The sequence below is a fragment of the Athene noctua genome, chromosome 16, assembly GCF_965140245.1.
Source record: "Athene noctua chromosome 16, bAthNoc1.hap1.1, whole genome shotgun sequence".
Lineage (NCBI taxonomy): Eukaryota > Metazoa > Chordata > Aves > Strigiformes > Strigidae > Athene > Athene noctua.
Window position 1 is genome coordinate 10,576,509 of NC_134052.1, and position 141,105 is coordinate 10,717,613.

Below are 141,105 nucleotides of genomic sequence, written 5' to 3' on the forward strand. Positions count from 1 at the left end.
CATTTGTAATAATACTAAATGATAGAGTGTGATAGTGTACTCCCCCCCCAACCAGACTTTTATTTCTTCTAACCTTGCTTAAGTGATAACCAGCAGTGGCAGTCATAACGGCTGTGTCTGGTCATGATGGCTGCATCTGGCTCAAAGTGGATTCAGGGAAGACATATAACAACACAGTAGCTGAGGGTAGTTGAGCAGGCGCCAACCGAAATATGGCTGGTATGCAAATATAAGTCAATCATCTTACTCCATAAATAGTGGACAGCCCACAGGGCCCGTTGAGCTCTCCTGCATGGCAGCAGGCTGCATGCCAGGATCACCCCTTGAGTAGGGATGCCTCTCAAGATTACTCCTCGAGGTTGAGAGAATCCTTATCGCATCAGACACTCGGTAAGTAAATTGAGAACAAGAGCACTGAAACTTTGAAATCTTAGCTAAGTGATATAAAGGATTGATTGCACATACAATCCTTTAGACATAAACCATTGACCAAGTCCGGGACTAACTCTGGATCCAGCCACACCTAAACCCCCCCTCTGAGAAGCAGTTCAGAACACAAGAGGGTCCTTTCTGAACCCTATGACTCAATAGGAGGGTCTCCCTCATAGTTTTGTCTGACCCTGCCTGTCCTCTGTGCAGTAAATAATCAAGTGTACTTTGCCATCGAACCTTGTTAAACCACTGTCACATTTACCATTGAACTTCATTAACCCACTGCTCTATATCAATAAAATATATTGTTGCTTCTCTCTTGTGAGTGAAGTGCATGACTCCATCCATGACAAACAGCTTCCATCACACATGAGCAATTGCCTCCCACTGTCGTACAGGAACCAATTCCTACTTGTCCATTAGAAAGCATCACATTCATGATACCTGAATTATTTGTAGATTAAATGATTTGAAAAACATGTAATGAGTTTGCTCTCATGCAATTTATAAAACTTAGAAGACTTCGAAGATTTCTTCATCATCAAACATCATTGTAGTTTGATTAAGACATTACCAAAGGAAGTTGTTACTGAATTACTAATCACATTTATCCTTACAAATGAATTTAGCTCATTGCAGGGTCCCACAAGCATCAATGGCAGTACTTAGCTTGCCCTCTTGGCAAACCAAATATTGAACAATTCTGCACCATGGATTCCTAGTTACAGAAATTGCATGTTACAGAATATTTCAGCTCTGTCACTGTTCCTACAGCGCTGTAAAACCAAGAGATTTTGACTTCAAAAAGTCAAGTTATGGAAGGGAAAGTGTTACGTAAGGCATTTATAATATATATTTTGATGAAGGGTATCTCCTATGCTACTTCATTATAAACGTTTTGATAAAAGCACGACAAGCATTTCTGATAAATTATAAGAGAATAGTCATTATGGAAAAGTATTTGCCTCACGGGAATCCAAATGCATCTTCTGGTAACATTTTACTTACTGCCTCTTTGGCAATCTCTCATCTTAATTCCCAGCTTTACTCTAACTGACAATAAACAGTAACTATGCAATAATAACATGAATAACACAAAGCCAGAGCAGTGCTGTCTAGCTGTTGGAAAATTACAAAAGGAAAATAATAGTAAATCTACATAGCAACAGGCTGAGAGATGAAGCAGTGGTTCAGACAGGACACAAATGCAATAGATCAAGTACATCATCAATCTTACATCTATTTTTAAATAATAGATCCCTAAGCCATCTCGATTTGGGGTTCACATCTCAACACACCATGCTCTTGTTTCAGGATTGCTGAACACATTTTTGAGATCTGTAAATATTTTTGCATTTTGTAGCATCCATTTTTTCAGTTCATCTTATATTTAGTATAGATACCAAAACATTTCAATACCTGAGTGCTCGTGAGAAAATGAATGACAGAGAAAGAAGTTATTCTATATAAGATAAAGTATTAAAGTATTGCTTGAAAAATTTACATATTATAAAGACTGATATTCTATCAAAGACCAATAGGGCAATTTGAGTTAATTTTAGAAAAATGAAAATTACTGGTCAGTTCTGCTCACTAACAATAGCAATCATGTATATTTACATGAAAGATAAAATCACTGTACAAACATAACAGAGAAATTCAGTAACCAAAAAGTGAATCTCCTCTTCACATTGAACTGCTATTGTGCCCAGTCTGGTGGATGCGATGTCACGTCCTCCCATGGGACCTAACACGTTAACAGCTAGTAAATGTAAGTTCAAGGCAGTACTTTGTTAGTCCTGAAGTCTTGTTCTCCCACTCACCCCACAAATTAGGTCAGCAAATGTGATGCCCATTACAAGAAGGGCCAAAAGGAGGATCTGGGGAACTACAGGCCTGTCAATCTGACCTTGGTGCTGGGGGAGGTTATGGAGCAGATCATCCTGAGTACCATCACGTGGCATGTACAGGACTGCGGGAGAGCTGAGCACGCACACGACCAATGTGATCAAGCAATGCCCATTTATTACAACTAAGAAAGCCCTTTTATAATGTTCTCCCACACACGTGAGTAACATGCAGTACAAGTCCTCAAGATTGGACAGTTAACTTAGCCTGCGCTTTAAACATTCTTATGATTGGATAAAAGGTGCCACATCAGCCTTGCCAGGCTTCCTGCCTTGTGTAACTGCCTCTTCCATCCCAGCCCCTTCCGGGGGTTGTTTGTCTCATCGAGTTTCTCCCTCCTCATTCAGGGTTACGTCCTTATCGCATTCTTGCTCAGGCTGAGGCTCTTATCAGTCTTGTTCTCACGCAGGATTGCTCACATGTCCATTCTCTCGCAGAAAGTCCTCTTGAATCCCAACACAGGACAACCAGGCAATCAGGCTCAGTCAGCATGGGTTTATGAAAGGCAGGTCCTGCTTGACAAACCTCATCTTCTACAGCAAGATGACCCACTTAGTGGATGCAGGAAAGGCTGTACATGTTGTTTACTTGGACTTTAGTAAAGCCTTTAACACCATTTCCCACAGCATTCTCCTGGAGAAACTGGTTGCTCATGACTTGGAAGGGTGTAGTCCTGGCTGGGTAAAAAAACTGGCTGATGGCCAAGCCCAGAGAGTTGTGGTGAATGGAGTCAAATCCAGTTGGCAGCCCGTCACAGGTGGTGTTCCCCAGGGCTCAGTACTGAGGCCAGTTCTGTTTAATATCTTTATCAATGATCTGGAGGAGAAGATCGAGTGCACCCTCAGTAAGTTTGCAGATGACACCAAGTTGGGTGGGAGTGTTGATGTGCTTGAGGGTAGGGAGGCTCTGCAGAGGGATCTGGACAGGCTGGAGCAATGGCCCGAGGCCAATTGTATGAGATTCAACAAGGCTGAGTGCTGGGTCCTGCATGTGGGTCACAACAACCCCCTGCAATGCTACAGGCCTGGGGAAGAGTGGCAGGAAAGCTGCCTGGTGGAAAAGGACCTGGGGGTGTTGGTCAGCAGCTGGCTGAACATGAGCCAGCAGTGTGCCCAGGTGGCCAAGGCGGCCAGCATCCTGGCTTGTATCAGAAACAGTGTGGCCAGCAGGGACAGGCAGTGATTGTCCCCCTGTCCTCGGCACTGGTGAGGCCGTATCTCAAATGCTGTGTTCAGTTCTGGGCCCCTCACCACAAGAAAGACATCGAGGTGCTGGAGCGTGGCCAAAAAGGGCAACAAAGCTGGGGAAGGGTCTAGAGCACAAGTCCTGTGAGGAGCAGCTGAGGGGACTGGGGTTGTTTAGTCTGGAGAAGAGGAGGCTGAGGGGAGACCTCATCGCCCTCTACAGCTCCCTGAAAGGAGGTTGTAGCGAGGTGGGGGTCAGTCTCTTCTGCCAAGTAACAACTGATAGGACAAGAGGAAATGGCCTCAAGTTGTGCCAGGGGAGGTTAAGACAGGATATTAGGAAACATTTCTTCACCAAAAGGGTTATCGAGCATTGGAACAGGCTGCTCAGGGGAAGTGGTTGAGTCACCATCGCTGGTGCTGTTTAAATGACCTGTAGATGTGGTGCTCAGGGATGGTTTAGTGGTGGAGTTAGTAGTGTTAGGTTAATGGTTGGACTCAATGATCTCAAGGGTCTTTTCCAACCTAAACAATTTTTTGAATTGCAAGCAAATTCTCAAGCTCATCAGTCTTCCCTTTAACTTCTTACTTGTCAAATTACCTTTCAGCTGCACCATCAGCACTACTTGTACTTCCAGGTTTATAGGTAAGACTCTAGATGTACTGGCAATGCCTGAAGATTTCAGGCAGTAAAAAACAACTTGCTGGGACTTGCAAATGGAAGATATAGTGGCATGCAAGGAATAAACATTGTACGTATTACAGAGGGACCTGCATATCCAGGATAACACAAATGTGTGTCTGTGCAGAAGCATTTTCTTGAGCTGTCTTTGAAAACTGTAGCTTTGTCTTAGTTAAAGTGAGCAGGATGGAGCTAATGGCTCTTTCCCTGCACTTGTAAACTGTCTTCACATTAAGGTATCTTAAGCCCAGGTGTTTGCTTGCTTTTCAATGAGCATATATCATTTGATGTTTATCATATTATTCCTTCCTGCTTCTAAGCAAAATCTCCAACTGAGATTTTGGAGACAGCAGACAGCCAGACTGTACATAGAAAATTGCCAGTCCTAATGCTTTTATGCCTCATTAACTGACCTCCTGCTCTCCACTGCACTTGCCCAGGATTTCTAGAAGTCCAGCAGCGGCACAACACGTATGCCACAGGGGAGCAGCTCTGTGTTCTCTACCATGCAGTGGCTCTAATGGGTCTGCCAGACAAACAGAGAGAAGTGTCCTGTGTATGTGTGCTGAGCCCAGTGGTGGTCCATGCCAGTGGAACTTGACTGACATCTCCTTTACTGAGACCAGAATTAACTCCTGGGATTTTTTTTATAATTCAGGAAAAAAATCGACAAAATTGTAGTGTGCTACGATTAGAGCACTGCCATGTTAATATCATCTGCCTACTCACCTGGTGCTGGTGTATAAATAGTCACAGAGAACACCTTAGCAAATCGCTTTGGAACAGTAAATATAATAAATACTTGAACATAATAAATAGGTGAAAGTGTGTTCTCAGAAACTATTCTTCTACAAAGCATACAGAGAGAGAGAGACTAGATTTATGAAGCAAGAACTGAAGGAAGTGTAACACCCTAGAATTGGCAGTGCTGTTTATTATGCCCAGAACAGACTCTATTTTAATGCATGCAAAGCTCTCTCCCTTTCTTCCTCCAAGATACTCCTTGAAACCCATCTGTTCTGTGGTGCATTGCACTTAACAAGAGACACCCACCATGCCGTTTCAACATTGTACCATTCACTGTTGTCCTGTGCAGTTCCAGCTTGTGCTCCTAAGCTGCAAGCTCTTCCGGAGGGAAAACCTCCTATTTATTTGACACAGTTCTCCTATTGTACTCAGCCCTGTGCGCTTACATCACTGCAAAAACAACAGTATCGCTGAAGAGGGAAGGCTTAGCAACTAGGAAAAGAGAAGCATTTTATTGCTGGAGCTTAGCATTCAAATGCATTGCTTCAGTACATTAATACAGTTATGCAATATTTACCCTTCCCCCCCGCAGTGAGCAGCCTTGTCTGTGATGGCAAGAAGCCACTACTTCAGAAAACTGCAGTGACTGCAGTTATGAAAAGCCTTGGCATTGTGCAGGATAGTGGTCGACTTGCAGATATTAAACTATGTTCAGGAGCATTAGCATCAAATTGTTGAAACACCACAAAAGGTCTAGAAATCACCGCAGTTATGCACTGATCCTGAAAATTAACCAACGTGGACAAATCTTTTGTATCAATCAAAGCCCTGCTGGTTGAAATAGGGCTCCCCAGGGCACTGGGATTCACCTGCCAGGAATATCCCCCCCCACACCATCTACAATTCTCCCATGGGGATGTTACACTTCAACGGTATTTTTAATTCCTACTTTTTCTGTTGTGGTTTAACATAGAAACGAGACTATGCAAGACCTTCTCAGTGTTTGTTGGAAGGCTTCTTGTCTCAGAGATGCTGTGAACCCTTTGGGACTGGAAAAGCTCTGCATTTGCACTCTGCCCTGCACCATGAAGTCTTGGCAAATTACTGGAGCTCTTCAAGATAAAGTCAGTAGTTACATAAACCGCCTGCCCTGCAAGCCCATGCACCAGAACTGAACCCGCCATGACACTTCAACCACCTCTCCACTTTAACGTACATGCAGACTTTGGGAGCACACCTGTATTGGGTTTGCCTGGCAAGGTTTTGTTAGCCAGGGGCTACAGGGGGGGCTTCTGTGAGAAGCTGCTAGAAGCCTCCCCTTTGTCTGATGGAGCCAATGAATAAAACCTGTGCCACGGAGATTTCAGCCAGAGAGAGGAGAGAGAATATGCGAAACAGCTCTGCAGACCCCCAGGTCAGTGCAGGAGGATGAGGAGGTGCTCCAGGCTCCAGAGCAGAGATTCCCCGGCAGCCCGTGGTGCAGCCCGTGGTGCAGCCCGTGGTGCAGCCCGTGGTGCAGCCCGTGGTGCAGCCCGTGGTGCAGCCCGTGGTGCAGCCCGTGGTGCAGCCCGTGGTGCAGCCCGTGGTGCAGCCCGTGGTGCAGCCCGTGGTGCAGCCCGTGGTGCAGCCCGTGGTGCAGCCCGTGGTGCAGCCCGTGGTGCAGCCCGTGGTGCAGCCCGTGGTGCAGCCCGTGGTGCAGCCCGTGGTGCAGCCCGTGGTGCAGCCCGTGGTGCAGCCCGTGGTGCAGCCCGTGGTGCAGCCCGTGGTGCAGCCCGTGGTGAGGCAGCTGTGCCCTGCACCCGGGGGGCTCCACGGGGGAGCAGAGACCCACCTGCAGCCCCTGGGGGCCCCACGCTGGAGCAGGAGGCTGTGACCCCGTGGGAAGCCCACGCTGGAGCAGGCTCCCGGCAGGACCTGTGGCCCCGTGGAGAGAGGAGCGCACGGTGGGGCAGGTTTCTGGCAGCACTTGTAACCCCGGAGGGGACCCACGCTGGAGCAGCCTGTGCCTGAGGGCTGCGGCCCCTGGGAGGGACCCGCGCTGGGGCAGTTCGTGAAGAGCTGCAGCCCGGGGGAAGGACTCAGGCTGGAGGGGCCCACGGCGCACGGGCTGCTGCGGGAGGGACCCTCGCTGGAGCGGGGGAAGGGTGTGAGGAGCCCTCCCCGTGGGGAGCAGAGCAGCAGGCAAGGTGCGATGGACGGACCACAGCCCGTGCCCCGATCCCCCCGCGCCTCGCAGCGCCCCCAGCGCCTCTTCCCCTCAGCCTGAAGGCGCGCGGCGGCCCCGCCCTCCCTCCCGCCAGCCCCGCCCTCCCTCCCGCCAGCCCCGCCCTCCCTCCCGCCCGGCGGCGGGTGCCCCGGGGCCGCCGCCCCTTTACGGAGGAGGCGGGCGCTGGGCTCGCCGGGCCTGGCCGCCCGCCCCGTTCGGCCGGCGCTGCGCCGCCGTTATGTTCCGCCTGGTGCGTCTGGGCCCGCTGCGGCCGCCGCTGCTGGGCCCGCTCGCCCCCGTCCCCCGCGCCTTGGGCTGCGCTCCCCGCCTCGCCTGGGCTGGCCTCAGCCCGCCGCCGCCGCTGGGAACGCTGCGATCCGCCGCCGGCAGCTCCGCCAAGGTACGTGCGGCGCTGCGGGAGGGGGGCAGCGCGGCCTCAGGGCCCGCCTCTGGAGGGGAATGTCTCGGCGCGGAGCGGAGCGCAGCACAACTTGGCCCGGCCAGGAAGTGTTTTCCAGCGTTTGGGGGTGTCTGTAGGATTAGGGGTTCATCTGCAGCGCCCCGGGGGGGGCGAGCTGTGTGTGTGTTTGCCCTGGGGACTGCAGGGTTTGAGCACTTCAGGGGAGTCGTGAAGAATGACAAAAAGTTTTCAGCAATTCAGGCAGACCCAGAGGAGCCCGCGTTCCTGGTGGCGGTGCCCGAAAGGGTTTTCTCGAGGTGCCGCGGGTCCACCCCGGGCCCTGCAGAGGCGGCCCGTGCCCCTGCGCCTTGCGTTACCCGAGAGACAAAAAACCAATGAGCCGTGCACCGGGCTGGTAGCGTCCTGCGCTGTGCTTCCACCGTTCAGTTCATTTTTTTGGAGATGAGACAAAAAAAAATTCATCTATTCAATTCATTCGTGCATTGTTCTGTTTTTAAATTTGAATTGGCAAATGAAGGCCCCACACATAACTGTTTTTTACACTGCATTAAACGGTTAAATCATGTTTATGCTGGGTTTCTGTAGCAGACAGGCTTAACACCTGTTTGTGCCAAGATTTTGAATGTGAGCTTTCCATACAAAGCTTCATTTACAGTTTGATTTATACAGCTTAATTTTCAGGTTAATTTCTGTAGCCTCATTACAAAACATAACATGATGTTTCAGATTTGTTTTCATGCCTTAGTTCATCCAGAAGCTGAATGTTTGCCCAAACGATGTGAATAAAATTGGCTTTTTAGCAGAAATACTGTAGCAGAATTATACAGAAAATGGGTAGCTTGTTTCACACAATTGTGCGTTATTCAAGACATGACCATGCTGGGTATGCCAAATAACATCTGTTGAAGTGGTACTTTTTTAACATCTTGCATCAATATCATTCAGAAATTTCCTGGCCTGTAAGCCTGAGAGCATGTGCGAATTGAAATGTACTTGGACAATGGGAACAAGCTATTTTTCAGTCCTTATAATCCATCTTGCAAGTGTGGCTGTAAGACCCAGAGTTCCTCTGAGGCTTATGTATCTCTGTAGATAGTCAGCTCCTGTTTTCATGACAGCTGTCTGAAGAAAATCTTCATGTTTGGCTCCTTAAGTAGATAATGATCATCTTTGTTTGGATGAAAAATTCACTGTAAACTATTAAAAAAACTATTCAAACCATGCTTGGCTTTTAAGAAAATCACACTGCTGAATAAATGAGTATTCTTGACCAAGCATGTGATGTGGATTGAATTTTAGGATAGCTTTTGGCAGAAGGTATTATGAGACTATTTTGTTCAGTTTCATTCAATACCTCGGTATTTCAAATTTACAGACAAAGATAAAACAGCATTCTTCCCCCCTCTACCCTGACCCCCCTTTTCCTATAATAAAACTAAAGAGAATGAGTTCTGAAACATGGTGAAGTAGCAGCCATGTAGTACAGCCATGAATGGAATCTAATGACTTCTGGTGGTGGAAAGTAATTACCTAGTTATGAATCCATTCTGCTTAATGAGCCTGCTTAAAAATATATATATATATGACCATTTTTTTCCTTATTTACTTTCTAATATTAAAACTACTTGGTTTTTAAGCAATACAAAATTTCTTCTACTGGGCATTTTTCTCTCTAGGTCAGGTTTCAGATTCTATTCAAATATTGCTTTGGCTCATGAGCAAAAAAAGACCCTAACATCCATTATGTTTGAAAATTTCAAAAATACAAGAATCAGAGTAAATTGAGCTACACAATTCCCTAAGTGCTTATTTATGGATAAATGTGATTTCCTTGTAAAATGATATACAAAAAACTACCAAAATTAGAGAAAAACAGGGGCATAGTTTTTTGGGGGTGGGGGGAGTGGTTGGTATAGTTAAAATCACTGATTAAAATGAGTGCATCCTACTATGAATGTTGTAAGAGGAGCCTGTCTTGTATCCTAACTTACAATCTCACCACGTCCGAGGATTAATCAAAAGTATTTTTCTTCTAATTTGCATGCCTTGAAACCAATCTACAGCAGGACAAAGTGGTGCCAGGCACTCAGTAGCTGTACCTGTCCTGTGGGCAGCAGTGGCCTTTAGTCTGGCTGTCATATTGTCCCAACTGCTGCTGAATAACAAAGGACTCTTCTAATCTTTCCTGACACCTGCATGCTAGCTAGAGAGAAACCATGAGGTCTTTGTGGAGACATTTTCTTTCTCCAGTTAGTGTTTCTTCTATGGCAAGTATGAGGAGGTATCCAAAGGCTGTCTTATTACTAGCAGCATATATGCCCTTCCTTACACTATCAGATTGCATCGGGGTATATTTTAGTATGAAATTCTGCACTTTAAATTCACCCAGATAAAAAGCTGTCAATAAGTTTCGCTGTGATGAAAATTGTCAGTGAAGTTAGGCTATTTACACCGCCACTGGTGTGTCTGTGTAGCTATTGTCTACACCACGGCAACAGTATTGATTGTTGCTGTCATCAGTAGCAGTTGCCCAGTTCTTCCTTTTTTCAGCTGATATACAGAGCGTGATTTATAGGAACTTAAATGTTGGATCTCTTCTATCAGTAAGCTGTTTGTAAGCCAGCATCAGTGTAGTATCGTGTTGGCTTCCAGTGCCATCAGCTGCTTAGCCCCTGAACAGAAAGCTGTGTGGCAAGACTTCACTGTGTAAAGCTGAGCAGTGAATGTGAGCAAAGACCTCTTTGGAATGTCAGTCTCGTCTCTCAAGCAGCTGTGTGGGTGTGCCTTAGCACACATTTGGATCAAAGGGAAGACTGGGACTGTAACAACTCCTTTTAATTATGAAACTTGCATTGTGTAAGAACTTGCACCAAGATTGATGCAGCCCTTTGATACGAATAGATGGGAAAAGGGAGCTTACATGGGCTCTACCACAGGCATCTGCTCTCCTGATGTGAAAGAGCAAGTGGTTACTCTCTTCCCAAAGCATTCTGAACAGCACTGTATGCAAGCCATTTCCTTCATTATTTCAGATCGGTTCCACTGACTGGTCTATGCTATTGTGCTTAATCCTAATAAATACGTCTAATTGTTTTCTTTTTAGGATGCAGGTGGATCCCCTGAAAAGGCAGCCACAGATTCCAGTGATGAAAACAAGAAACTCCACAAATCCCAGCAGCTGAAACAAGTTTTTAAAGAATATGGTGCTATAGGGGTTTCATTCCATGTTGGAATTTCATTAGTATCTCTAGGAATCTTCTACCTGGCTGTGTCAAGGTGAGGTTTGTACGGTTGTGTGTAGCCTCTAGGTAGTGTTTTATCCAAGAAAAATATCTTGCCACTGTGCTTATTTCTGGAAGGAGACTATGCCTGTTTTATCTAGACACAGTAATCTTCTGAATTTTGAGTATAGGTAGATCCATAAATAGGTCTAATCTCCCATCAGGCATGAGAGAAAATAGACTTTTTTGCATAGGTTCACAATCCATGGTAGGCAGGTGAAAACAGCAGAGTAGAGTCTGCACCAGCGTAACTAACCCTATAAGAGAATTTATTTTTGTTCTGCAGAGGTATCTTTTGTTCTCAAACAGTAGTATGGTCTGTAGAGATAGAGCCATACAGAAGTGCTGGAGCCTAGAGATAAACTTATTTTTATGGCTGTTGAACTGCAAAAGGCAACAGCCACTGAAACGGGATTAGACTGAAAAATAAAACTCTAGAATCTAACCATATAGGAGTTGGGCGGGAAATTCTGTATCTGGCTTCTGGTGGAAATGCATCAGTTCTAAGTATGTCTGTTGAGCATGAGGGAAACATATTGTTTCTCAAAACATTCCCTGCCACTTAGTCTTGACTTCAGTGGGAATATGTGAATGCCTGATTTCTCTTGTTTACTATGTTGTGGCACAGAATGACAGTGAAAACTTTTTCCTTTGGGTATGATTTAACTCCCAGTTACCAGATACTGTACTGGCAAGTGAGGGGGGAAAAGTTACAGTAACAACTTCTTTTGGAAAAGGACTGCAAACATAGGAACTTTGATGAAAGCTGCTATGTCTGTAGAGAGCTAAAATATTAATGGTTTTAGTAGATAAAGCTTGTTTGAGATCCATAATACTTCCTTCACTTGCTAGATTTTAGATACTTGTTTTAACAGCTTTGTACTCCTGTTAGAACCCTAACAATAGGTTTAGTTATTTCGTTTGGGTTGGTCTATATTTAGATGATAAATTTTATCAGGACGCAGAATATGCTGTATCGCAGATTTTGTGAAGATGAGGTTCCAACATAGTTAACAAAATTCTAACCTTTTAAAAATTCAAAAGTAGAGATATAGATTATTTAATCTCTGAAGGTTGAGCATGGGGCTGAGTATTCTCCATGCACACGCTGCAGCTGTGCAGTTGTAAAACTTAAGAACATATTTAACTTCACAGGGAACTTACCAATTTAAGAAAAAATGCACATCTGAAAATACTGCATGTGTTGTTGCTACAGAAGTAACTTAAGCTGTTACTGCTGAAATAAGTAATTGTTCTTATTATTTAACGACATCCAATTTGAACATAAATTCCAGAGTTGGAAGTGTGCCATGTTAAATTCCCTGGAAAAAAAAAAAAAAAGCACTTTATATTTTTTTAGTGTGCAACCTTAAAGTAAACTAGAGAAATGTTTGTTTTCTTTTTTCCCCAGTGGTGTCGATATGACTGCAGTTCTCTTCAAACTTGGTTTCAGTGAATCATCGTTGCAATCTAAAATGGCTGCTGGTACAAGCACATTTGTGCTGGCATATGCTGTTCACAAATTGTTTGCTCCAGTACGAATCAGCATTACTATAGTATCTGTGCCATTTATTGTCCGATACTGCCGGAAGATTGGTTTCTTCAAACCTCCTGCCTCAAATCCATGATTCCTTACTGGTTTTTACTGTTTCTTAAATGTTCTATATCCATATAGATTTTCAGATTGATACATTTATTTAAAAGACTTATTTGGATTCATGTTAATGCTGACCTCCTCTTGTATTTCTTGCTCTTTCAGGTAATTGTTACACTGTGAAAAGTGCTGTCCTTATCTTCTTTCCCTTTTACCACCTCTTTAGAAAGACCTGTTTAAATGGTATCTGGTTTCCACTGCAAGTGGGAATATAAACGCTCTTTAGAACACACAGTTCTGGGTCTTCATAATCTTTCTTTTGGGGCTTGAATTTTTTTCTTGTCAAAATAGTGGCAGCATTAGTTTATTACTGTGTAGCTGAGAAACAGAGTAAGATTCTCTTCCTAATAGTCTGTGGAATAAACAATATCCTATTATGTGAATAGTTCTTTTGGTAAGTGTATATATTGGAATCTAAGGGGTAGGTGGGTGGGGTTTTTGTTATAGAAGGCATATATTATGACCCCAGTCTTCCAGTACAATACACATGCTGAACTAACTTAAGTGGGAGTACCCCATGCTTAATTATTGCACAGTGATAATTGTTTTAGCCAGAATAGGTGATGCACTGTTCTGAAACTACAGCTCCTTTGTGGTGCTTCCATGTTTCAAGATTTTGTTTGAAAATATGATTTATAGATTAGGAACTGGCCTTAAAGTCCTTTTTTTTATACCTATAGACTTAGAAGGAATCCTGAGTCTACTGAAATCAGTGTAACCAGAATTACCTCCTATGTGAACATATTCCAAAGATCATAAAGTCAGAGGCAAGGTATCTGTGCATTTTTAATGTATTGAAATCTGGCTTTGTACTGGAAACTTTTTTCATCTGAAAACTAATGCTAGCAGTTTTCTGTTCCTGTGGATGAAAATCAAATCTGCACCTGAAGTCCAGACACCACAATTCATAGCTTCTCAAGGGCAATTCCTGTGCTTTGTCTGGCAGACTGCTGAAGATAGCAATTAGAGGTGCTTCTCATTTCTTTATTTGGACACTGTTCCTGTTAGAATGTAGATGCACATGCATATATTCACATACTGCTTTTCAATTAACATAAAGCCTGGATCCCAAAACTGGGGAGTCAGTGTAACATTCTGTGGTGAACTTGGGTTTTAGGACTCTACTTCTGTAAGATAGCTGCAGCCAGATCTGTCAGTCTTTTGGCCCTGTTTCTCCTTCCAGCCTGCTCTTTACACTGTCTTACCCCAGGGTGGCTCTGACACAGATCTGTTGATCCAGGAGTCTGATTAAATTAAATTGGAGGAAATTACCCTGGTGATCATGGATTGTTTTGATAAATTTAGTGAATTAAGAGGAAAGAATCATGGGGTTTAAGATGTGGGAGAGAACAAGTAGTTTTGTTATGAGCAACCTATGAAGTTCAACTCAGCCCTACATACCCTCTCTCTTTGTACCACAGATAAAAAGTATTCCAGAATAGTCACAAGGCATCCTTGTTTTCTTCATTTAATCAGTTATTTCTGATAATGTTTTATCTTAAAGTTGACAGCAATGGAACATTCAAGCTTTTTCAAAAATTTTTCTGTAAAGCAAGAATCGTTTAAAGCAAATGCACCTAAAAGCTATTAAAATTCACCAGCACTAACCTAGAGAGTTTCTTGCTGTAAAGAAAGATTCATTTAAACTATGTTCAGAATTCAGATAACCTATTAAATAGTTGTGTAAACTACTGGCAACTTGCCTCAATGAAGGTTTTTTTTGCAAAGTATATTTTAAATTAATTTGAGAATATATTTTGAATTCTAGAATCCTCAGTTTGTAAAGTGATGAATTTTTTTAAAGGGTTTGTAAAGTAGTAAAGAGTCTTAAAGTCTTATAATGAAAATACAATAAATTGCTTTCTTGGAGCTTGTTTGAAGTGTCTTATTGGAGAAGAGTTGGCTTGTGTTTTGTTGCTACATTTTAGGGAATAACATACTTGTAGGATTAGTTCATTACACATCCCATTTGATAACAATACTTCCACAACCTTTCTTAGAAGTGCTTTCAAACCATGTTGTCTTTGAATAACTGCATTAAAAAAGGAAGCAGCAGGCTTCAGTTTCAGTGGTTGCAGAAAACCCATAAGGTAGGTGGCAAAAGAGATGGTACTTACCTTGTAAACCTGTGCTGCAGTTGTAGAATAGTAAGTGACCACACCTGTGTTGTGGTACCAGCATTTTGAGCAAGAATTTATACCAGCTTCCTTTGAGCTACATGGGAAGTACATTTTTTTGTGATCATAGACATGGAGTCAAGCTGTAGCAATGGTAGACATAAGCAGTTAGAGACAGCCTGGGAAAGTGATAATGCCATAAGGAACATCATCATAGCAGTATATAACAAATTTTTATTTGAAAAGTAGATGCTCACATTTAAGACAAAATTGAGACAAAAATGCACACATCATTTTTAGGACACTTAGAGAAATTCACCTCACTCAGTTTGATTACACCACAGTTATGATACCCTTAGCAGCCCAGTCAGTTCAGAGGCGGGTATCTCCAGGATATTGCACTGCTTAATATGCTAGAACAGCTTCCTCTTGTTGGAACAAACCATTACCTGGACAGACCACATAAGAGCCTTGAACAGCTTAATACTTCGGTCAAACCTGGCCCACATGTAACTGGATTTCAAGTATATGAAGCATTCCACAACTTCCAGCTAAAAAGGCCAATAATTTTACATTGCAATTAGAGTTTAAGATGACAGCCAACCCAAAGATGTGCATTCTAATTGCCATTAGATTCCAAGAACTGCCTTTTCTATTGTAAGCATTACAGTAGTCACAGTATGAGACTCCTCCTGTTGATCCCCCGAGGTTAACCCTGCTAAGACTATGTTCTGGATGGGGCAGCAACATCACTCTTCCTGCTGTTGGGCATCTTTGTAGAGTTTGCTGTAATCCAGGGATGAAGGAGGACATCCTTCAGGGGCAGTCGATGGAATGGGTTATGCTTCAGAAGCTTTGAAATTAAATCCTTCGCACCTTCTGTTACAAATGGAGGAAACCTGAATTCCACCTAAGGAAAAAGAAAAGCACTAATGATGCAAAAGTTCTTTGGCAATAACTGAACTAGAAAGATAAAAAGGGCTCCACCCTCCAAGGTAGATCTAGACAGGAAAGCCAGGTCAGCCCTGTGGGCTATGCAACTTATGCCTACTGATATTAAGGCATTTCATCACAATCCTGAACAAAGTTCACACTGCTGTTAGAAGTTAAGCTAGTGTATTTTTCAATGTACTTCAAACAAGATTAGTTTGCTGGAACCCAAGATAGGCAACAGGAAATGTTAAGCTTACATGTTTTTAGTAACACCTTGAATATTTAACATTTTATAAATGAGAAAAGGAAAGATGTGGAGATTAGTTGCTTTATGAAAGAGGTAGAAGTTCAGATGCAGGCAGAAACAGGGTGGACCCAAAGTAGTAAGGCAAGGTATCCTGAGGTCTCATAGTCACGCTACTGAATGACTGAAGACAGTTTTAGGGATCTAGTTTTATACAATCATTATGTCTTGCCACAGTTCTAGTTCTAATACATGCCCTTCTTCAAAAATGACCATTTGTGAAGCTTCAGTAACACAACAAAACTGAAAGGCAGCACAATTCAGCTAGTCCAAATAAGTGTTGGCACATACCCTGGAAATAGCTCTGTAGGTTTCCTGGTATGTTGCTGCTTCAAAAGGTGGTTTCCCTACAAGGAATTCATAGCACAGAACTCCCAGGCTCCAAATATCCACTTTTTCATCATGTGTTCTTCCCTCAATCATTTCAGGAGGCAGATAGTCAAGTGTCCCACAGAGAGTTGTTCTCCTGAAGAAAAGACCAAGTTAATCATTTACTGATTATGGCAATTACAAGATCCATTTCAAGAGCCAGACAGCAGCTAATGGTGGCAATCATCTGTACCTTGGTGGAGTCTACCCTGGACAGAGTCAGCACCACCAGCATACCTGGTAAAGAAGTGCCAACAGTAAATCTATTTGTGCTTTAAAGCATCTCACTGACTGCATTCAGTCTTATCCTTCCTTTCTTCATCCCACTTGCTAGATCAAATATAGTCTCAGTCATACCTGACAAAAGACTAATTGAGGAAACATCTTAAGTATATTGTTAGTGTGATGTCTGAACACAAGTGCTGGTCTCATCTCAGGGACCACTATAACCCTACAACAGTGCACCAACCTTCTTCACTTGTTTCAGGTTCAGCAAGTTTTGAACTATACAAGTTGGGAAAAACAGGATAACAACACCCCCTCTCTGCAACACCAGCTGACTATTATAGACCCTTGCTGCAGTGGCCCAGTTCTTAAAGGATTTTTTCCCAGTATTTTAGGAAGTTCATATTTACCTCCATAACTGTAACTGTGGCAAGGAAGGCAACATTTTCACTACGTAAGATACATCTTGCATTCTCACCTAGAAGATGGAGCATGCACAGACCATCCAAAGTCAGCAATTTTTAATTCTCCATTTGAGCCAAGCAACAAGTTTTCTGGCTTGATGTCTCGGTGAATCACACTCTTTGAATGACAGTATGATAGGGCATCTGCTAGTTCTGTGATGTACTGTATTTAGAAAGAAAACAAATCTTTTAAGTATAAAGACATTGTTGCTTCATCTTATCTGGCTACAGTATAGGCTTTTCTAGGCATAATTAGTAGTTTTAAGTTAGAGCAATTATTCCTCAATCCACTGAAGTCTGTCAATCCAGGCTCTGTCTGAAGTGACCAAGCACTTGCAATATTAAGCAATGCTGAACATAGTAGCATCTAAGGAATCTTGTTTTCACACAACAGAATACAGAACTTTTATCTGAAGAGCTAGCTGTATGCTGCTCATGTTCCAGATATAAAGAGCAAGTAAGGTATAAGGAGGTAGAACAACCTACAGTAGCAGTTCTTTGCTCATCAAACTTGGTGAGCTTCTGAAGTTCTTTGTAGACTTCTCCACGAGGTGCATACTCTAGAATAAGGTAGACTCTTGTAACATCATGGAAGTAGCCATATAATCTGAGAATGTTGGGGTGCCTGCAAAAGAATTTAAATATTCTTCTGAATAAGGTATTTGTCCATGAAACTTGTAACTCCCTGTTACTGCCTCCCCCCTTTCAAGGCAAGCATAGGAACTTCAACATCTTGTAAGCATTCCTTCAGCTCTCACATCTCCATTAAGAGCACTTCATAGCAGACAGATGTTTATCAAAGCAGCAACTAGTCAAGACTTTGGCCAATTCCTATCTTCTTGAAGATACTTTTCTACAGCAGCTGGAAGAGTAATTACCAAAGGTGCCAATTCCTATGAGTCTTGAAATTTAAGTTAAACACTTGAAATGCTCTGTGAAAACCAGTTTCTTCAGCAATTTGGGCTTATTTTCAAGGAAGCATAATACCAGAAACAAGCCCAGACTTGAGAAATTGCAGTTACCCACATAAATCCAAGCAGCAGACAAGGGGTTTTTTTAGTAATAGGAATATTTGTTACAGATGTTACTTCATTGCAATGTAGAAAAAGGTAAATCTTGGTGCAGAAAGGCAAGAATCCTAACTAGCAATTTCAAGGTGTTGTGTTTAAAAAGAAACTCCTCTTCAACAGGGTATGTTATCATAAACAAGGTCACTCTGTTTATTTGAACACAAGCAAAGAGTGTAACTGGTCATTAAACTTTACCTAAGGTGAGACTGTATTTCAACTTCTCTTCGTAGTTGATGTTCCACACCAGCTTCCTCAAGTTGTGTTTTAAAGAGCACTTTCAGTGCAAGAATAAATTTACTCTGCTTTTCACGTGCCAGGTAGACATTTCCAAATTTTCCTTTCCCCAGAGGGCGACCAATTTCAAAATCATCAAGAGACCATTGCCTTCTGCAAGAGGAAAAAGAAAGTTACAAAAGCTAGATACTTGTATGGGCTTTGACTCCTAGGTTTACAATCTATAATTTCCTGTTCAATAGGTACTTAGTGATCTGAACTAATTTTTAGTCTTCAAGAGAACACCAAGAGGATAAAACAGGTATTGAGGATTTTCAAAAGAAAGTTCTGAAAGCTGTGTTCTTCCTTCCTAAAAATGTATGCATACACACTGATATCAACCACACTACTACAAAATCAAGACTATGTATGCCAGGCTCATTTCAATGCACTCAACACAGACATATTTTACTAGTGTGTGTCAAAACAGTTTAAGGTAGCTACACTATAAATCTAACTTCATCCTTAAACTCCAGTCTCTTGCATGTGTGAGGGAGGCTTTGTTTTCAAGCGTTCATCTTGCTATTTGAGCAGTGACTATCACTGTTCTCTCATGGGAAGAGCTATTACTCATTCAGCCAAAAATGTTCTTTAGATTACAGGAAGTCCTTGTTCCTGAGAATTATCAGGTCAAAGTAAGCTTTCCTAGTTTCATACGTTGTCTCTAAAGCATAGGGCCACTGGTCTCCAAAACCAAGGGACTGAAGTAGCCTTCAGCTTACCTGCAACTTAGTCACAGCATGAAGTCCTAATAGTTAAAAACCAAGCCCAATCCAACAGAATCAGCTAGAACAATTTAGGCATAAAACTTACTTTTTAGTCTCTTTAGTCTCTTCATTTTTCTTTTTAGCAGTCTCTTCATTTTTCTGTTTAGAGGTGCTTTCTGCTTCAGAATTTTTTGCTATGTATAGAGAAGTAGATCAACTTTAAGAACCAGACCCATGAACACAATGCAAAAAGTCACATAGAAGCAAATCTAACCTCTGTGCAGTGTCTGAAACAGTTCTCAGAATACATTCAACGACATTTTAAACAACCTAGCATAACTTACTATTGGCAAAGCAGCTATCAAAATGTAATTTTAAAAGCTCCTGAAAGTCAAAACAACTATTAAGCTCCACCCCCCCCCAATACTGTATTCTTGTGTATGAGATTAACATGAATACTGGAAAAACTGTGATGTATGACTGCCAATTACATTAACTCACAGCTGACTAGTGAGCATCTGGAAATTTTTGAACACCTGTATGGGCTCTAAATGGGTAATTCTGACAACAAGGGTAGTGCAGTAACATCAAAGCTGAAGCATGTGCTGCTATTCTCTTTCAGGGCCCAACCAAGTACTTCCCCACAGGGCTGTCCCACACCACCAACATCAGGTTTAGGTTTTATGCACTGCACTCTGCTCCACAGAACAGAAGCATCACAAGTACATAAATACATGTACAACATCTTCAGAATTACCAGGTACTGGAGCCTGTTGAGATTTTTCATTGTTCTTGCTTGGAACTTGAGGCCTAGCAGTCGCTTGGACCAAAAGTTTCGGCCGGGGCTGCTGCGTTGTCTGGTTATTAGACAGTTTTTGGTTTGACAGTACAGGTTTTTGTGATTGCACAGGAACTCTCTGGGCAGAGTTTGAAGAACACAGAACACGTTGTGCTTGAACTCCACTGTTCAGTAACCGGCTCTGGGTAGAATGCTGAGACACAGGGACACGTTTTGGGCCATCCCCAATGGGATTAGCAACCTTTAAAAAGAAAGTATTATATATTACTTGTAGAATAGCATACTATAACCTTTCTGGCCCCATTCAGTAGAGCAGGAAAAAACACAAAGCACATTAACAAGAGATGTTAGGGTAGTCTCATCTTATGTTTTTATTCATGAAACATTTGTAAGTTTCTACACTGACAAAAAGTTACCAGTTTTCTTCAGCAGCATATTTATGTATAGCTAGCAGAACAACTTTTCCATACACATCTGAAGAGCAAAGGTACTAGGACAGCAGATCCTTATTCTAAAAACATACACAGCTTTGAGTCATTGCTTCCTTTAATGCTGTTCATCTTAATATACCTTGCACTGCAAGCGGAGTTCAGCAGAACAAAGCAAAGTTATTTAGAAAGGTTCAGTTACCTGCTTTTAATCTTTTTCTTTCAATAAAGAAAGGTAGTTTAGGCTTATATTTAAGAAATTCTGTGTTGTTCTAGGCTACTTCACTACAGTTAAATTCAAACACTAAAGATTAATTTCTCAAGTTTTTGACCCTCTAATGATACCTATGCAAGAATCTGTACTTTCTGCCTTCCCCTAGGTATTATTTAGTCATCTGGTTCAGTTCACTAAAAATAATGTATTGACAGCTTGATTAAAAAGAAGCTTTGCTTATGCTATTCTGAAACCTTACCAGGACTTACTTGGTTTTAAGTGAAAATAGTGAGAAAATGCCTACGTTTCCATATAGAAAAAAATATGTAAACAGGGTGATCTTGAATACCACTGCACAAGCATTTCAATAGTGACATTAACACACTACTTGCGTTTGGAAGCCATATCTGGAATAAGTTGACTACAGACATATGTTCTCTTTTTAAAGGCTCTTCTATTATACTTAAAATATGAGGAGGATTTCCCAATTCAGGTATGACATACTAATACTAACAACAAAAAAAAGCCAGGCCCAGGCACTGTTCTCTCTAAGAGAAAGCTCCTGAAAGACCAAGTTGGCAGTTATTTCCTGCACGTGGAAAACATTCTTTCAAGACAGTTTTTTCCCTTTTTGCTCTTTAGTACAGTTAATAGTTACCACAGACAGTTTAAAAGCTGTAGCTCTTGTGTGATCAGGAGAAATGCACCCACTAACCTAGGGAGTCATTTACCTTTGTAGCACGACTGGGATATCCAGAATGGTTCTCTTTCATGTTCTTATCCATAGTGTCCGAAGAGAACAGCTACATATAACTTAATCTACAGACGATACGTAGCAAACAGGGGTCAGTTCCACAGAAAACACTACGGCCTGGATCTCTAAGACGCCCCCCGCCGCCCACCCCGGAAGGCCCCGAGGCAGGGCACGGAACGGCCTGGCCTGCCGCCCCGCCGCGGCTCACCGCCTCACCCCGCAACCGCCAGCCTCCCCCCGGCCGGGCCCAGCCCCATCTCCGCCAGCACCTCTGGCGGGCGGGCGCGCTCCCCCGCACCGCGGCGCCCAGCCGCCCGCTCACCGCCGCTCCGCTCCCTCCGGCCGCCGCGGCTGTTTGAATTCAAACCGCCCTCCCTTAAATACCCTTTAAACTACCGCCTCTCGCCATTGGCCCCTCTCCCGCCGCCCGCGCCCGCTGATTGGCTCCTTTTCACCCGTCCCGCCCGCCGATTGGCTCTCCGCACGCTCCGCTCGTTGCGAGGCCGAGCCTTGTCGCCGCCAGCCTCTGGGGCGCATGCGCAACGGCGGCCTGCTGCGTATCCCGAGTAGGTCCAACCCGCCCGCCCCGAGGGCGGTGTTTGCGCTACATGCGTATTTTACGTACCGTCCCTCCGCCGCTGCCTCCTTCCGTACTCCAAGTGCGTGGATCGGCGCCCCGCTTACACACTTTTCTCCGCAAAGTCTCTGCCTGGCCGGGTCCTCCGTTACGCAAACCGCGTACGCCCAGACCACCCACCTGTGGCAACGCTACAACTCCCATCCCTGCCGCGCAGCCACCGAGGCCTGGGAGCGTGCCGCCGCCGGCGGGGGGAAGGGCGCCAGGTTAGTCCCGCATCCTGCGAGGCACCAGCCGCTTCCCTCTCCTCCACACACGCACCCGCCGACCCGGGCCGAGGGAGAGGCGGTGCTGCCACCTCGCGTGGAGCCGAGCGCGAGTGGGTCCGGGGGCCATTGTGTCCGGCCGGCGAGGTAGGTGCCCCGGGTGGCAGCTCGCAGCCCCGAGGAGCGGGAGGACGGGCGGAGGGGTGAAGCAGGCCTCTGCCTCGCGTTCGCCTGGACGTGGACGTGTGGCCCAGGGCAGCGCTCCACGTGCCGTCGGCTCTTGAGGACAAGTGCGAAGGGGACGCCCGCCTCGGCACAGCGCAGCGCGCCGGGGGACGCCTGCCCTGAGGTACCTTCGCCAGCCCGCGGACCCCTCGCGTCACGCCGGCGGTGGCCCGCAGCCCGTGGCAGCTTCCAAAAGCGCACAGGTTCCCGAAGAGACGCTGAGCGGCAGCGGGACGACGCTGGCAGCGGACAGTCAGTGAGCGCAGTTTGCGAGTAGCAGCGTAGAAGGAGCGTGAGGCTGCTGTTCCGTCTCGGTTGCCAGCTGCCCGCGTGGTCCTGCTCACGCCTGTGAGGGGGACCTTGGCCGCTGAGTGACAAGCGGCAGGCAAAACTAGGTTCAGTACTTCGGGCCTTTGGAGAACTGTGATTGAAGGCAACTTTTAACTGTCTCTGCGGTGCTGAAAACAAGTGCGAAGGCGACCCTGGTGTGTGTGTTGGTGTTTACAAGTGGTACAGGATAGGTAAAAAGAAGATGTCAGGTCGTCGTGTCGCTGCAGCATGTGATAGACGTCAGCTGCCACGGGGCATGGGTAGCATGGCATCCCCCCTCCTTGACCCACGTCCACTTCGACTGCCGTTTCTTGAGGCTGACGTGAGTAGGACTTCGGGAGGGGGGTGGTGTGCTCTTGGGACAGGCTCTCAGCCAGCTGGGAGACCGTGCAGTTTGGCAGTGTGGGTGCTTGCGACAGTGCTGCCCGAGTGGCCGCAGTCGTCGGGCAGGCCTGCGGCGCCGAGCGGCCGTGCCAGCAACTTGTTATTTCACAGCCCGTTCACGTCCCCGTGACTGGGGATCCCGGTGTCTCAGCGGAAGCGGCGTGTCGGCGCTTTGCAGCCGGGACACTAAAGTACCCCGTCTCCCGCCATCGGCCACCCTCCTCTCAGGGGCCGGCCCCTCGCCGCTCCCCGGGCTGCCCGGCCAGTGGGGCCTGCCGCCCGCAGCCCGCCCCGAGCGCGGCTCTGCCAGCCTCGGCCTCGGTTTCTCCGGACAGGGGAAGGGGGAGAGGGACCCCCGGACGCCGCAGCGGCGGCCGTGCCTGCCCGCTCCGCCGGCCCCGGCCCGGCCCGGCCCGGCGCTGCCCCCCCGCCCCTCCCCGCCGCTCGGGGGCTCCCTCGGCGCGTCACCCGTCACGTGACACAGCGGGACCTGCCGGCGCGCGCGCGAGGTGTCACGGTCATGTGATGCTGCAATTCTCTCCTTCAAGAGTCGCCTCCAATCGATTTGCGGGCGCTCGATGCAGCAGCCTTCGCGGAGGAGCATTCTTCGGTCCCGGCCGCCGCCGCCGCCTCCTCCCCTGCCGCCGCCGCCAATCGATGCGCTCAGGGCTCCGGTCGCCATTTTAGGGGGAGAGCGAGGGAGGCAGAAGGAAGGGTCGGTAGGTACCGGGGCCGCTCCGCGCTGTCCCTCGCGTTCGGCTCCGCTGCCGGGGCCGGATCTCGCCCTCCGCAGCGCCCGCCCGAAGCTGCCTGCCCCCCCCCCCCCGCCGCTGGAGGCCCGCTTTCTGTGCCCGGCTAAGCACTCCCCGCCCTCATTCAGTCCCTTTCCCCCACGCCCCCTCCCTGCCCGGTTATTGGTCCCCAGACCCGGTTATCGGTCCCGCAGCCCGGGGCTGGGAGAGGGTGTACGGGCGGGTGACCGGCGTCTGCCGGCCGGGAGGAGGCGCGGGGAGGATGCGCTCAGCCGGGGTGAGAGGGAGGGAGCGGGTCGGGGCTGTGAGGCTGCCCAGCCGCCCGACTGCCCTGCACGTTCTACCGTAGTCGCCTCCCTAGTGCCCGGGTCCGCCGGCGCTAGCGAGGCTGAGCCAGAGATACTGACAGAATCATTTTGCTAACTAATGCCGCATTATTTCTGTCTCCTCTATTGCTCCTTAATACAGTTTGTGTTCTGTTTATCGACGAGATTTTCATTTCTCCAGCAAACAAGTGCAACAGGTTTTTCCTTCTGGTTTGGTGGGGGTTTTTTTGTCTTTGATTTTTATGTGACTTGATTCTTACTAAAATATGGTAGTATTTGGTGTCTGCACTGAAATTCAGCTAGATGTGCTTTATTTAAAGGTTGTGGTTGTTTCATGCAACTCTTGTATGTGATTTTTATATATTTATTTATTTCAGGCCCCTCCAAGGCATTCCTTGCTCACAATGTATAGAACAAAAGTCAGTTTGAAAGACCGTCAGCAACTTTATAAACTGATAATTAGTCAGCTGCTATATGATGGATATATAAATATTGCTAATGGCTTGATAAATGAGATAAAACCACAATCAGTCTGTGCACCATCCGAACAACTGCTGCACCTAATTAAATTAGGTAAGATGAAATAAAAAGCTACCATAAAAATCCAGTTTCTAAATCCCTGGCTTAAATCCTTGTGAATTAAGAGGTTAGCATTACTGAAAAGACATCCTTTATGCAAAGGTTATGTCTAGTAATAGCATAACTTTATATATTTTCTTGAAGGGCATTCTAGCTCTGTGTTTCATCCTTTAGTATGTATTAAAAGCAAAACAGATCACTGAGTGTTGTCAAAATCTGTTTGAATTTCAGTAACACATAAGAATACCTGCTCAGGGTTCTGGGTGACTGGCAACCTTCTAAAAATATGGTACAGTAAATGAGATCACTGAGTCCACAGACGTAATAGGAAATTGACCCACACAGTTTTCTGTCAACTTTGGAAATATTTTCTATTTTTTGACAGTATTGGAAAAGGAGCAATCCAAGCCCATCCACTGGCAATCTTTGCTAGCCTTTATATATCAGTGTCAAGAAAATAAGCTTTACAGTGTAGGGTCTCAGCAAAGGTATTGCATATTCTCTCTCTATCTTTTTTTCTGAAAGTACATCTGTGCTACAGGATGTAGTCAGAATACCTGAGCTGCTGTTGAAACAAGCTGACTAAGTTACTGGAAGAGGTCTAGCTGTAACATCATGTCTTCTCTATATTGTAATTGAACTGGTTCTGCTGCCTGAACTAGTTGAGTTCCAAGGGTATAAATATGTGAAGCCTTGTGTCTGTCTGAAATAAGAATGCTAGACTTGTAATTTGTGAATGAAAGCACCAAAAACTTCTTGATTGTGTTTGATCGGTTGATGATCACCATTGGGCTGAAAAATTATTGTGTCTGCCCTGTTACTGCTTCCAGTGCTGAACTGTCTTTGTTCTGTAGATGAATCCTGGAAATAAAAAAAATATATATAAATCAAAATCTGCAGAGTGGGTGTGAAGAGGAGTAAAATTTTTAATTTGCAACGCTGGGATAGTTGGTTGTGAAGTAGGGTTTTTTTCTTCAGCACAATAAAACAGAAAGGGAAAGAATCCGTAAACAGTTAAATCTCATGTCATAGTGTTGGGTCTTGTTTCTCCCTCTGTGAAAAGCTGACTAGAGGCCTGTCGATGGCTTCAGTAACTGATTGTCAGTGCATTTATCAGTGCTTAACATTCTGCAATATTTGCTGGTTGTATTTCCACAGCTCTGCTCTAGTGCAGCCAAAGTACCTCTCATTCTCACCAGAATTACTGCTGTATAACTAAACCTGCTCTGCTAGCTTAGCTTTATTCAACAGGGGCTGCCTCTCTTAAAACCTGACTCATAGCTGGTCCAGAGCCTGTAGCATAGATCTGGCCACAGTCTACCTGTCTAAGGAGAAGGTTAACCTGGTTTAAGTGCATCAACTTCTCTCTTTTCAGGAATGGAGAATGATGACAGTGCTGTTCAATATGCAATTGGACGGTCAGATACAGTAGCTCCAGGCACAGGAATTGACTTGGAATTTGATGCAGATGTACAGACCATGTCTCCTGAGGCTTCTGAATATGAGACTTGTTATGTCACATCTCATAAAGGACCGTGTCGTGTAGCTACATATAGCAGAGATGGACAGTTAATAGCTACAGGATCTGCTGATGCCTCAATAAAAATTCTTGATACAGAGAGAATGTTGGCCAAAAGTGCTATGCCTATTGAGGTAAAATATGACTTGAATCATAACCACTTTGTGAATTCTTGAGGTGCTGTCAGTTTCATGCCATGTCTGTGCCTTGTGGCTGGCTCAGTGGGTTGGATAAGTATCTGTCTCGCAGTATTTCCTACTCCAACAGCGGCTCATAAAGTACTCGTGAAGAAAAGGAAGAAGAAATAGGGCAAGTATACCTGTGTAACTTCTGGCAGCAGTCTAGAGAATTGAGCCAGAAATTGCTTCAAGTAGTAGCTGATAATTGCTATATTGTATGAACACAGTTCATTTTTGAACTCAAGCTTCTGGCTTCTACAGCCTCCAGTGGCTGTGTGTTTAAGAACTGTTTCACTGAATCCACATTTATTTGCTTCATTTTTTTCTGCAGTTATCAGGTAGCAATTTAGAAGTGGGTTGTTGGTTTTGGTTTTTTTTGCACAGAGTGCGCACCAAATTCTCAGCAGTATCCTGCATGAGTAAAAGTTGCAATTGGTACAACTTCCTTTAAGCCTTACAGCAGTACAGTATTTTGGTTTGGACTGTTTATGAGGGTGATATGTTTCCTTGCACCAGTTCTCTGCTACTAAAACTTGTTTGTCCTTGAGCAAGTCAGCTGACCTTTGTAAAGATACAGGGGACTTACAACAATATATAGTGGGCCTTCAAATAATTAAGATAACAGTGATTATGTGCCTAGTCATGTCAGAAACTTAGTTGTTTGGCCACTCTGGCAAGCATAAAACATACTTTTCCAGTCAAAAGCACATTCTGGTTTCTAACACTCTAACTTGTTGAATGTTCTTTGTAGGTCATGATGAATGAGACAGCACAGCAAAACATGGAAAATCACCCTGTTATTCGGACTCTCTATGATCACGTGGATGAAGTTACATGTTTAGCTTTTCATCCAACAGAACAGATCCTAGCATCTGGTTCAAGGGACTACACACTTAAATTGTTTGATTATTCAAAACCTTCTGCCAAAAGAGCCTTCAAATATATACAGGTTAGATACAATACCAGTTCAGAGCAACCAAAGCTTTAATGTATGAGTACTGAGGTATCAATGAGCTGAGTTGTGATAAGTCGTGGTTAGGTATGTAGGAGTATGCAGCTACAAAGTTTGCAGACATTAAGGTACATATTAAGAGTTTGTGCATAATGGATACCTGCATTCTTTAAATCTGGTGCCTGTCTGCTTTTTGTTCATCTAGACCAAATCTAATATGGGTAACTTTGAAGTCAATTATATTTGTATTTGAGGAGAGTTTGGGCTTAGGTGGTGGTGGGCTTTGGGGTGTGTGACTGGCTGACAAAGCCTCCTGTCATTTCTGTGGTACCCTGAAAATGAGTGGGCACTGCAGGCTGCTTTAGGACAAAAACTACAATACGTTTAAAGGTAGCCTGTCATTTTAATCCTGTAGAAAGCATTTTCTATTTTGCAAAAGCAGAACATTGTGCTAACTGATGTAACTAGTTTTCTCATACTTTAATGCCACCAGAATTGACACTTCCATTTCAGATTGGTTTTTCTTTCTTACACCAATTATGTATTTTTGATCAAACAGGAAGCAGAGATGTTGCGCTCAATTTCCTTTCACCCCTCTGGAGATTTCATACTTGTTGGTACCCAGCACCCTACTTTACGACTGTATGATATCAATACTTTCCAGTGTTTTGTGTCTTGCAATCCTCAAGATCAACACACTGATGCTATATGTTCAGTAAATTACAACGCAAGCGCAAACATGTATGTGACAGGAAGTAAGGATGGATGCATCAAACTGTGGGATGGTGTTTCAAATCGCTGTATCACTACTTTTGAGAAGGCACATGATGGAGCTGAAGTCTGTTCTGCTATTTTTTCCAAAAATTCAAAGTATATCTTGTCAAGTGGAAAAGACTCTGTAGCTAAACTATGGGAGATCTCCACTGGTCGAACACTGGTCAAATACACAGGTATGTGGCAGGTGACCTTTCAAGTACCTTTCAGTACCTTTTGCAGGTACTGAACCACAGCAGGGGTGGTAATATTTTCAAAAGAATAGTAATTCTTAAAGGCAGTGGGAGACTGCTGCTTTGAGGGTAAATTGCCCCAAATTATTGAAAACATTCAATGTAGACTAATTCCAGAAGAAAAGCTGTGATTCTTATATGTCAGTCAGTGTAACCATATTCAGTCAGAGTAGATTTTTGGAGACTTTACTGACATCATTACTCCATTGCTTTGGAGGGAAATTATCACTGAATTAGGCAAAAGTAAAAAGGAACAATGCCCTGAGGACTAGGACATTGTGCAGAGGCTCTAGTTTAGTGTTTAGAAACAGAGGTTACTGAAACAGCTTTGTCGCTTTTCTTGCTAGTGATCATTTTGATTTTGTGACTTTTATTGCTAGATGAGGGGCACAGTTTAAACTGAAAGTGTCAAAGCTAACAACTGATCTGTTTCTGGCTAGAGTTAGCTGCGTTCCTGCAGAGTACCTGCCCAGACAGGGGGAACTGAACCTACCTTGGGACAGTTGTTTTAACGATTAGACTCTTGTGCAAAAGATATTTCTACTGGCATATGGCAGTAGTCTGAAAAATAGCTACAGCTGGTTTGGGTTTTTTGGGGGGTTTTTTGTTGTTTTTTTCCAAGGATGCAATTGTGTGCAAGGTAGTCCTGTTTGGAGCTTGCAGACAATACCATGCTTTGATCTCAGTGGGGCTTAAGAAGTGGTGAAGAATGTAGAAGCTTTGCATTTGATAGCAGCCATGTGACAAGGGAAGCTTTTGGGTCAAGCAGTAATGTGCCAAAGCATTGGGAGTCATAGTATGAAAGAGAAGAGGATGTTGAAAACTTCGTGTATTAGCTCTGGGGATGTGCAGGTTCCTTTTTTGTATGCTAGCTTTATTTTGCTCTCAACCAGCAGGGCGCAGCACCTCCCTGATAAACTTCTGCAAAGTATCAGGTAATGTGCAGGTGTGCATTGCAAAGTAAATGTCTATGTATGAAACACATTTTATTTGAAGGGTATGGAGGGAAGGTATGGCTAAGGTGGGACATATAATGTGCCTCGTGATAGGTACGTTAAAAACAAATTGTCATTGATAATGAGAATCTGTGTGTTCTACTATCTGTGGTCCTTCCCCTTAGTTATAGCTGTAAGACTCATACAAAAAGTAAAAGGCAAAAGTGCTCTTAAAGGTGAGTGGTTGGACTTGATTGACACTGTTGAAGTAGTTAATCTTTCTGTCCTCTAAGAAATTTTAGAATATCTCATGTATATAACTACAAAAGATTACTCACCTGTCCTATGAGGAAGTGGTAGACTGAGGAAATACAGCTCCTTTGTAGACTGCAGAAACTTATGGGAGGTTTATTCATAGGTCTTTGGAAACTTCCTAAAACTGATCCTATTTGGGTTAATATTTTGCTGCCTATATTTAGGAGCTGGTTTGAGTGGACGACAAGTACACAGGACACAAGCTGTCTTCAACCACACAGAAGATTATGTGCTGCTTCCAGATGAAAGGACCATCAGTCTGTGCTGCTGGGATTCAAGAACTGCTGAACGGAGAAACCTTCTTTCTCTTGGGCACAACAGCATTGTCCGTTGTATTGTCCATTCTCCTACCAATCCTGGCTTCATGACCTGCAGTGATGACTACAGGGCTAGATTTTGGTACAGAAGGTCAACGACAGACTAAGGACAGCTCTATAAAACAGCAATTATCTGGATTCGTTATATCATCTTGTATTGATTGTACTGCCAACAGATGCCTAGATGAAAGCCGTGATGTGTCTGGTTTTTAATTCTGTCAAACATGGCAGATAAATATCAAAATATTGAGACTTAAGTTTTGCCCCACGCTAATTTTTTTATTAGTGTGTGCGGCATTAATTTTTGTAAGACATCTCTAATTGTACTCAAGGAGTGTGTGGGGGGAGAATTAAATGATCCTTGCAGGAAGGATTAAACTTGTTCTCCTGTCTTTCTAAATCCTGCGAAAGATAATGTGACTGTATCTTGCTCAAACTGGGCAGTATGAGCCAGTTTTGCTCTGCATTGTATCTGTGCAATCCCACTGAAGTCTGTTTAAAGAATGGATTACACAAGTAACAGCAGAACTTGGCAAATATTTTAATGAAGCCTTAAACTGCCTTCAGTTCTGATTTATTCTTTGTAAAGCTCTGTTTTGTATCTTTTAGTCTGGGGGGGTTTTGGTGGATTTTTTTTTTTTTTTTTTTAATTGGCCAAGTGGACCTTCAATTCTGAGCCAGTCTTGTGCCATAAGAATTTGAAACAGGATTTTAAACTATTTAGATGAATGCAAGAAATACGGTGTTCTAGTTCTGGTATTAAAGCTCAGACTTGAAATCTTGTCTTCTTTTGAATTTATCTTGTGGGACCTCAAAGTGAATTCATAGTATTTTCAAGGAATATCATTGCAACTGTAAAATGTGACAGTCCTGCAGCATGTGAAAATGAGAATAATTTTGCCATGGAGACCTTTAGTATCCTCTCAAAGAAAGAAATTTGTGCATATTAATTTCCATATATGTACCTCAGAAATGTCACTTTGCTTCATTTTATTAAGGAATTTTCATTCTATGTCTGTTACACAGAATTTGAATTACATTCTTTTCTTAATTATTCAAAAATCCAGACTCACCCTTTCTCCTCCCTGTTATCTCTAACAGTCCAAGTTTCCCAGACCTCATCCTATTCAACAGAAGTACAGATCATTAAGAAACTACTTAAACCTTCTGTAAGTTTGAAAACTCACTACTTACAGATAGTTGCTCTTCGGCTTCACATTTGGGAGAATTCCTGTAGTCAACAATTCAGCACTTGATTTCATGAGGATTTTTAAATGTAAGATTGTTCTCACTGCCGGATTAACTTTCCCTACCACTGATTAAATGTCTTGTCAAGGGCTCATGAAGGTGCCGGATTTGTCTGTATTTAAATAAAGATTACGTTTTAAAAAGTTATTTAATATATAAAGAAGGAAATGCATTAGTTTTTCTTTTCTGTGCAACAAAAGGAGAAATTAACAGAATATTGGAAGGCTCTGTCTTCAGGGAAATGTTAAAGCTTGATGAATTCATTTGTGTTATATCTGAATCAGATACAGCTATAGATTTACAGTATAGAATGGGGGATTTTTTTTTTTTTTTAATTTGGAGAATTTAATTTTCTCTTAGAAACTACTGCTATGCAAAATATTTCTTAGGCTTAGCAATCCTCTTTGCTTTGCCTCTGCCTCCCTTCAAGTTTCTAAAATTTTAGAAAAATAGGAGGCATGAGATAGCAGTTTTCGTGGCTTTTTTGGTGGAGGGACAAGGAGAACCAGAGCTTGGTGGGAGGGAAAAGGGAAGTCCTGACACACAGTTATTAATGTGTGCTGTACTTGCTCAGCAACAGCAGAGCTCTGCTATTACAGCCAGCCTGCTAAACTGATAGCATGGTAATTTGTTTTAATGCCAGTTTTTTCAACTCTGTTAAAGAAGCTGTCCATAAGTAACACATTTGCTACTGGTGTTTTGACTCTTGTAGTTTTAAAATACTGTGGTTTATGTATTAAGCCACTGCTGTGGTTGATAAGTTCACAGCATGCTAGCTTTTGCCTCAAGCTTCCTTAATTCTGTGGTCTTTTAACTTGCAGTGTAGAAATAGTTTTATTCTCTTAACATAAAAACATCTTGACAGCAGCACCTTTCTTTGTTTTCAAACTATATCATCTTGCTTGAGGCTGGAAGTTTGGGGGGGTTTCTGTTTAAGAAATAAGGGCTGGAAGAAACAACTCATCCTATTTAGGTAGATAATGCAACCCTGGAGTGAAATACTTTAGTCTGGTACTACACCATCCCAGTGGTATTCTGGTGGTTGATGGGGGACAAGGAGAGGAGGCAAGGCAGCTCTGGAGCATTCAGAGGGAGCAGGCATGCTTGGAGGAGCCAGAGCTGCATCTTGAAGAACAGGGTTGTGCACACATGTAGCATCCTGTTAGATCTGCGTTTGATGGAAGGGGAATACATCTTTCCACCGTGCAAGTTGAAGTACCTAAGTAAACATTTTCTATGTGGTCATGCTTACTGCTACAGGCAGAGAAGCTTCACACCTAGAAGCTGTATTTGATCAGTTAAAATTCCTGTGCAGCCGCCTGCTCTTCTCACGTTTTGCAGTCTGTACCTCTCAGTAGCTACATCCCAGCATGCTGCTCTGCTCAGAGAAGCACAGTCGTACTCAGGATTTACCACCTTATGAAAGTCCATCACCTGTCTAGAGTCCATTGTATCCATCTGGCACGTAGCCTGCTCTTGCCTGGCCTCGGCAGAAGCTGTCACGGAAACATGGCAAGGTGATGCCACAGCTAACACGTTAGGCCAGCGAGCCATGGTGATGTGAAAGTAAAGCAACTTTGGAGACAAATCATAATTACAGTTTGGTATGTTTCAGCCTTCAGCATTCCTTGGCACACTGACTGGGCAGTCAGTAACTGGCACATGACTCTAGGGAAAGTCTTTCCTAAAAGGCCACTTGTAGCATTAGGCTTATTTGCCACCCATTGAAACAGATTTCAAGCTTTCTACTTAAGAGGGGGTACTGGTCTGGGATAAATATTTCTCATTTCCTGGACACAGAAGCTGTGTTTCCACCAGAGGTGCCCTGTGAGACTGAATCCCAGGAAAAACTGAAGTATAGTAAAGGAAAAGTGGTTAAGATGTAGTTCAGGTTAGGAAGTTCTCTGTATGGCTGCGAGGGACCCTTCAAACATGCTGAGTACGACTGCTCCACTCACTGAGCAGGATGTTGCAGGACAGCCCACACATCCCCTTGTGTATGTGTTTAAGCCTTGGTGCAACCAGGAGTCACCTTTCACACAGCATTCACCCCCAGGTATGGATGGTAATACATCAGGTTTTCACAAAGGCCCTTTTTAACAAAAAGTGATATTGGTGCTTTAAAAGTTGAGACAACTTTGGAAGGCATGAAAAATGTTGGCTTCGTAATCCTGAATTGATATGATTGTGGCAGTCTTATTTCTATCAAGCACTGTGCAGCCCCTTGTGGTACGTAGTATTCTTGCATTCATTGCATTTCTAAAAGAGGAAATACAGGAACATGTAGCAAAACAGAAGGGTGAGACTTCTGACTGCGGTTAATTGCGACAAGTTGGTGACAGAGAGATCAAGGAAAATTCCACTTGCAGACAGACTTTTTTCTCCTTACTTTCAGACGCTAATACGGCGTTTCTGGTTTTCATTCTGTTCTTTTGAATCTCACCTGTTGTCACATAAATTATTTTTCATGAGAATCTTTTCTACAAATTCCTAAATGCTTTTAGGGGTAGAGCTGTCGATGTGCTTTCTTGAGCCATAGTTCCTAACACACCATGGCTGTGCAAGGCTGAAGTCTCTTCATCCTGCTGTAATTATCTGTATTGCTCAAAGTGACGCTGCTGGTGAATGGCAACAATGGATAAAAACATAGGAATCAACAGAACTGCCAAGGTATGTGTGGTTTTTTTGAGTATAGCATATAAACAACTAAGAAAAAAAGAGTCCTAGCCTAGGGTTTGATGTTTAAATTCAGCATGATAGTTTAACTGGGTGATGCAAATGCTTGGTGTTCCTGTCTGGAGAGGGACAGAAGGCTTTTATGATGCTCACGTACCAAATGTCTCCGTGTACTTTTTGTTGTGACAAAACTATTAACTGGAAGAAATGTCCTCTTTGGGAGGACTCTGAATAAAGCAGGATTCCCAAATAACAAATACCTGTGAATAAACACATCTGTGAAACAATAAATATATAATTTAAAGGTTCCACCTGTCTTACTGCTATCCTGTAGTAACATTACACATGGTTATATTGTCAAAGACTTTCACTGACAGTCTAGGTGACCTGTTGCACGACAGATAATTTCCCTATGTTACATGTAAAACAGAAGAACTTTTGAAATACAGTATTTGTTTCTTTTGAAAGACTAGATGTAGTTTATAAGGTTTTTTACATTTATTTGTGTATTCATATTGCACCTAGTATAATTTTATATATATATACATAGATAAAATGACCTGCTACAGCTATACAGGTTAGAGAATGCTGAAGTCTTGATTCAGAGTCAGTGCCTTGATTGTCCTACTGTCTGCAAGTCTAATAAGCAGTGTAATTGGATTATTATTTTCATCCTGGATTATGATCTCAGTGTTTACTGTAAATAAACTGCCTCCAGGAAATCTGATACAAAATATAGGGGGGGCGGGAACCTTAGTACAAGTTCGATGAGTCATTCTTTCGCACTCAACATTTTCCATGAAGGCATGTAAAGAGACTATTTTCATGTTCAGTCATCAGCAATTGATGCAAGACATTTTTAATTTCCATAGAGAGAAGATATTTTCTATTCCTAGGTATGATATTTTCAGTTTTGTTAAATGGGTTGCCAATGGCTAACTAAATGTAATGGTAGCAAGCTGATTTCCTGTTCTGCTGTGAGATCTTTAGACATAGCCATAGCACACCCAGTCAATTTCAGCTCAGTAACAACTGAAAGTCAAATTTATTATATAAATGTATTATATGCATTTGTATAATTTATGAATTGTTCATAAGGTTCCTACTACCCTAGCACTACTGCTTATTACAATAATTGAGTGCTGTGCTACATATGAAAACAGTAAGGATGTGGTTTTTCTACTGTCTGGACTTGAAGCACCATGTGCCAACCATCAGTAGCTTTACTGTGACAGGTTAACGCTTTGCAGTTATCACTGTGCCCCAACTATTCCACCTTCACAAGGAAAACTGTTTCTGAAAATTAATTCAGAATATGTGCACAGCCTGAGAAAATATGTTACTTCTTTCTTGTTGCATATACACCTGAGACATAGTCTGCACAGGAAACATTGCACCTCTTGGTGCAATTTAAAACACAGTTAGCATGACAGGCTACGCTTGGGAAATAGTTCTCATACTGTTTGACAACATTTTCTGTGCTGATGCCAAAGGAAAAATAGGAGCATTTTTTAAACACACATTAAGTTGATCTGAAGTTTGTCTCTCCTTCCAAAATGCCCAGTTCATATATTCCCATCTTGTCCACAAACAAGTGCATGAAGAACAATGAGAGATTTGTTTCTGTAACCCTCTCTGCACCCAGGGATGTGTGCACCCACAGCCCCGTGGCTCTAGGTTGCTCAGTTGCCATCTCAAACACCTGGGAGCAAATACATGTTTCAAAATAGGATTTGCGAGAGCTAATATATTGAGCAAGGAGTTACTTGAACAGCCAAGAAGAATTACTGGAGAGAACAATGAAGTCCCCATTTTCCTGGGCCTCAAACAATAAATTTGGGGCTATTCTCAGGGATGCAGTCAGGTGGAAGTGCGCTCAATGCCCAGCTTTCCTTGGGAAATCTTAAAACTTTAGTTCTGACATGGGCAAAAGACCCAGGGAATCTTCACCTCATTTAATTTCTTGCCAGTTAACACAAACTCCTAATTACGGATTTGGGTGATTGAGAAAGAATAAACCATAAACAATGAAGCAAGCACTTAAGTAAACACCTTTTCTCCCCCTTCCTAGTCTCAACTTGTCTTATTTTTGTGCCGGGTACACTCAGTCCACCCCGGTATCTTCAAGGAGGTGACGATGTCACAGGACGTCGGGGCTGGGGGAAAAGCTCTCTGGCTGCTGCTTTGTGATTATTGCCCATTTTCTTCCACTCTTCCACGTTTCTGTCCCTGCCCTGACGTGGGACACCCAGGGTCTGCGAAGGGTGTCCCTACCCCGGCGTGGCAGGGATCCTGTCTGGGATTAATTTAAGAGAACATTTAATTGTATTTGAAAGTAGTTTTGTGGCTGCAAGTTGTGGCTTTGTTACTTCTATTTCTGGATCATTTCAGATGCTGGTAGTACCTGAAAAATTCCAGGGTAGCAAGTGAATGGCTGCTCTTTATCAGCTGCGTGGAGTGTTCAAACTAGTAAAACTGCTGGTTGTAATATTAAAATTAAAAAAACAAACAAAAAAAAAAAAAAAAAACCAACAAACAAACAAAACAAAACAAAAAAAAAACAACCACCCCACAACAACAACAAAAAGCCCACCGAAGGCATTCAAAGGAGCTGCTTTGTGCCAGGAGTTCTTTCCCATTTGAACAACTGCATTAGCTGGTTGTCTGCTCCTGGTCCCACCCCAGAGGTGTAGATTTTGTTGAGAAAGCATTTTCAATTCAGCATTTTATCTTAAAGATTGTTTTTCTAGTTACATGATTGTGGGTTTGGGAGTGAGTGTCTAATTTTGCCTTAAAGCTACCATGGAAAGAGGAAGGAAAAGACACTTGCCAGAGAAAAGGCAGTGTTGTACAAAGGCAAAACCAGTAGAAGTTTGCAAACCCCAAGATATTCACAAGTAAAAAGCGATAAAACCTGGGCATTTGCTTAAGCATAAACTGGGCAGAGCTATTGCTGAGTAAATAGCAACTACAAACTATTTTTTAAATGCTATTATTTAATAATAGTAAAGATTTTTTTTTTAATAATCAAAGGAACAAAATCCTTCAGCTGAGTTAATGTTTAGCTTTCCTCCTCAGGTTTTCTGCCTCTGAACGGAGATTATTTTGCAGGGATTAGTACAACTGCAGAGATCTGTTTCTAGACACCTGAACATGAAAATTTCAAAGAACATCAAACCACATTTAAGTACCAAAAAAAAAAAAAAAAGTTAAAAATGGTGCCACAAAAGGTGGAAAACACACTTCAAAACACAGTCCTCTAATTCTGCCCCACTACCCCGTGTTCTCCTGTTAAGAAGAGGCAGTTGCAAAGCAGAACAGGCATTTCCCCGGGGGTGTCTGCAGGAGGGACATCTGCCTGTCCTCCACCAGGCCCTCATTACCATCGGCAGCTGCAGGCCAATTGCACCCGGAGATAATTTTGCTGTGTAATTAGCTCCTTCGCTCCCGGTAGCTGCTCTGCGCCGGGGCGGCAGGGGGTGGAGGGAGGTTGGGCCTTTGCTCTGCGGGCTCCTGGCCAGCCGCTCCAGTGCTCCTGCCTCATCGGCTGGGCTGCGCTGGGATCGCATCCTCCTCCTCAGGTGATGGAGTAACAGGGAACTAGGGGACAACAAAATGAAGGTCAATGTAAGTACTAGATCATTTTATTTCTGTCACAGTTAATTTAATGGCTTTACCTACTCCACGTGTAGTGGATGTATGTAGTGTGAAATCTGTGTCTGCCAGGATCCCTTTTCAGAGCACGTTGTTGATGTTGTTTGTATGTTATTAGCAGAGCACATGTTCTTAATTTTGAAAATATAATCTGAGTTAAACTGGATAAACCGCTCTCTTAAGAACAGTAGCGTGGTTAAAAAGTAAGGTTTTGTGCTATGCGTATTAGGCAATAACATGCTTTATTAAAAGAGTTAACCCCAACTTACCCTGGCTGGCCGCTGGGATATCTCTTACCCCATATTTTCTTGGAAATAATGAGCTTAAATGACTAACGCTTGAGCTGTACGTTACCTCAAAAAAAGATTATGGTTTTTTGCACTGATTACTAGAAAATGGGTAATGGAAATGTTTTAACAACTTGAGTTGCTGTTTGATGAAGAAAACATCAGGTAATTTCAATATGAGCCTGTGGAAGTCTGTGCGCTCTGGGATGATGCACTGACCACGTCCTGGTGGCCTTTACAAAGAGAACTGAAGCTCAGAAGAGGAAAGGAGTGTTGGCAGTGTTCATTTTTAAGAAATACTGCTTTCCCCTGGAAGGATGGGGGGGGAATAAGTGGATGGATCAAATACATTTTATAGTCATATGTTAAAGTTTTTGCCCAGACTTCTAGGCACAGACACATAGCATCAGCTTGCTTTGTGTTAAGCAGAATTTCTTGGGCTGTGGCACGAATTGAATCTTTCAGCCTGACATTACAGCTGATCTCTGGCAGCTGGGACTCGGGGCTGGGTCTGTGTGGTCCCATGTCCCTGGATTGATGTCAGGGAAGGGGCAGCACACAGCTGCTGCTCGGGAGTGGTGATGCTCGCTCGTGACCGGGGCAGGTGAAGCACCGTCCGCTTCTCTTCCCAAAGGAATAATAAAATTTCAAATAAATGCAACTTGGTCCAAAAGAGTGGTCCTTAAAAAGAATGAGTGTTTTGGGACAGATAACAGCAGTGCTGGAGGGAAGCTTGGGAGTTGTGGCGTTGCTGCTGAAGCAGAGCACACCCTCCTCCAAGCTCTGCGGTGCTGCCACGTCCAGGGAATTCCAGAAGCTGGGCCACAGCTCGGATGGGATGCAGGGGCGGCATCCTGCCACGCTTGTGCACCCAGGAGGGAGAATATACAGCAGTCACTCCAAGTGTCTGCTCCTGACAGCCTGTCCTGGGAATTTCTCGCCTGTTCCCTGGGCAGGCGGGAAAGGGAGAGCAATCTCTTGCTTAGGAGGCAGAAGGGGAAAGCTTGTAGTCACCACAGCTTTCCACATCTTCAAATCCACGTTTGGAAATAAATGTTGTAGTAAAATACAGCGAAGATGCTAAAAGGTTTAGAAAAGCTGAAAAAGTAATTTGGTGTATATGGGGAGAAAAACTTTGGTTAGCAGAGGAACCAAAACCCAGAAATACCTATTTTTTTAAAATATTAGGAAATGGCAGTTTATTTTTCCTTCAACTTGGGCATGAGACCACACATGTGAAAATGCTGTGGATGGGAGTGAAATCCTGGTCACACTGAAAATAGTGGGGGTTTCTGTTGGTTTTAACACAGCTAGGATTTGATTAACTACATTTGTGGAGAAAAGTAACAGAACTAGTTGGTAATCCCACCCCTACATCATTGCCTAACGTGGAGCTGCACAATTTCCATCTAAGTGGTTCTGCCTGGTTTTAAAACTGGTTGTTCTTTATCAAAAGATACCCAGTTCCACATTCCAAAAACCAGTTAACCCTTTGAATAGGCAATAAAAGCAAGTCCTGAATATCCATTTCTTGTCGAAGCTTGTACAAAAAGATGTGAAATTTTTGTACAACCAGAATACTGATTTTTCCAAAATATGCAGACAAAAGAAAAAATGATAGACAGACCTTCTGCCAGTCACAGAAACTGTTAGCACGTAACGGGATGTGCAAGTCTGATGGCTAGAAGGAAGGCACATGTATGTAGATGAAAGATCCGAGTATTTAAATCTTTTTTCTGTGTATGTTGACCATGTGAACTCTGTCTCCTGTTAACTGAACTGAGAAAAACTTAAATTGGCTCAGCTTGGTCTGCTGTTTAAAAGGGACTCCTGAGAAGCATTTTCCCGGCTAACAGGGCAACGGAGAATGTTTATTTCTTCAGCTTTGTTCGGAGGTGAAGAGATTAACTGGAAACCGTTCAGTAAACATGTCAGAGGGTGTCATTGATGCATGAGTATAACTTCAGCAAACACAGCCCACTGCATTTAGTAGTATCTTTTCCTTCTCAAATATTTTAAGTCCCATTTTCCTGCAGTAATAGTCCTTACAGATATTTTTTAATGTGCAAAATGGAGCTGAAAAATATTTATCTTCATCCACAGAAACTCCCATGATTAAAACTACCTTTTTTAGATTATTTCAGTAGTTTTTTTAAGAAGCAAATTTAAGACAGATGAAAAATATTTTTATCTTCTTATTTGAAATGCTGTGAAGTACTACAGTACCTCTGTATCATGTGAAATAGTATGTAGTAGTGAATTAACATTTCCAAATACAAACTGAGTGGGAAGGGAGGGTAGAGAAATTATTTGGCATGCTTGAAGGCAAGATGCTCAAATTATCACTCGATAATCATCACGAAGGATTTTTCTAGCAACATTTGCATATATTTTATAAGGAAGGGATTTTTTTCTGTTGCATAGTACTATAGGCTGAGGATAAGCACTGGGATAGGAGAGGGATCAGGAGATCTTAGTAATAGTGTTTTTTTTGCCTTAGCACAGATATTTATTGTGTATATAGAGCACAGATGTCAGTCTGACTACTGCCATTTTGAGGCTATAGAATTTTATATTATAGAATTGTACAATTTTATGTAATTATCAGCTTTACTGACTCATTAATTAAAATTTTCCCTCCCTTCATTAATAAACATGAGTTAACAGCTTTCATTCCAAAGACTCCCAAGGGCTCTGAGGCTTTATGGTGGGAGCATTGCTGGATAAAAATATGAAAACAATAAATATGTAGAAAGTATGATTTGTAGGGACAGTTACTATCTTAACATCTGATCTACAATCGAATAAAGAGAAACACGTTTCCAGCTACACAAGAACTTGTCTTCAAACCTAAGTTAACTGAACCTGTGTTACCAGAGGTCTTGTACTGTAAATCTATTCAGTATGGTTGGCTCAATATATGTAATTTGCATCGCTGTAATGAGGTCATGGACTCAAGGTATGGGGAAGAACAGTGTCTCAGGAAGAGGCTGCAGAGGATGCAACCTCTGTTTTCTAGGTCTGTGCTCTGTCATCGTCTTGTTAAAATCTGCTCAGTGAGAGGAGAGCAACAGTGCTGTCTGACGAGGTGCTTTCTCATGGGGCGATGAACTGGCTTTTAAGATGTTCTTTGTCTTAGATTTTTTTTTTTAAGGGCTGATGATGGGGAAAGAGCAACAAATGTCAAAGAAGGAAAACCACTTTGATCTCATCTGTGTTAATATGTCCTTACAATAACCAACATGTAGTAAGTACTAAAGCAACGAAGAACTACACACAGCTGGCCCTAGATGGCATTTTGTGGGTGATAGTGTTAGACAGCCAGTTTCCGCTTCTCTGGTAATAAAGAAAAAATGCAGATCCCTTTAGCCCCAAAGCACAGCTTCTTCTTAGCTAAGCATCCCCTAAGGTCTCTGTGATCCTGGGAATGCAGTATTTGTTTATAGCTAATGGCAGGTCAGAGATCCCTCTGCTTACAAGATAGAAGGGGGCTGCCACAGTGATTCTTTACATATGTCCTGGACAGCTGAAAGTGTAGATAGGGCCCAATTTCTGACAAATGGCTCCACATTAGATGAGCCAGAGCCTGTACTACAAATAACCTCAGTCCCTGTAACTGGAAAGAGCCTTGGTAGACCTTAGCTATCAGTGCTGTTGGATCAAGCGCTCACCTCCATAAATGTGCAACTTTTGTCTATAAAATTATTCCTACTGCTGTTGGGATCACAAAATCAGTTGGCTGGGATGAGTTCTCTTAAAAGTGTCTCAGAAGAAAGAGATTTCTTTGGAAAGCAAATTGGAAGAGACTTGATATCCAGTGGCTTCTCAGTAACTCTGTTTTTTAACATGAGCAGATGGAGCCTGTAGGATGCTGAGCTGTGGAGCTGGCTGTGGGCTGGATGCCGGTAAGGAACAGGGCACAGATGGGAGAGTGGCAGTTACTTACCCAACCTCACAGTGCTTCGGTTTACTCAGCATGGCCCATACCCTCCTCATATGAGTATTGCTAGGGGTTTCATTTCAGTGGAATGTGGATATAACCCATCTAGCTTTCATAACTGACCCAGCTCAGTGGCTCCAGCAGGTTTTTTCAAGTGCTCTGGGGTTTGGTATCCCCTCAAACCACTAGAAAATCAGCTACCCTATAGTAAGTTCTTTGCTGCCAGAACTACAGCACTTTCCAGTACCAAAGCTAGCTAATTCAGTGCTTGCTTCTATGTGTATCCAATAAAATACCTAAACACATCAGCACATGCGATGCTGGGAGCTTGTTACTGTTTGTTTTAGAGTTCTAGGCTGATCTTTAACATCTGCGTCAGCATCCTGGGCTAATACTTGTTGAATCCACAGCTGGGACTCCTAAAAATTAATGAAGCTTGTATGAACAGTATTGCCTACATTCCTGTGGCAATAACACTGTAAAAAGAAATGCTTCAGTCTCTTCCACACCAGCCTGGTGCAGCCAGGTCCTGAGGGAGTGGGTGAGCAACCAGAATGCTTGGAAAGGAAACAAGAAATAAAGGGGACACTAGTCCTGTAAATAGAGGAGCAAAGGAGAACACAGAATTAAATCTAAAGGCAGACCTGTTAGACCTTTTGTTTTTACACCTTGTTTTACACTTTGTTTGTTTTACACCTTGTGAAAATATTCCTTCTGTGTTTTTGTGGAGATAAGAATTGAGCAGAAATTAGTTACTTCAGTGGTGTGGTGCTGCTTGTATTGTTTTGTTTTCAATGTATTGCTGTGGCTTTCTATCAGACTCTGGGAACTGAAAATACACAGAAGAGTCTGTTCAGGGAAGGTGTTGGTAGGGGTGTTTTGTCTTGGTGGTTTGGATATTTTTTTTTTTCCCCATCCTCATGCTGCACTGCAACGAGAGGCTGTCTTTGAAAGTTTTGCCAGGGATCTTCCTGTAGTTTGCTTGCTAGTTACAAATTACTAATATACTCTGTGTTACACATGTTTCTACCTTTTATAAATTCCTTCAGAGGCAAGTTCCAAGTCAAAAGGATGAGAAATTGTCATTAAAATACCTTCCTAAGTTTCTATATCCTTTTAAAAATGCATTAAAAAGTGTTACCAAGGGCTGCTAGCCAGTGATCTATCACTAATGCCTTTCACTGTCACCTGGAATTGTATCTGTACCAGTGGCTGGTCTATTATACCAGTGATGGGCTGGTACTCCTGAAAGAAAATAGTGAAAAATTCAATTATGTTGCTCTGCACTTATGCAATACTGAAACAGCGTGGATGGAAAAGATTTGCTCTCCAGCCCCATAGCACTGGCTGTGTGTCCTGAAACTTGAAATTTAATTTATCACTGCCTTAGATGGAAGGACCTCTTATTTTTTCTTTTTTTTCCTCTCCTGTTTGAGAGCTCTGCTGACTTGCAGAGTTCTGACAGTCTTCCCATTCATTCATGTTCTATAATCTGGAGGTTGGGGCCTGTCTCCATCACTTCTCTATTTAAGGTCTTAAATTTTTAAATTCCAGCCATGTGGATGGGATATTGGATGATCTGTGAACAGATTTATTCTAGCTAGGTCAGGTTTCCGAGTATCCTATGATTTTTTTTTCTTCTTTTTTAATCCCCTGCTTGTCTTGCAACTGATTATTTCAAAGGTTCCTGGGTATTCTTATCGCCTATAGATGTGAGCCCACATGCCTTAATTTGAGCTCCATAAATTGGGGACCACTTTTCAAAATTTGAACCATGGTGTTCTGCTTTGAATTAGTATCTCGCTCTGGGCTACTGGCCATTTGCACAGCTTTTTTGGCAAAACCAAAGGAGTGTGTGCTGGGCTTCAGGCGAAGAGACCCCTTTGTTGTAAAGGTTTGGGACTTCCATGGTGTAAGTTTAAAATTTAACTTTTCATTCAGTGTGGGTGCACCTGAATGTACACATCTGCCTTTGTCAAATTAAATGTTGGTCAGTTGAGTTTTGACAACCTTTCTGTGGAGCAGCTTGGCTGTTGAATGGAGCTTAGACCTCCCTGTTGCTTTCTCTGACTTGGCTGTTCTCTTGCTTCGCTTGTTTTGCAGCAAAGCAGACCCAGCAATGGCTAGACAAAGAGATGAGAGAATAGTTGGAATTATTTCTCCTGCAAATACCTGCTGCAGTTATGTTTCAGTGTTGCTGAATGGGAAGAGTATCCCCTCACTCTGCGTAACTTAGGTTGTACCCTACAGTTAGGATTTGCAGAAATCCTCACTGATGTGTACAGGCCAGATTCTGACCTAGTGAAAATTAGTGTATTTTCTCCAAAACATATGACACTTGAAAATAGATTTGTGTGGTTTCATACATTGGTTGATTAAAGAATTAGGCCCAATGATGTGTCTAGTTCCCCCAAGAAAGACTTAGCTGGGGGAATGTTGACATTTAGATGCCTTTTAAAACCACACTGTGAACCAGTTTTTCCTCTTACTCGTGTTGGTACAACTAAGAAGGACAGTCTTGTCTAACGCACTAGACAGGGGCTCAGTTCCTGAGTTCAAGCTTCCTGGCTCTGCCACCGATTTCCTGAGTGCACATGGATAAGGCTCTTCACATTTCAGTTGCCTGCTTGCAGAAGGGGGAGAGTGTTCCTCTGCCCGTCCTCTTCAGGTCTGAAGAAGAGGTCTGAACTTCAGTGTGTCTGTACAGCATCTGGCAACATGGGATCAAATGTTGAGCCAGATCTAGAAGTGTTGCTGATGAATAATAGGAAAATTAGAGTGTTTCTTCTCCTTTTTCTTTTTTTTTTTTTTTTTTAATTGCAACACATGTGAAGCCCAAGCCCACCCTAGGCTGTACTCTGTGATGGGATTCCTGGAGGCCTGACTTGAACACAGGTGGCTCAGAGCATTTGGCATTGTCCAAATAGAAAGTGAACTCCCATGTTCAAGTCAAGAAGGGCAAGAAGAGTGTTTTAACCAGACTAGGACATGAGATAAATGGGACTGTTGTCCATCTCTGGCAGCTGCTGATGGACAAGCCTGTGTATCATAAAAAGGCCATTGTTCATGGCCACCCTGATGAAGAAATGCATGCTGCTAACAACAGGCCATTTTCATCAGCTGAGCTGACAAATTGGTTTTCTTCTGCAACTTCAAGCCAGCTGTTGCTTTATAGCAAATGCCTTGGACAGAAATACAAGGCATCATGTTTCCTATTTGGGTACTATCTCTTTGGACATTACTTGCACTTTCTGATAAGAAACTAGTACTGAAACACAGTGTCCCACATACTGGGAAGCAGTCAGTCTTATTTTAAAGCTGAAAGCAAATGGTATCTTGTACTGAAAAATACTGTGACCACAGCACTCTACCTTTTGCACAAATGCCTCAGGTGAATAAAGCTACCTGCTGCTCCTACTTTTAATTCTTTTTAACTGTCAACTTGTAATGAGTAAGCAATTACCCAAAAGGAAAATGCAAAAAATGAAATGTGACTTATACACAATTGCCAGAAATTTATAGGCTTCAGCTGAGACAGAGTTGCCCTGTAGTGAAGAAGCTGGCAAATATGAGTATTTGCTATCTCACTGATTATCTGTGATCTTGGGAAAGTAGTTTGCTTTGTTCTTCCTTGGTTTCCTGTATTAAAACAAACAAAAAAACCCAATAAGATCACTTTATGAAGATGCTGAAAGATATACTAGAGACAGAAGTATTCAGATACAGGTGATGGAGAGAAGAAACACAGACACTGTTTCAGGTGTGCTTACCTGAAGATAAGCTCACAAATGCACAGACCTGCTATGAAGACTTACCAGCCAGGGGAGCTATTTGGCGTTAATGTGTGTATAATTAGGTTTATTTACCTGGGCTAATGTACCCCATAGATCATTAGTCTGGGATGCTCCGAACCAGTAGGATCCAACTCTCCAGTCTGGGGTGGACATGGACCCAACTAGCTGGAGTCTGAGTCTTCACAAGTACTGCAGCCCACTCCTGCTCTTCAGCAGTATTTCTGCCACTGGGGTTACCACTGGACACTTACTAATCCCCTTAGCACCGATGTTACTGAGATGGTACTGAGGCTCTGAGGAAAGAAAATGTTTAAAGGAAAACAAAGTTTGGTGTTTGTTTGTTGGTTTTTTTTCAGTAAGAAATAATTAGCCTTTTTCATGTACATGTGAAATTCTCTGATAAATTTGGTAGCAGGCAGGAAGATATGAGTCTTATTTTTGGATGGTCGATGCATTTTCTCTGCAGCTTATGACAAAGAAGTCGCAGAATACCAATGGGGAAAACACCTATTTCTCATATGGTGATGTTCATAAGTAATAAGTCTAAGTAATGAACATTAGTAGTGTTCTTCAAGAGCTTTGGGGGGAGAATGTGGTGAAGAAATACACTGTAGTACTGTTATTCCTTTACCGCACTGAACATAGCAGAGACAGGCTGCAAATGTTTAACTCTCTGAAACTGATGCTCTGAGAAATGTTTAATTTGAGAACAGGTGTACTTGAATTAAATTGAAGTTAACGTGGAGATACACACCAAACTGGAAACCAGTTAACACTTTTGTTTGTGTAACCATGCGACACTGGTGCTTTTCTTCTCTGCAGAATACCTTGGCAAAGGCACTGTACGACAACAAAGCGGAGTGCTCAGATGAACTGGCCTTCCGCAAAGGAGACATCCTGACGGTTCTGGACCAAAATGTCATTGGCAGTGAGGGCTGGTGGAAATGCTCCCTCCACGGCAGGCAGGGCCTGGCCCCCGCTAACCGCCTCCAGCTCCTCACCGCCTCTCAGGCTGTTCTGCTGCCTCCTTCCACCCGGGGTGACTCCACAGAGTCACCAGTGGCCCAACAGAACATCTACCAGGTTCCTTCTGTCCCCAAGTCTACTGTGTTGTCATCTACCTATGAGAAGATGGAGGGGTGGGTTACATCTCCAGCCAAGGTTTCTACCCTGTCTGCCCAAGGAGTGTATCAGGTACCAGCCTTGGCTGCACAGCTGCTCAGTGAAAGGACCCAAAGCTCAACAAACCAGGTAAGAATATAAGCAGCTGTAAAAGTAACAAATGTTATTATTAAAATAATTTATTACTCATTGGAAGTGGGAAAATAATAAAGGCTATTGGTCTGAGCATTTCAGTGGAATTTGCAGCAAAGTCATTCAAATAAATGGTGTTTAGGAAACTCCCATCAATTCTACTACAGTTTACAGCATGTGAGAAATGCTGCTCTGAGCAACAGATGACTCTATATTCTGTAGTCACTCACTTCTTTTGACAGTTTAAAGCAGCTGTAAAATAGGGCAGGAAGTAAAGAATACACCATTTGTTTAGAAGAATCTAGATATTATTTATAAACCTACCCTAAAGTTAAAATAACAAGACACAGAACTTTCTCCTCTGATGGTCTACAGCATGTGTCTGGCCAGAGTCCTCTGGGGCACATGTGGGATCTTTGCACCTTGTCTGCACAGGAAGATGGTTTGTAATTTAAAAAAAAAAAAACAAACCCCACAACAAAAACCAAACACACAAACACCCTTTGCTGTGTGATTGCTGCCTTTGGTTTAGTTTCTGCTATTTCCAACACCTCAACAAGCTCGGAGTGCTGCTGCCTCTCTCTTCTGCTACTCAGGGTTGTCACTGCACTTGCACAAAGTAGCAGCACATACTACAGACTTGATGGAGGGCACAGGGCTTAGATGTGTGGCCTGAATCAGCTTCTGTCCCAGCCTGGTTTTGCTGCTGCTCAGACAGTGACCAGGGTGTAAGGGATCCCAGAGGGGAGTTGCAAACCCAGATGGTCAAGGGTTTCATTGCAACCGCCTGCCCTGGCCTCTTCTTTCTCCCCACTCCTTGCATTGGGTGTTCAAATGGACCATGTGCGTGGAACATCTGATTTGACTGAATGTTGCATCAAGTGTCTTAACATCAAAAGCCTTGTGCTTTCTTCAGCATAAAATAAATGAGTAATCTCTTTTAATAAAGGGTAAACAGATGGAGAGGGAGTTCAAGTACAAGTTGTTCAGTCCCATGAGCTCTTCAGCCCTGGATGGCTCTTTATTCTGTGAATGGAAATCACGTTAGAAGTGTTAATTGGAAAAGCAAAGAAATTCAGCCCTGAACAATATAGCCTTTTAGCTGATTTAATGGTCATTTGATCTCTGGGGCTCAGTTGGCCACCTTTCCTTTCACTGTGTTGAAAGGCAAGCTACAAAAACTCAGGTGCTGGTTCCTTCTGTGTGGCAAATGGGTGTTGGAAAACAGACAAACTTGGTCCACCTCTGGTGACTGAATTCTCAGTGCTGCAGCTGCACATTCAGCCTTTGTGTACAGTTAGCATAACTGCAAGCTCAAACTGAGTAATAGCTACAAAAGACCCTTTTGCGCTTGCTGTGATCTGATTTCTCCACATTCCTAACCCTAAAGGTGCAAATTGAATGAGATTGATACAGATTTTCCATGTTGTGCCAGTGAATCAGGCTGATGCGGTCATCTGTTATTCTTTATGTGAATGAATGGCCTAACAGAAGAGCTCCTTGGCTATTTCTGTCTCTGTTATTTCGTGAGTTTGTATACCTAAGCTTTGTTTACTCTAACAGAGAAGGAAAAAAAAAAAGTCCTAGCCTGCTTCTGTTATTTAAAAGTTCAGATTTGCCTGAGCTGGCTCATGCACAATGTCACAGCTGTTACTGCACCAGCTGTACCACGGTGGTCACAACCCGTCAGCAGATGCACAGGGAGGCTCAGGGGGAGCAGCCTGTGCGAGTGCAGGACGAGCCGCAGCGCTCCCCACCGCCCTGTGTAGATCCTATGGGACAACTGGCAAAGATCCTGGCATGCTCAGCTGTCCTCCGAGCAGCTGGGTAAAGCCACTCTAAGTCTTTGAGGGAGCTGATTGAAAGCAATAAAACAAAATCCCTCAAAACCTGTGTGCTTTCATCCCATAGAAAAGCCTCCTCACTTCTGCCTAATACACAGGGCACCTTCTTGTTTTACTGTGACTCAAAGTACTTTAAAAAACAGTAAGGTATGATATTCAGTGACTCTCCTTTTTGCTGTATACTGAGTAAGATTTGTCCATCTGAAAACAGACCTGGGCTAAGGATGGCTTTCTTGATACCACTTATTTTTTTATTGTCTGCTCAGGAAAGTCCCTTCTTTTCTGCCTCTGTTACAGGCAAGACAGCTCACATCGCAGAGTGGTAAGGGGATTTGTGTCCACTCCTCACTCCCTTTCTTCAGATGAGAGCTAAAAGCTTTCAGAAAGACAAAGCAAGCAGTGTAAAGCAGGAGTCTTGTTCCTCTACCATATTTCCCCTAAATTCAGTCACTATAACACTCACACTATCTCCAATTCTGAGTAATTTACTGTAACACAGTGGTGTTTCCGTGGGCCAGTAGTTTACAATACTCCATTTATAAACCAGCTGCAGAGAGACAGGATAAACCCATGCTAAATGAACAAAATTCCATGGGTTTGGGGTTGATTTTTAAAAAAGTTCTCTCCCAGCATTCATATTTTGGTGTCTTAATTGTCCCACACATCTGGTCATAGCTCTTAAGATGATGTTTCAAGCAAACGGGAGAATTAGTCTGTAATTGATCTAAATAATGTAACTCTCATATTGGTCCTCTCTGTTTACAGAGCAGGACAGGACATCAGGGTAATTATGTTTACTCCTACCAAGTAAGTCAGTACAGAATAATATAGCTACAGAATAATGCACCTTAGCCTGTACCTTTTTGCTCTGTTACTCCCACTAAATATGGCTCTGTGAGACTGGAGAAGTAGAAATTCCCCCACCTTCATTTTTTAGTGGTTCTGCTTTTGGGTAGTCTAAAGATTTAAGTGATAACTGAAGCTGGATTTTCTCCAAATTTTTTGCCTCCCTTGGTTAGTAAGGCAAATTTGTATGTGCCAATTCTTATCTTATCTGAAATAAAGCAGAAATGCAGGCAAAGGAGAATTATAGGGAAGAAGTACCATGCCTTCTTGTAAGGTTAGTTCTGGTCTCTCACCATCAGTCAAAAGCTGAAGGGTTTTTAATCCCTTGAAAGTGATTACTCCAGTGGTGACCTGTTCAACTAATTGAGTTTTCAAAGATGTCCTGAGTTACTGTTCACTGAAGGTTTCTCATTATTGTTTTTTCTCCCCTTCTAAGTACCTGCTTACTCTCCCAAGAGCATGCAGAGCTTCAGTCCCAAATATCAGGAGTGAGGTGTATGATGTCCCATCCACACAGCGCCGGGAGTCCTTACTCACACAGGTGAGTCCTGCCACAGTCCCCCCTCTGTAGACAGGACCCTGTAGGACCTCAAAATAGATTTTGAAGTAAATTCTATTGTTTCCCTCTTCGATTTTTGTAAAACTTGGCAGAAAATCTTAAATTTTTAGGGAAGTTCAAAACCTAAAGCAGTTCTCTTATGAATTTGTTAGACATATAGAGAAATGTGTCTAAAATTTGGTACGTTTCTAATAAATATTTTCAGTTTTTACCTTTACTGACTTCCAGGGCACAGATGAATTCTCAGTATCAGAGTGTCAACCACTCTGCCTTGGTTTATCGATCAGGAAATGTGCTTTGTCTCTGTGTCATTCTATCAGGAAGATTTCAAGATGTTTACAGAAGAGTCACTAATGCATGTACAAAAAGAAACTAAATGTCATGGGCAACAAAAGGCAAGGGATTAGATCATATAGCCGTGACACGCTCAGGGTAAGGGCAACACGTTGACTGCATTTCCGCTGAAGTGTCCTGTTACATGATCTTGCTGCTCTGAGGAGAGCGAATGTCACCATGTTTCCTCTGCATCTCCCTGCAGGCTGTGCAGGTCACCAGGATGGGGCAGCTGCCAGGCCCCAGCCCATCACCTAACACATGAAGGTGTGTGTGGGACTGGAGCACGGAGCCTCCCCGTGCACCGTACGCTCCCTGGCAGCACCTGACAGTGCAGGGCTGAGCCCACTCTAATTCACTTATTGCCAAGTTATCCACACGCGTCTGTGTGTTGCCCGCTTTGTCCAGGCGGGTGTTCCCTGCTCAGACCGAAGCCAGGCGTGTAGATGGCAGCTGCCTTGCGCTGCCTAGTGCCCCCCCGTGGTGCTGTGGCAGGCACTCAGTGGCTCTCAGCAGCCTGAGTTTGACCCGCGCTGTCCAAACTAGGAGCTACGCAGTCTGTGACCTGAAAGCCTTTCATTCCACCAGAGTCTTCAGTGGGGTCTAAACCGGATTGAAGTCAACCTGTTTTTTTTTTCCCCTTTAACCAGAGCGGTGCCACTCCACCCACCGCGCGAAAGGGCTCTGTGCTGGTCAGATCCCCCGAGTGTTTCCAGGAAGAACAGAAGCAGCTTTACAACATCCCATCCAGCTCAGAAAAAGCAGGAGCTGTTATCCAGAAAGCCTCACCAGTGGGCAACGTAAGTAAGATTGGTTGCATACAAGAGAACGATCTCTCATTGCTGTGATGTTGGGCATGTGTGCTGAACCTCCCTCAAGGTGATCACAGGGATGAGACCAGCACATCTTCAGCACAGTACTTTGTCCTTCATATTAAAGAGACAAATACGTCCTGTCTCCTAGATAGTTAGAGTACCAACTAGGACTAGAGCTACCACTGCGTTTGCATTTGCTTTTTAGACTGCAGGCAGCAAGATCTCTTGCCTGAACTTCTTTTTATAACAGTGTGAAAAGCAAATTCAGTACCCTAGATTCTTGAATGACTCTTTGTAATATTTAAGCAGATAGAAACTAACTGTCCCCACTCCATCGAGCACTCTCCTGCCACCTTTTTGGGAAGTGAAGCACACCTGGCTTTGGGGGGGTCAGGCTTCCCATCTCTTCCCCACTGTTTGACAAGTATCGTCCTTGAAGAAAGGGTTGATCTGAAATTTCACAGAAAAGAAAATGCCTTGATGGAAACTCTTTATTAGTTGAGTGCCAGATATTTCAGGTTTCCTGAATGGTTTTGGGATCCAAGAGAATTTTGAGAGACTGCTTATCACACTGGCCAGGACTGAGGTGTGGGATGTCAGGGCAGATCATCCCAGCACAGGAAATCTGAGGCTTCCTGGTTTTGTGGATTTACAGAGAAGTGCTATAGGTTCACGGCTGCCCCACGACTGGAGCAGCCAGTCTTGCACAGAGCCTGCTCAGCAGTGACAGTAGGACTGGTGCTACCCAGAACTGGGGTGCTGGCAGATGAGCAATTGCTGACTGAAGCTGGCATTCCTGACATCGTCACGCCTGTTAGCAACTGTACGGACCAGCTGCAACAGCCTGGGAACAGATTTCCTTTCAGAGACATGGTTTATCATTGCTTCCAAAATCAAATTTTTTTATAATTCTTTGTTCATGGGTAATTTAGAAAATTCTGTCTTTGGTCTAAACCACTCTTGTCTGGGCTCCCCTTCTCATGCATATTTTTTGCAAATGGGGAAGACTGATCTGGCCAGTTCTTTCTAAAATTTTTGTTACGCAGCAATAACTTCAATTGTTTCTTGTTGCTGCACACTCCTATCGTTCTTGCACTCTCATGCTTGTGCTTCATACTTGTAAGGCATCCAGATGCTACAGACTCTCCTGAAGCTCCTATTGGTATTAGTCTGGATTTTCTTACACAAAAAGTGGTCCTGCCTTCACATTTTCCAGCTTAGAATTCAGCTGTACATACACATATTTTTAAGACATTTGGCAAGACTTGCATCCATCTTAGCAAACCTGTATCAAGTTAAAATTTAAACTCATTGCAGTTATTTGAGAATAGGCGGTGGTGTCTGTTGGTGATTTATTTTTTTGTCAGGGTATGCATATGAATGGGGGTGGGGATAATGCAAAATCAAGTGTTTTCTTATGCAGAGGCTAATAAAATCTTACCTCCTTCATTCTGTAAAATGATTTAACATTGGCTACCAATAAACTGGCATTTCACTTTTCTTGTAGCCATTCCAGAAAACGTATGAGTTTCCTACCCCAAAGGAGCCATAGAGAGCCTACAGATCTCACTGGCTGGGGACATTGCTGTATGATTTAATCGCCTGTGCTCAAAATATTTTTATCTTCATATGTGCAGCTTGTGCATTTTGGAAAGAAAAAATACAGGGTAGCCTTTTTGTGGTGCAGTTCCATTGACATTACTGGAGTTGCATACGTTTACGTGCTCTGAGAATTCACTTTTATTTTTCCTTTCTTGTTTAAAGCCCTAGTTTATACATCCTGTGTGCTCTGTTGCAGTTATATGATGTCCCTCCCAAAAGAGAAACTGATGTTTCAGAAAATGAATCTCGTAAAAAGTGCTGGGACCATTACAATACCTTGCCAAATCCTCGGAAGTCAGAATGGATTTATGATATTCCAGTATCACCTGAAAAAACAGGATTAAAACAAAACCCTTCTGGCCATTCTGTGGAGAACCAGGTGCTGTATGATATACCACCAGCCAGATACAAGCCGCTAACCACAAATACTGAAGCCAAAGTTTTAAATCCACAATTATATGATATTCCACCAACACAACGGAAATTAACTTTTCCAGATATCCATCTTTATGATGTTCCATCCTCACGGGACATGCTCCTTTTGTCACAAAATGGTAGCTGTGATGTACCCCCTAGTCTCCTGACTCCAAAGACTGAGACTCAGATCTCTGAAGAGAATGTTTATGATATTCCAAAAAGTTTGCCCACCTCTCTGCAGTCCAAGAAAGAGATGGAAAAAGCCAGTGATATTTCTGGAGACCAAGCATACAGTGCTCCTCCAGAGCTCTCAAAATTAAAATTAGAACAAGACACATTATCTGTTTCTAGTGTGGATAGCAGCACATCCTCAAACACTTCTGCTGAGTCTTTTTCTTTGTCATCATCAGAAGAGCCTGTCAAAGAAGTTAAACTGGACCTTGATGTAGCCATAGAGACACTGACTAGATTGCAGCATGGTGTGTCCAGCTCAGTTGCAAGTTTAATGATCTTTGTGAGTAGTAAATGGAGATTACAAGAACACCTAGAGAAAAGCATTGAAGAAATCCGTAGAGCAGTTGATCACATAAAAGTATCGCTGGGAGAATTCTTGGCCTTTGCTCAAACCATAAAGGTAAATGCTTCTTACCTCACTGATAACAACCTTCAGACCAGAATTAAAAAACAGCTAGAAATCCTTATGAACTCATTCAAAATTTTGACAGAAACAAGAGAAGCTCTAAAAAGCTGCAAGTGGTCACTAGAGGCTTTGGTCCTCAGGAAACCTCAGAACAACCCAGATGATCTTGATCGCTTTGTTATGGTAGCCCGGACGATACCAGATGATATCAAGAGGTTTGTATCCATCATAATTGCCAATGGAAAGCTTCTCTTCAAAAAGAATGAGAAGGAACAAGAAATGAAGCAATCAAAAGTGAATCCAGAACACAAAATGGCAAAACAAATCACAATGCCAAGAAGAATAGAAATAGATTCACTTCAAAGAAATAGTCCTGATAAACACGACCAAACTCAGGTCTCTTGTGAAAAGCCAAAAGAAAATGTCACTGAGGACTCTGATTATGTTCAGCTACAGGTTAGTATAACTGGATTTTACTATCTATATTCTTGATCATTTGCAGATTTTAAGCTATTGGCACTATTTTACCTTCGTACTAGTGGCAAATTCCAGACTTCGTGTGAATTCAGGAACTTGTTAGAGTGCTAGGTGGCACATGTAGAATGATCAGTAATTTTAAGTAATAAAAAGAACTGGCATTTGAGAATTTACCCAGCCAGCCAGCACTGAGAAAAAAAACTTTAGCTTGCCCATTTAAATTCATTTGAGAGACAGCTTTTAGCTGGGGGTTAGCAATTTGTTTCTTTTCTTTTGACTGTTAGTTCTCTTCTTGCCAGCACATTTTGTTTGTTTGACACAACTATACAAGAAATGTTAACCTTCTAATTTGAGGCATATTGGAAAGCATGCTTTCATAGAAAATTTTCATTTAACAAATTAAAGTCTTACTGTGAATTATCAAATTTGTTAAAATAATTTTTTTCTAACATACATTAAAAAATGTTTGTTAGAATCATTCTCCTTAGAATTACTGAATGTCTACTAAGAATATAACTTTTCTTGGTTTCACAAAGTTAAAATTTAGAAAATGTTATGTTTTGTTGATGTTGGTTTCAGTCTTAGATCTTGCAAGATCAGGCAATAAATTTTTAGTAGGAAAAAACCTGCAGTTGCTTCTGATAAATTTACCATTGTTGTCTGTAACATGAAGGCTGCATAGCAAGGAGTTGTTTTCCCCTGAAATAAGATAAAAACACATTTATATTTCAATATTTTATGTAAACCATTTCAACTTTGATTTCATTTTGATTTGTAACAGGCACAGAAAATCATTTCAGGTAAAGAAGTAGCAAAGAAGAGTACAGATTCAAAACCAAAGGTATTTCTGATTTTGAAAACTATTACTTACGAGGACTTCTAGTCCCTGATTTCTGTGCTTGCTAAAATTCAAAATAAGTTGCCTTTGGACACATATATCTGTACATAGATCTGTTTGTTCTTTCATAGTTCATTTTTGCAGAACTAGTTCTTAGAATTACTGCTGAAAACCAGTGCAAAACAATTATTTCCCTGAACCACTCCAGTTTAAAGTAGTACTATTTATTTGCTTGCCTTTGTGTATCATGTGGGATAAGGCTGTGAGAGTTCGTATTTCAAAATATATTGTCAGGCAGTGGTATAAGGATTGACTCTTTTGTTATTGTAGTTTTAATCATTCATAATCCTCATGAAGTCGGCACCATTAAAGATCAAGTCTGAATGTTCTGTACTATCTGAAAGCTTGAAGTCCAGACTCTGAAGGACTGATGTTTAGCTACAGCACTTTGCATGCTATTCATTACTGAAATTGTGTTTAGTGACATTTGTTTAGGGAAAAAAGGCAATCAGGAGAAAATACCACTTTGAAGTCCATTATTTATCGGAAGAGAAGTTATTATAAAAGAATCATGGGCTGGGGCAATTTGGAGGCTATTAACTAACAAAACTCCCTGTAAGTGAAGAAACATGTGAAGAATAGAGGGTAGAGCAAATAAAGAGACAGTCAGTGTGCCACCGAGTCTGATTTTTTTTTTTAACCTTTTTCCAGGTTTTGCCATCTGCAAAAAAGACTGTAATTCAAAGCAAGCAGGACTCTGCAAAGAAAATCACTCTCCCAGAACACTGCAAGCTGTGTTTCAGTGCACTTCACAAGGCAATTAGTGTATTTACTAATAGTCTGAGCAATAACCAGCCACCCGAAGTCTTCATATCCCACAGCAAATTGATCATTATGGTGGGACAAAAGTTAGTGGATTCCCTCTGCCAGGAAACTCAAGAAAGAGATGCTCGGAATGACATTCTCCACAGCAGCAGCCGGTTTTGCAGCCTCTTGAAGAATCTGGCTCTCGCCACCAAAAATGCTGCAATACAATATCCAAATGCAAATGCTATGAGGGAACTTCAGGATCAAGCTGATGAGCTGTCTAAGTACACACAGCAGTTTAGAGCAATGATGGAATGAAAGACACTTTGCTGTTTTTATAAATTCTCCATTGTTGTTGCTCGTTTGGCACATGGCAGCCAAGGGGGGCAGAAGCAGCTCAGTGACACCAACTTGTAGTCACCGCTAAGAACTGCGCAGTTCCCTGGGTGCTGGTGCACTTCTAGCAGGGGAAGATCCACACAACAGCAGATGTAGAAGAGGATGTGTAGAATTAAATCAGTACTTTCTTCTCCATCGTTCAGATCCTGTCTGGAAATGTCATCTTAGTAGCTGGGCAGAAATGTTTGCTGTGTACTAGAGCAAAATTATTTTATTATCTGGCTGATTTCTTATTCTTTAATTTCTATAGAAGTCAGAGAATTATTTTTTTTCTATTCAGGTATGTAAAGTTTAAATTTTGCTGCACAATGTGCTGTAACTTATGATATCCCATCATCGTTTCCTGAGGACTTAACTCAAAATTTGCAATTACTTTTTTTTAAAAAAAAAAACAACAGCTGCAAAGCTAATTTTTTTGTTTTAATTTACAAATGTGATGAATGTATTATGAGACAAAATCTGGCAGGTATTACACGTAGCCTTAGATGTTAATGGGAAATGCTCCGGCTGGTACCAGAGCACAGAGGGAAAAACTGACTTGGAGGAGTCCCAGCTCCTGATAAATCTACGGGGAGCACACCTCAGTTGTCCTCTGTCGCAGCCTGGAGCTGTTCAGAGCATTGTTCCAACTGAAACGGAATTTATTTTAGTCACTAAATACACAAAGGCTTTGGACAAGCTCTTCCTACCAACTGGACAGGTGACCTTATTTCTTGCTGGGCCCCCAGAGCACCAGCGCTGCTGCGGCTGCTCAGGCCCTTACTGCAGCGGGTCTGTGTAGCTCGATAACTTTATCCCCAGGTTTGTTGGATCTGAAATACAGCGGTGGAGGCCCTGTAACCGCACAGGTGTACTGTTTGTACGCCCGTGTTATTTGTATTTTTTCTAATTAATTTATTTTAAAGTTTTTAGCTGAAATTTCAAAAGTTCAGCCTTTCTTGGCAGCGCTGTACCTGTGTCTTTGCGCTGAAAATGGACGATTAGCGTTGGGCAGTTCCAGCTAATCTGCACTGCACCAGTGCCCACGCTCCTGTTGGCTGAGGAAAAACCGCTTCCCTCATCTTTTTTGTTTTATTTTTACTTGGTAGTCACCATGTTTTATACCGGTATTTAAACGTCGATATTTGTAAATATTGTTTGCACAGTTAAATGCAGTAACTGCATTTCACGTTGGCTTTGTACGTTTTGTATTAAACTCACTCCTGGAACTACCGAGTTTTCGTCACTTGCCATCGCCCCCTGCCGCCTCAACTGCCGTTCCCAGCCAGGGAACGCCTCATTTGGCCAGAAATCCCCCAAAGTGGGTGTCCTGGGGCGGGGTTTCCTCACAAAAAAAAAAAAAAAAAAAAAAAGGGGGTGGTGGTGGGAAACGTGCTCCGCTGCGGCGGGGCCGGGTGCTCCTCCCGCCGCGCGGGGGCGCTGTGCGCAAGGGCACGTCCCGCGCCACCCCGGCACCGCCCAGATGGAGGCGCTCGGTGTGGCCACGCCCCCAGCCCTGCGGTTGCCATGGAGCAGCAATGACGCGCTCAGGGCACGCCGGAAGTCCCTCCCTCGACCGGAAGTGTGACCCCTGCGGCGGAAGCGGGCGCGGAAGCAGCGCTGCCGGGACCGAGATGGGATGCGATGGCGGCACCATCCCCAAGCGACACGAGCTGGTCAAGGGGCCCCGCAAAATCGAGAAGGTTGGAGGGGGCCGCGTGAGGGCGGCAGGGGGCTGTCGGGTCGGCTTCGTGAGCCTGGGGGCCCGCACTGTGGGCCTCGGCCCGGCGGAGAGAGGCCCTACGGAGGCCTCGTCAGTCCTGCCCGTCCCGGAGTGCCTGTGAGCCGGGCATGGCGCTCCTGGTGCTGGCAGGGTGGAGGAGAGCGCCCTTTTGTGCGACACTGGGCCGGTCTGCTGGTACCGCTTCAGGGTGACTGCCTGGCGCTACAGTGGAGGTCCTTTTGTCTTCTGGAGGGCTTTTTGGCGTGAACGCATGGGGTTTGGGGGCCTCTTTCACCTTAGGGATATGGGGTCTGGTGGCAATACTTTGTAGATTGTTTAATAGTGTGACCAGATCATTGTCCATTTCTGCATTCTATCTGCTTACATTCTGAACGTTACTTGGGCTCTCTTTTTCGGATATTTTAGGATAATAGATATAGCGGGTCATCATATGTGTTCATAGGTGGATGAAGATTGGGAAAAATACCACAGAAAGTGTCGCTGATGTAAAATAAATATTTTTCCTCCCCACTCCAAACTATCAGAGTAGCTGTGAACCTTGGCATTTCTTTTATGGCCTAACGTGTCATGAAATTCATGTTTTTAAATTAGATGTTCAGGCTGCATCCAGACACCCACAAATTAGCTTTTCTTATTATCTTGTTCCTTACAGGGAGTGGAACTGATAGTTGATCCAAGCAGGGGCAAGACATAGAACTAGAGAGAAGAAGTTAGTGGAGAGCATATGAAGAACAAAAAAGAATGAAAGGGGAAGGACACAGGTGGAAGTGGCAAAAAATAAGAAAACTGAGTTAGGAAGATAGGTCCCAAGTTCCATGATGTAGAAATCTGTTCAATAGATAGAAATAGATCCTCAAACTGGCCATGAATTTTGCTAGAAAGTTTTACTAAATTGGATGTGATGAAGAAAGTAGGCTTGGTGAGATACCCAGGGATATGATTAATGCTTCAAGTATTACTTGATTTTATGTTTAAATAATTTGTAAATTTAAAAGCTATTTTAAAATCATGAGTATGTTTTTTTTCTTCAGGTTGACAAAAGTGCTGAGTTGGTGGCAAGATGGTACTACTGTGCTCTGAGTCAAGAGAAGTTATGTCGGCCAATTGTAGCCTGTGAGCTAGGCAGGTATGAATGTTTCCATATAGACCATTATATTAAAAGGTACTAATTTATAAATGAAAGAATGTTATGAGAATCAAACTTGACTCCTAAAAATTTTATGTTACAGATTGTATAACAAAGATGCCATCATTGAATTTTTGTTGGACAAATCATCTGATAAAACTCCTATGGAAGCTGCATCACATATCAAGAGCATTAAGGTAAACAGGTTGTGTCTAATGTTAGAGTGCTGTGAAAGTTGAAACATGTTACAAAACCTCAATTTACTTGTGTTCTCACTATATACTAAAAATATAAAAAATAATAAACTACAGTGAAAAAATCTGAGGGAATGTTATCGTGGCTTAAAAACCGTTAGTAAACAGCTTAAGGTTTGCATTTTTCTTTTGCAGAATGTAACAGAACTAAACCTTGCAGATAATCCAGCTTGGAGTGGTGATAAAGAGAGTATAAAAGGTGACAAATACGATGACCTCCAGTCTGCACGCTTTATATGCCCTGTGGTGGGATTGGAAATGAATGGAAGACATAGGTCAGTAAGTTTCTGGATTTTGTAAGTTTTTGGGGGCTAAACCACAGGAGGTTGGTATGGGCAAGCAGAGGGAGATTGGATGAGACCTCCGTTTGTGTCGCATCAAGCAATTCTACCTCTCCCTGTGTTAGGATCAGAATAGGAATGGATTGTCTGTCTATTCTAATCATGCAATAGTATCTATTTTTATTGGGCCGAGGATGGACATTTCTTTGCATCCTGATTTGGGCAAATTAGCAATTTCTTTTTTCTCTGCATGTTAACCTTGATGAGTGAGAAGAGGCCAGGATCACAGCTTGATAGTTGCAAAGTATTTTCTTCTTCCAGAGAGTAATTAGCCAGGAGATGCTGAGGTGGAATTAAAGAGAGAACCTGGAAAGTAAAACCATTTCTATCAGAGCCACCTTCGTATTTTTTAATTCAGTTGAGTGTGATAGAGAGGAAGGGATTAAGCTCTTGGGAACGTAGCTCTCAGGAAAGGGGGTCACATGAACTGTGTGCATAATTGCTTCACACAGTTTTGCAGGAATCTTCCACATGGACAGGAGAGACATGAGAGAACAGACCTTGGCGAGGGTCACTTGTGAGAGCTTGAGTCAGGATAAAGTGAAACCAGGAATCTTGGTGGAAGGTGGAACCATTCAAATAGGATAACTTTGTAGTAAAACAGATAGTAGTGGTGATTCCAGAGAAGCCTGTGTAGACCTATAGCAAATGTACAACATCATCTCAGGAGTTTGTTTTACTAAGATCCCCTTGAAAGATTGTCATATACCTGTGCTAAATGAAATAACAAAGTAAGTGTTGTGGTTTAATGTACCCAATATTTTTCGTTCAGTTCTTACATTGTGCAAATTAGTAAGTGTCTACTTAAAGGTGCTGATACCTTGATTAGCTGCAAAAATTTATAAAGTTAGCTGTGTCCTGCTAGGCCATTGTAGTGTTGCTTCTGTGTTAAATAAAAACTGCGCATATATCTTTGAGACACAGGGTTTCTTAAAAATGTATGTCTTTTCTTTGAAGGTTTTGCTTCTTGAGAAACTGTGGCTGTGTGTTCTCTGAACGTGCTCTCAAGGAAATTAAATCAGAAGTTTGTCACAAGGTGAGTTTTTCTTCAGCTTTAGTAGCAGTGGAGTCACATATGACCTCCACAGATATAGATACAGGTACATGCTTGTGTGTACATATATACAATTGCATTCATATCCCCTGTTGTGAAGTAGGTTTTTTTATCTGAATATGCAGATTGAAATGGAACTTGTAAAAGTCCTGTTTTATGATGGCCTGAAATAATTCTACATGGCCTTTTTTAATAAAAATGTATTTCTAAGTAGTTATAGAAATGAACATTTTTGTTCTCAGAGAGTTTGATTTTGCAATAACTACTTTAGAAATTTAAGTTTTTCAACTATTTGGTTATCACTTCTGTTTCAGAAAGGGTGATTGGTTTTGGTTTGGGGTGTTGAGTGTTTGGTTTGGTTGGGTTTTTTTTCCTTAATGCATGTGGTTTATGTTTTATCAGTATCTGCTTTATGTGTTTAAACTGATTACATTTTTAGGTTATGTTTTGATCGCTGTATTTTTAAAGGACATTTTCTGTTGTCTTTTGGGGCAACTCTTCATAGAATTTTCAGCAATTACATGAATTATTGTAGAAAATACTGACTGCATTTCATTTTACAGTGCTAGTTTGGTCTCATTATATTGGTTTCTTTATAGGTAGGGGCAATGATCAAAGTTGCAAATTCTTTTTTCCTATCACTGATTTTATTATCAGTGAGATTTGTGGTGATGGTTGCCACATTTAGACAGTGTTATGTTTCAGCAAATACTCTGGTATTTGATAAAACAACAGTATATTTGCATGAAACAAGACTCGTGAAGGAAAAACTTTCTTGGTAAGTTGTTGCAGGTGGTGTGGAATATTGTTAGTTGGGTTTAGCCTCATATTGCTGCATTCAAAGCTAATTTTGTTCTATAGAATGCTGGTTTAGTCCTAATAGCTCCGCTTTCCAGTTGGCAGATACTAATTTATTTTTAATGAGGTTTTTTTGTTTGTGTCTAAAATTTTGTTGATAGATGGATGTAACTTGATAATTAAATGCAGGAATGAGATGTTCTGGCTGTGGTTTGGCCAGTCTGATAATCTTATAAAAACTAAATCCCATGTTTTTTGGATTTTTCATAATCAGTATTTGTCATAGCCTCATATTTGCATGCAACTGTTTCACATACATGAGAATTCTTCAGAATATTCAGAAGGATGCTTCTAGAAATCATGAAGTGAATATAATATAATCTAGTCTGTCATCTTTTCATTGTTGGATTTTGGTGCACAAAGACCATGGCAACCAGCTGGGAGAACATGTTTTAGTCCACATTTCCTTTGATTCAGGTCAAAGAGTGATTTGGTAGATTTTTTGATATATACTGATAATGTTCTTGTTCTGCATTCAGAATCAAGAAGGGGACCAGAACTATTCTAAATAAGATCACGGGGAACTGGTTACCACGCTTTCTGGTAGCTAAATTTGTTTATATCCAAAGCATTAACTAGCAGCATTCCCCCAGCACATTCTATCTTTATGGAGCAATGGGGCATATAGTAAAATTAACTAGAACTAATGAAGAAGGAAGAAAATTAAGTGTTGTATATTGTACATATGCTCTGATTAGAAATTGTTTATTAATAAATAGAATCCTTCTCTTATACGTGTTATTTCAAAATGCAAAAAATATCTGAAGTACAGAATGTTTGAATGCTGTGGATTGCCATATTATACTATTTCTATTATATATTTATACTATTTCTACTGGTGCTAACTGCTGTATTTTAAGAATTACAGTACGGTTTTTGAACCAAAATCCAGCCTATGGGATCCATATGAGCCACGGCATTTTTTTCATGGCATTGCCAACTTCTGTCTGCAAGTATGTGCCCAGATGCCCAACCCTGTGTGCCCCCTCCATGTCTGTGCAGAGGAATTGTTGTGTGACTTCAGAGGGTGACATGATGAGAGCAGTTCAAAAAGAAGAATCCTGTATTTGCTTGTTTATGCTGTGTATTCAGTCTCTTTTTTTTCAGCTAGCAGAATCTGTGTTTTCACGTCATCCCAGGGGATGAGGTTTATAGCATGGATGTAGACTGGAGAAGTGTCAGTCTAGGAGCTGTGTGGCAGTTCTCTTCTGCAGTACTGTGAAATTCAAGAAAGCTCTTTCAAAACAAGCTATTCTTGTGCATTAATGTTGCCTGTGAGCCTACAGAGCATTCTTGATAGTCTGCTAAATTGTAAACAGCAACGGTTTCCCAAAGGACTTTGTCAAACAGATGCTGTAATGATGCAGTGAAAACATTCACCAGAGAATACAAATATTCAGGAGACCAAACAACACTTCTGCAGTCCTCACCTTCACACTCATATTCTTTAAACTAGATCATCTGAACTAGATAATGAACGTGTATTTATGTGCTGCAAGACGTATATCATAAAATGTTGTGCTTCATGAAACTGTAGGAAATTCTTTCCTATGCTCAGAGCAGAGTTTTGCTTCCTTTCCAGGCCTTCTAGCTTGGCTTATGGGAATGCTTACCACTTTGTGGGAAGTCCCACGGACAGCTATCTCACTGCTCAGTTTTCTTCTAATTTTTTTCTGTGGCAGCTCGTACAAGAAATAAAGCAATCTGTTTGCCCAGTGATACGCAGATCATGAAATGTGTTTAGGGAAAAAATGAATGCATATGCAGATTTTGTTTAATTCAAGGAAATGAAAAATGCCAAGATGAAGAATTCAGCGTTCCTTGCTTTATCTCGACAGTATTTGCTGTAGTAGTAGATTTGAAAGGCTTTATGGAGTCTAGGTACAGGGAGAGTGAAGCAGTCATTCTACAAGAGTTCTTTTTCAAAAAAATATATTTTGCCTCAATAAAAACTTTATATGAAGAGCTGACAATGTTAAATACATCCGCTTTTACTGGAATTGTTGAAAAGACTGTATTGATGCTAAGGAAGGGTGGAAGAATGTGAGAGGAAACTGTCTTGGATGGAGGACTTTTAGTAAGGCAACTGTAAAGTGACTTACCTCCCTTGTAAGTAAACTGTTCTTTCTTGCTTCACATCTTAAGTAGCAGTACACTGAAGGAGTCAAGTTAAAAAAATAACATTAAAATGTGAAAACTTGCATGGTAAGCAAACACTAGCAGTGTTGAGAGAGAGGTTGTCTCTTATTGCCTGAATGGTAAGTGCTTTGAACTGTCTTGCCAAAATATAAAACTTCCTGGCCAGAGATTTTTTTTGAAAGAGCAGTGAGAATATTTTAGTGGTGGTTTATGTTGGGGAGCAAGCTTGTTAGATGAAGTTCTTGGGACAAATTTTGAAGCTTCTAACTATTTAGACTGAAAAGAGTTGAAAGAGAGCTTTGCCTAAAGCAGAGCAACTTACGAATACAAATAAAGGTTATAATACCTTTGTACGCAGAAGTTTATTTTGGTTGAGCCATATTTTTGAGGTTTTTTTATAGTGAGAAAGAAAATTTAACCTATCAGTACTAAGTCACATACTAAAATGTTCAGGATAGGACTCAATCAGCAGGAAGAGAAACAACTTTGCTTCCAGATAATGGAGTTTTGTGATTTGTATTCTGTAGCAGAAGCCCTTAAGATCAGGAGGTTTCTGCTTCCTCCTGCTTCCTGGTTTGGAAGAATATGTGATATGAAAATTGTCGGTTTAAAATTTGCACTTTTGAGTAGGATGTTCTCATTCATTGTTGTGATCGATTCTCCAACAGACTACTAAAATTAAAAGAACAAGCAAGTCTTTCTACTCACTGTTGTTGTATTTGGTGGGTACTTGACGATTGTAGATTAGTGCTAAGCTGTGTTGGTCTGTAGGTTTTGGTGGGGCCCAAAGTGATTGGAATTCCTAACTGGCTTATCCAAACTTAGATTCTTGCATGGGCAATCTTTGGTGCCTTCTTGTTTGGAAGTCTGCTATTTGACAAAAATAATGGTTTTGGAAATGATGGAATAAAATAATACCTAGCAGTGTGTAGTGTCTCTTTACCTCACTTTTAGGGGATTGAAAAAGGCACCACTGTCAGTTTTTGATGTTGACTCTTCTGTCTGAGAAGTAACTATTGGTGTAATAGTGCGCTAGATGTAGTTTGGAGTCAGCATAGTGGTTATTGAATCTGTGGTGGAAGTCCTTCTGGGAGTTCAGGCAGTCACTCTGGAAGTTAAGGACAAGATTACATTTTAAAATGTAATTTCTTCTATCACTTCAAAATTTATTTTGCAGTTGTTTTCAGAGTCAACAGACTAATACACACCCTAACTAGTAAAGTCTGACATATAAAACACTTAATCAAATGTTTAACTTGGATATAGAGCTATTGAACATGTGCCTCGGGCTTTTTGAAACAGAAATTATGCATACATCTTCCAGATACAGAGTCAATGTGTGTGCAGTATGTTATAGAGCGAAGTGTTTCCTTGAACAAGGTCACATTGACACTATAAGCTCTTAGATCAGCAGTCACCAAAAGTTCGTAAACACTGGTTGTTGAGACCTAAAAGTTTTGATCAATCTACTCATAACATAACGCATACAGAATGTAATGAACACTTTTTGTGTATGTTTAAACGATCTCAGCTTTTTTACTTAATTTTTTACCATTATTAGAAGAAAAAATCCTTTAATAATATTATGTGGTTATGGCCACTCAGAATAACAAGTAGAATACTGTTTCTTAATGATTGAGAATGTGTCTGTTTAATTACAATTTTCCTGGGAGTTTTACACATATAAACACTTTGTTTAAAATATTAAAACCTTTAAGGAAGGAGGATCACACTTCAGTGATATTCCTGGATTGACATGGGTAAAGCCATACCTAAATTATATAAAATATAATAAGAGGGATTTTTATGCAAATTTTTTTTTTCCCAGTTTAAGTAGTTCAGTTTCTGCAAAACAAGCCCATGCTATATAGTGCCTTGCTGTTGGATTTATCATTTTAATTCGATTCAGAAGTGATACAGAACGATTGTTCTTTGTGATGGTGACAAAAGGTGAAAGCAGGATACTGGATTTGCTGGAGTGACAGTAAAAAGCTACGTTCCGTTCACGTTTTAAAAGACAACATGAAGTGGGTAAGTGCTGGCAGTGCCCTGCAGCAGACTGGGTGTGGTTTGGAGAGAAATTAATTATGAATATTGCTATGATTAATAAATGCCAGAGACCCATTAGTTTCAGTAATGGTTTTCAGAGGGACTCTCAACAAGCTCGGTATGAACATGTTGCATGGCTGCCTTTTTTTTAATTTTCTTCCATAAAAAAGCATCTCCCACAATATTTAGCCACAAGATAAATCCTGGATTATACATGAAACTGAGTACAGGCCTTTGGATTGAGTTTGTAAGTTTCTGTAAATAAATGGGGGCCAGATGGTCTTTCTTTGGTTAAAGTTCATTTGAAAGAAATTACAATTCCAAGAAACTCATGTGGGAAAATAAGCAGTACAGAAACCTGGGAATAAGTTTGTAATAAGAAACTTTCATGTTCTATTGTTGGGTTTTTATGTTGATTCATTTGATTTTTCTGGAAGAATGTTTAATCTGAAAGTCAGATTTCTTGTAAAAGCAGTATTTTAGGTACATGTGGAAGCTTACATCTAAATTGCTCCTAGACATTTATTTATAATTTGTAGCTTATAAACAAGTAAGCTTGTAAATTTAAAGAGTCCTGAAGAGGAAGAAGCAGCTCTTGACTGGAAAAGGGCTGGATCCTTGTTCTTTTTTTATTACTGTTCCCTGGTTTTGCCTGTGTTGTGTGTTGAAAGCCACTTCCTTATCAGCAAGTGCTGCATTTGGTCTGCAGAGGGTTTGAGAAATGAGATGCTTGTCCTGGTGCTGCTAGGTGTTAACTCTGATTGCAAGGTTCAGGGAGGTTTTGATTTGCTCAATCAGGTATACTGGGATTGAAAGTTGGCTTCTCACTCAGTTTTCCTTTGTTCTTGGCCCTAAACTCCTGCAGAGACTCAGAAACAGGGACTTAAAGGTGAACATACATTGCAGGATCCCTACCACTGTTACTGGCACACATACCCTTTTCATTAGGAGCAAAGCCTGAGTCGTGCAAGAGTGATGTTGCCATGCTACACAATGAAATTAGAGATGCAGCTGGCCATGGGGAGAAAAAAAAGGACAGTGAAATGGACTGTATCTGAAACTGGTTTTCACTTGCTTATCTACAAGCTCTGATATTTTAGTGTGAACATCATTATTCAAAATAATTCATGAGACATACAGTAGACATGACTTTAATTAGCTTGTGCTCTTCATATTTTACCTTTGTTCAGTCATTGCTTCCATTTTATTATTTTCATACCAATTAGTCCTTTTTTTGGCTGCAGACCTGAGGAATATGTATTTTTCCAGTTAAATGTCACTTAAAGGATGATGAACTTCCCCCACTTCTTCAGTAAGTTATAGATTTAAACATGTCGTTTTCTTTGAGAATTAACCCATTAGCAGTTGTTGCTCTTTATCTTACTGTAATAAATAAATTTCACTGGCAGACTGGTAGTACAGTATTGTGCTTACCCTCATGCTGTAATGCACAAAGTGGAGTCTATGGCTAAAAATGATAATGGTTTCTATCAGTATTTTGAACACTTGTTTAGATGTTAGTTAAACATTCAGCTTCATGTTGAAGTAGTTCTCTTCCTGAAAACGCCAGTGATCTTCAATCGGGACTTCTGCCTGGAGCAGTACTTTAAGCCTGTAGCGTCTCTCTAGGCAGTCCATAACAAGGGGATATGTTGCAGGCTCAAATTTGTTGGCAAACAAATGAGGTGACTCAATAATCCACTGTAAATCCCCTAGTCCGTAGACACAAATGTCTCTGATGTAATGACCTGTAAAGACAAATTGAAGGTATCTGAAAGTAGCAGAAAGCTGAACAGATCCTTTTTTTAAAAAATAGTATCACTCTCATGCAGTACTTCACTGTGCTGGGTTTGTACAGTTACATATTTTAAGTATTTTTTGTGTGCTTTCTGTGTGGTCAGCACTATTTTCCTTTTTCATTTTTGTTCAAATGGAAAAGATTTAACCTAGTGTTGGTGAAAATACCTCAAAAACATGCTAGTCAAGTTAAACCCCTTACTCTTCACTGAAAACTGGTCAAGTCAATGCATTGGTAATTGGAGGTTGAAAGAACGGTTATCAGTATATGGGTACTGTGACAATCTTTGCAGGAATATATCAGAAGCTATTTAGATTGGATACAGAGGAGTAATTTAGTAGGGTGGCTTTCTGTTTTATTTGGTACTTCCAAAATAAAATATATGTGACCACCGAGGCGCATTTAGGTAGTTTAAAGCGTAATATGTAATGTGCAGTGGATGCTAGTCAGAAGTTCGAGTTCATGATCAAAATCCACATTACCTTTGCAGCCTTTGTGTATGGTTCCGTCTTGATCTTTCCATTTAATGGCTCGTATGTTTCCTTCCCAGTCTGCATTGGGTGTAGCCCCGGGAGCATCTTTAAAAACATAAGGTTCTGGTAAGATTTTTTTCTAATGATTACAGGGAAAATTCTCACTGCTGAGGACTTTTTAAATGTAGCCACATTAAGTATTTATCTACAGATATTTATATCATGAGAACAGACAATTCTCAGTTTTACTGCTTTTTTTTTATTTCTTGAGAGCATGAGCTTTCATGTGGCAAAAAATTTTTAAGCAACATTTTTCTAGCCTTGTAGCTAATGGTCTGCACCATAAGTAGTACTTTTCTGGAATCAAGCTTTCGTTTCTCAGCCATCAGGAGATGTGACTTTTTGAAAGGGCAGCATTAAGGCTGGAGAAATTACCATAGTTACGCAACGCAACTCAAGTGATACTGTTAAGCTCTGAATTGGAGCTCACCAGCTCTCCATGTCAGAGACCTTACAATGCTATTGGTCCAGGGGTTATTCATAGTAGAAGTAACATCTTACCATTTAAACGGTTCAGTGTGACCCAGTAGTGTTCATCCGGACTGTACGTGTCTCTTGACCATTCAAGCAAATCTTTTGCACGTGCATCAGTCAATGTAAACTCTACAAATTCTTTAGTAAGTATGTAATAGGCACTACCAAAATATATTGTCAAATTATATGGAGGTTTAGCTTTTATATTCTTTGTTGGATACACATACGACATTCCAGAATGAACATATTCTCTGTAACTAACCTGTGTCCTGTGTTTCATATGAAGTGGTTGGACTACCCCGGGAGTCATATTTTTACCATTCCATTTACTTTTGATGTATTGTATAATGTCTTTATTTGTTTTAATGGGATAATCTTGACCACATAGATTAATAACGTAATTCCACTGAATTTTGGAATGAACTAGATCTCTCATGCAATTAATATCAGCTTGTAATCTTGAAAATCCTGCATAAACAACATTTTCTCTTTTTGAGGAAATAAAAATATTTTCAAAGCAATTAACGATGTTTTGTACAGCAGCTTTATAATCTTTTGGTGACTTTTCATCAACATGTATGCAGTAAATATTCTGAGGCATATAAATAGCTCTTAGCAACTTTACAAACATTTCTAGCTCCTTGTGAATTGTGATAATGTATGCCAATGAGAAATTTCCTTCTTCATCTGAGAGTGGTCTTGTGATAAAATGCAGAGTCTTCAAAACCATGGAGCAGTTGCACGAAGTCTGAATGCAGCTGAGTGTTTTAGGTTGATAGGTACTCTGACAGAAGTTTCCAATTTTAAAGGCAGCAGTTTTCCCCACAAAAAGAGCTGAACAAAGTTCATCTGGGTAGAAACCACACTCTACTATATTTTCATCAAATTTTTGTTCATTTTGCTCTTCAGAAAGTGTATCCTTTAGGTAGATAAAAGTGTAGATGAACATACAGACAGCAATGCACGCTAAAAATCCTGATTTTGTTGCATCAAGTGGGTTCATCTTTTATTTTCCAGATACTGTCTTCTCATCATAGTTTAATTAAGCATTCAGATTATCTGAAAGGAAAAGGGAGATAAAGACAGGGAGACAACCTTTTTGAATTTTTTCTTTAATAGATGACATGTTAGTGATGCATTTATAAATGTTGAGTACTCTCTTTCCAGTTACTAGGAGGAACTCTGTGCCCGTGCTCATGCCGCAGTGTACTCAGCCACTGGAAATGGTACTTGCAGAGCCATGAAGCAGGCTTTCTAGGGCAAACAAAATTATCCAGAGAACCCAAAATGACTTTGTACCCTGTACTACTTGAACAAGGTGGGGGGGCTAGTCCATCAGATAGAAGTTTCTTATACTTTGAGGCAATGTATGTGTCAGTAGGTGAGTCCAGTGCTTGGTCAAGGTCTAGTTTTGGAACAGGGAAGATGTGTGAGCACTGTGTGCTGAGGGACAGCTGAGATTTCCTTAAGGCCTGGGAAACCTTAAGTTCTGACAGAGGACCAGAATTCAGTAAATTAAATAAGCAGAAAAGTTATTAAACAAAACATAATCCACAGAATACACTGGTTTTTATCCTTATGAAGTCAGGAAGTGTTTCTGAGTGTTTTAGAGAGATTTTTTTTTTTTTCCTCTGACATCTTTGTATTAGTGCTTTGGAAAACAGAACATGTGGACAAAGCTCATTTCTTATTTTTAGCATATGTGCATATCCTGAGATAAATACACTGCTGCCGGTATTAGCATTCAGAGATAACTGTGTAATTTAGATCAGTAATGGCACAGGAGTTTTTCCATTGTGATTTTTTTTTTTTCTTATGTATACCTCATTGAAAAGTCAGCAGAATGAGTGCAATAGTCCTGAATCCCACAGCAATTATATTAAGTCTTTATCCTTGAAGCATCTGGTATATAACATCCTAGAAAAAATACTAGGGGTAGGGGAAAGGTCTATCAACTGCCATTAAGCTTAATAGTTAAATTAAGAAAGGGTTTATTTTAAAGTTAATTATTTTTCTCTTATTTTCGTTTCAGTTAGTTTGTTTTTAACAAAATTTATATTTCACCTTCAAATATTTCACACTTTGCATCTGTCAACATCGCAGTATATTTGGTTTTACATAGGAACAGAGAAACAGCATATTTTTGTAAAGGTAGCTTCTTTATAGGAACGCTGTTGTGGTTAGAAGGCTCTAGGTTTTCATTAGAGAACTTTTTTAATGAAAACTCCGTATACATCTGTCTTAGAAGCTTGAAAATAAAGAGGGCATTGTAGTTAAAGTAGAAATGAGGCATAGAATTTAAACAGCATTAAGAGTACAGAATTTGAACCAAGAGAATGGGTACTTTATATTACCACAATTTTAAAATCTTATTAGGCCTTTGGGAAGGAATGTATTTATCTTATTGTCCTTACTGGTATGCACTGGATTTCATGCAGGAAGAATGCCGCTTTTCCTCTTCGCATTCCAAAAAGTGGTGGTGTATGTTAGGTGGAGGGTTCATCCATTTTGCTTGTATGTTCTGTCAGCAGTGCTCTTCAGTCTGCATTGAATGCATAGGCCAAAGAAAAACATTAGGAAATCAGATCCCAGGAGAGTATTTTTTTTGTCACAGCTCCTAAGGGATAACATTTACTGGGTAAACAAGCTTGATGTGAGTCTTTAATCCATTCGAACAAAAAACTTCAGCAAATCAAATCCATGTCAAGCTTTCAATATTGTGCAGAAAGGAGGAGAAAAGGAATGCCACAGAAAGGTGAAAGCCAGAGTTTTCGCAGTAAAAATTAAATACGCCAGTGCTGTAGCCTACTACCAGCTGACTACCAGGGCTGAAAATAGATTTGCATAAGGGCCATTATGTACCCAATAGCAGAAGCTGGGGAGAGGGAGTATCTGTTAGGGAAGCAGTGATTTTTGCGGACCTGGAGTCAGAAAAACTGTTTTATTCTGGGCGAATAATTACAGGAGGAGCGTTGAGGTTGCTCTGAATCAGTAAATGTGATGAGATCTCGATACGTCACAGGGAAGGTTCATTCTGGACATAAGAATTACACTGAAGACACTGGGCAGCTATAGAAATGTTTGGGACTTTATACGTGCATACTTACCATGTTTTTTCCTTAAATATATCTTTGTGGACAGGTTGCAAAGGATAGTTCCCTAGGGAACCAAGCTATAACCTGTTTGTTTCATATTACCCTTCAAATAATAGCTTCCAGGGATGTTTCAGGTTAAGTGTTTACTATGGATTTTTCCTACTGAACTCTGTGGCATCTAGAAGCTATATTTTATATGGCAGCATAAAAGTATACAAACACCCCACTATCAGATAAGAATAAACAATTTCCTTCTCCAGCGTTAACATGTTTTTTCTGGGGAATGACTAAATGATGAAGCCTTGCCTATGAGAAGAGAATTTGACGTCTTTCAGCTTCAGGGTATATTATAGAATGAAAGCACTGACCTCCTGTTCGTGTTCTACCAGATTTAGAGCTACAGTTGCAGGTGTTAGTCCCATCGTGCATGAAATTTGCCACTTAGAAGAATCCTCCAGCCCCTGTGCTACTGTCTGCTGTCAAGGACTATGCTACTGTATTTTCTCCTGCCCTTGAAGAGCAAGATGTCATACTGCTGAGAAGATTCACTGTCCAGGCATACCACAGTTTGTGACTATCTTAGCTTTTAGTTTTATTACACAAGAGTGCCATTACAGGTATTTATTGTTAGCAGAATGGCTCTCTGAAACCGAACCTTTTCTGTGGGTAGGTTTTCTAAATTTGGAGGGTGCCGTTGTCTTAATTTTCAGAAGTGCTGAGAGTAGTGTTTGACATTCTTCATGGATCAACCTGTTTGCAGGGATTTTCAAGTGCCTTGTGGCTTCTTTTATGGATATTAACAGAAAATTGTTGTAAGCCGAAGCTCCTCTATCTCAGTTAAAAAGGTAAACTCTAGAGAAGACTGGAATTATGTTTATGCCTGAAAACAACCCTGTGAAATATCTCAGTTCAGCAAGAGCCCATTAGCTGTATACTTTGCTGTGTATTTCATAGTAACAAATCATTTCACAATTCACTGTTTCTTCCTGCGGTAGGATTTTGGACTGCATCACTGCACCTCTAAATACTCTATTTTGTCTGTACTCTTTGTATTTGCTTAATATTAAAGTTTAGCTAAAATTTAGTTTGTATGACCTGGGAATATTCCATCTTCCAATAAAATGGTTACATTAACTCCTTATTTCCAAATCTTTTCATGTCTGTTTTTTTTTTGTCTGAAAGGTGCTTATGCAGGCATTAGTGTAGACAATTTGTAAACAAGTAATGCTAATTCAGTCTTTTAAAAACTTAATGTTAAAATCAGCGCTTTTAACTGCTTTTTACTTTGCTTTGCTTTTTGCTTAAGCCTGGGTAAGTATTCCAATTCTGCTTCTGTGTTGTGACATGCATCAAGTAAAAGAAAAAATTTCTTTATCAAACCCAATGCCTTAGAAATTTTAAAGCATTCTTACTTTAAAATATTGCATTGGCATTTACTGATACATATTCAACAGATCTGTGGAGGTTTAACAGTTCATCTTTGCTATTTTTTTCTGGTTTTCCTGTACACAGTTTTTTCCTTGTGTATTTTGACCTCATAACAATCTAAAACAAATACTGTGAAAGCTATTTAAACCCTTAAGTTGTAGGGCTGTAAAAAAATTAAGTTGCTTGCAACAGAACATAACAACTATTCATAAGTATTGTGATTTTTATAATACAAACAACAGCAGTAGTCATGACCTCCAGCCTACTGTACATCTGTGACAAAGTAAAAGAAAAAAATTAACCTTATTGCCGATTCGAGTATTTTTAAGTTAAATGGACTTTCTGAAGTGAAAATACTTGTTACTTTACAAAAATGAAAGCGTGTTACGTTTTAATAAAGGCAAAGCAAAGACCTGAAGTCCTACAATCTAATTTATTCAGTCTTACCTTGTACAAAATTAGCCAGGAGACGGCAGCATAATAAAAATAAATAGAGAGTCCCATTGTCCTTCAGCAGAATTCAGACAGCATTCTTCATTCTGTTGCTTGTGTGGAGATCTCGTGTAAGTGAAAGGGGTTAAATATTAACGTGAATGTTTTCATTTAGGACTTCATCTGGCTTCCCGCAATGCTTAGCATATTTATTCTGCAGTAGTGCTGTTTGGCTTCAGAAATGTCCTCTGCTTCACGGTAATGAGAGAAAACTTGAGCTTCTCCAAATTCTGTTGCCACTCTTTCTGAGACAGCCTTTAAAGGACTGAAATCAGACTTTCAAATATGTAGAGTACATTGCTGATGATTATAAATAGTATTGCTTTACCTCAGAGGCTTTAACCTCTGCACTGCTAAGGCAGCATGCTGGATGATGAGAACTGGAAAGGAAACAACCCTCTCCTCCTCCTCCTCCAGTTCTTAACTGTTTGCCTGCTGAAACTTTCCAATGTGCAGCAAGAATAGCAAAGAATTGCCTCTGGTCATTTTTAATAGCAGGCAGCTTAAAAGGTAATCAATTAAATACCTCCTGAAACTGGATGTTTACTGTGCTACTACTTTTATAAAGGTTCTTGGGTTTTTTAATAAGTGAAAAGTTAGCAGCATAAATTTACTGGAATTAGGAATTTGGGGTTCTAGAAACGAGTAAGAAGGCTTGTATATTTTCGACACGTTCAGATAAAAATAGCATCTTGGTCAGAAATACATAGAAAGAAAATCTCAAAGTAAACTAAGGCACAGCTGCAGGTATGGCTGATAAAAAATTATCACTGACTTTAAGGGAAACTCTAAATAGAGGATTCTGATTGGACAGTGGTTTTTTTAGTAGGTGCTACAACTACTGAAAGTTCACATTCTGTGAATTAGTATGTAGGAGACTTTCCACTCTTTACTGTTTGACCCATTGTATGTCTGAGTAGGGTGGCAATGTCAAAAATTGTGTTCATCAAATCTTACACTACTGAGCTTCTAATGAATAAATCTCTGGAAGGGTTATCTCAAAACATGGTTTTAGTTAACTGTTACAAGAGACAATACATGAGCTTGCGTGGCTGGTAAATGAAGAGTGATACGGTCCTTGGTTCAATAAGATGTCTGTTCAATCCTTTTTCTGAGTACTACCCTGTTTAAAGAGGCACAGTCAGGTTGTGGTCATACAGGTTCCATAATCTGGTGGGAATTGTTTTGGGAAAGTATTCATGCCTATGCATTTCCTAGTAATGGTCATATTTGGGTGAACTGTGGGAATTAGCTTACTATTTATAATTTGGGAAAGAGCTATCAGGTTTCCTGTAAGACATTAAACTGTATGTAAGCATTTAGATATTAAAACATTTGCCTGTTGTTTATTTGTATTATATCATGACTGGAGGAGTCATGGATGAAACTACATCTTAGATGCTGCACACAAAAAAAAAAGTCCCCATCAAAAGCAGTTTACAGCAAGAAGGTACAACCATTGTCTTACATAGCTGAAACTTATGAAGAAACTGTAAATGTGAGAATTCAGGCAATCCCCTTAAACTAAGATTTCATTATTACTAAATAAATCCTCTTGTATTTTATTCTCAAAAATAAGAAACTATCCTATCATATTAAAATAACTTGAAATTCAGAAGGATTTCATTATTTGAAAAAGTAATGTCTCTATTTCTTTAACCAAGTTTAAAAGATTATGCCTAAACTAACGTCTTTTATAGCACATAATACCTTTATTGTTCTTATCATTTTAAGTCGTTGGGTTGGGTTGGGTTTTTTTGTTCTATTGTAAAGTTGATTGTGTGTGTGTGTATGTATGTACCCATGGGGTATGTAGGGTATGTAAATTTGCAAGTATCAGACTTTGAAGACTTTTTTGATCGTACCTGCACACCCTTTAAATAATTGCTTTCATACAAGCATGTTAAGCCATTTAGATATAAACGGTTTTGAACACGCTTTTATAATTGGACCCTGACAGAGCTTTTAGACAAAAATTATGCTGCTTGGTCAGCATCTATTTCAGTTAATGTCCAGCTCTTCTTCAATTACAGATTGAATCTTGCATTCAGATCTGCAAGCTGCTGTTGTAATGCTTTTGTCCATTTCAGAATAATTTTCAAGTTCAGTCTCATTTAGGAATGTCTTCTATTCGAGGTGCTGCAAAAACATCAAGGAACTGCAGCAAATACCTTCATATGTATTTAAAGTCCCAATACAAACAAGGTACAGCAAGGGAGACCGTGTGATACCATAAAACAAACATCTGCCCCAGAAGACCTTCATCTGAAGGAACGGTCTTTCTGAATTTGCAAGACTGAAATTGTGTTCTGCTTTTTATCTCGACAAAAATTTCCTTTTTATGCATGAAGCAATAGTGAGCTTTTTTTTAAAAAAATGAGAATTAAACCTTTGCCTCCAACAGTACTGACAATTTAAAAATATTTGAACATGTATGATGCAACAACAAATCATACCCACCGGAGTTAGTGAAAGCTGGGAAGGTGGAGTTGGTTCTATGCCTATAACTTGCTGCACTTAAGTGTGTTTGGAAAGGTATGGTCTCTGTAATATAATCTGGCTGTTGTCATGGCAAAAAATTACCAGTCTCAGTGAGTGGAAAGAGGACTCTGTCTTTTATTTCCCTGTTTCTTGTAAATACTTTTAACTTTAGAACAGTTCCGCCTGTGTTTTCCAGATGGGAACCTGGATTTGCTTGCTTTTTCAAAAGGCAACATTTATTGAATTTGGAGTCCTTTGATATAAACTTTTACTTGGAGAAAATGTCCACTTATTTTTGTATGCTTAACAGAATATGTTTTAAAAAATTATTGCAGAAATTACTTTTTAAATCACTAGCCTCTGAGGGTGCCAGTCTTTCATGCTGTGTTCAGAAAACACCCCACTAGAAATGAATGTGTAGGGCTTCTTTAGAATCAAGACAGCTGCCAGTTGCTCCTCCCTCAGGATGAAGACTGATTGTCTGTCTTGGTTTTCTAGACTTCTCACTCACAAGTGTCTGAGATCGTACCAAGCTGGTATTTCTAACACTAGCTCATTGAGCAGCAATGGGAAAATTTGGGCTACTCACCCATTTCTTGTGTGTGATTTATTATTCTGCTGGATTTACATAAGATGCATCTCCGTAGCCCTTGCTTCTCTTTCATAATCAATCTGACTGCTTGTGTTCAGGTTCATTTTTTAAACTGTGTTCATCACTTGAACAGACTCTAGTCATAAAGTACTGTCCCATGTGTCCTTTCATTTGTTTAATCCTACTGCAAATACCTGAGTAACCTTTCTAAACATTTGTTTAGAAAACAGAAGAGTAATGACAGAGGCAGGATTATAAACTAATCTTGCAGATTGACAGAAATCTTCTGCATTTAACAACGAAAAAAATGGAAATGGAGGTCTTAGAAGAGAAACATCCATAATCAGTGTGCTGACTTCACCAAATGACTGAAAAAGTGCACAGTGAAACATCTGTATCTTGAACCAGAAAACAAATATGGAATTACATGACGCACATTACATGCATTATCCAGATTAATTTAGAAATGTACTTTGAAACTTTAATAAATCAGATGAAGGACAATGAGATGGCAAAGCTGGGTTAATGAATAATGCTGCTTTTTATGACTCCTTTTTGTCCCCATAGTAATGTAAAAACTTTTTAAAACAATTTCAAAAAAAATCCCAAACCAAATTTTTCTGTCTCTGATGGAGGGAAAAATTCCCTGGTGCTGTCTGTACTGCATGTAGAGGAATAACACCTCTGGTGGTGTTCCTAGTCATTGTAAAGGAACTGCTTATAAGTAAGTTGAAAGACAGATTCTAGAGCAGAATGGCAGAATGCTTAGATCTTAATCAAATGCATTCATGACTAAAAACAACCAGAAAGTACTTTAATGTTTTGGGGTTTAGCTGTGGTGTTCAGAAACATCAGTAGATTCTAGTTAGGACCACCTTGTTTAATCTAGTCATTGTACATTTTATGCTGGTAAAACAAGGAACCCATGAACAGAAAATACACAATGGGACCTTTTCTTAAAAAAAAGAATAGTTAAGAGTGTTGTTTATAAGGGACTGGTAGTGAAATAAATACGCAATTTCCATAGCCCTATTGCATGGAATAGGGCTTTGAAGAAGAACAAAATATTTTAATATTTCTGAAATTCGTTTACAATCTGCTGTGCAGACTGGTATGTGAGCTGCTTTTAAATGTGTTTATCAGAAGTCCACGATTCACTAGTAAGATGAGTATTTATTCTCCTTTTTGTGAAGAGGGATGCTGTCAGTGAGAAGATGTATTATACTGTATTAAAAGAAAAAGAACTATTGGAAAAGATGTAGAAGCAAGGGGAAGAATTGGAGAACTTAAACACAGTATTAATGCTAACAAAGGTTCACCAGCATAAAGATCTTGAAAATAACACGTTTTGTCCTCTTTTTTTTTTTTTTTCTTGAAGTGTGGTGTTCCCTTTCAAGAGGAAGATGTGATTATCCTTAATGGTAATAAAGAAGATGTGGAAGTATTGAAGAAGAGGATGGAGGATAGAAGACTTAAAAGTAAATTGGAAAAGGTAATATTTTTATACATTGTTTAAAACAAAATTGAAAGAATTCTTGTCTATAATGCAATCTGCTCTTAGATTGCATACCTTTGTCTGCTAATCTTTATGCAGATGGAAGGATTTGTTCTGTAAGCTCTGTTACACTTCGGTGTTACTTCAAAAGTAATGAGCTCGTGTGCATATTTTGCTAATAGCATATTGAAGTTGTATGTACTGAAACTTTCTTTTGACTAGCAGGCAGTGCCTAGTGCCCTGAAAATCACACAATTCAATGCTACAGGTGAAATGGACAGCGTGCCAGCTATACTTTAGGTTTTTCATGAAAAAAGCTTGTATATTATTTAATTCTAGTAATGAACAAAATCTTCCCTGTATTTCATATGATAATTCCTGATGGCAGGTTATTAGTTTTTTGGTCTCCAAGCATCTTCTACTGGCCACAGTCAGAAACACAATATTGGGATATGTAGATTCCTGGTCTGATTCCTTAAGAACGCTGTTTGGAAATTTTGTCTTGTTTTGTGATTCTTGCAGACCTGAGTGATTATTGGTAACCATACTGTTGAGGTGTTTGCCTTTTTCTTTTTTCTTTTTTTTTTTTTTTTTTTTTTTTTTTTTTTTTTTTAAATCTGACCAGGCAAAATGCTGTGGAAATAAATGAAATTGCAGCTCTACTGTATACTTACATACTCTACTGTATACTACTACTCTGTGAAGTAGTAGTAGTTCTGTGCGTGGGACTTCTTTTCAGCATTGCTATTTTTTTTCTGAACTGACATTGCTATTTTGGAGGATGACAAAGCCATCAAAAACTTCAGTGCTGACTCAGTCCAGAGTCCACACAGATTTAGGTGAATCTCAAGAGCATGAATCATCATTGACTGACACTTTCAGCAACTGAGACTTTAGATGAAGGTTGATCATCTCACCCCTATTACTGCGCAAGATTTTGTCTGCCTGTAGGGTTAGATGGCATACAAATGTTTTCCTAGATTGTTTTGAAACAAATATGTGTTTACTTACCAGTGAGCATATGATTCCTTCTCATCATAGTGTCTTTATTCATCTGTGCCAATACAGCATCACTGGGCCTGTGCAACACAACGAGACCCATAGAAATCCTGCTATTCTGTTTCGTCTCTGTTCAAAGCCTCTGTGCTTAGTGCCCTATAGCTTCTGGCTATAAATCTCATGATCTCATGCTGTTTTTTCAGATTTTTTTTTTTTCCAGGGTATTCAGTACTTGGTAATTAAATGTTTGAAAGAATTCTAAAGATCATTTTAGGATAGAATATTGCAAATCTCAGTAGATTAATCATCAGCCCCAAAAGTGGTGGCCGATTGCACTCGATTTCCATTAGGAGGGTGGCCTTAACAAAGCATCTATAGCTTTGTTCAAATAATCTGAAATAGTCTGAAAGCTGGTGCTGTCCCCAACTTCTGTGCAACAAAGAACTAGTACCCGAGTGTGCTGAGCAATTCCGTCTCTTACGGTGTCAGCACAGTCGCTTGTGGTGGCAGACAGAAGGGAATCATGCTTTGGTCTTTGGGGTCTATATGCCTTGGGTCAATATGAAAATATTTTTTGTTTGTTTAGTTCTGACTTGTAATACAGGCAGGTACAGCATTTGCAAATCTCAGCAGGCATCTTGCATTTATCCTCAAGTTCTGATCTGGTTTTGCAATACCACCTTGCATTTCTGCACCAGCTGATCTTTTTGCAGCTAGAACTAGTCTTCACTATCACTGACACCATTTGCTCTCATCTGAGGGCTGTGAGCTCCAGTCCCAGTATCAGAAGGCAGTTTCTAGTTTGGGGTCGGATGGAACTGCTGCTCAGACCTCTGCATCAGCTCCTCCCTTCAGCTAGGGGAGCAGTCTGAGTGGACCTACTCTATGTTGAGCAGGAAGCACAAACTCCCTTTCTTTATACCCATGAGACAAAACATAAGATGCAGCTAGCACTAGTATAAAAAATTATTCAAGCTCCACTATGTCATATGTGCCCATAATGAAATATGTATAATGTATTTATTATGTATTATATATATACATATATTTACAAACATCTCATAATTCAGATGCCAGATACTGAGAGGTAACTTTGCTTTGTAAATCCACCCATAAAAAAGGTGGAAGCACCCTGAAAAGAGGTTTTTCATGTACACTGAAGAACACAGGGGAGCCAAGTTTTGCCTTTAGAATAGTAACCCTCTGCCACCACCTTCTGGCTAAGCTTTGCAGCAACATGTGGTATGGCATTTTTTTCCTAAGCATTAATCATGTGCTTGAAAGCAGGGGTTCTCCTAATTTTTACAACACATTTAAATATATTTATTTTCTTTGATCTTGTGTAGCTTTTTCGAAATACCTACACCATCCTGAATGTATACAGAGTCATCTTTTGTGATAATAACGCCAATGACTGTTCTAATACATCTTTCTTTTTTCAGCTTGGCATTTATATCATCAAAGCCACTAATGGGATTCTTGTTGCTATTGTTTGTTTTTTTGTGTTTTTTAATCTGGACAAACATAAATTGACTTGGAAAATCTGGTCCACAGATGCTTTTAAAATATTTAGATTAACTATTTGCGTCTTTTGTTCCCAAGCAATCCTCCCACAAAGAGCCCAGTAATTGAAAGTTACCCAGGAGGGATATTTTTTACTAACTAAATAAAATTAAGTAGATATAAGAGGCAGGATTATTCTGAAATTTTTTAAATTGAAAAATGTCTTTATTGATTAGTTAACTGTGTCCTGTTTAATGTCATGCAATTTACTGACCTGCCATGTGGGTTTAGAGTCTCATGATAACACACACACCCCCCCTCTGCAAAGTATACAAACCAAAATACCGTATCCAGACAGTTTGGTTTGGCCCACGCGATTTTTTTTTAAGGTAACTTTAAGGTAACTTCAGGGTTCCCAAGGTTATTTTTTTTTCATATAGAAATAATATGAAAAGTGTAGATCAATATTGTGGAAGGAAGAGTTCCACTGTGTAAAACGTTAAAATTACGAAATGAAATTGTGTATCTATCAAATACGTGTTGGGAATTGTATATCCTTTCAGTACATTACCAGATTTCTGTTTGTGTTGTTTCAGAAATCAAAGAAATGTAAGCCAGCAGAATCAGCTTCTCAGCAAGATACCGCTGAAGGTAATGTCACAGCTACAAATTATGTGTAGCCTTCTGACTCAAGAAGTAGATTCATGATTTAATTTTTTTTAATTTCCTAGATTCTCCAGGTCCATCAAAGGCTAAGAATGGAAAGGATTGTATCAATTCCAGTTCGGGGGAAAAGAGGCAGATTATCTTCACCAAAAGTTCAGGTTGGTGTTGATTCTTAGACTAAAATGCGAAAAATGGGGACACATAGTTCTGCTTTGAAAAATACTGTAGGAGAGATAATTCTCCAGCTTTTTGTACCATAGGTTTCAGAAGCTACCCTCTCACTTGCATTTTTTTATCTTTCTCAGTAATAAAAGGTCAACTTCTGCCTTCAAGGGAGCCATAATGTTGTGGCTCATGTTTTCAAAGAACCCGCTCTTTCAAAAGTCTGTCCTAAAAGGCTTCCTTTTCAAGCTGGAGTAGGAAGCTGCATTATGAACATGCACAAATCTCATTGTTCAACAGAAACTGTAGTCAATTTAACTTTTTCTTAAAACAGAGCTTTGCTTTACAATCTGCAAAACTGACTACTGAAAGTGTGAGGGCTTCTGTTTGCCCGTTTTTCCTTATTCTACCCATTCACTTTCTCAAAATACGTAAAACAGGGTCTCTGCTCACACTTGTGACTGGCAAGTGCTGTAGTCATGCAGATAACTAATAAAAATAATAAACACTTTTCACCACGTTGCATTTTGTTCATTGTGAAACAAGCCAGATTTGCTTCTTTATGTCATTCCAATATTGCTTCAAGTTGGTGGGAACCAACTTGAATGAGATTAGAGAGTCTTACTCACCCAGTGATATAGTTGAGGGTTTGGTATGTTTTATTGGCTAAGAGGCAGTGTGAGGAGAATTAGTGGTTGTTTTCCTGAAGTACAAGTGGTCAAGAAATCTGTTATGGCATTTTATTTCAGTGAAGTGTATTAAAATTTCCCAAACTGATGACTTGACTTGTAGTCCTCGATTTTAGCTGCTAATTTGCTGTGTGTCACTGGGGCCAGTGCAGAATAACTTCAGGATGTACTGGTGTAGCTACAGAAGTTGTGCAGCTACGAGTGAACTTGTCAGTCCTTTAGTTCAGAGGATAGTGCCCTTTCTTTAGGTGATATATATTATGTTACTTAATGTCTCCAATTCATACTGGTATTTTTATACCAAACTGTAAGAATGGGTACATTTCATTACAGCCACAGAAAAAATCAATATGTCTGAGGAATCTGAGAACAGTTAATGACAAACTGCAGATAAACTGTGTGAGAAGCTGGGAGAATTTCCATCAGAAATTACTTACCTGCCCCCTACTGTCTGTTTTTATAAAGGATAGACTTTTAAAAATATTTAATTCCAGATTATTTTAATTGCTCTTGGATGTTCAGGAACTTAGTAATTCTAATAATGTTTGATGTATTTTTCTTTTCCAAGAGCATAAAAAAAACCCCAACAAACGCCTTTTGAAATATCAGGTCATTGGTTTATGTTTCTGACAGCAGTTATATTGACTAACAAGAGATTAAGAGCAGAGAAGGAAAATAAAGGAATATCCATGGACTGAGGACTGCCAGTAGCATAGGAATTAATTTGTGAACATGGCACCCTAAGGTTTCTGGACTTGCGGCATACATACTCATTCTTTCAAACCCAGTGTTTGGTAATTTTTTCCAGACAACTATTGGTGCCATTAAAAGCAGCATTCTCCAGATACAAAAAGGGTATAATCTGTGATGATTTAGGATTGTACATATAATTCCTATGACTACATGGAGAAATCAGTTAAGTGCATTTTCAGACAGGCTCCCCACTAGCTATTTACATGCCGTTGTGCCAGAGTTAAACTAAATATGTAGAGTTTCTGCAGACTTCTGTGTATTAATTTCTTTGCAGAAGAGACTTGGCCTGTGTTTTTTTAAATACTGTCTTTCAACTCTGGAGAAGATTAAATAGTTGTTAAGAAAGGGGTGTTTTTTTGTAGCAGTAGATATAATACACTGAGAGAGATGCTATCAGAAACAGAGGGATGGGTATTTTCCTATCCCAAATATAAAATGATGCAGACCATTGTTATTGGTCATAAATGACTCTGCAAAGAATAAAGGGAGGAGATAGATTTCTCTGAGGACAGTATGTCACAAGTTTAGCTTTTGTCATTTGGTAGCTAATTTCTAAACAGTACTTCAGGGTGGTGGAATACTTTCATGTTTCTTAAGACTAGAGTTCAGAGCCATTTTTCACTTAGAGGAATAAATGCTGTCAATACTGAATTTCAGTGCAAGGGATTTACACAAGTAGGAAAGAATGCCCCTCTCTCCAAGATTTCTAAATGTATTTTGAGCATAAATTATAAAAGCTAGGAACATGTTTGCTGTTGAGTACAATTATGGGATATATTTGCAATAGCCCTGAGAAAATGTATGTTCTTCATCTCTGTACACATTATTTTTACATACTCTTTTCCGTCTTTGTTTAAATACTTTTATCAATTGTAAGCTGTTATGCATGCTTCATTCTTTTCCCTTTTCTCTGTCAGATAATGGAAATTCATCTGTACCAGGAAAAGTCAAAAAGGCTGCTTCTACTACTACGAAGAGATCCATTGCAGACAGCGAGGAGAAGTCTGAGGCGTACAAATCTATTTTTACATCACACAGCTCAGCAAAACGTTCAAAGGAAGAGTGTTCCAATTGGATTACTCACACGGCATACTATTTCTGAAACGATGAGCCTGATTGTAACATTCATTACTGCTTTCCTTCCCTGAGGCTTTTTCTGTACAACTCTTGATATAGAACTTTTGTTGTAATCTGATGTTATCTGAAATTACTCAGTTTGTAAGTTGCTTATAAACTTACGCATAACTAATGAACTTGTGTTAGTTGCAACTTCTGCTAAATAGGAAATAGATCACCAGAATCCACGTTGTATCAGCAGACCTCATTCTGAAATAATTGGTTATTTGCACAAAAAATTTTCTTTTCTTCTCCCAGCAGGATGCTGTCAGTCACACTAGCTAGTGTCCTCAGTAGTGGGAGTGAGGGTAGAAGGATCTGCCTGCTCTCACCTTGTATTGATATCTGCCACAACTGTAATGATAGTTTTTTATGTATTACTACAGAAATTCAAACTTTTGGAAACTTTTTGACAGTAAAAAGAGCAATAATGCTTTTCTTTTGTACTAGCTCACTGGGCCCTCAGTAGAACTTGTTTCTTTAAAGGTTCTTAGGTATTTTCAAGTAATTTACCTCGATGGAATATTTGAAAGCATAATCACAAAAATGTTTGTACAACATTCTTCTTGTACATATTGTTGTAGCCTGGTTTTAATAACAGAGTATTCACTTGTAAATCATTATCTATAAAGATGACCCTGTAATGTAAGGCTGTTTTTAACCAAAAGGGTTTTGGGGGTTTTCTTTGTGGGCGTGTGTGTTAAAGTTGGAGGTATCAGGTCTGAGCTTTCTTTCTTCTGCTGGAGGATCAGAATAGAGTGGGACAAAAGTATGACTTTCCTTTTCTGCTGAAACAGAAGGTTCTGTGTACGTCTCTGAGGAGCAATTTGCCAGTTTGAATTCAGCAGCTTACATGAAAATACGAGCATTTGCACAGGGTGAGAGAAAAATGAGTGGTGACAGAATAGAAGCAGGCAGATCTTAACCGGCTTTTTAGGGAGAAATGATTGGGCACCAGTGTCCCGCGAGTCAAACCTATTGGCGGCTGATGGAGGGAACCCTGCAAGGCTGGAGCTGGCTTCTGAGAACGTTTCACTTTGCAGGCAGTTGTGAACTGCCTACACAACATCTGTAGTACACAGTTTTATTTGCCGACATAAAATTCTTAACAGCAAACAACTATTTGACTGTTAATTGCTTGTTACAGAAAGATGCTAAGCATAGTATGTTACTGAGTTTTGGGTTTATATTTATGCTTTTCATTCCTGTGATGATGATTTTAATAAAACTTCCTCTTGCCATGTGACCATAACACTCATGTTTGGTTGACAAGTGCTTATTTTGTCAGTGATGGTATAGAATAACTTTTTATGGACTTTCCTTTGCCCCCTTTAGTCTTAGGTTATTTTCAAATGCAGGAGTCCTTTTAAAATGTTAACATTCCATAGCAATGATTTAGTGGCTGAATATTTTAATCCAATAATATCTACATGAAATTAAGAGGGAGGGATGGAAGCTTTTCACCTTCTTCTCTTCCTCTTTTAAAATATGTTTTTATAATCTTGGCACAAAGTAACCAGAACAGAAATACAGAAAGTATGAGGCTTTTAAAACCTCTGCATGATATTACATTGTTACCTTTGTGCGTGAAAATGATTAATTATCTTCATAATTTATTTTTAAAGTGTCCCCATTTATAATTGGCAATAGTTAATTGGGGATTCAAATGCTGTGTTTTTATTTGCATAGGTGGTCTCCATGACTGAAGCATGTTGAATGAAACTGCTAGGATTTTATTATTATTTTGATAGCTATAATTAAATATTGGCCTGTTGTAGAATATATATGGTGGTAAGCATTTTTGTTTTCTAAAGATGTGAATGAATATATACATCACATCAAACAGTTTGAGGTTTACTCGAGCTTCCAGGAAGCACCCAGCCACATTTTGTATGCATGTCTAGTAATCAGCTTTGTTCTCCCTGCTGTATTCTTTCCCTCTTTGTTATTATCCTTTATTATTTGTTAGTTACAGATAATGAAATTACTGCACTAAAAGATATACTATAATAGGCCCTTTATTTGCAGTCTAATTCTGTTTTGACAATGCATGTTAAAGTCATATGAGGGTTTTATAGGAGTGCATTTTTCTTCTATTTAAATCAGTTATAAATCCTAAGGGGAATTAACTTAATGCTTTTGTTTTAGCTATTACTTAGTTAAAGAATACACGAAAAAATAAGATGCAGTTTTGCTTCTCTTTTTTTGATAATATGTTAGGCAAAGTCCAGCCTGCTGCCTTGATAACGGGCTTTCCTGTTCATAATAGTGACTTTTTTTTTTTTTTCAATCTGACCTGCTCCTCTATTAAAATAAGTTCATGACTACTGTGATTTGGTTAATGTAGAGATTCTTCATATACACGTGGGTTTATTATCTGGAATTGATAGTTCACGCTATGCCGCTTTGTTAGGATTTTGTTTGGTAGTTGACCATCCTAACTTTAAATGTTCTTTAAATGTTTACGGTTTATAGAAGTGTTGTCAGTGACTGATGAGGTCTTTTCCTTCCCTTTACAAAAAGCAGCTGTGCAGGAATGTGATATATTGTTGGCATGTGATGCAATTCATCGCCACAATTGACTTTTGTTAATGTAAAATAGAGGAGCAAAAAACTGAGACTTCTGTTGTTGGCAGGCTGGGTTAGGCAGTTGAGACTGGAACGTTGACTTGGCAGGTTTTAATAGATTCAAGCGAATAGTTTGCTGGAGGATGTTTGCTTTGTTGTGGTTTGCTTTTTGTGGGGGAGGGCAATTTAATTTTCTTTTAATGTAGGTGAATTTGAATGTTGGTGAAAGTTGAAGACTGCAGAAGTCTTAGAATCTGAAACCTATATTTTTTGAGATGCCACATAAGTCTCCCACAGCACTGCATCCATGTGTCTCTGTTCTGGGGAGTTCACAGAACAGTTAGTTCTGTTTCCATGATGTTCAAGCCTTGGCCTCTCTTCTGAAGAGCTTAAAAAAGGATCCAATTAGTGTCAATTGTATAATACGGGTATTTTTTTTTTTTTGTCATGTGGAACCTGCCCACTGGGAACTGGACTGAAATTCAACAACATCCTTCACATAGCACAATAATCAAATGCTGGTCGTGAAACCTGGCCCGGAATGCACTAGTGAAAAGGGACTGTAAAGCTCTGTATCCTGATGTACAGTCCTGTGATCTGTCTGTCTTTCAACACACCTGCAGCACGTTCGTTCCTTCCGATACCGGCACCTCTAAAACTGAAAACCTGAGGGTGTTCGCACGTTCAGACTTGGCAGAGACCAGCCTGGTACCGGTGCTCAATACTGCAGCTTCATTCCCTAGTCACACCAAATCAGATGCGATATTTCTGTTCCACGTGATATCAAAAAACTACCTTTTCCCCTTGTCCCCGTGATCCACAACAGCATCTGTCACCGCAGAGGCTGTGGAGCAGCTACGCTGGGCTGCTGCTGCTAAACCAGGCTGTGCTCGCCCGAGCCCGGTGCTGATCTGGGAAGAGGACCCAAGGTGCTGACGCTTTGGCTTTTCGTCTTCGCAGAGGACAGTGAACCTCGCACGCCCTGACCCCGCACACCTAACATCCCGGAGCTGACAGAGGTGCGTTTGGGAGTGGGTTGTTCTTTCCTGCCTCCTGCACACCACAGTAAAAGGTGACTTTACTCCTTTACTCCCTAACCTCTAGTAGCTTCATCCTTTGCACATCTGATCTCACCGTATTGCCGCCGCCATCAGCTCCTTCCCGTGTGTTTTTACAGGTATGTGCTGATCAACCTGCTGGCGGGTAGCAGCCGAGCTCTGCAGCCTGTCCCTCTGTAAGGGCATTGCTTTTGGAGGGCTTGTCTCTCAGGCCATTTTTTCCACCAGACCCCCAAAACCAGCGTGCCTTGAATTAAACAATGTTTTATAACGTTGCTGGCACAAGTGAGGATGTAGCAACCTTGAATCTCTAGAAAATTCGACTAAAATCCTTCAGACAAAAAACAGTACCCCCGAACACCCATCAAGAAGGCAGAGTTGGAAGCAGAGGAACATGTAGTACCTGTTCTGGAAAGACAGGAATTTAGTGACATCCTGCTGGTAACTCTGTAGTTAGTCAGTAGTAAACTCCAAGGGACAGAGTTCATTTGGTAAGGATATGCTAAATTGTATTTCCCTTGACTATTTTTTAAGAAGTAATCGTAGAATTATCTTCTCTCTAATGGGAATAAAGTTTGAGAGGCATACAGTGGGAAAATTCATGCAGTTTGCTAAGATGGTTGGGAGATTTTATTGGAATCTCAGAACTTCTCTGCTTCAGTCTCCAGCTTCCATTCCATGAGATCATCACATGCCTGTCAAATTGACCAAAGAAAGCTTAAAGTTCCCTTTAAAACATGATGCTTGTTAGATTAAAATATTTCTTATTAATGTCCTATTCTTAGCTAAACTGAACGAACACAATTGTCTTTAAGTGCCCTGTCTTGCTTGCTTTGCAGCCTAGACGCCAGTTGCAGTTGGTATATTTTGCTCCAGATTCAGAACTGCAGTGACCCTGCCAAATAGTTTCTTAGTTGCATTTAAAAATAAAAGGGCTGTTTATACGTTACAATCCACAGAGGGTCTGAAATCAGTATGTCCTAAGATGAATACAAATCATAGACAAAAAGTGTTTTGTTGGAAGGCTTCACAAATATGGAACTGATTACTGCTAGACAGCGCAGATTTCCTTCTGTAAGATGGAACTGATATAATTCCTTCCTGACAGCTAGAAATGATAATTGAGTTGTTTTTTTCTGTGTTTTAAGCTTTACCAACCTTCAAAAATGAGCAAGAGGGATGGAATCCTAATCCATCTGCAATTGATGGGAATTCTGCCTATAAACCAGGATTTTAATCTAAATATCCATCCAACTGCCCAGTTACTGTGGAGGTAACAATTTCAGAGCTGTGGTTTTGTCAAGCACTCAACTTCATGTGGATGAAAAATCTCTTACAGGTCAGTAACAGAATTCAATTTGCAGACTGACCACAGATATTTTTTGGGTAAGAACCAATTTCACTATGACACTGACTAATTTTTTTTTTTTTTTTTTAATGTTGCACTACCAGCTCTTTGTAGCACATCCAGCAGAACTCAACCTTCGTGTGGTATTCATGACATCTCTGAGAGGTTTTCTCAAAAGTTAAGGGCGTGGCTTGGTGAAAAACAACCCTTCCCCTTGTAGAAGCATTCATCTGTCAGACTGCACTACTACTCTTTCCACCCACTTCTTCTCTTGTTCCTTCTCATTTGCCTTCTCCTTTCTGCTGCCTACAGAAATCAGACAGTGCTTTGCTTGAAGATGATCAGGAGAGCAGGGAATAGAGAATGATCAGGGTGATTGATGCTGTGGTTTTGCAGCCCTGATTGCTCTTTGGGGCTGATTTGCATTTGTTATGCAGCCAAGACAGGCTGCCTCACCCTGCTGAACTTTCTCCATCTTCCAGGCCACGTCCTGAATTTGATGGCAGTTTGAGTCAGGACAGGCTCGGATCTTGTTGCCATACAGATTACTATTTTTCTCTCTGTGTGGCAGTATTTAAAGAGCAGAGTTGTATCCACAGTGGAGAACATCAAGATGTTCAATCTCTTTCTTTTCCATGTTGCTGGTAGGAAGGTGTTTCCCTCTTCCTTCTGTGATCTTGGATGGATGTTCAACCTTTCACTTCCTTCTCTCCCATGTAAATTATTTCCCCGCTGTATGAGGATGTCCTAAGACTTGGTTATAAGGTTTGGAGGACGGAAGATGTCCATATCAGGGTACAGTGTAATTTGTAAACAGAAGACAAGGAATGTTTTTCCGTGGGCTGTCAAAGGCTGACTTGACTCTGGAAAGAAATATGTTGTTAGCCTGGAATAGAAAGAATTTGACACTGTAAGTTTTCCTAACAGTCATGCATGTCACATTTTTATGCCATGAGTTTCCTCTTTTTTAATTAAAAGTAATTCTGAGGAATCACTTAGTATCCACTTCTATTGGATTAGCATTGAAAGGGCTGCACTGAACGGGATGGGTGTAGCTTTCTTCAACTTGCCTACAAAGCTAAAGAAATGCAAAGCAGCTTATTGCTCAATTATGCTGACTTTAGCAACTAGGTAGGACAAATTAAAAAAAGAAAAAGGGAATATCTAGTCTCAACCTGGGTATTTAATGTGTCCCAAAATGTGCTGAACTCTTTAGTCTAAATGGGCTCTTTAGTGTGGTGTCAAATAAGTTAAAAAGCAAGGGAGCTTTACAAAGCTTCCTTTCATTGTTTAAACTTGTTTAACTCATGTTAAGGCTAATGTACATTTATTCAGACTGACAAAGTGCTGAATTTACACAACAGGGATAGTAATAATTAGGTCAGATACTTTTTAAATGGCATGGGGGGGGGAATATTTTACTCTTTTATGTTTATGAATGGGAATGATTATTAGCACTGGCCGAGGCCAACCGCGATATCTGCATATGCTCCTCTCACCCCCCAGCGACTCCCCTTCCCGGTCCAGTGCTGAGAGTGCCGCGTCCCAGCTCCCATCCCGTCTGTTCGAGCAGCCGCTGCCAGTCAGGCTTTGCATCACATGTTACTTGCGAGAACAGGGTATTCCTAATGTGATTACATGTCTTTTTAGCAAGCCCGTAACTGTCCTTTGAAGCTGTCTTTCCTCTGCCCTGCTGGGATCTGACTGAGACCAATAAATTACACTGGCAAAGATGAAAACTCAGTCATTAGAACTGCGTTGTCTGTTCAAGTCCACTTAAGACTACCTAGTTCTTATATATTTATTGTAAATGTTCGCTATTAACATCACTTTTGTGTTCACTATTAATCATCACTTAAATGTTCACTATTAATATCGCTTCACTATTAACAGCCCTACGGTTCGGAGATGAGATGAGGTGTCTGTACCTTGCACCTTTCCCAGAGATATTGGGTGCTGGTGGCTCCTAGGACAGAATCCCGGATTAGTTAGTCCATGGAGCTGATCCAGCACAGCAGGACTTGTTTCTCCAAGAACGTTTTTTCTTGGCTTTCCTAATATTTGAACAAGCACTCTTGTTTAATTCAGTGAAACAGAATCTGCTTGCATTTGAATTGTGGTCAGCAGCGGGCATGCTGGGCTGGTTGGACCTCTTAAGCTGTAGCCATTTACTTCCCTATTGAGATTTAAGCTACTCATAGCTCATTTGATTTGCATGTTTCCATTCTTTAAGGAATCATTAAACAGTCTCAAACATACCCGTCGGACTGGCTGCAGCGGCTGCCGCCAGCTGCGCAGGGCAAGGTCGATAGGCAGAACCATGCGAGCGCTCCCGTGCTTAAAAACCGCAGGAAAGAGCTGGAATTTGGCTCAACGGGTGAAGATTTAGTGTCACCCGCACCAACTACCTGAGAACAAGCGCCTGTAAGTGTAGATGAGGGTGTGCTCCTGGCGAAGAGCAGCGAGCGGGCGTAGGCGCGGCCGCAGCATCCCCGGGCGGGAGGTCTGGTGCTGTAAAAGGCATCGACGTCCAACTGAAGTACGAGCTGCCGAGCTGAAACTGCAGTAGGTTGGGTCGCTAAACTGCATCTATTCCTTAAGATTTTTTTTAATTTTTTTTTTTTTTAATTCCTCCCCGCTCTTTGGCTTTGGGCCAAAACACGGCGGCGCCTAAAGCCGAGCTGCACTTGGCCGCACTGGCCATGCGGTGGCACCACAAGCCCAGCCCGGAGACAGGCGGGGGCTGAACCCGGGACCTGCGGCGGTGCCCAAGGCGCGAAGCTGCTCAGCCCGGCCCAGCCAGGCCCGGCCCAGCGCCCCGTGTGACATCTCGGCAAATCCAAAGCTGAACTCCTTCCCCTCCGAACGTTCTTGTTCGCTTTCTCTGCTGCCCAAAGTTTCTGAAACTCCCTGTGCTGTAAATCATCTCCATTTTTCAAGCTTAATAAATGGCTGTAGATAATAACAGCACGGCTGAAGCTTTCCCATCTGTCACCTGCAGAAATGTGCACCGATATCCCCATGTAACAGCAAGGAGATGATGTTACAGCATTGCACGGGGGTCCAGAGAGCAGACTGAGCTGCTGCCTATGGTCTGGGTAACAGGCGTTTGCTACTGTGTCTGCCCTGAAGACTCTGATCACAGAAGAAATCTATTGTCTCCATTGTCCTTCCTTTCTTTCTCAGTTGTTTTCATACGTATGTAGTTTGTATGCGCTTGATATCAGGGAATACGTCATAATTATGAGTGGAGAAATGCTGATATTAATAAAAAGACTGGAAAAAGAGGGAAACCCTCTCTAGAATGAGAAGACAGTGGAGAGGCAGTGCCCATCTTTTAATAGAATGACTCTCAAGTGAAAACAGCAGGATTTATCTGTTTAATACACTGATTTTTCAAATAGGGTTGGTCAGAAAATAAAGGTTTTGTTCCACAGAAAATTCCAGTGCTTCAGAATTTGTTTCCATTCCAGATCAGAATTAAAAGTGTAAACTACTCCCCAAAGTAATGTTCTGTGAAATTGTTGATTTGGCATAGTTAAGCTGGGCCCATTGCTTTAATTGTTCCAGCTATGTTCAAATATTTTCTTTCTTAAAAACAAGTAATGCATAGAATTAACATTTAATATATCTTAAATTTGAAATTAAATAAAATATTTGGTTCTGTCACCCCCAAAACCACTGCAAATAGCTGCATGTTTGGGATTTAAATCCTATTTTCTGACATCTGTATCACATTGAAACGTTTTCAGCCGCTCTCCTTGCAATGTTTAGTATTCCACATCTGATTTGGAGAGATCCTCAAGTCAAGTTGCCCATAGTTGGAATTTTAAAAACAAAAGAGGGAAAGAAAAACTTGTCTTCTATTTTAGGGTCTTGCAGTACTGGAAATGCAAACAATGCAGAGTGAATATTTAACTAGTGCATGAGAATCTAAAAAAGTGGAAAGCAAATGCAATGCAGCAGTCTATTTGCCTTGTTCAACTAGAGCAGCATTAAGACATTAAAAATAGATTTACAGATTTCATAATATGATTGCAACATTCACACAGGTTAGGATTTTTAATTTAACTTTGAACTGGATAATGCAGATTGCATAGAGACCAGAATGGACTATATTCTAATGGGAGAATTTGCCTTATGCAGGATTAACATATCAAAGGCAGAGAAGGATTTTCTGAGAAGATGGCACAATGATCTGGCTTGCTTGCCAGGTTGACATCCTACTCAAGCTGTTGGCATCATCGCACGGTTTCAGACCATTGCAGGCACTAGGGCATTAGGGAGGCCCTTGCTCTGCTTTTACCATGTTGTCATGTTGACCGCATGTGATATAACCTGTCATGGTGCAGTTTGGCAAATTTTGCTTCTATCTTCTCTTGGTGTTAGAGGCCTGAGCAAACAGCCTTCTGCTAAGCGGCGGCACAGCGCGGTCCTGGAAGGGCCGTTCTCCAGCAGCTGCCGTCCTGATGGCTGTCACGTTGCCACTGAAAGCAGACTGCATTTTTGCTGGGACTGCCCATACTTCTCACAGTCAGTGGTGATTAGCTTCCCATTCCCATCCTTGTAGGTTGTTTTGTGTTCGCTCAAACTACAGACATTTGCATCTGGAAGCGATGCTTGATGTGAACCCTCTTGTATTTGAGTACGTTATCAGTCTGCTTTGGAAATGTACTTCAGCTGCATTGATTTAGCAGTAAAGTAGGAGTGTGTGTATCTCGGGAAGTTGAGGAGCACTTGCAGCTCTGGTAGAGGTGCTCTCACCGTCAGGGCAGTTCCGGGTCAAACTTTGGGAAGTTTGTAGAATTTGCTGTTACCAGAAGCTGGGCTGTGTCTGTGCGAGATTCCAGCACTCAGCACTGAGTTACTTTAAAAAAACCCAAGCAAACAAAATACCCAAAACCCCAACAAAACAAAACAACAACCAAACCTAAGAAAAACCAGTGTTTTAGCACTGTTGGCTGGGCGAGTCAGTAGATGTCATCCTCTTCTGTTTCTTTCCTAACAGCTGCCATTGTGCTCTGACTCAGGTGTAGCTGATAACGTTGGCTTGAATGCTGGTCTAAAAAATACTGCTAGAAAATGAATCCAAGGCAGGTAGGTATTCAAAGAACTTGTATCACTAACAAGGTTATATAGTTAAGGTACAGATTTTGGAAGTGCAGTGGAAAAGGCAAACAGCAGAAAGGACATAGGCAGGTCCTTAGGAGCAACTGCCGGTGTGACAGAGGGACAGTCCGTGTTGCTGTCAGTTTACCTCTGCGCTGGACACTTCTCTTGGGGTCACGCTCATCAGTGCAGCTGTGCCAGAGACAGACAGACTGCTTCTCCACTCCCACACAACCAGAATAATGAAATCTTTTGCTGTTTTGCTCCGGAAGATCAGATAAACTACCACCACCTGTACTTAGAAAGGCAGGACACAACTCTGAGCCCCCTGCACATGCAAGTGTGTAATTTTGAAGGTTCTGTGTCACACAGTATTTTGCACCCCAACGCAAGGACATCAGATGGGGTCATACCTCCTGCTGCCTCCAGAGAAAGTATATTCATTGGCACAGCCCTATCCACCTTGTAGCAGTATGCCTTATTGTGAAAACCCTTCTCTGAGATCTGTCTCTGGTAAAGGGTTCTCCTTGACAGCTGAACTCTCAATATCACATTAGCTCTTTTCCAGTAGAAGCAGAAGCAGTGTATCTGCAAGTATCAATAGCCCTGTACGCCTCTGCACAAAGCCATTGCAACCCTCCGCTGGTGTGGTAAGCTTTGCGTGCTTTTGTAGGATGGTGGCATTTCATGATCACAAGGATTATCCTTGTTCTTCAACAATGTCAGAAAATGGTCCATATGAAAAAAACAGTGATGGGATGAACAAAAGAATTATGAAAACTATATAATTTTGTCTGAGAACTCTGGTGCCTTCTGGGAAGTATCATATAATACCCAGCATGAAATATCCCATCAAACAAGGACAGCACAGACATGGAGCAATGTTGAGCAAGAAGTTTGACCAGAGCACCGATTATTGATTTCAAAACATCCCAGCGCTATGTGGCCACAACAATCCGAGACAAAATTGGAGTAGTCAGAGAGAATCAAAGTGGTGCAGACATGCTGCTCACACAATGACTGTTGAAGATCACTTAATGCAGATATGCAACAGCTGCAACAATCTTCATGCAGAGACATGCCTTTATATTTAATTTAAGTATAGGCATCGGCACTCGCAGGGGAGGGAATGCTGTCTGAAAGTAATAGTGTGTCTTCTGCATCTGGAACAAGAATTCATACTGAATCATATCAAAAGTAAAGGAGTGGTGAGCAGCTTCAGTACAGCGACTTGGACTGAGGATTCTCTATGAACTGGACTATCTCCTTACATCTTCAGAAATGAAAAATTAGGTTATTTGTAAGCTTGTGTTGCTGCTGTTGGCGTGATAGTTGTCCTGAGGATAAGGATGCTGTGATTTGCCAGAGCACAAATTAAGCCATTGCTTTTACACTTGGCCTTTTTTTAATCTACACTGCTGCAATCCAACCAGCTACAGCAGCCTCTGGGGCTCATGGGCTATTTCCAAGTGACCTATGCATGATAACAAAGAAAAATAAACTTTTATTCACTATGTGGTGATCCGTAGCATCTGCTGGAAAGTGTCTGGAGATTACAAAAATTAAACATGCTGAGAACTGGCCTCCATTAGTAGGTAGTCAGATAGACCAAAACCAGCAAATACCTATTTGTGTGTTCTAGACGGAGTTTGAACAGTTGTTGTCTGAAGGGCACAGACAGTTCTCCAGTGTGGTCATTTTTAACACCAAAATTTTGGATTTTGATGGCACAGCAAAACTGTCAAGAAACAGATTATGCCACAAAGTACATCTGAAATGTCACTTTGAAAGTATTGTGGTTTTATGTGATTCCTTTGCCTTGTTTCTTCTAAACCAGAAGCCATCTGGCTGAGGAATCTGGTCTGTCTTCCTGTGATATTGACAGGGGCTGAGGTCCACCACTATGCTGGGTAAGATTCGTGATAGTATTTACAACTAAAACTTGCTGATTTTATCTGCTCGTCTTTTAAAGTTACACTATATTTAATTCCAAGTCTTTTTTCTGAAATGAAGTTTCAAATTTATCTGGAAAAAAGCATCAAGTGCTTGAGATTAATAGGTTAATTCCTCTCTGTTAGCTCTGGGTTCAAGATTTGGAGATTATTGAAACTATCTTCACTAATTCAGCTTGGAGCATTCCTGTAGGAATCATCTGGGGATGTAGAAAGCATCTGAGGATATTTCCTTTCATCTGCAGGTATTGCAATAGTCTGCAATGATGTTTTCTCCTTTTGGGCAAAAGTTAAAGATTAATTTATAACACGATTGCATTAAGTTTTCAGAACTGTGCTGCAAAAAATAATCAATGTTGCTCTGATCTTACTTTCCTTGAGATTACAGGCAAATAACATCCCACTGATATAGTTGAACTTTCCATAACAAGGCTGGATGATATACTGAGCTCCATGTATTTTTATTAAGTTTCTCTGAAATGATTTTCAAAGGATGAAAACCTAGGCTTAGCTAGCTACAGAGTTTAATGGAGCCAAACTGTTACCCATAGTCTTTAAAGAACATGCTGTAACCTTTTTGCTAAACAATCTGCTCTGCTGTTACCAAGTTTTACCCAATATTCAAATGAAACTTATTCCTTTTCAACCTCTGCCAAGCTGAGGTTATTAAGAAAGAGATACAAATTAAAAGGATTAAAAATGCAGCTCTAATTAAACACATATGAGCAGTTAAGAGTCGGCTCTGCCCTGGTTATCTGTGCACACAGAAATATCACACACAACTTAAAACAGTCATAGACTCCATTAAGTGCTTGCTAAAGGCACCACCAAACAATGTAATAATACGCTGTGCCTTTCTCTAGAGCTTTTTCTATGTAGGTCCTAAAATGTTTTTAAAAATTAGCTGAGCCATTGCTATCCTCACTCGCAGAGGAGAAGCAGCTGAGGCAGAGAGTAAGGAGAGGAGCGTTCTTGCTTGCTTGCATCCTCAACAAACCTGAAGTACGTGGCCTCCTCCATGGAGAAGAGCTCCTGTGGCATGAGACAGCATGGGGATGGCTTGCCTTTCCAAGCAGGCCTGATGTTTCTTTTCAGAAGAATCTAAAGTACAACGAAAACATATCAAGCAATTTTGGCTTTCTATGACAGAAGTGAGTTTTGGTATCTCTTAATAAGTATCTAAACAAGCCCTTGAAGACACATAATCACAAAACAGCATGTGCGATCACAGCTCGGCATTTTAAAGGATTAGAGGGGGATTAAGACGTTTGTAAATTCCTCACCAACCTTTTGTAGAGACAGGATGGAATATTTTTTAAAGAATTCACAAGCAGCAACTGTCGGTTAAAAGCCTTTATTCCCCTGATTTGTGCTGGGTGTGGATAGCTTTGTGATTTTTTTTTTAAAAGGTAGCATAACATAGCTCATCAATGTAGGCTGCATATAAATCCTGCATTGTATGATTCCTAATAAGTTTCAAGGGCTTTAAACTCCTCATGAAGAATGGGAAAACATCCTTGCACCAGACTGTAACAAGTCCTTTCATTCTGCTGCTAGTGTTGCTGGTTTAACACATCCACCCAAGGGAATAATATCACCCAGGGAAAAAAAGTGAGTGAATTTTGATCCCCAAGAAGTGTTCCAGAAAAAGCCACTTGTATTCTAGTAGTTCTGAGGCCAACATATCACAATTGGCTTGAAAAATCACACTAAATAATCAGGGTTCACCAGACAGGATAACAGGACTTTCCTGCTTTTTCTAGGAATGGGAGATGAAGCTGGACAGGAAAGGAGAGGAACACCCTGACTCGCGCCTGCATTCAGGTGAGATGATCTGACAGATCATTTGGATACAGTGCATATTAAACAGGGCTGTTCAGAGCATCCCTCAGGCAAAAAGGAATAGGAAATACTATGGGGAAAAAAAAAAAAGTTTGCTTGATGGGTTAATTTTTCAGTATTATTTTTGGCTACCGGTTGGTGAGAGATGTTCCAGGGAGAGTTGTCCCTGCTCCAGGCAGGGAGCAGCTGCGGTACCCAGTGCTAACCTGCTTGTTTTGTAATGGACTTTCTCAGTGTTCATATCTCTTCCTTTGTCCAAGATTGTAGCTTGGTTTGGGAGCATGGAGTTGCAGCTAAGTAGGCCAAAGCTGACAATGCCATAGATCCATGGGTTGACATCTTCACACCAAGGCTGCTGAGGCGTTTTAGTGCTGCCCAACTCTATCTGCTTCTAGCAAGGTGCAGTAATCCTTGCCTATTTGCAGATCTGCCAAGGATAGGTCAACCAAAAAAACCTGCAAACTTTGGGCTGAGCTTTTAGGTAATTTTATTTTTTTCCCAAAAAAGTCTGAACTTTCAAAGGTCTGAGCCTGACAATTACCTCCATATCACTATGTTACCACCGTTTCTTTAGCCAAAAGCTAATCTTCGCCATGAAGGCTACTTTGGGTTAAGGATTTGAATTTAAAACACCCTATCTACTCCTTAATAGCCTGTGTATGACCACTTACTACTATTAGTCTGAAGAGGTCTCAGAGAGGTCACCTGCGGAGGTCCTCAGGAGCTGGCAAACCTTTCTGGCCAACTCCATATGTGAGCAAAACAGATGCAGCAGCTCTGCCTTTAACAATTGCACATATTCTCATAAACTATTTTTATTTCTTTTATTTTTACTGTCTGTGTTTACGAAGGTATAATCATAAGGGGATTTGCCTGTAAAAATTTGAAGAAATATATGCAGGATTTGGAGGAGGGAGGGAGAGTCCCCCAGCCACAGTGTCAGGCTTCTGGCCCTTTGTGGTTGTACGAGCTGGTGACTCTGGTATCAATACAAGTGACTGTGCCACCACCCAGGCAGCAGCAGCATCCTCCCTGCCAGGAAAAGAAGGGGGGTTCCCACTCCGTGTCAGTTTGACTGGTTCTTTGCTCCTTTCGGGCTCTTCATTTGCTTCCAAGTATACTTGGAGTGGTGTTCATTTGCCAGATTCTGGGTGGATAAGTAGGGCATGGGGATGTTGATTTTTGTTGCTACTTGTCCTTCAGACCTGGCCCACGAGTTCTGGCCCAGGGCCAGGCTGAAGAGGTTAATGCGTTGCTGGCAACCCTCTAACCAGAGGTAGTTTGCACTCAGGTGCTTCTCTCTGTAGAAACACAAACACATTATTTCATATGGTCACCCCTTAGGAAATACAGAGTAATTCACATTAGTTTAATTAACCCCGAGAAGCCATTGTACTGAAATACAGCCACCTGTAAGGGAAAGCAGAGCAAGCACCAGGGTTAAGTGGGAGAAAGGTCCCAATTTTAAACCAGAAGAGTAGGTGTAAATCTTCCCTTTAGAAGTGGGGAGGGATTAGTACACACAGGCCCAGCAGGAGCCCAGTTTATTGCTAATTGTGTCTTCACATTTTAGCCGTATTTAAAAAAAAAAAAAATAATCCTTGAATATTTAATGTCCCATTTCTTCATGACCACAGAGATGAATTGGGAAATGAAAGTAATTGGAAGAGGGGGGCAGAGCCCAGAACACCACAGAGAGCTGCAGCCTGAGCCTGGGTTCAGGTAAGGCACAGGTACCTGCCCTTTCCCTGCTGGGTTGTGCAGTGGACAACACTCACCGCCTTAAAAGGTGAGGGGTTTGCTCTTCTTGGCCTGCTCTTCTCCTCCGCCACCATGTTTTAATAATTCTTGGGTGACTGACACTGACCTCGAGGTCAGGAGTCTCCAGTTAACAGCCAGGAAATGCCCTTCTCATTGGTCATTATTGCCTAATTAACAACTTGAAATATTTCACAATCGATGTCAATGACACAAGATGGCCATTTTAGGGGTGGGGGCTGCAGAGCACTTGGCAGCATTTGCATGCGAAAGCCTGGCAGTGAGATGCAGAGGCGAGTGCATGCCTGGGCTGCTGCTGCTCCCACCCTCCGGGCCCCGCCGTGCTGCCTCCAGACCCACTTACACCCAGAAGAAAGTTGTTCACAAATACAATGCCTAGACATGGCTGGGTTTAAGGGACAGGTATTTCCAACCAGTGCCACCCTGTCAGAAAGAGCTATAAAGCTGGGAATGGTGGGAAGGGCTCGGATCTGCCCATTCCATCTCTGTTACGGGTTCTGGCCTCAAACAACGAATCCTTGGCTCGAATCAACGCCAGGCTGGGCTGAGCCAAGGGGTCTTCGTGGCCTGGCAGGGGCCGGGAGAGAGCAGGAACAATTCCTGGTCCTTCACCCACCCGCATCTGTCAGTCAGGACCGTCTGACACTTAATGATGTGCCTCACATATATAAAAATACATACAGTATCTTTTGTGAGATATTATCCAAGGGGTTTTACAGTGCTTGTGCCATGTTGAGAGGTCTGTTTAAAAAGCTGAGATTTAGAAACAGCCTCCCTCTCCACCTGACAAGGAAGGCAATGGGAGAGGAAAGTGTTTTCTAACGTCTTGGGTGGCTGACGTGGAAAAGCAATGCAGAAACTGCTGTGGAGTGAGGCTTTACGGCTGGGTCTAGCTGCTGGGTGTCTGGTCTCCATGAGAGCCCTCCCCCAGTCGCTTGAAGTCACTAATCTAGCAGAAAATTCACACAACAGAAGCAATGTATGGAGGGGTCCAACGGATACCAGGAGCTGGATCCTGCTGCTGGGAGCCACCACCCCACCCCCCAAAAAAAAATTTAAAAAAAAAAAAAAAAAAAAAAGGAGAAGAAAGAGAAAGTCCCCTTTTTGTTGGCACTGGTGAGCTGCACTCGTGCAGCTGCCTGCAGAAGAGCAGCCTGAGGTCACATTCACTATGAGTGAATCTGGACACTGCCGCAGCGTCCAGCATCACGCACCTGATGAGCGTCAGGAGCGTAAGAACACATTTATCTCTGCTGAGGTGGAGCACAATGCTTTGTCCTGCTCTAGTATGCCCTTCACCACTCCCCCAGCCAATTCACTCCTTAAAAATTACAACAAAATTGAACCAACAGAGGGAATTTGCTTCAATGTGGACATGGAATTGCTCAACTGGCACCCAGATGCCTTCAGACTGGACTTGGCATCTTCTAGCAGCACAGCCTTACACAGAGAATTAATACGGAGCAGGTAACTTCATAGCACTGTAATTGAACATTAGCTTCCATCTGCAGGCACTGAGAGTGTAGTGGTGATGTATTAATGGCAGTATAAATGTATCTCATGTGCCTATATAATGAATACACCTTATACAGCTGTTCCTGGTGAAGCCATGGTGAAGAGCCCAGAGCAGATGGGCCTGCTCTGAGAGCTCGTAACCGGCCTGTTCCTTGTGAAGCAGGATCGTGAGATGTGTGAATGTACTCCCATGCTACACCACCAAATTAAAGGGGTTAAGCCAAAGATTAATACACTGAAAACGCACTTACTACTATAAATTGTGCAAAAAAAGCATATGGATTAAATACAACTAAACCTTTTTTTAATGTTTTAATGCATTTTGCCATTTTAATTTGGTGTTTTGGGGATGCTTGGGCTGTAGTCAATGTCACTTTTCTTTGGAGGACCAAAGTTGTTTTATTTGTGTTAATCATGCACCTGCAAGAAAAGGAAAAATAATAGAAATAAAAGTAGCCTGTCACTGTAGTGTGGCTAAGGACAGGAAGAACAGTGCAAATCTTCAGTTAAAGATTGTCTGTTGAGAGTGTGATTCTAAAGGGTCACAGAGCTGATCAGTGAGGAGCATAACTCAGGCATCCTGACACCCCCATTCCTGCTCTATCCATCACAGCGATACCTAATCCCTGAATAAATCCCTGGGTATTCCTGGGTCATGTTTGCTTTTTCTTAGACTAGTTTCTCAGCTAATGCTTTCAGAAACAGGTTTGAAACAAACATTTCCATATTTATGTTCCTATTAACATAGATACATTAAAAAACTTAATGAGCTTATGTAACAAATTGCTACATTACATTGTTAACAATTCAAGAGAGGATCTGTACTTAGGTAGATAAGAATGGCATTTGCAATGGCACCAGCTCTGGTAAAATTACAAGGAGCATCAATTGCATGTTGCAGGTAGACTGTCCTGAGACTGGAGCCTAAAGGTCTCTGGCATGGTCCGGTCCCGCTGGGGAGGTGTGTGCCACAACCCACTTGCAGAGCTTAAAGAGGGTGATACAGCCAGGGTGATAAATCCAGGGGCTTTCCATGTCCGAGGGATGAGGTGAGGTTGTGGTTGGTCCTCTGATGCAGAGCTGGCATCACCTCTCGCCATCACAGCCTTCCTGTGTTGAGCAAGACCCTTTGGGCATGTCTGCAGAGACTGGAGCTTTCTCCGTGCCTGCTCTGAACTGGCTGGATGTGTCAGCGGGTTTGGGAGGCCGCCAGCCGTTGCTCTGCCGGAGCCAGTGTGCCTGCTCTGGTAGGGAAGGGGTGTCTCAGGCACTGCGAGGGCTTCTGGAGCTCCCAGATCACATCTGTCCAGCCTGGGGCAGGGGCAGGGCACCTGGAGGTGTTTGTAGCTTGTAGATATGCTTTACATTTCCATGTTTCCTGCTTCCTCACTGTAAACAAGGAAATACTGAGTGCCCAAACTTTTGGGACAGGAAGACAGCTTGCTGAGTATGTGTGTAGGCAGTGCAGAGCTGGCGAAGACCAGCGGAGCGGGGCAGACATTCAGCCGGTCTGAGACAGCTGGAGATGTAAATTCTGCCCTGCTTGTCTGCAGACATGGTCCTCACTAATGACCAGGCTCATGGGCACAACACTCCAGAGAGGCTGAGACATGGCTTTTAGGGAAGAGGGCTCAGGGTTTAAAAAAGCAAGTACTGAGACCCTTCCCTTCCCCAAGCAGTGCTAACAGTTTTATATAGGCAAGTCAGCAGGCTGGGCTCCTGTGCCCAGTCACCTAGGAAGCTACCACTGGCCAGCAGCAGAACTCATCCCTCCATCCCATTCATTGCAAAGCCTTCCTGTGACTATTTACATGCCAGCATCACTAAGCAGGGCCAGGTTTGGGCTCCAGAAGGTACTGCAGGCTTGATGGGGTTTGGCCTGCTTTGCTGGAAGAAGCCACAGGCGTAAGTAGCAAGCGGTGCCCTGGGCATGGACAGGAGCCTCAGTGCTCCAAGGGCACTGGGGGCTCTGGACAGCTTAGGCCTCGTGGCCATGTTGTGCTGGCCACTGTGTGGCTGCCGTGGCTTTATATGCTGCCTGGGAAAGAGCAGACAATGCCTAACTCACCAGAACAACCCTGTGCCTTGGAAACCTGGGAACAAACTTGAACTAGTGAAGAGATTTGTGCCGTTTGTGGTGATGTTGCTCTAACCACGCTACAACAGATTTACAGTCTTGCTGAAACGCAAGCAAGGATTCCTTTGGCAAAACTATGCTGGGATAAGCTACGCTGACAGAAGAGCACTTTAGCTGGTGTATTCTGTGTTTACACAAGAGGAGTGTTTTATCGGCCTAGCTATACTGGCAAATGTCCCCTCAGGCTAGTTAGTCTTTTCTCTGCAGCTTTGCGGTGTAGCTGTATGGGCAGAGTCTCCAAGCAGAGATGCATGTGGCCCTCGGCGAGGGGACTGGGGAGACCCTGGCTGTGCCTGCACGGGGCAGTGTGCCAGGCTGCCCCCGGGGCCGGCGCTGCCCGGCAGCCTGGACGCAGCTGGAGCTCGGGTCATTCTGGCGGCACACCAGCACACACCCGCGGTGTGGACATGGCGCGCTCTGGGCTAACCTGTAATTTGCATGGGTGCAGCTTGACCTGGTTTGAGCCCATGTCTGCCACTGGATTTGCATCTGTTCAGCTGAGCTGGTTTTGTTTTGCTGCTGTGATTGTTTTCAATTCTAATGCAGCCCAGCACAAGGAAGTCGTGGCCTCCTTCCTCTCCTCTCAGCATCAGGGCTGGCTTTCAAAGGCAATCATCTGTCTTGTACCAATATGACTCTCAACTGTAAAAACTGTCTTCCCTTCCCTCCAAATTCCCTCTCATTACTGAACAGACCCTGGCCCCATGGCTCCCCAAAGCAAAACTTTACTCCCCTAAGCCCCACAGGGAGGGAGCAGCTCTTCTCACATCCCCTGCTAGGCTGTCCAAGGCCATGCTCCCAGGGTCATTAGTCTCAGCTCTCTGGACCACTAAGTCATCTAACAGCATAAATTTAATCTGGATCAGACGTGGACCGACGGTTGCCTTTCTGCTGAGTTAGTCAAAGCACATGGTTAGGGTCAGGTCTGGAGTCACCATTTTTGTAAATTTGTTTTGGTGACGGGATGATGGACCACATCTGGCTGCAATGGTGTGGGCAAAAGACGTTTTATGCAGCATAAAACTGCTGGTACCAAGTTGACATCAGCCTCTTCTTTAAGATATCTTAGTGTGAATTTATGCCGATTTAGGGATTTCCAGTGACAGATTTTTATACTAGTAGTGGGAAATGTAAAACTGGATGGACTGTATTGCCCAGTGGCATCTGGGCTGTGGCTCCTAAGTCCCACAGGACAGGAACTCCGGGCTCTTTCCTGAAACAGCTATGTCAGAGGTTGGAAATCCAGCAAATACCTTTGTTACACCGCTTAAGTGTCTCTGCACTGATACGTACTGGGCACTTTTCACTGCTCTGGCAGGTAGGAAAGTAGCACAAGCAGAGAGCTGGGGATCAGCCACAGACAGCCATAGCTGCCTGACCACAGTGGTGCTCCTGTGCAAGACTCTGCTAATAGCGCAGTGATGGGAAATCTTGGAGCATGGGTGCATGTGCACATGTAGGGGGAAAAAGGGGAGATGAAGGAAAAAGTCAGAAGCCCCAGGTTGAAGATGACTGACAGGCTGCCTGAATTCAGATTTGAACCGAAGCACCCTGGATCGTATTGCCTCCATCTGATTAATGAACAGCAAAAATTGCAGGGTTTTAGTAAAAAAAAAAATTACCTGGACATTCCAAGTCTGCATTCTTCTGCAATTTACCTTCATGGCATTAGCTCAGCATAAACAAGAGGTTTCTAAGTAGTACATATTCTTACACCTCAGAGTATCTCCCTTGTGCCTTTGCAGCAGTAGTGCTGCATAAAGTTTTGCAAAAAATTTTGCATGGAAAAAAATAGAGCTATAAAAAAACCCCTAACCCTGTCTATATTAGGTACAGTAACCATGCAACATCATCCTGGACTCCTGTCTCTGCAGATACACCTGCAAAATCAAGTCCTTGACAACTCAGTTTGGAGGAGGTTTGGAATACTTTGAAGGTATTTGCTGGCACCCGGTATTTTATAATGCTGACAGCCCTTCACTGGTGCCTTATTAGTGTGATTATAAATGACAGAGTGCATTAGGTCTAGAGTTTTGACTGATGTAATTTTTGCCAGCAGTTCAATTCCACCCCCCCCAGCTCTGCTTCATCTTGCCAGGTAATAATAGTGTTGCAGCTCACCAGCATATCAGCATTGGAGAAACACCACGAAGGAGCAAACGGAAACGTCATGCCACCAAATCCTCTGTATTTTCCAACTAAGCAAACACCTGTGGTAATATATTAACAGGGACATGGAAGGGAAGAGAGTGTCCTTGTGCTCTTCTTGGCTGCTAAGTGATAAAAAGGCCAAAGGCTTTGGCAGTCTTGTATTTGTCTTTAAAATTTTTGTCCCTCCAAGCTTTTCCCCCATATGTGAAACATTTCAGATTTTTCCAACTGAGCTTTGATGAAGGACTTGGGAAAAGACTGGCTATTTAGAGGGATTAGGACTTTTCAGGAAATTGAACTATGGAACTAAAAGAGTAACTGAATTTGTTTTCTTTAATTATTTAAATTGCCTAGAGGCGAAATACTCAGCTTCAACTCACATGACCCATTTCCCTGACGTTGAGGTCAGTTTACTGATTTCATCACCCCTTTAAGATGACTGAAGAGTGAAAGGTAACTAGAAATAAGGCAACTAGAAATAAGGCATCTGACTGTTCTGTAAATTCCTTTCCTACTGTACGGTACTGCCTGCATCTTTTTTTGAACTCTTTATGTTCAGAAGTGTTTGGATAATTTATCTATTAGGATTTTAAACTTGTGTGTGTATGTGTATGTATGCATGCATGTGGAGAAGTGGATATTTTTAAAAACAGCCTTAACAGACCTCATGAATCCCCTGAAGGTGCACAGGCTGCAGGACCCAAGGCTGGGGATGCAAAAGACCTTCTGTACCTGGTGTCCATCTCTGTCAGTGGAGAAACCTTCCCCAAACCATCACTGTTGTGCCCCAGCAGTTGTTTTCTTAAAACATGGTGCATCATTTAAGGTATCATAGGCTGCATGTACCATGAAAGCAGAGGAAGGGATAAAGAGAGCATCTCATGGTGGATGTTTTTACAGTGCAAGTATAGCTCAGTGACAATGCCCACTCCTTTTCTTAAAAGGGCAAAAGGAACGGGAGGTTCATACTGAAGGATATGTATTAGCTACAGCCTGAATTGGGCTGAGCAATGTTTTTTCAGCTCATTTCTGTGTCTGTATTTGAAAGATTTGCTTTTCTGCTGATTTAGCCTACGGGATTCTTTGGTTTTGCGGTATTGGATTTTTTTTTTTTCTTGTTGTAGTATAAGCAACTAACTGTAGGAATGTATGATCCACCGAGGCTTTATTTTTTAAAGTATGAATTACATATATTGTACCAAGAGCGTGTTCATCTTTTTTTCTTTCAGAAAATAGCCTAACTAAATATATGAATCCTGATTTCACATTTAGCATTGTGGTGTTTTGACTGTTTTTGATTTTTGATCTTGGGGGGTTTTTTTGATGTGGAGTCTGCTTCCTGCACTAACGAACTGAGTTCAATTACATACAGTCCAGCAATTACATCCTTTGGAGCAACACTCTGGCTAATGAACATAAAATGGAGGGAATAAAATCAGAACATCTCTCCAGAATGGAGTGATCACACCACTGCAGTCAAAATGTCAGAGCCCTGAGGAGGTACCTCAGGATCACCGGGCAGAGCTGCAAGGGTCTTGGGGACTGTGGCTCCCATTTCTCCCACGGACTCACCTGATAAGAATCCAGCTCTCACCAGCACTGGGATTATTACTCTTGTTTTACGAATGAGGAGACTGAGGTAAATGCAGCCACAGTCACATTTGTGGTCATCCCCTGCCTCAAGAACAGGGACAGTCTGGGAATTTGGGTCTTCCTCACTCCTGTCCCATGCTATGGCTGCAGGCAGGCTCGTGTGAGCTCCCTCTCCTCCCAGGTATCCTCTCCTGCCGGCAACCATCCAGATCGACAAAACTTCATGTGTACAAAAGCCAGAGAAACTCCTTGCAGGAGCCCGAGGCAGCTGCTGAACCTCAGCCACATGCCGTGCAGCATCTAACCCAGGGCCTGAGTGCCTGGTGTCAGCCTGTCACTTCTGCCCGTGATTTGCTCTCTGCTTCAGGCTTACGGCAGGCTCTGGCCAGGGGATTCCACTGCTCCAGCTCCAGTGGGAAGGAGCAGGAAGAAAACATAGCTGGGACCGTGTTTATTAAGCAAATTAATAGGTTGGGAAAAAACTAGCCGCGGTGTGGGCACACTTTCTTTTCGCCTCCTACAGAAGCAGGGATGGGACCTGGGCAGGTGAGGAGTGTTCGACGGCACATCCACTCCCTGCTCCCCGTCTTTGCTTTCCCTGCTGGGGGCTAAGCTGCGAGTGGGGGCCGGCACGCTCACAGCCCTCGATGGGGCGCCGGCTCCCCCACTGCACCTCAAATACGGGCGTAATATTGATGTGGGTGCCCAGAGCCCCGCTGGAGTCCGGCCTTGCCACCCCCCGGGGGGGCGGGAGCCTCGGGGGAGGCGGTGGCGGCCCTCACCGCCGCCGGGGGGGTGCGACCGAGCCAGCGCCTCCCGAGCGGCCGCTGCGCTCCCCGGGGGCGCAGAGGGCGAGGAAGCGGCTCCCGGCGGTCAGGGATGCTCCCGGGGGGAGCAGCCACAGGGAGAAACACACCCACCCATCCCCCGGGGCGCCGTAAAGAGAGGAGAAACGGCGTATCAGCGACAAAAATCTCCTTAAAATGTCCCGGCTCTGCCGCGGCCCGGTGCGATCCGTCCAGCGGCGGGGAGCGACCACGCGAGGCAGCCACCGAGAATGAAACCCCGCGGCGGCGGGACCGTCTCCTCGTCCCCGTCCCGGGGCTGGGGGGCTGCCGGCGCCAGGGTTTGGGAAGGGGGAGGACAGGCCGGGGTGGGGGGGCGCGGATGCGGTGCGCAGGCGCGCTGCTCCGCGCCCAGGTGTCGGCGGCTCCGCCACGGAGGCAGCTGCCGGCGCCGCACGCCCCATGGCTCTGCTGGGGAGGATCGACTGGCAAGTACGTACCTCCGCACTTGTCCCGGCCCCCCCGGGACGCCCCCAGCCCCGCGGGCGCCGTCCCGCCTGGGCACAAACCCCTCCGCAGCCCGACCGGGCGTGGTGTGGCTGCGCCCCCCCCCCCCTCCCCGGCTTTGGGCTGGCTGGGGGCGTGGGGGGGTGGTCCTGCCCCTCCAGGCTCTGGCAGCCCGGGTGGGCTCCGCTGCGGTGGGGCGAGGGTGGAGGGGGGGGACGGGACACCCCGCTTTCCGCCCCTCCCCGCGGACTCGGCTTGGAAGTTACACGGAGAGTCTGCCGGGGCCGCGGGGCAGCAGCTCCCTTTGTAAAGCTCTGCAGGAGCCGAGGTGACAATCTGGACAGGTTGCTGCAGCCTCATTAATGATACAGATATGTATGTGTTTAAATAATTTTTAGAGGAAGAGGGATGTAACTAATTAGCATCCCCACGCTCTCTTTTAATTGCTGCCAAATAGGAAAACTACTGGATGTGACAGAGGCTCAGCAGTGCTCCCCTCCCGAGAGCGTGTTCACACCTGGGGGTGCTTTATGGTCCCCCATGGGAAACTGCATCCTCGTAAAAAGAGAGGTGCGCGGGGGAGCTAAGCCCTAGGAAGCAAGAAACCATTTTTTTCTTGGAGGTAGGGGATGTCCCCAAAGTAAGGGCATCAAATTCTGATTTATTTTTGAATAAGTAAATAAAGCTGCCACCTGTCAGGAGCCACCTCCCTGTCTGCTCCTCGGTTCCTGCACAGCTCTGACCCGTGTCTCAAAGGGAGTGTCCAGGGAGGCGCCGTGTCCTTGCAGCAGCCCCGGCTGCCTGCGCCTTTCCTGTGCCCGGGAGTTGCCTGGAAAGGGAGAGTTTCGCCGGGCGGGGGAGGGCTACCGCCGGTTGGCTTTACAGGTGGCCCCCGGCCCGCCCGCTTCTCTGTCGGTTTGCAGATAAACGGGGAGGATTGCGGAAAGCCACGCTTCGGAGAGGGAGAGTCTCAAAAAGCGTTATCCCCCCCTCGCCAAAAGGGCCCGCGCTGCCCAGATGCCGGGCTGTTTATTTAATCAAAACATCCCTCGACAGAAGCGCCCGGGGCGGGAGCCTCGCTCGGCCCCGCGGGCGGCATCACCTGCGCGGCGGCGGCCGGGGCGCGGAGGGAGCCGCGCTCGGGCTGGGCACCCCGCGGGAGGCGGCGGGCACTGCCCGCCCTGGCCTCGCCTTTCCTCGCCTCGCCCGGCTCGCTGCTCCCCGGAGCCCTGTGCCGGTCCCTGGCAGCTGCCGCTGCTGCGAGCAGGGACCGAGGAGGAAGGGGATGGACGGGGGAGCGTCTCAAACTTCCCCGCATTTAGTCTCTTCTTTGCCTGGTTTGTTTTCTAGAAAGCCAACTGTGCTTATTTTCGTCGCCGGTTTAGGTAATTTCTTATAAATCCCTCCTCGTCTTCCACGCCTCTATTTATAAGCATTATTAAAACATACACAAAAATAATAAGAAACTGAATTCATCTTCGTGATTTTGGCCACCAAAAGAAACAAACCGAAGGTGTTCAGACCCTGACAATTCTCAAGAATGAGAAAATATTGGTCGCCTCTCAGTGTGGCACTTCTGAGCAGAAAGAAAATCTGGTTTCTGAGATTATGATAAAAATGACCATTGTTGCTACAATATAAGGGTCTCTGGAAGGAAGAAGAGCTAATCCCAAATTTGGGAAGCTCGACGGTTCCCTTCCTAGTTTCTTTCTAAATCCATCTTGTCCCTTTAATACAAATGAACTTTAAGCTCCCCCTGTCTTTTATTATTTAGATTCCTAGTCTTAATGACGCCAGGAGCAGCGCAAGCACACTCGCTAATAATCGTCGCGAACTGCATTTCAAAGAAATATCCCTGGAAGAAAAACACCGTCGTTTTAAAAAAATAAATAGAGACTCCACCAGAAATGATAATGCGGAGTCCCTGATGATGATGGGCTTAATGCAACTGCTGCAAATCAGCACCTGCGTACTAGATAAGGCAGATAACACCTCCAACAGTTAGTTCCAGCACCCCAGTCCTCGGTTTTATTTTTAGATCATTCATTTAGTCGGATGGAGAGGTGTTTTGGTGTTCGGTTTTGTAGTTGGGTTTTTTATTATTATTGTTATTTTTCTTCCCTGATCCTTAGGAAAAAATGCGAGGGAAGTGTAAACTGGTTTAAATCTCGAGACATGGGTCTATCCCAGGCCTTTAATAACAGCTCTCAGGCGGCTCGTCCCCGGGCACTGAGATAGCCGAGATCTCCGCAGCCAGCACCGTCCAGGGTCATCTTTTGTCCCTGCCACAATAAACAAACACTTGCTCCTCTCATGTAAATGAGCAGTGATCCGGATGCACCTTAAAACACTGGGAGAAGTCGTTGCTTTTGAAAACGATGTTCATTTTGTCTGACACACATAACTGCATAGATCAAATGGCTGCAGAAAGGTAGCAATTTGGCAGGGAAGTATTTCTAAGCTTAGATGAAAGTGTGCTCACGGCGTCCCAAAATGCCTGTCTTACCTCCCACCTGCTTCCCCAGCCCCAGGTTTGCGCGAAAAGATTAGACAGGCGGGATTTTCGTTAAAAAAAAAAAAAAAAAAAAATGCTGCGAGGAACCAGTGTCACAATTCACACAGCCCCGAATCGGGGACGCTGAATCAGTGCTGCTTTACCTACCAGGGATTCAACACAACTGCAATAATCTTGTCGGATAATTAAGTAAATTATACCTTAAACATTGGTAGCTTACAAGTTGTAATCAGTAATTCAAACTCTTAACAATTATGCAAATTGAGCTCAGGCTGGCGCTCGGACTTTCTCGCTTTTGCAACAACAACTTTTTCCGAGTTTATTTCGCCCAGAAGCCGCCGAGTGTGGGGGCACCGGCGCTGCACCACCCCACGCGGATTTTTGCAAAGTCCTTCCACGCGTGTGTGTGGTACACCCAGTACTACTCCCTCCCCCCAAATCCAACACGGGGGGTGTGGGGGGGCGCTTTTTGGGGCAGGCTCGTTGCGGTGGGGGTGCGGGGGGATGCCCACGCATGACCCTTCCCCGCGGGCCAGGGCTGCCCCCCCCCCGCACCCCGAGCGCTGCGGGATCGCTGGTGATGGTGGGGTCCGGCTCTGTCTCCCCACCCCTCCGCGGGCGCGGAGCGCAGTGCGGAAGGAGTGGCTTGAGGCTGCGCGCTCCCTCCTGAGTGGCTGGCGGCCGCGGCTCCCGAGCCATCCCTGGGGAGGAGTTATGATAATCCTATTGCCATTAAGGGCGTCTGGGCAGGGAAAAAAATCCGAGTGACCATAAGCAAGGAGGTTTAGTCCGTCATCCGCCTTCATGCCTGCCAACTAAGCTCCGTCCGGGGGGCAGCTCCTCTTCCCCAGCGCCGACGTGGATTTACCGCCCGTGGGGGGGGGCTGAGCTCTCGTCTGTTTTCGGCACCGCACACCTGGTTTGGACGCTGGACGCCATGTTGTGGAAACTAGCAGATAATGTCAAGTACGAAGAGGACTGCGAGGTGAGAAGCGTGGGGAGGGGTCGGGAGTGTGGGGAAGGGGGGGTCCGGCGTGGGGCACCGCGGAGCTCCGCCGCCCCCCCCCCCCGCCCCCGAGCCGCGTTGCCCTCCCTCCCCGCCTGCTTCAGCCGGCGCCCGGCTCTCCCGCCTTCCCGCCGGGCGGAATTTGTCCCTTCACGGTTTACTTTTATTTTTTACCCTTTTGAAGATGCGATTTTTTTTTTTTTTAACTCAAATAAAACGGCGTGAAAGCCCTGGCTGGGAGAAACGAGCTTGCATCCCGCGTGTCCCACCCGCCCGGTGGAGCCGCGCATTGCGGCAGCGGGGAGAAGCACCGGCTGGGGCCGAAGGCGGGAGAGGGCAGCCCCCCCCCCCCAGCCCACCGGCGGGGGCCGGCCCCGCTCCGGGAGGCCCGCGGGACCCGGCCGGCAGGGAGCGGCTGCTGCGGGGATGAGCAGGGCTGCTCCGAGGCGCCGGTCCTCCGTACCTTCCCCTCCTCCGCGGGAGCGTCTCCCCGCACCCCCCCGTGAGGGTCTCCCGGGTTTTGATCTCTCCGAAGCTGCTGTGGCTCCCGCCCCCCCGGTCCCGGCTCCATTGGTCGCGGTCCCGCCTGCTCGGCTCCTACAGATTAGCTGCAGTGCCCGCTTCACGCTCCATTGGGACCCCATTCACCTCTTATTAACTAGCCCTGTTATTTTAATGACCGTGAAGCCAGAAGCTGCTAAATCCCTGGATCAGCTCAATGTAGACATTTAAGCTTTGACTGCTGAGATTTGCAATCGGGGGAGAGGCAGCGATGGGACGGCTGGAGGGAGGAACGCCGTCCTTCCCCGCCGCGGCAGCAGCCGTCGGGCGAGCGCTGGGCGTCCTGGGCTACTCGGGGGGGGGACACACGAGGTGCCGGGAGCCTCCGGGCCTTCCCTCCAGGGGTAGGGGGTCCGTCGCCCCCGGCCGCGGAGTCTCCTCCCCAGCCGGGGCAGCGGGGCGGAAATGGGGCTGCGTCGCTGATTTGAATTTTTCTAATTTTAATGATCCTTCCAATGAGTTGCACACGCGCGAGGGTTCGTCTGTTGTAGTCGCGGTGCGGGGAGCGGGCAGAGCTGGTCTGTGGTCTCTTCCCTGGGAGTGGGGCTGACTTCTCACGCAAAGTGCCTTAAAAAGAGCAGACCCCTTGGGCAGGAGCCGGCGGCTCTCCCTCCCTCTCTCCTCTCCTCTGCCCCCTGTGCCCGCGGGTGCCGCCGCCCGCCGTGTGCCCCCCCCCGGGTCTGGGCTGCCGCCGCTGCCCGACAGCCCCCCGCTGACGGCCGCCCCCCTTCTCCCCCCGCTTTGTGCTTTCCAGGACCGGCACGATGGGAGCAGCAACGGGAACCCGCGGCTCCCGCACCTCTCGGCGGTCAGCCAGCACCTGTACAGCCCGGCTCCGCCGCTCTCCCACTCGGGCGCCTCCGACTTCCAGCCCCCCTACTTCCCCCCCCCGTACCAGCCGCTGCCTTACTCCCAGTCCAGCGACCCCTACTCCCACCTCGGGGACCCCTTCTCCATCAACCCGCTCCACCAGCCGCCGCCGCCGCCCCCCAGCCAGCAGCAGAGCGCCTGGCCCAACCGGCAGAGCCAGGACCCGGCCGGCCTCGCCCCCCACGGCCGCCCCGGCCTCGTCCCCCACCTCTCGGCGCTGGAGAGCGGCTCCGCCGGCGGCCGCAGGGAAACGTACCGCCGCTCCGAGCTCCTCCTGCCCCACGGCCACGGCCTGGACGCCTCCGCGCTGGCCGATAACCTGGGCCTGCACGACATGGCTCACCAGATGGAGGAGGTGCAGGTAAGGCCCCCCCGCCCGTCCCCGGAGCCCCCCCGCGCGTCGCGGCAGGCGGGGGACAGGCGCTCCGCTGCGTCCCCTGCCGCACATCCCCGCTTCACTTGCCCCGTCCGTGGAGCGGAACGCGCCTTTTTGCCCCTTCTGCCCTTAAAAAAGGGGGTGCGCGGGGAGGGGGTGGGTTTCCCGAAAGGCCCTGGCCCCTTCCCTCTCGGCTTTTCAAGGTGCGAAACTTTCTCCCCTTTCTCTTTCCAGAATGTGGAAGATCAACACTTATTAATGCATGACCAGACGGTCATTAGAAAAGGTCAGTAAGGTGGCACTGCAGTTTACTTTCCCTTGTCAATAGTTAAAGTTTAATAACGACGCACCGGTGAATTGACGCCTTATTATCTTTTAAAAGACGGATCCTTTCGGATGGGGAGGGCGGAGGAGTTTTTATGACATTCTCCGTCGCTGCATTTTTCTAACGCCATCCGAGGGAAGGTGGTGGCGGGGACAAACCCCCGGGGCTGCCCCGGCCCGGCGGCGAGTCCGGGCTGCGAGACTCCTCCGGGGGCCGCCGCCGGCCCCTGCTCGCGGGGGGCTCTAATCGAAACCAGGACCTTGGACTGGAACTGATGCTGCCCTGGAACACGCGTGTGTAAAGTGACACGGGGAGCTTTTTTTTGTGTAGGGTTGTTTTTGTTTGTTTTTTTTTTTGTTGGGTTTGGTTTTGTTGTTGTTGTTGCTAGCACTCGAAGAACAGTTTGGGTTCTTTTTTCCTTCAACTTCTTTATAAGATTTGAGAAGGGAACGAGTTTACTGGCATAAAAGCCTGCTCCGCTCTATCTTAATCGAAATGGTTCTGTAGCTGAGCTTTTAAGGAAGGAGAAAGACGTATTGAGTCAATTTACAGTCATTTAGGGATTTTTTTTCCCTGCTTTTGTTTTTAAACAAATTTGTGCTTAAAAAAAAAAAAAAATCAGTGGAAGTTTCCTCTGAAGACTTCAAACAAATACCTAACTGAGGAAAAGCAGAAGTGTTTGTCAGAGCGCTGATTACTGCCTTTAGCTCATGAGAGAATAATTTCGCTGTCAGATGCACCACTGAAAAATCTTTCCCCCTCCGGGGAGCGGGACCGACCTCGGCTCTTTAACCCTTTCCGATCGGTGCTGTGAGCCGGCAGCACACCACTGGGGGTTAACTGGGTGGATTCGCAAGGGAATGGAAAAGCTGGATCTGCGGTTTGCTGCTTGCAAAGCCTTTGTTGTCCCTATTCACCTAAAGGCTGAAGCCATTAACGAGCAACGTTTTACTTTCGGTTCTCTTCTGGGCTGCATCCCTCCCTCTGTTGTACTGTCTGAATTTGTTGGGATTAAATTCCAAAGGCGGTTTCTTAAATCCGCGTGTGCGAGGTGGAAGATGAACCCCAGGAGGAGCTGGGAGGCGGCTTCTCTCTGCCCCGGCTCAGAAAGTTTTTGGCAGTAGCTGAAGGATGCTAATTTGGAGTCTGTAGTTGTATCGGGCTTTTTATAAGCATGGATTTGCTAATTTGCAGCATGCTGATTCAGAGATGTGTTTTTTTGTTCGTTTTTTAAAAGTATTCTTAGTTGTGTTCGGCAGCTCCTTGAAATTTAGTGTGGCAAAAGAAAGCTGTTCAGGAATAGTTGTGGGTATCTCTTGCTTGCAGCCCAGCCCTGTGTTGCAGAGAGATGCTGGGGACTGAGGTCAGTGGTGTGAGCATTTAATGCAAAACGAAATCCTGTCTCCCGGTCTTTTTTTTTTTTTTTTTGTAGAAAGGAAATTCACTTGCCACTTCCTATTTATTTTTCCCTTTTATGAAATACCTGCTTTCCCTCCTCCTCCCGCAGGTCCCATTTCCTTAACGAAAAACAGTGCTCTGAGTCTCCCCTGCCAAAAGGATGGATTAATTGGAGTGGTCATAAACCCCAATGAAGTGTTTTGTTCGGTTCCGGGGAGACTTTCCCTCCTCAGCTCCACGTCGAAATACAAAGTGACAGTAGCAGAGGTGCAGAGGCGGCTCTCACCCCCCGAGTGTCTCAATGCCTCTTTGCTAGGAGGAGTACTCAGAAGGTAGGCTGCGACTCCCTTTGCATCGTGTCTGTTGTTTGTGATTATTTTTTATTGTGCTTGTGTGTGTGTGCAGGCAGATTAGCATAGCGAGGAGCTAAGAAAGCTTTTTAGCAAATTTCTGATTTTTAAGAAGCCCGACAACACTGAATCCTGATAGGCTTTGGAAATAAAACTTCTTTGCACTTCTGCTACTTCTCGAGAAGTGCTATTAACAGCTCTGACAGTAATTCTTATTCTCTGTTTAAAGTTGGGATTTTTTTGTTTCAAAAACGGCTCATGGGGCTTTCTTACTCCTGTGACAAACTTACCCCATGGAATGATTTTTGGATTAAATCTTGTGGTCTTGATTAATCATTTCAAGGATACTTTATATGCCCTTCTTTACATACACTTAATTCAGCTTGTGATCATTCTACAGCTGTTGGTTTTGATTGTGCAGTTTGAAACATTTTGATTTTGACCTCTGCTGTTTTTCATCCTGGCTGGTTTGTAGTAGAGCATTTAAAAAGTAGGTCACTTGAAAAGAGCCTGGTTTTTATCTCCCCCCCCCCCCCCCCAGTAGAGAACCCTATTGAATGTCAGTAACTGGAATTTCTCATCTTTAAAAAGAAGTGTTCCCTGAAGATAAATAAGGCCATTTATTTTTTTCTTTTTAATTACAGAGCCAAATCTAAAAATGGTGGCAGATCATTAAGGGAAAAACTGGATAAAATTGGCTTGAATCTTCCTGCTGGTAGAAGGAAAGCTGCAAATGTGACGCTATTGACATCTTTGGTGGAAGGTCAGTCTTGAATGTCTCTTAAAAATAAACTTTTTTTTTTTTCCCTTTGTGTACAAGCTTTTAGCCTCTAGGCAAAGCACGGAAAGGCTAGAAAGTCCCTGAACATAATAGAGAGGTTTTTTGTTGGTTTTTAAGTGAGTATGATGGGGACATTGCAGCAACTAACAGTCGTGTTGCCTTTGAGGGGCTCCTCTCCCCTTTTTCTCCCTTCAAATCCGATCCTTAAGCCCTTGTCCTCAGAGCACTACCCACACAAACCCAGCTAATACCCCTCTACCTCGGGGCTGCATCGCAGGGATGCTGGCAGGGATGCAGGAACTTCTACATGCCAAGATGTTCAAAATGCACATTTGTCCAGTGTGTATTTCTTGAGGGGGTGGGTTCTTTTGGGTTTTGTAAGGGCGTGTGCAGGGACAGGCAGGGAAGGCAAAAAGGGTGAAACTCATCACATGAGTGGGCTTGGTTCCTTACTGGAAAACTTTCAAAGTCTGGGGCAGCTGACTCCAATGCCTGCCCTACCTCAGCGGTATCCTCAGAAGCTTTTCTAATAAACAAGCATATAAAGTGAGATTTATAGCTTTTGACTTCCTGATAGGAAACTGGAGCCCCTTTAATCTGTAGCGTGTTATGTGGACCCCTCTATCAGCTAAGCTGACTTGAAGGGTGTGTATATATATGTATGTGTGTGGTTATGTTTTGTGTTTCCGTTTAAAGCAGCTCCTGGTAGTGGTACAATTTAATAGGAATAGAAACAGCAGTGGAAAAGTGAAAAATGATCTAACAGTAGCTTACTGCTGTTTCACTTCTACATCAGCTCAAGTAATACAGTCACTTCATTTAAAACCTTTATTTGTAAGTGGAGTTTAAGATAGTTTATGCATGTGCACATGCACACGTGTACATATACAGGTCATGTACATGACACTGATCATGCCAATTCACTTTTTTAAGCCTGATCAGACTGCCTTAATGAAAAAAAGAAACGGCCTAGTTATGTACCATACAATCTTATTTTCTGTATGAAAATGCTTATTAGAAAGTATTTAGAAAACACACTAAGCTGATAAACCCTTTAAGTGGAATTTAGTTGCCAGGTTTTTTTAGTGTTTTTGGACAGTTTCATCTAGACTGAATTCTAATCTTTGCTGCACAGTTAATCTGGATAGAGACAAGAGTTTTTCTTTCTAGTGTAAAGGCAAGAATTGTTTTTTGTAGTAGTCACCATGTAGGTCTTTTTTTCTTGATGCAAGCTTACAAAGCAACGTTGATTTATTAATTAGAAGATGCTAATGAGTGGTATAGTGGTAACATAGCAGTGTCCCTTTCTGAAACAGGAATACACTTGAAAAATTCACAGCACCTTCCCTGATCTCCTTATAAATAGATACTTCTACATTGAATAAGCGTTCCCTTTTACTCACGGCAGGTGAAGCTGTACATCTTGCTCGTGACTTTGGTTATGTATGCGAGACAGAGTTTCCTTCCAAAGCAGTGGCTGAATATTTAACTCGACCACACATGGGCCGCAATGAAATGGCAAACAGGAAGAATATGCTTCTTGCTGCAAAGTAAGTTTTGGGCTTGGATTTTCCCTTTTTTCTTTTTAAAGATGCCTTTGTCTGACCATGAGTATCTGTGACTGTGGACAGTTGGTATGTTTTCATGTGTAATTTTAATCAGGGAGGTGAAGCAATCCTTTTTTATTTGGTTTTGGTTTGAATTCAACTATGGCAGCAGTTATTTCAGTCTGAACCAATAATAATAATAACAACAACAACCACCACTGTCACCCCGTATGATGACTCTAAAGCCTTAATTGTAGTAAAAACTTCTGAAAAAGTTCTATAGTGGGACAGTTATATCTCTTAAGCAAAAGATGTCTTTAGGTCTGACAGGGTTGAGAACCCAGAGGGCAGATGTGGCTGGGGAATGTGAACCAGTGTCGGGACTGGGAGCAGGAGATGGTTAACCACCTCTGCATACGTGCGGCCCAGAGGGACACCTCGGGGAGAGTTACTGAGGATGTGCAGGGTGCAAGGGAAGCTCTGCTGCCATGTCCTTGTAACAGCTTCACTGCTTTTGGCAATAGCAGCACGCAGGTTTCCCCCATGGGACGCTAGGAGTCAAGAACTGTGGATAGTCCCTTTTTGTAATTATGGCTGCAGATTTTTGTAGTTCAGTGGCAGCCAACCTTTGAAAGATGTGAAAAGTCCCTGTACTTAAGTAAATTCCTCTTACAAACTTTGATGACCAGGGGAAGGAAGGGTAAAGGAGAGAAGCTTTGTTTGTTACGGCTGTTCTGCAGCCTCTTGTACCTTAAGTACAGCACATAGTGAACTGGCCTCTGGTAGGAAGTATCTCCATTGAGTTATGCTTAAACCAGTAGTTGGAGTGCTTGCTCCCCCTTTACCCCCACCCTGGCCTTCCCAGGCTGAGGTTTAACAAATCCTCCAGTTCATGATCCGTTCTGGTCTGGTCTGTTTTCTGGTTTGGGGTCCATGTAATTCCTTGCTTTTGAAAGCACTCTCGCTCTGCAGAGGATTTGAGAAGCCTGCTTAAACTGCTGAGAAGAGTTGCCCTGACTTTGGGCTCAGATCTTGCGTGCAAAACACACTCCTCCTGTTGCTGAATTAATCCAGCCTTCCAGAAAAAGAGACCTTTTTTTACAAGAATATCTCTCTTATAAATTTAGAATAGTTGCTCTTTCCTAGAGCTTAAACCTTATGTTTTTTACTGAGCACTACTCCTGCTTTTCAGTATTTTCATTACTGGTACTGTTATTGTCACTAATAACAGTAATCTTACGGAAAATGTTTGTGATTGAGAAATTCTGATAAAGTGGTGATTCTGTTAAGATTGCTCAGCTCCTGTGAAATCCCATCAAGGGGACAGATTTACAAGTAGCAAACAACATATGCTTGAGCATTATTAACCGTTCATGTTTTGCCAGGCATATGTGTTAGCGTTTGCAGGATCAGAGCCTAGGTCTCTCTTAAAGAGGGCATATACATATAATGCACGACTAAACTGAATCTCCTATTCAGCTGGTTTAGTATTTCTAAATCATTTAACTGCAGCTGTGGAAGTTCTCATAGAAACTAGCCCTAGATTCCCACTCCCCCCCCCCCCCCCCCCTTAAACTCTAGAGCAAATGATGCAGACCCAGACAGATACCAGAGGTGGAGAGAGTATTTTGCAGAGTGTGTATGTGTTTTTGTGACAGATAGGACAAAATTCATCAGAAACTAGTGCTAATAAATAGGCTTTAATTTTAGACAGTGCTGCTGCTGGAGTAATGAATTTCTGAACGCTCTTAATTCCCCACATAACTGCCAGATATTTGATACAGACTTTCTCTGTTATTTATTTATTTACTTTTGCATAAATTCCCACCATGGTGTAAAGTGTGATCACTTTGTGTCTTGCAGGCAGATTTGTAAGGAATTCACAGACCTCCTCACTCAGGACAGAACTCCTCTTGGAAACACGAGACCTAGTCCCATCTTGGACCCTGGCATCCAGGGCTGTTTGACTCATTTTAGTCTGATCACACATGGCTTTGGGAGTGCTGCCATCTGCGCTGCCATGACATCCGTCCAGAACTACCTAAATGAAGCATTAAAAATAGCAGACAAAACATACATGAACGCTGGCGACCAGAGCCCTGCAGAAACCAACAAAACCATTGATAAAATGGATAAGCACAGGAAGTAAAAGGAGAGAAACCAGACTTTAAACTCTTCCTCCTAAACACAGACTGGGATCTTCTTGCCAGGGGGAACATAGAGATTTGGGTTCTTGTTCTTTTTTGTTGTTGTTGTTCTTTTTTTTTTTTTTTTTTTTTTTAAAGAAAGGAGGGGAAAAAAGGAAAAAAAATCAGTCATTCAGGATCTTCACTCCCCCTGGATCCATGAGACAAGTCTTTCTAAAAGCTGCAGTATCCCTTATCTGTGGAAACAATTACTCAGAAGATAAGTACTTGGTACAAGTGTATTGAAATCCTTTGCTGTAAAAGTGGTGCTATAAAGGGTTTTTGATGGAAATATATAAAGAGATATATTTAGATTTCTCTTCAACATCTAAGTATCTAGTGGTGACCAGCTTCATGTATAGTTTTTAAGATACAGATTTTAGATGGAAGCCTGTTTGTTATCCAATACTATTTCAGGGTTTTATTCTCTCTAAATGCAGCAGTAACAATAAAGCAGTATTAAACAATGGTATATAAATTTATGTTCATTAAATTTTTTTTTTATAAACACCTGAAAACAGTTAAGATTATTCTGCGGGTTGTGTTTTTTATTTGTTGGTTTTGTTTTTTCTTTTTTTTCTTTTTTTCTTTTTTCCAAATTACCATAGGAAAGGACTAAAATCCCACTAGACTTCAAAGTTATCTGATGGCATTTGACACGCTTATTTTTATGGAAATATTCAGGCTTTTAAAAACTGCAGTAATAATGGCTGCAGTGAACATTTATCTTGATATTTTTTTAACAAGGAATAGTTCAAAATGAAAATGCTATTAGAAAATTAACTTTCTGTGTCTAAGGATATTGCAGCTTTATTCACATATTTATATTGTTTTTAAATTGGGGGGGAAAACTTGAAAGAATAGGCACATAGCTTTTTTTTTTTTTTTTTTTTTTTTTTGCCTATTGAGGCCAAAAAATTATTTCCAGGGAGGCTTTATGTGTATTAAGGGAAGCAGTGTGTTTGAATGTAAATATTTATTTATGTGTAATTTAATCGGATTTGTAAATAATGGTGAACTTTTTAATACTTTTTTTTTATAAATGGGTTTCAAATTTTAATTTTGGTAAGTATTTCAAAGGTAATGGGTAAGCTAAACATATCTTTAGGTTTATGCACAGGTATGTTATACAGGGTATTTAAGACTTTTTTTTTAAAAAATCTCAATTCTTGCCACTGAAGATTAAATCTAATCTGAGGTGTATGTTCACAAAGCAATAATTTTGTGCATCATTCACCTAATAACTGACTAGACATGCAAAATGAGTGTGTGAGTTAGTGTGTATGTGAATAATGGAGGTTCTGAACTATCTTTACATATTTGTAAATGTTCCCAATATAATTTTGATGTATATGATAACCATATAATAAAAGTATTCTGGATAGAAGCATGGAATGTTTTGTTAACTGAAACCAGTTTTGTTTTCTTTCTATACTTTGGGAATGTGGGGCGAGTAGCACTAGAGGACATTATGTATTGAGTCATAATTGCAGCACTTTGTTCGGATTAACAGAACAGAAATATGAAGCTGTTTGCCAGTAAAACTAATGGTTTCAATTAAACACATTATGTATCTCCAAGAATTCTTTTTTTCTTCCTAAGATGTCATTATCATGCTAGCTGCCTATTTAAATAGGCAGCTTAAATACAAACTGCAAGGCTTCCTCTAAATAAAAATCAGTCCTACCAACTTTGTCTTCTAATGAATCTGACTTTGTTAGAATAATCTGTCGCTAATGACAAATATTTGCAAAATACTAGCATGTGAAATTCGATAGGTCTCCCATCTGGTTTCAGCCCAATTTTACTGATTTGAGGAAGTCTACATCATTTTGCAGCAAGTCCCCAAAGTACTCTCTGCGGCAGCAGAGAGGCAGGATCTGAGGCTTTTTGTGGCAGTCAGTGTTCTCGGATGCAAAATAGCTAAACAAACCTTCCTGAAGAAAACCCTTTTTTTTCAGTGCTATCTGAAAAAGGAACAACATGAACCTGGTCATTAGTCTGTCCTTGGCATTTCAACACCTGATCAATCTGTCAGGCATGTGGCTAGGGCAAACATGAACAGTGACACTGGACATGACTGCGAGTAAGAATTTGGTTGATATCATGGCAGGGTTTCACAGGTGTGGACAAGAGGCAATATGTATAATTTGTGAATACATCGTTTATAAATTCTTTTTACGTTACCATTATTTTTCCTCTAAATGGTAAAGGCAAACTACTGAAGGTGCAGGGAGAAGAAAGAAAAGGGTAGCTCAAAGGGTGGTGAGCTGCGAGAAGGCTGCAGTCCAGTCCCCTCTCCTAAAGGGGTGTGAAATTCCAGTCTTTGCATTTGTTGGGCTTGCTGTAGCATTTGAGAAATAAGAATTTTGGACCATCTGTAGACACAAGCATAGCCAGGACACCTGATAACAGAACTTCTAAAATGTACAAACTATTTTTTTATTATATGTACACACAAATACACTAGGTATTGTAAAATCGCGTTCAGAGAATGTGATGCTAGAGTTCTGGGTTTTCCTTCTGTTTCTGCTGCTGGACTGCTTTTATACAGCATATCTAGTAAGATTTTAGCTACCAGAAAATAGAATCTTGGTTTTTATTAATGCACAAAACCAGGCTCTGAAATAATTGCCCCTTGGGATAGGAAATAAGGATGTTTCCATTTATCTCTGTGTGCACTCAAGCAAAGCCAGTCAATTGTCAAATGTACTGACTTGGGTTCTATTTACATTTGGAACATTAGAACTAATGTTGAGTCTCCATTACCTTAATGCTTTTCCTTTACTGTATGTTTTAGATGGTACATTATTTTGAGGCTCAACTACCTTATAAGTTGTGCCAGTAACATGAAACGAACAAGTCTTCTGCTCCATTCGCTGAGGAGAACAGTTAAACTCTGACCCGAACTTGTTATCTTACGGAAAATGTAATAGGTTAGTAACTTATTGGGAAACCTGCAAAGCACTGAGTTATCTGAAGACACAGAAAGGTATTTTTTTGCTGATCCTCAAATTTCATGATTTATATTGCTTTTGCATAGGCTATTCCCAGCTGGTTTAAAAAAAGTTCCAGTGTAAGACTCCTCTGAAGTTCCACTTTTCATTTCCTTTGAAAATGGAATATTCATATGACTGTCCAGTCTTGTCCCTTGCCTTCTCCCAGAAAAAAATAATGGGTTTGGTCTTTATATAAGGGAAAATGACTTGGATTTAAAAGTAAAAATCCTGAAGTTGAAACGGATCATTTTAAGTATTGCCCTTCCGCAAAAATTTTATTTGACACGTACCCACAAAATAGTTGAATTCATGTCACTTAGTATAAAAAGGAAAAAGAAAAATATTTCAGCCATCTCTCACTTGTCCATCAGGAGCAGCTGAGCAGCAGAGGATGGTAGAGTGGGGTCTTCCCAGGCAACAGTGCTGCTTCCTTCCACCTGTGGCAGCTGAGGGCTTGGCCTTTGCAACCCTCTCACCTGACAGGCAACCTGATTGTTACAGATTATTAATTGCAAACCTGATGATTATTCAAGACTCTGGCTCATGAAATCATCTGACTTCATGGCACTGTTGCTTTCAGTTTAAAAAGAATTTTTTTCTACTGCTCACAGCCTCAGAGAGAAATGACGATGCAAGACTAGTAATATATAAGAAAACAAAAAGAATGAACTGTCTTTAGTAACTGATTTCAGTTAGCCATTTCTGACTGGTTTTGCTTTACCTTTCACTTATTTCACTGTTATTTACAAATGGTACATTTGCTCTGCCTCTTGGCTACAGCCCTATTGCTGTCAGTTCCTCTGCTCCCTCAGACTTCCGCAATAGGCATAAACCCAGCAATACATCTTGAGATGGGTCTAACTCGCTGTGATAGCTTGCTGTGCTTATTTGTCGTAGCCCTTCTCTATTTTTTCCCACATGTGATGTTTAGGTACAGCCTCGTAGTTACTTCAGCCTAATGGTGTGCAGCTCCGTCCTGGCAGTGGGCTTGGGCTGCCTTCTGCGACACGTTCTGCAAGAAACACTTGTTTTTTTAAAAAATTGTTTTATTTATATTTTTTAAAAGAAAAAAAAAAAATAGGGTGCTGTTAAGATTTTGTCCCCAAACTGTTGTTTCACTAAAAGAATGTTATGAGGTTAGGGACAAAGATGCTTCCCTCTCACTAAAAGAACCCCCCCAAAGTATAACATGTTTCTGTTCATGGACCTTTGCAGGTTTTTGTACCGGCAACCTGGAGCCAGTTTTGCCAAGCGCTCTAGGGTCGCATTGGGATTGTGACCCCAGGCCTGGTGGTGAGCCACAGGAAATGCATATGGAACCATGCAAATGAGAATTCGTTCCTAAACCCTGGCTGCAGCCAGAGATACCGTGCCTTTGACAAATGTGTGCGTTATCCAAACCAGTTGTGGTCTGTCATAACATTTCTATGGTGCTTGGCTATTGCTGCTGGCTATTTCTTAATGTCCCATTATCCATGTAGCTGCATGGATGACCATCTATAGAAATTACACAGGGCCTACGCTGGAACCGTATTTTTAAACAAATTGTTCAATTCTGTCCTGTATCATTTGCTGCCTTCTTCCTCTTTCATTTTCACTTTCACAGGGTTATATAAATAAGCCTTCTCCCAGTTTCAGATGCCATTTTGCATTCATTGGATATTCTTGCATGTCTTACAAGGATGTTCCAGCTAGTTTCCATGGGCCATTGTTGTGTAAGGGCTGGCCACAAATATTCCATTTTTCCTCTCTTCTGGCTAAAGAGCCCTTTTTAACTGGTTGTTGTGAAGGCTTTGCACACAGGCTTCTACTATTCCATGACACATTCCATGACAAATACCCCATTTGATCTACAGTTTTAACCATAATTTAAAATTAAAAACATGTAATCAGACACTTTTCTCTGCCATGAAACTTACACACTTGTTCATGAATACAGCGGTAAGATCAGTGATCTACAACAAACAAGACAGAATTAATCTTTTAGGTGAGCTTTAGAGCTTATATTTCCATGCCAATTGGCATAAAATTGAGGGAAAAGTAGCAGTTTAAACTAAAAGGATCTGAAATGTACTAAAGTGGTCTTCAGCTGATCACTGCAACAAAAAAATATTTCTAGTTAACTGAAAGACTTCTTTAGTAACAACAGAAAGCCGTCTAAAATGATGCCAGCTCCCTTGTTACAAACAGGGAAGCTAAAGCAGAGAGGAAAATGTTTGATCACAGCCCTCTGGCAGAACGGTGCCTATCTGGGAGCGGAAACAACTTCTCCCAGGTCCTCATCCTGTCCTTCCCTCCTTTGCATCGCATCAACTCCACAGAGAAAGAAAAGAAACCTCAAACCACATGAGCAGTGCAGGTTTTGAGGCATATCGAGTGACATTGCATTATTTTGCCTTAGTAAGATAATAAGGTGCCCTTTATGTTGTGTCAGGCTGCTGCACCTCTGCTTGTTGCTGGAAGACCACAGACCTGAAAAAGCCACAAGGGATGAAGGAAAAGACCACCTTGCAGGCGTGAGACCTGCTGCCAGGGCTGTGGGCCTGGAGTCAACCTTCACCGCGTCTGCTGGAGGACAGAGGGGCAGAGGTGAGCACAGCCTAGTGCCTGGATGGTGCTGGGGCTGAGCTGGGTGCTGGACTGTGAACTGGAGCAGCTGGGATGGAGGCACACGTGTTTCTGGCTGTGCAAGAGAAACAGTAATTAACCTCCAGCAGAGGGGTAGGGCAGGTACCTGGGACCAGTAATTTTCTCCAACTCTTGCAGCAAAATTTACCTGAGCTCATTTGTCAGGCTTTGAATCCTTAAATCTTTAACTCTAATTAATTAAGAATCTCTAATTACCCCAAAATGGTGCTCTATATTTAAGGCTAAGGTGTGGTGAAATCCAGAGAAAACATGAGAGAAGCTGGAGGATGTTCAGAGCTGAAGATGCCAGGAAATGGTGTGTTTTCAGAGATCGAGGTGCACGTAGGTGCAAAGGAAGCCAGATGGCTCAACGTGTCAGCAAGACCCAGGGCAGGTCCTAAACTGCCAGAAGCCACTGTCCAGTATTTGAGCATCCATCCTTGCATGTCCTAAGAAAGCAATGACCATCAAACCTCTCAGCAGGGGGGTTGTACATCAGCGACCCAAAGCCAAGTAACCTTTAGGTTTTAAACCCAAATCTGGGTATTTTCTATACCTGAAGCACATTGGATGAGGCTCTGGTTCTTTACAACCGTGAACGACAAACCCCAGTGGGGGTAGTATGGATTGGTGCAGACAGGTTCTGGCCCTGCCCTCATAGGAGGAAAAAGCCTTTTCACTGTTGAGGTCTTATTATGTTAAGTTAAAAATTTATAGCTTTTAACTAGGCTGCAACCAGTTAACGTGACTCAGGCAAAGATGTAATGTGGACAGAGGCATTACTTAGCCTTACTGCGGAGGTTACTGTTTTCCAGACCTCACACACAAATTCCTAAAAGACCAGGCTAAAACACATGTAGAAATTAGGCTCTGAGGTCATCTGATTAAACGAGGGGGATCAGCTGAGAGTTGGGCTGATTGACTTCAGCAGTGCAGCAGACATAAGCCTGAAACACTTTTCTCTGAGCCCTGTTGGGCTGTAGCTCCTTCCCTAGGACTTGCCCCCACCATTGCTGCAGTGAAGGTAAGGTGAGGCTTCTTCATGGGCTGGGGGTGTCTGGCAGCAGCGTGTGCAGGGGCTGTAGACGCTGCATCTGCATGTGTATGAGGTCGTTGTGAAAACGTTAAAGAAGAAGAAAAATTATGCATGCTTCTACGTAAAAGGTAGGGTGTCCCCTTCAGAGCCTCAAGTACTGTTTTCTAGCTCCAATAGTAGGAAATCTTTGTATTGTCTGGCAAATAAACGCCTGTACTTAGTGGCTTTGTCTGGTGGAAGATAAAAGTTGATAAGATCCTGGTAAGGCTGTTGTGAGGCGCTGCTGTTAACTTCCCTGCAGAGAGGGTTTCCAGGGATTCACTCCAGAAAAGCTGCTAGACTGGGGGTAGAATTCAGAGTGATCAGTGACTTTCGTTAACGTTTAAAGTAAAAATGATCTCTGTCTGGTATTCTTCAGGACTTGTGTGACCGTGGTGTTAAAAAGCAGCGTAAGCCTAGCGGAAATCAATCCTTTTTTTCATATTGGCTGGCGAGGTATGGCATAGCGAATTGCATCAGAAAGGTAAAGATGAGAATGAGTCGTTGGGCTCTGGTTAAAAAGGTGAGAGAAACGTGTTAAATCAATTACGGGATTTCCTTTCCATTCATTTTTCTCCGGTAGCTGAAGACGCGGGGTGGGCGGAAGCGCTATGAGCTGTTTGAATTGCTCCGAGAGCACCGTTTGGGATGGGGAGGACACGGCAGATGTTCTCCCTCGCCGCTTTCTTGAAAAGCCCGAGGTTTTCACCTTGGCAGCCTTTCCCCGCAGCGCAGGCCGCCGCGCTGGAGGGATGCCCCGACGGCTCTGCCCGTGGGGCCCCGGGCTGGACCCCGGCCGCTGCCGCCGCGGGAGGGTCGTGCCCGGGCACCCCCGGCCCCCCGTGGGGGCACCCACCCCCTGCCCCCCGTGGGTGCTGACTCAGCGCGGCGGGGGCCACCTACGGCCCGGCCGCCGGCAGCACCTGGCCCGCTGCGGAGGTCCCGCAGCCAGCGCCGAGCAGGCCCCGGCCTGTCGGGGCAGGGAGATCTGAGATCACAGCCGGGGCCAGGGGTGATATGGCCCCAGGCCATCATCTTACATAAAACCCAGAAGTTTGCATAATGTGTTTTACAGGATTAAAACTGAGGAAACTTTTTTTTTTTCCTTTTGCATAAAAGGGAATAAAATAGGTGAAAGAGCGTTACAAAAAAGGGATATCAGAAACCTGTGGCTTCCAAAATCACAGTGCCAGTAATGGGAAACGATTTGAAGGGTGACTGTCTAATTTGGAAATCTGTCATCGTCTCTTGGGCAAAAAAACAACCCAAGAGGTAGGACCATAAATGAAAAGCGAGTATCAGGCCAGTGATGGGGAAACTCATCCCTTTTGAAGGAGCAGTTTCTATCTGTTGGAAGCTGCACGTAGGAGAAAACCCTCCTTGCGCAGCAGGGCAGTGGCGTGGAGAGGGTTGCCAAAGCTTGTCGAGTCACAAACCCAAGGTGTTCTTACACTGCTTAATTACAGTGGGTGACTCGAATGCTAATGCAGAGGTCAGTAAAGGGCCTGTGATCTCCAGAAATGCACCTCGCTGGCAGACTGGGAGTGGATTTCATGCAAAGGCTGCTGTGTGGACCAGGCCGCTGATGACTTGTTGCTCAGCTGTGCCTCCTGCGCTGGGCTTACTGCTTCCCATACGGGGGCTAATCCTGCACAGGTTCTTTAGAAGAAAAATATGTGGAGGTGCGGGAGAAAATTTCCAAGGGATTGCAAAGCTTGGACATTGACTCTGCTCTGATGCGTTAGGAGATGCTGGCTGGTGCTTGTGAGAGTCTGATAAATGTGCCAGAGTGTAGCTACGGCCGTGGGCCTCATCAGCTACAGCTGCTGCAGCCAAAAAAAAAAAAAAAAAAGAGCAGAGACATTTGCCACTTTGGGGAAGGCAGAGGGTGAAAAATGTCCCTGCTGGCTGGATGCAAATGTGTACTTGGAAATTCAGTCCTCTGCTCCTGTGGAAGTGTGACTCTTTGGGCATGGGGGCTCCTCGGCTGAGATAGGGCAGGTACCCAGCTTTCTCTCTGGGAATGGGGTGGCCAGGCTGGACAGCAGAGCTGGCTGGAAGTTATTTTCAGCTGCTGATTAAGGAACCGGCTATGATTTTAATAGCTAGTTTAACTGAAGCAACCAAACTGCTTCCAGCACAGCCCTGTACTTGTAGGTGATGAAGAGACTTGAATGAGAGGCAGTATTGAATTTCCTGAGAGGCTTTGTTTTAGCAGGGTTTGGTTTACTAATCCCTCGCTCAACCACTCCCTGCGGGACTCCCAGAGTTGTGGTCTTCAGCTTTTTGCCACGATTTGGCAATGGTGTCCACAGCTATGCCCATGTACGTGGCTGTGTTCATCTGTGCAGAGGCAAAGGCAGCTGCTTGCTCTGGTTGCAGGGGATGTAAATTTGTGTCTTGTTACAGTGAGCTACATCTGAGGTATCTATGGCCAGATCAGGCACATATTCAGAGCCCCTAACTGTTACTGAAATAAATAGCAGTGAAATATGTAAACGTTTTGCAGATCAAGACGACATGTCTAAAAAGGCAAATAGCTACTTGCCGCAGGAGAGTTGAATGGGCCTGCAGTGTGGTCCTGGGGTAAAAAGTGCCGTGGACAGGAAATCTGTCAGTGTGGCCAATGTAGAGTGGTTCTATGAGGAACTGGACTTGTCTGGTGAAAAAATTTAACTTTTAAAGATTTTTATTATGTGTCTTTTCCCACCTCCCGTTTCACATCTCTTATTTCATAAGCCTCATGAAATTACGAGTCAGGAGAGGGAAACATCCTGCCTCCTACTAGGGTGCAAACTTAAAAACAGGGAAAAAAGGAAATAAACATGTTGAAAGAGAGAATTGCATGGAGGAGTACCTCCATGTCTGTGCTAATAATATGGTTCATTTAACTTGCAACACAGTATCTCTGTTTTCCTGCTTCTTTTCTACCATTCTTCCCTTCTTCCCCGGGGTTTATATCCCTGCCTTTTCAAGTGTGTCCCTGCGCAGACCCAGGATCTGCTGTTACTGTAATGCTGTTATCATGACGACAGAAGAAAAGCTGACTGACTCTTCTTGTGGTTCCTACATGCAGTTCCCCAAACCCAAAATATGGCCTGGATCAGTGTGTGTTTAGGGGTGTCAACACACCTTCCACTCAGGAAAGGTGGAAATGGTTATTACAAGATGCTCTGGAGCTGGGATGTTGTGGAATGTCCTCTCTTGGGAGTTTAAGGAGCCACATTACAATAACGAGTCAAGCAAACCAGTCTGCTGCTGGGTGTGAGAGCTGGTTTCTGGAGCTGGTGACTTGATGTCTGGCTGCTGAAAATCTCTTTAGTTGACTATTGTGTCCTGTACTTATTTCTGAGGCTTGAAAGACCATCATATGCAGGCAGCTTTTGGACTGTGTCCCAAGTACTTTGCAGACAACGAAAGTTGTGGTTCATAGCCTATCCAAAAGGGCAGTTTGAAGGAAAGAATGCTCTTGTGTCCAGAGGAAGAAACCTAAAAATTTAGGAAGCCTGAACTGGGCAAATAAAAGAAAGAACTAAACTTCTTTCTCTCTTTTGTTTTTAATTACTAAGAAAGGAGACTGTTCCCTCTGGCCTGTTCTAGCTGACCTTTACAATACAAGGGAAAGGTATCAAAGAATGTATACCCTTCTCAAAAATATGTATCTTAAAAAAACCCTGAGGCCCAGACTCTTTCTTCCATTGGAGTTAAAATCCAGAGCCATGAGGCTGGTAGGAAATTGCATCCCTGGGGAGGGAAGAAGCTGAGGGTAAAATGCACAACTGCTCTTCCAGGCTGTGCCGGGCGCAGCAGGGCTGTTGGAGGACTTGCTGAGGGGAGACTTCCGCAGTCCCTTCCAGCACAAGGAGCATGTGAGCGTTTATGGTGAGTCACTGCTGGGCTAAAACTTGCCTAGCAATGCTGCTGGGTTGATCCATTTTGTAAACCTCAGTAGTATAGAGGTTATTTTTCCTGTTACTTCTCTTGGCAGCACTAACTTGTTGTGACAGTGATGTTGTTGGCTGCTGTTATTAATCCAGCCTTCTTGGAGATGAAAAAATCATGCTGCATCTGGGGCAAGCCCTGCTCTGTAGTTAGCTATTCTGAGTCACGTCAAAATACGATAGCCCTTGTGTGCAAGGGTTACAAACTGGGGAGGGATGTGACTGGGACCCCATTTTCCATCACATTCCAGTGCTGGACCATATCACCTTATTATACAAGAGGGTCACTTGTCTCAGTACACCTCCGATTTTTCCATGCTGTCATACATTTCTGATCCATGCTTCAACTTCCTGCCTCATCAATGCAGCCCTTATCCAACCCTTAACATCTCTGCAGATTTACCAAAGCACAGCTTCTCATCCTCAGAGATGTGTGCTGGGTAAATGCTGGCTTTCTTGGGGTGCTTTGTGTTAAGGGGTAGAAGGAGCCAATTGGATGCTTATGCCCTGTTCTTGCTCTCCCAGTAATGGTGGAACTGGGTCACTGTGCTCTCTGAACCATGCCACTCCACGTTCTGTCCTCGGTTGAATTTCATTCCCTGCCTTTGTTGGGAGAAAGTGGCCATATGTGCAGCAGGCAGGTGTCCTGCCTCCTCTCCTGGAAGCACCGGTGGAGTTTCTCATGTGCCATGACAGGGAGCTCATTAACTACAGCCCCACATGAGGTCTGCGGATGAGGGGCACGGGCTGCCTTGCACAGATTGCTCTGCATATGATTATTTCCACACACTTCCCATCAAAACAGCCACTCTTTCTGCATGAGCTCCTCTTGTAGCTCTCGGCACCAAGGGCGGCCAGGATGGGCATGGGGGGGTGGGGGTGTTCTCCTGTTGCAAGTCTGCATGTATATATAGCTGTATAGTGCAGTCTGGCCCTCGCAGAGCAAAGAGTGAGAAGTTTTGATAGGTTTCAGATATAATTTCCCTTCCAGTTTGAAAGATTCCCTCATTGGAAAGACCCAGGCTTCCTTTATGGCTTCTTGAAGTCTGCGTTTCACTTGCTGTGTGGGATATCCATGCCCAGGTGCTGGTGGTGGGGCTGCAGGGGCCTCTGTGAGCAGAGTGAGGAACTTCCCGGTGCTCATTCCTCAGTGGCCCCACACAGCCACAGCTGAGCCTGTTGGCAATGTTGGGGAGGTCCCTGTGAAAACATGTGCAAGAAAGGGCAAAATGCTACCTAGGAGTGAGGTGGGAAAAGTGTAAGGAACATCCCTCTCAGCCCTGAGGAGGTGCTCATGGTGTTGGAGCAGGGATCTCCTGTGGCTCATGGAGGACTTGGCCTGGAGCAGGGGAAAAGCGTGAGGGGGAAGGAGCTGCTGGGAGGAACCCCTGTTCTCCATGCCCTACCTGCTGCTTGGGCCAGGTGATGGCAGGTAGAGGAGGTGGAAATAAAGGAGTGAGGTTGAGCCTGGGAAGAAGGAGGGAGTGGGGCAGTGTTTTGTCTTTGTTTCTCATCATCCAAATGTATTTGAATTGACAATACATTAGTTTTGCCCAGGTTAAGTCTGTTTTGTTGGTGACAGTAATTGGTAAGGGATCTCCGGTTTAAGTCTTGACCCATGAACTTTTTGATCTTATTTTCCCTCCTGTTGAGGAGGGGGGTGAGAGGGTGGCTGGGTGGGTGGATGGCTGCAGTCCAAGGTCAGCCCACCAGACTTGCACAACACTTTTCACCCAGAGCTTATGCTATATCCTTGATTATTTTTATCACAATCTTTCCTCTTGTCTCTGTTGTAAACCTGATCAGCGTAGACTCTAATTCAGCAGGAACACAACAGATCAGTTTCTCAGTCAGCCAGTGGGGAGTATCACAGCTGAATTGGGCCAGGTTTCAGGCTCTGGGTTCTCTGGGCTATGAGAATTACAAAGGCTCACTGTAATCTCCTACAGCCTCACTACAGATTTTCCTCAAAATTGTGAGCAGCATACTTAGAAATTTTAGCAATAGCTAGAATTCTTGCTTAAAAATACTGTTAGCTAGGACTTGTGGGTGTACTTATGATGGCTTCATATGCAACTGCAAAAAAACGGTGTGCAATGAATGCACGCTGCACCCCCAGCTCTGCATGCACAGGTCTGAATACTTGGATTCATTCTTAAGATGTGCATAAAACTCCTTCCCCTTGGCTTGGTTTTACTGTAACTGACAAAGCTGCCTGACTCGAGCAGTTCTGAGAAGCATTTCAGAAATCTAATGCTTAAGATTTCACTGTGGATTTTTGGCTTCAAAGTGATTTTTGTTATGTCCCCAGAGCCTGGTTAAATCCTTAGTTATAATGATTGCACACTGAAGGGTGCTGTTACATAGAAATGCTGTCCCATAATGGCTTCGTTGCTGTGGAAAATCCGATGTTATTTGGTCATTCGCTACGAGTTCCCTAAGCCATCAAGACATTTGCCTCAAGGCTACAAACACAAAGCTACAGGCAAAACCCTCTGGACATAATGAGTGGGCATTTATGCAGAACTAAAAACTGGAACAGCTGAGCAGTAGATCTATGAATAGCAAGCATGCCTCTAAGCACAAAAGACATCATTCTGGAATAAAGGGGTTTATAATGGTTCTGACATCTTGTATGTCAAGATCATGCTACGTTGTTGTAACTTTTTTTTTATGTTTGTTTGTTTGAAGCACGTTCCTTAAGTAAGGTTTGAGTAATTAAAGGGTGTAAAGGAAACCCTATAGCTTTGGTAAGAACAAAAATTGGGCAACTGACACTTTTGGCAAGATCCATCATTTTGATCGTGCATGCTAGGGAACAAGCTTATTGCTCCTGTGTTGTTAGTATCCCCAGTTCCACCCTTCAGGATTTCTTAGGGGTTAGTCTTGTATCAGCAGCTCCAAAAGGCTCGAATCCAATGTTAGCTGGGAAATGTCCTCTGATGGAAACACAAGGGTTGGACTAACCATAAACTACAGGGTCAAGGAGTCAGGCAATACAAAGGAGGGTAATAAAATTCAGAGTGATTTGAATCAACAGGGAGCTGGAGGAGCTTAATGTTAAGAAATGTACTGCGGTGAGATCGCAAGCCTTTGCGGATCATCTATAAGGACTTCTGACTACATGGCAAGGACAAGATGGAAAGGGATGTGTGGCTGTTACACCAGGAGCATAATGAAAATCCAAACAGAGTTGAAATTACAGCTGGAGTTAGAATATAGTAATAGCCTAGAGGAGAAACAACAGGGGAAAGGGAATGTAAGAATACCTAAGGATTATAAATTAAGTGTTCTCTGTGTGTCTACATCCACATGTATCTGATCAGTTTTTGACACACTATTGATTCCAAGATGGTATGAGGTCTTGGGGTTGGTGGGATTTTTTTGGTTTATTTTCCATCCCTTCTGCCAACATGTTGTGGGACTGGGGGAGGGGCTGAGCAACCCTTTGTGACTGGGAAAATTTACAAGTTCAAACGTGTTTTGCAATCCTTGCAAAGTAGTTTGGGCCTTGCAAAACCATCAGTTGTAGAGATGAGAAAAGCCCTGGTTCTGTGAAGTTCCTATAGGGAAACGTGACAAAGGGTTAAGGTGCTAATCTCTGGCCGGAGATGATGTGATGAATGTCTACGCTGCAGACTGTAATGCAGCACAGATACCTGAGCTGGTTGTGCCTAGCTTAGTTGGCAGAAAAACCTAGCTCTGCACTTTGGGGTATGGGAAGGAAATTTCCCCTCAACCAATGGAGTAAGTTAACCCATGCAGAGATCGATGCTAGAGTCCAGAAAGTATCTTGGCAGAAAACTGTAGCCAGCAATACAGCTGTGCACCTCACTTCCTCATGTCCAAATGAATTGCATGGCCATAAGCAAATTATTTCTCCTCGTGGAATGTATCCTCCTCGTCATTGAAAACGAGGTATTGTGGAGGTATTGTGCCTATTTTGCATGCTCACTCTGAAGAGAACTGCAAGATGCTCAGATACGGAAGGATGTTACTTAAGTTGCTTAGAAAGGCAAAGGGATTAATTTCACTATCCCTCCATCTTCCTCACAGCTATTGGTGACAGCTTTTCCTGCCTGGGAATAGACTCCTGAAGCCCTGTTGGGAGAATGACAGCTCTGCCCTGCTGGTAAGTGATGACTCTATAGCCACTCTTGGGAGACTTGCCAGCATGGAAGAACAGGGATGGAACTGTTCCCTTTACAGATTGCTAGGTTAAACCCAAGGATTTCTACTTGGTCACAGTGATGTTGGGTGAAGTTGTATGACTGTGCTGGAAATGTGTCCTTGGTGCGTGTTGCTGTGAATGGTCGTGCCACGCCAAGTATGGCAGTCCGGTCACAGAGTCAGATTTTGTTTAGCTGTGTGTGTGCACCAATTGTATTCCAGGCAAAGACTGTCTCTTTTTTTTTTTTTTTTCCCTGGAAAGCATCTTCTGCATATTTTAGTAGTGTCTCTCTCTGTGTGACTGTTTGGCAGAGAAGCGGTGATTTGGCAAAGAGGGATCTTGGCTGATGGGAGACTGAAATCTTCAGTTATTTGGATGTTCAGTCTTTTGTTGGTTTGACTGCAGATGTGTAATTTTGCTTTTAAACGTATATCCAGTTATAAGTGAAAATAGGGCATTAAAATACCTGTGTTCTTGCATGCCAGCAAGTGAATGCTAAAACATAAGATGTGTAGTGACAGCAAAACTAGAAAAAGTGATACTGGTGCACACCAGAGGTATTTCTTCCTCCACCACTGGTCCCCTAGCACACAGAAGAGACAGAGGCTGGTAGTCATCTCCTACTGCGGGTGTGTGTCGTCCATCACTAGAGGCCCCTCAAAAGCAACTGAAGAAAATGCATGAGTAGGAGGAAATCCCTTCAGGTTTGTGAACAGAGAAGACAGACTGTAGTCTAGTCTCTGATCCCACATCTACGCAGCGTTTCTCTCGACTTCCTGAGGCCTGACTCTGCTTTTACCCTTCAAGCTGGTTTATGTGTAAGTTCTGCCAGAAGTTGCTATCTCCATTGCTTGAAAGGGTATGAGAGTTACTCCCTTCTCATGTAATGAAACTCTTCCAAGTAGTCAAAAGAATTCTCCTGTTCACAAAATATCTCCCTTATCAACTCACTTCTGAACAAACTGCATAATAACAATGTAGCTTGAACAGCACTGCAAGCTTATTTGCTTTGTGATTTGTGGTCGGATCATTGCATTTCAGCATTTACCGATGAAAGGAAATTACTAACAAGACACTGATGTTTACATTAATTGTGGCTTTGGGGAGATAGTCCAAAGAAAATTATGTTAAAGCCAGTTATTATGTGTCTCCCTAACAATTAGAATGAAGCCCAAAGTTTATAAAACAAAAGTTGATCTCAGACAGATTTTAGCTGCTACTTGATATTTTCCCTTTCTAGAGGTTGTGGGGGAAAAAAGGGGGTTTCCCCAATTTTTTTTTTTCACTCCTTCTTCCTCTTTGTTTCATCCACCTTCTAAAACAGTGTAAAGAATGTGGCTTGAAAGACAGCATGTATGTTACTGCAAGAGAAACTCCTTATTTACACTGAGCAGCATCTCCGCTTCCAAGGAGGCCTAGTGGAGTGGGTCAGTTTTCACATCACACATACTAAATGGCAGGGTTTCCTCAGTTAAAGCCATCAGTTTTCATTGGTTTTGTTTCACCTCAGTGTGGTCTTACGCAGCTCTGCAGGTTAAACAGAGGCTTGACTCCACAATCTTGAAGGTACCCGAAGCACCTGTCATCTGTGTCCTACTGGATAGTCTTGTGTGTGTCCTAAGACCATACTTCTGTTTCTTTGAACTATTTCTGGACGCTAATTCAATGCTTCTATAATGTTAGATGTATGATGATGAAAAGTAACTGAAGGTTTCTTAGGATGACTCACTTGCCAGCATTAGTAGATCCAAGAAACAAACACAGATGTGAGATTTAAATTCTCCTTTGGCATAAAATGCTGCCAGGACTCTTCATGCTATAAACCACAATGCCCAGTGGAGACTAGTAACACTATTCTCTTTTGTAGCTTCTGACTTCACAGGTGAGCAGGGATTCATACACCTTGTTCTTTCACTAGATGTTGATGCTGTTTGTACATCCTCCACTAATGGTGGGATTTGTCTCATCAAACTCTAGATGTCCAACCCGAGATTCTCGTGGATGCTCCATTTGTAATGAAGAAATACAAGGACTCCTCAAGTATGATTCATCTGACTTGCTGTCAATGTCTATTTTAGGGACATGCCTAAAGTAAGGTGGAATGAAGTCCCTCCCCAAAAATCCTTCTGTAAGAAGGGGGATTTTGGATGCTGTGGGGAGGCAGTCTGGGCTTCCTTTCCTTGGATGACCCTGTTACCAGTCTTTACCCTTACATCACTCTACAAGTCCTCAGCGGATCCAGGCTCAGGAATGTGTGTTCTGGCACACGCCTGCATGGGGCGGGCACACAGGCATGTTCATGCTGACCTTGCTTTGGGGTTATTCCACTCACTCCTCCACTCATCAGAGTTGGTGGACAGCACTGTTTGATATGTGTCTGGCCACCAAAAGGCTGCAGACTGAAAGTGTAACTGGTTTTAATTATTAAGGCATAATTTAGGTTTTCATGTTTATAGGATAATTGTTTCTTTTTTTAATATAACTTAAACTTCGCAATACAAGAAACAGGCCTGAACCTGTGGATGGAGTGCTGGAAACTGTCTAAGAAGATTAAGGTTTCTTAATTGATTTAACATAAACAGGTGTGACTGAATTCATCAGAAGAAGGTTAAGACTAAATGTATGCTGTTAATTATGCAAAAATTGCCACAGTGCGTGCTCAGTTGAGCAATTGCCTTCTCTTTGCAAGTGGGATCATTCCTCAACTATATTGTCAAATGGCAAAATTGACATTTCCTAAGCAAATGAACCAACCTGTTATGTGCTGTGTTTTATTTTGAAAATTTTTTGCTTGTAGATATGTTGGCAGTGGTGGATTTGGCAACAGGACATGGGAATGTCCTTTGTGTGCTGTACTGTGACTGGTGGTGTGGGAGGACAGGTGTCAAAGCAGGGCTGTATCATTTTCTAAACTTCAGGAATCTGCATTGATGAAAATTCCTCTTTTGGAGAACTGAAGGTGTAACTCTGTTTAAAACCCTACTTGCTATTAATGTTTATGTGACCTCTTAAGTAATTTTTTTTCTTGTTTAAACTGAAATCTAGGCTTTGGAGATGCATAGCATGGACAATGCAATAGTACACAGGACACCTTTTGTCCTGGCTTTCAAAATATTAGGTGGGGTATACAACTCATACAGCTGATAAACATGCTTATTTGTTCTGCTTACTCTGCACTCTTTACCATCTGTATTCCTTATCTTACATCTAAAGTGAAAGAGAAAGAATTAACAATGTTGACTATAGTTGTGGAAAGGACAAAAGTTCTGCTTTTGAGATGTCCATCTCAAAGACCACCTAGATGTGACAGTAAATTGCATGACAAGATACAAGTATCACAACACAGCATCACGAAGGCCCTGCAATTACTCAGTAGTGCTCCTAACAAAACCATTTGCTGATGAGTCTTCAAATTGAAGTATGACTAGTATTTAAGGTATGCTTTCAGAGACACATTTTCACATACGTGGTCATCCAAAATTAGTTTAGCTGCTTAAATCCCTGTTTTGTAATAGCAAAGATATTGTTTGTGATGTTGGAAATTAATCTAGACAATCACATCCTGCTTGTATGACTTTTTTTAAGTTTGAGACCCAAATGCACAATTAAATCAGTGAGCAGTGACTGATGATTGGTAGCACTCTGACCATGTGTTTTACTCAAGTTAAAGTGAACAACTACCAGATAATAAGGAACAAAATGTTGGTAGTTATGTGCTATATTTAAAATGAACAAACTCCCTTAACTGCATCTCTACAGGACACTTTGAAACCATCTTCCAAGTGCAGATGAGCAGTTCTCTGTTTATTAATAAAGATATTCATCATCCATTTAGGTTTTCAGCTAAATTTTTGGAGACAAGGCTCTCTGAAGTACAAATCTTATTCTTAGGGGATCCCAGCAGGAAAACCTGTTTGTGTCTGCATTTTGAAAAAGGGAGGTAGTTACCTGCATCTGCTGAACAGAAATTGATGTGCTGCTACCAAAAGAAAAAGTTAAACATTATAAATGGACTATGCCATGCAGAAGAGATTAGAGGTAATATTCCGCTCTTCTTGGTACTGGTAAAGCATTAATAGGAAGACTATACCCAGATTTAGTCACTGTACTTTGGGAAAGATATGGACCAGGTGAAGAGTGGCTAGACAGCAAGGAAAAAAGTAAGAAATTTGGGAAAATGCTTACAAAAAATATTGAACCTTGGGGTTGCTTTGCTTGCAGACAAGACCAGGAAGGCATTACAAGCCTTCAAAAAGAAGGAAGAGAATTTGTTCTCTGTATCCATTCATCCACAAGAAGCAGTTTCTTCAATATAAAGCTAGACATCAGAAAAATATTTTCAGCAGTAAGACAATATTTGTAATAGATTGTGAATTTCAGCTGAGGAAAGAATTAGACAAACATCAGTTTGGAATGAGAAAGGGATTAGCTGGAAGGTTGCTTGAGATCCCATCCAGCCCTGTTCTTCTGATTTTTATGCTTTTTTTTTTTAATAACTGCTGTGCACACTCTTGCACCATGAGTTAGAATAAGTAATTTTAAAAGGCTGTAACTTCAGTTACTGAAAATTCATTCCTAATTCCAAGTAAGCCTGTCAGCTTAATTTTCCTGTCCTGGGTCACAAGCTTTTCTTCTACAGAAGTGTCTTCCTTTAAATGAAACATGGTCAAGAAATTATTTGGCAGCTTCCTGTTGACTTCTCTAGAAAAGCACCTACTGGGGTGCAACAAAAACATTTAACAGAATATAAAGTCCTGAAGGAGAGAAGAAGAAATGACATCTTGAATGATGCCGATATAGAAAATAACCATATTGTCTGTGTCTCTCACTCAAACTTGACTTTATTTTGCAAATAGAAAACCTGTTTCGAGCCATCTCTGTCTCAAACATCTTCAGGCTGATTTTTGGCTGTTCTTCATAGAAAATTTTTTCTCTGTACAGGCTTTGATTTCTGAAGGATGTGAATGTCCCAATTCCTTTGCTTCTCCGAAAACCCAAGTTGTACATTAGTCAAGACAGTCAAGAGCTAGCTGAAAAGGCACTGGAATTGATAGGATTTAAGCGCATGCCTTAAAATATTTAGATAAATTAGGCACTTCATATTTATCCGGTGCTTAACATGAAACACTCGATTTTGTCAAAACAAGATCATTTAGGCTCCCACCTCCCTGCTTTTGTGCTGACAATTACTCAAGCTCTAAAATTAGAAACTGCTACATGATAGTTTTAAGCAGGAAAGCAGTTGTATGGAGGCAGTTTGGAGCGGTAGGCACCTTTTGTCAAATTGAAGCATGCTGCTGCATGGCAGTGTATGCAAAAGGGATACATGCTTACTCATTTGAATGCAAACCAGTTGTAGGCAAAACATCTTCGGGGCATGACTAGAAAGGGGGAAATGATTGATTGAAATAGGTTTCCAAGTGATTTATCTAATCCAAAGTTATTTTCCACATCCTCTTCAACTGATGAAAAAACAACCCTATATACTGAAACCATTTTGCTCTCCAAGGTGTGAGGTTATACAGGAATTACTGGTACTTTTCAGTGGTTGGAAGCACTTAGCTCTTGGCCCCCTGCCTCATAATACAGCCCAGGCTGGTACAAGCAGTTCTGCAAAACATATAATTTTACTTCACTTGTTTTAATGATCAGGAAACATATACTTTTAAACTGATCTCTACTGTGCAATTACATGTGTTTTGATGGAAATACTTTTTTTTTAATTAGTTTCATTCTCATGATGCTAGCTAGACTGTTCTATTAGTAAGCAAAAACATTGCATAGAGTCAGGCTGCTTAGCTTTCAAAATCCAATTTTGTTTCTATTAAGAAAACAGATCAGAACTGATTATTTTAAAAAGAAAAAAAGTTCCTCGACTTTGGAGAAATTAGATCTATAACCAAGCTCTGTTTTCAGGTCAGTTTTAATTTGATTGATTAATATATAC

At 42.6% G+C, this 141,105-nt stretch overlaps 7 protein-coding genes across 10 annotated transcripts; 5 read left to right on the top strand and 2 right to left on the bottom strand.

Moving 5' to 3' along the window:
* The first annotated feature begins 7,340 nt into the window (after positions 1–7,340).
* Positions 7,341–14,384, top strand: FAM210B (family with sequence similarity 210 member B). Its single transcript, XM_074920078.1, has 3 exons — positions 7,341–7,559; positions 10,684–10,856; positions 12,273–14,384. Exons 1-3 carry the CDS (start codon positions 7,398–7,400, stop codon positions 12,487–12,489), a joined length of 552 nt encoding a protein of 183 aa, XP_074776179.1. The 5' UTR covers positions 7,341–7,397; the 3' UTR covers positions 12,490–14,384.
* Positions 14,385–14,975: 591 nt separating this feature from the next.
* AURKA (aurora kinase A) lies at positions 14,976–21,203 on the bottom strand. Its single transcript, XM_074920165.1, has 8 exons — positions 21,150–21,203; positions 19,735–20,017; positions 19,084–19,171; positions 18,193–18,384; positions 17,414–17,552; positions 16,942–17,090; positions 16,161–16,335; positions 14,976–15,542 (listed from the first exon to the last, which is right to left on the bottom strand). Exons 1-8 carry the CDS (start codon positions 21,201–21,203, stop codon positions 15,357–15,359), a joined length of 1,266 nt encoding a protein of 421 aa, XP_074776266.1. The 3' UTR covers positions 14,976–15,356.
* A 555-nt stretch (positions 21,204–21,758) lies between these two features.
* Positions 21,759–31,230, top strand: CSTF1 (cleavage stimulation factor subunit 1). The gene is made up of 7 exons (XM_074920301.1): positions 21,759–22,892; positions 23,503–23,673; positions 24,410–24,605; positions 25,987–26,264; positions 27,061–27,258; positions 27,821–28,211; positions 29,683–31,230. Exons 1-7 carry the CDS (start codon positions 22,773–22,775, stop codon positions 29,940–29,942), a joined length of 1,614 nt encoding a protein of 537 aa, XP_074776402.1. The 5' UTR covers positions 21,759–22,772; the 3' UTR covers positions 29,943–31,230.
* Positions 31,231–37,374: 6,144 nt separating this feature from the next.
* CASS4 (Cas scaffold protein family member 4) lies at positions 37,375–56,184 on the top strand. 2 transcript variants are annotated; one of them, XM_074920371.1, is made up of 7 exons: positions 37,375–37,386; positions 46,257–46,685; positions 49,815–49,919; positions 50,921–51,070; positions 52,884–54,200; positions 55,003–55,062; positions 55,771–56,184. In XM_074920371.1, the coding sequence occupies exons 1-7, from the start codon at positions 37,375–37,377 to the stop codon at positions 56,182–56,184; spliced, it is 2,487 nt and encodes an 828-aa protein (XP_074776472.1). The 2 variants fall into 2 exon arrangements, with proteins under 2 accessions (XP_074776472.1, XP_074776473.1); XM_074920372.1 differs by lacking the exon at positions 55,003–55,062.
* Positions 56,185–57,828: 1,644 nt separating this feature from the next.
* On the top strand, positions 57,829–85,339 carry RTF2 (replication termination factor 2). Of its 2 annotated transcripts, none has more exons than XM_074920460.1 (9): positions 57,829–57,947; positions 59,020–59,114; positions 59,218–59,311; positions 59,504–59,643; positions 60,667–60,745; positions 78,081–78,194; positions 81,296–81,350; positions 81,431–81,529; positions 83,887–85,339. In XM_074920460.1, the coding sequence occupies exons 1-9, from the start codon at positions 57,879–57,881 to the stop codon at positions 84,069–84,071; spliced, it is 930 nt and encodes a 309-aa protein (XP_074776561.1). In that variant the 5' UTR covers positions 57,829–57,878; the 3' UTR covers positions 84,072–85,339. The 2 variants fall into 2 exon arrangements, with proteins under 2 accessions (XP_074776561.1, XP_074776560.1); XM_074920459.1 differs by having other exon boundaries at positions 81,431–81,523.
* On the bottom strand, positions 63,317–74,118 carry LOC141966918 (putative beta-1,3-galactosyl-O-glycosyl-glycoprotein beta-1,6-N-acetylglucosaminyltransferase 7). The gene is made up of 5 exons (XM_074920171.1): positions 73,585–74,118; positions 71,029–71,156; positions 68,642–69,673; positions 68,090–68,185; positions 63,317–67,557 (listed from the first exon to the last, which is right to left on the bottom strand). The coding sequence occupies exons 3-5, from the start codon at positions 69,615–69,617 to the stop codon at positions 67,331–67,333; spliced, it is 1,299 nt and encodes a 432-aa protein (XP_074776272.1). The 5' UTR covers positions 69,618–69,673; positions 71,029–71,156; positions 73,585–74,118; the 3' UTR covers positions 63,317–67,330.
* Positions 85,340–108,384: 23,045 nt separating the features above from the next.
* TFAP2C (transcription factor AP-2 gamma) lies at positions 108,385–121,248 on the top strand. 2 transcript variants are annotated; one of them, XM_074920004.1, is made up of 7 exons: positions 108,385–108,414; positions 113,266–113,742; positions 113,992–114,043; positions 115,590–115,812; positions 116,475–116,593; positions 118,020–118,161; positions 120,022–121,248. In XM_074920004.1, the coding sequence occupies exons 1-7, from the start codon at positions 108,385–108,387 to the stop codon at positions 120,305–120,307; spliced, it is 1,329 nt and encodes a 442-aa protein (XP_074776105.1). In that variant the 3' UTR covers positions 120,308–121,248. The 2 variants fall into 2 exon arrangements, with proteins under 2 accessions (XP_074776105.1, XP_074776106.1); XM_074920005.1 differs by lacking the exon at positions 108,385–108,414 and adding an exon at positions 111,881–111,929.
* Positions 121,249–141,105: the final 19,857 nt, after the last annotated feature.

Excerpts from the sequence above, each read along its gene's own strand:
- LOC141966918 (XM_074920171.1), bottom strand. The coding sequence starts at position 69,617 with ATGAACCCACTTGATGCAACAAAATCAGGATTTTTAGCGTGCATTGCT. Across the intron at positions 68,186-68,641 it reads CACACTGAACCGTTTAAATG|ATGCTCCCGGGGCTACACCC; the intron begins GTAAGATGTTAC and ends ATGTTTTTAAAG. Across the intron at positions 67,558-68,089 it reads CATACACAAAGGCTGCAAAG|GTCATTACATCAGAGACATT; the intron begins GTAATGTGGATT and ends TTGTCTTTACAG.
- RTF2 (XM_074920460.1), top strand. The coding sequence starts at position 57,879 with ATGGGATGCGATGGCGGCACCATCCCCAAGCGACACGAGCTGGTCAAG. Across the intron at positions 59,115-59,217 it reads GTAGCCTGTGAGCTAGGCAG|ATTGTATAACAAAGATGCCA; the intron begins GTATGAATGTTT and ends TTTATGTTACAG. Across the intron at positions 78,195-81,295 it reads TTAAAAGTAAATTGGAAAAG|AAATCAAAGAAATGTAAGCC; the intron begins GTAATATTTTTA and ends GTGTTGTTTCAG.
- TFAP2C (XM_074920005.1), top strand. The coding sequence starts at position 111,882 with ATGTTGTGGAAACTAGCAGATAATGTCAAGTACGAAGAGGACTGCGAG. Across the intron at positions 111,930-113,265 it reads AGTACGAAGAGGACTGCGAG|GACCGGCACGATGGGAGCAG; the intron begins GTGAGAAGCGTG and ends TGTGCTTTCCAG. Across the intron at positions 118,162-120,021 it reads AATATGCTTCTTGCTGCAAA|GCAGATTTGTAAGGAATTCA; the intron begins GTAAGTTTTGGG and ends TGTGTCTTGCAG.
- FAM210B (XM_074920078.1), top strand. The coding sequence starts at position 7,398 with ATGTTCCGCCTGGTGCGTCTGGGCCCGCTGCGGCCGCCGCTGCTGGGC. Across the intron at positions 7,560-10,683 it reads CCGCCGGCAGCTCCGCCAAG|GATGCAGGTGGATCCCCTGA; the intron begins GTACGTGCGGCG and ends TTTTCTTTTTAG. Across the intron at positions 10,857-12,272 it reads TTCTACCTGGCTGTGTCAAG|TGGTGTCGATATGACTGCAG; the intron begins GTGAGGTTTGTA and ends TTTTTTCCCCAG.
- CASS4 (XM_074920371.1), top strand. Across the intron at positions 51,071-52,883 it reads AAGCCTCACCAGTGGGCAAC|TTATATGATGTCCCTCCCAA; the intron begins GTAAGTAAGATT and ends GCTCTGTTGCAG. Across the intron at positions 54,201-55,002 it reads CTGATTATGTTCAGCTACAG|GCACAGAAAATCATTTCAGG; the intron begins GTTAGTATAACT and ends GATTTGTAACAG.
- AURKA (XM_074920165.1), bottom strand. The coding sequence starts at position 21,203 with ATGGATAAGAACATGAAAGAGAACCATTCTGGATATCCCAGTCGTGCT. Across the intron at positions 19,172-19,734 it reads TCAACAGGCTCCAGTACCTG|CAAAAAATTCTGAAGCAGAA; the intron begins GTAATTCTGAAG and ends CTCTATACATAG. Across the intron at positions 17,553-18,192 it reads GAAATACAGTCTCACCTTAG|GCACCCCAACATTCTCAGAT; the intron begins GTAAAGTTTAAT and ends ATTCTTTTGCAG.
- CSTF1 (XM_074920301.1), top strand. The coding sequence starts at position 22,773 with ATGTCAGGTCGTCGTGTCGCTGCAGCATGTGATAGACGTCAGCTGCCA. Across the intron at positions 27,259-27,820 it reads GAGCCTTCAAATATATACAG|GAAGCAGAGATGTTGCGCTC; the intron begins GTTAGATACAAT and ends TTGATCAAACAG. Across the intron at positions 28,212-29,682 it reads AACACTGGTCAAATACACAG|GAGCTGGTTTGAGTGGACGA; the intron begins GTATGTGGCAGG and ends GCCTATATTTAG.